Source organism: Aquila chrysaetos, chromosome 8 (genome assembly GCF_900496995.4).
Source record: "Aquila chrysaetos chrysaetos chromosome 8, bAquChr1.4, whole genome shotgun sequence".
In the NCBI taxonomy this organism is placed as follows: Eukaryota; Metazoa; Chordata; class Aves; order Accipitriformes; family Accipitridae; genus Aquila; species Aquila chrysaetos.
Genome location: NC_044011.1, coordinates 41,059,946 through 41,190,568, shown reverse-complemented (window position 1 = coordinate 41,190,568; position 130,623 = coordinate 41,059,946). Strand labels below are relative to the sequence as shown.

The 130,623-nt window shown below is 41.1% G+C and overlaps 4 protein-coding genes across 11 annotated transcripts; 3 read left to right on the top strand and 1 right to left on the bottom strand.

Moving 5' to 3' along the window:
• Positions 1 to 1,620: 1,620 nt before the first annotated feature.
• On the bottom strand, positions 1,621 to 3,231 carry BTG4 (BTG anti-proliferation factor 4). Its single transcript, XM_030023000.1, has 4 exons — positions 3,059 to 3,231; positions 2,322 to 2,459; positions 1,952 to 2,147; positions 1,621 to 1,797 (listed from the first exon to the last, which is right to left on the bottom strand). Exons 1-4 carry the CDS (start codon positions 3,229 to 3,231, stop codon positions 1,621 to 1,623), a joined length of 684 nt encoding a protein of 227 aa, XP_029878860.1.
• Positions 3,232 to 10,309: 7,078 nt separating this feature from the next.
• HOATZ (HOATZ cilia and flagella associated protein) lies at positions 10,310 to 24,799 on the top strand. 2 transcript variants are annotated; one of them, XM_030022705.1, is made up of 5 exons: positions 10,310 to 10,549; positions 14,302 to 14,387; positions 18,257 to 18,316; positions 21,020 to 21,072; positions 24,481 to 24,799. In XM_030022705.1, the coding sequence occupies exons 1-5, from the start codon at positions 10,522 to 10,524 to the stop codon at positions 24,536 to 24,538; spliced, it is 285 nt and encodes a 94-aa protein (XP_029878565.1). In that variant the 5' UTR covers positions 10,310 to 10,521; the 3' UTR covers positions 24,539 to 24,799. The 2 variants fall into 2 exon arrangements, with proteins under 2 accessions (XP_029878565.1, XP_029878563.1); XM_030022703.1 differs by having other exon boundaries at positions 24,478 to 24,799.
• A 2,410-nt stretch (positions 24,800 to 27,209) lies between these two features.
• LAYN (layilin) lies at positions 27,210 to 39,553 on the top strand. 4 transcript variants are annotated; one of them, XM_030023185.2, is made up of 8 exons: positions 27,212 to 27,705; positions 29,024 to 29,047; positions 30,202 to 30,499; positions 32,809 to 32,966; positions 33,336 to 33,374; positions 33,744 to 33,827; positions 34,570 to 34,672; positions 35,398 to 39,553. In XM_030023185.2, the coding sequence occupies exons 1-8, from the start codon at positions 27,639 to 27,641 to the stop codon at positions 35,753 to 35,755; spliced, it is 1,131 nt and encodes a 376-aa protein (XP_029879045.1). In that variant the 5' UTR covers positions 27,212 to 27,638; the 3' UTR covers positions 35,756 to 39,553. The 4 variants fall into 4 exon arrangements, with proteins under 4 accessions (XP_040981436.1, XP_029879045.1, XP_029879046.1 ...); XM_041125503.1 differs by having other exon boundaries at positions 27,606 to 27,705; positions 28,987 to 29,047; XM_041125502.1 differs by lacking the exon at positions 33,336 to 33,374 and having other exon boundaries at positions 27,210 to 27,705.
• A 4,493-nt stretch (positions 39,554 to 44,046) lies between these two features.
• Positions 44,047 to 113,441, top strand: SIK2 (salt inducible kinase 2). Of its 4 annotated transcripts, XM_030021806.2 has the most exons (15): positions 44,129 to 44,407; positions 54,954 to 55,070; positions 58,197 to 58,260; positions 79,228 to 79,389; positions 92,742 to 92,866; positions 95,031 to 95,154; positions 97,252 to 97,472; positions 98,946 to 99,098; positions 101,559 to 101,723; positions 104,991 to 105,219; positions 105,960 to 106,244; positions 106,424 to 106,587; positions 107,659 to 107,775; positions 108,414 to 108,505; positions 109,751 to 113,441. In XM_030021806.2, the coding sequence occupies exons 1-15, from the start codon at positions 44,258 to 44,260 to the stop codon at positions 110,334 to 110,336; spliced, it is 2,754 nt and encodes a 917-aa protein (XP_029877666.1). In that variant the 5' UTR covers positions 44,129 to 44,257; the 3' UTR covers positions 110,337 to 113,441. The 4 variants fall into 4 exon arrangements, with proteins under 4 accessions (XP_029877668.1, XP_029877666.1, XP_029877667.1 ...); XM_030021808.1 differs by lacking the exon at positions 101,559 to 101,723 and having other exon boundaries at positions 44,047 to 44,407; XM_030021807.2 differs by lacking the exon at positions 107,659 to 107,775.
• Positions 113,442 to 130,623: the final 17,182 nt, after the last annotated feature.

The window sequence follows — 130,623 nt, the reverse complement described above, 5'->3', positions numbered from 1 at the left end:
GAAATTGTCTCTAGTTATAGGAAGTGCAAGATTTTTACTTTGTGCACGAGTGATCTACCAAACCCTATTAATACCAAGTTTATTGCAAAATTCTTGTGCAAAAGTGCACGTGACTGATGTGGGTTTGTTCTGAAGAAATATGGACCAAATCATGGTGAAGCAAGACTGATACATAACTCTGAGAATAGTTGATTACAGCCTTTGGCTTCCTTTTGATTATTCCCATCCACATCATATTTGAAAAGTAAGCTAGGATACAGTTTATTGAGCACCTATGGCTTGACACAGCAAATGGTACCTTTTCACACCTACTATGAGATTTTAGCTAAAATCTATACTATAGTTTTAATTCTTTCTCTTTGGATTCACTTATACAGGTAGCCCTCCAGTCTTGAACAGGCTCCTAGTTGTCTGCTTTTACAGGACAAACAAAGCTTCCCCTTCAGGGCTATTTTTAGCAGGATTTTTCCGTCATTGCTTATTAGGTAGTAATAGTTGGACTGCAGCAAGTAGAAATGGCTGCAGTAAGTGACAACCATAGGTATTTACATGAGCTATTTTGACAAACTAGTTTGTTCAGCATTTTGACCAGATTAACCAGCAAGACAGGACCTACTGATATCACTTCTGTAACCCTTATGCCCCACAGTTTAATCAGCAGGCAACGATGGAGTAGGTGACAAGTCAGTAGGAAGATATACTACAAGTCAACAGAGCAAAGTTATGTTGATTGTGACTGTCTGAGACCACATTTTTTACTCAGTACTGGAAACAATATCCCAAAGCATGGTTTTGAAGCCCAGTAGTATTCCAGTGAGTCCTTTTCCACTGAAAGGGCAGTCTCCATCTGCCTGGAGTTCTGGACTAGCTAGAAGACAATTTGACTTAAGTTGTCCAGAGCTATAAGAAAAGCTTCCTATGGGCCACAGTATTGCAAACTGACAGGCTAGACATCATTAGAGATAACAGCTCCATCATCCTACAAGGTAATGTGTTATCTTACAGCTGTGGAAAGCTACACCACCATGTATTTGCTCCTCTCCTGCCCATGAGGCTGTATTCTTCTGACAGGTAAGCTATAGTCTAGAGGTAAAAGCCTAGGTGGAGCCACAGGGTAGTCTTTCACAGCTGCATATACCAAAGCTTCACTCAAGGGGGAGCATAGAGGTGATTCTGCTTGTGATAGGTAGATGTTTTGCTCACAACGCAACTGCCCTTGCTACCTTTGCCAGAAGGAAGCAGACTGTCATTCAAAGCAACTTGGAGGATGTTTTTATCTTCCTTGACTTGCTTGTGTTTTCACCAAAAAGCTTTTTAACTCCCTTCAGGGCACTGATAGCAGATCAGACGGCTTTTAAAAAAAAATGAGTAGATTTATTGATATATGCATTTCCTTTTTAACTTACAAGTAGAGTCTCACATTAGTTTTCAATCTTATGTTAACATTAATAAAACATTTAAAAGGTTATATAATAAAACCCCAAAGTTTCAGATGTACAAAGTAAGAGATAGGGATTAGACAGTAAGCGCTTTCTGTTTTTATGAAACTTTGTAGTGCCAGCCTTCATCCCATACCATAGCTCAGCGTTTCAACAGCCTATAACAGGTGCAGCCACAGATCTACCGCTTGGTATTGATCCAGTGGTATCTATCAACACGCGGTCCTGTGAAAGCAGCTGTTGGCCTGTAGATTTTGTAACCCCTGTGCTGGGCATAGTATGAGCCATCAGTCATATAGGTCTTCCTATGAAGATACTGAGACCAGGGCTGTATGGGTGCCTTGCAGTAGTCACTGAACTAAACAGCAAGAAATGAGATAATGTTAAAATGTGTTTGGGAAAGAGGGGAGATTAGTCTGGCCATCAGCTGAGTCTTGCATTCCTTCATGAGGGAACCTAGAGGGCAGATGCCAGCTCTTACTGAAAGCCACATACCATTACCACGTGCTTACCTGGTAGACACTGTTAGGATTGCTGACAGTTGGGATAGCTTTCGGCTCCTTGTAGAAGCTCTCTTCGTCTGAGGAAATGCCAGAATGATAGTCTAGTGCTGCTCTGTCAACAGCATAACTGATCTGCTGAGGAAGCTCTGGGTTCTCCTCTCCTTCAAAGTGCGCAATTGTGAAGGGCCGGTTCTTCTCACCATATCTGAAAGTGACTGTATTTGTGTAATGCATCTCTGCACTAGCAGTGTGGACATCTGTTAGTAGTCAGCTGACAGTAGTAAGTACACCCTCAGACACTAAGACTCTAGTAACAGGCTTAGAGTTAAAGAAGTTTGTCCAGGGCACTTGATGTGCTAGCCACAGCTTCCCAACTCACCTGCAACACACCTCAAACGGATCAACCCATAGTGTCATCTCTTTTGGCAAACCAAGTTTATTAAAGTCCACATTACTCTCCACACAAGCTTGCTCCAGCAGTGGATCTCTTGTCTGATGTTTGTTTATCCTTATACACCTAGGTAAGAACAAAGTACAGGTGAATTTAAGATTTCACTGCAACTTTGCAAGTTCTGCTCATACAAAAGTACACTTAAGTTCACTAATTTCTCTCAACACATTTAGCCTGTTGATGCAAGGTCTGACTTATAACCCCAACCAGCAAGTTAGCCTAGCAAGCTGATTTATAAACCCGAATGAGGTTTTGTTTGTTTTAACCACATAATGCAGCAACTCACTTCAGTAATGTAAGAGAATTGAAAGCAATTACAACAATTCCACAAGTCAGTTTAAGACGACTTGAATTCTGCATTCAAGAAAGTCAAGTCAGAGGGCTACTCAAGATACTTTGGGCATATTGTCTTAAGATTTCCACCTCAGCTCTCTAGTCAATCCTACACAGGCACACACTGTGAAACCACTTCCAAAATAGGTGCATTTTTACCAGTTAATAACACTTCTTCCCTCAAGCTTAATGGATAGCTAAGTGGTTCTCTTTCAATTTTGTGTCACTTATTTCCAATTTAAGGGCTCCAGGCGCTGAAATGGCACTCACTGCCTCTTGAATATCATGCAAAGGCTCCATTCCCCCTCCCCCTCTACTGAGGGTCCTCTTACCTGAAAGCTTGTCCTCTGGATGGATTGTCCAAGTACCAGTGATTCTTATACTTTTCAAACAGTATTGTTGTCAGCTTAGCTGCAAATTTCTCAACTTTATGCTTGCTCAGCTTGTCTTCCCTTTTCACTAGCCTTGTGATGAAGAAGACTGTGGCAGCAATTTCATCTTTCATTTTAAATTGAAGTACACAAGGTGCTTTAGCTGTTGGATAGTCATCAGTAGAGATGAGACACTACACTAGAGAGATTTAATAACATTAAGGTACTATCAAGTTCCAAGGATAGATATTGTAAAACCTGCATAAGCCATGACAGATAGAGCCTAGATAAGCCCAACTGCCAAACAACTGATAAATTTAGGTTTGGGTAGTGAAACCAATTTAATGCATTACTAGAAGGCACTGACACTAAGCAAGTTAACAGAGTATAAAAAAAAAAAAAAAAAAGAGTTTAGAAGATAGTACTTGTTATATATTACAGTCAACAACCAGCAGTTCTTACAATTACATAGTTCTTTTATATACAACAAAGACCACAAACAGTACCTTCTCAGACCAGAGCTGTTGAAAACCTAAGATAGGCTTTATAAACAGCCACCAAGGAAACAGATTTAATGCTACAACAACCTTTATCACTTATATAAGAGAAAAAACAACACCCAAACCCTACCTCACACTTCCTCTAGTGTAGCTTGCTTATGGCTTATATAGAAGAGGAAATCATGTGTCTCTGAGGAATGTAACAATATTCAGGTGTGCACCATTAGACTAGCTAACTACTAGTTTCAGAGCTATTTCCAGTTTGCTTGGCTTTATTCCAATACCAGCTCCTTCTTTTAGGGTATATTAAATTGATTCAGTACTGTATTCTGTTGTATCCATCAGTCTATCTCATAAACATCTGTGAAAGATTTAAGTGAGATATTTGCCATGAGAAAAATAGTACTAGGCTTGTTAATTAATTACTAAAATTGCACTTGACTGCTTCTAGTAGACTTTACACAACACAGTTAATTGCCTTATGAAGCCCTCACATTTGGTATTCTTTATTTTGAAAATTGCATGACTCTGTATTTATCATAACATTATTCTTCCTAGTAATCTATATAAATGTTCACATTATTAGTATAGCTTTATTTTATTTTTGAGGCATTTCATACAGAGCGTGAATGGCTCTGTTAAAGAGTTCATCCACAAGCAGTTTTCCAAATGTGAGTGCTTCATTGTTTAAAACTTCAGGCAATAATTAGCTGGGGCACATTCAGAGAAGAGCTGATGTGGTTTTTTTTCCCTTTGCTGTCTCAGGAAGTTGTGCCTCCAGTGTCAGATATCAGGAACTGTCAAGACAAAAGAACAAATTAAGGTAAAAAGAGCTGAGTTTTTAAACTGGCTCTTAATTTGACTGTAGATGTTGCAGCCAAGCAATTCAAGTGCTTACATTTCAGTCTTGTGAATAGATTGTGATACAAGACAGGGGATAAGAAAAATAAAGCATGAAGGCACAATTTTTTAGAAGTACACATATTTACAGAAGTGTACCCTAAACCATGAATTTCTGGCTATTTCTGGATTTCTTTTCTCCTCCACTCACCTAGTTAGTTCCTTGTTCTTTAGTTTCCTTCTGCATCATGAAAAAAAAAGACTTACCAAGGCATTTAGTACAAACTCTGGTCTTAAGGAATGAGTAAAAAATTACAAAAGAAAGGTGTCTCATCTTTCTTTTTCTCACATATCAAAATACTTCCTTAATGAATGGGGACCTTTCAATAACCACTCAAATGAAAGAAAAATCAAAGTCTGAGATAGATAACGAATCTTCAGAAAAAACATTCAGCAGTGCCAGGACTTGAGATTTAATATAGTACACCAGTATTTTGACCACAAGACTATCCTTATCATGTGCTCTGCACTGCACTTGGTTGCTTGTCATGACACATAAGGATTTTGTTCCATACGCAAGCCATGAGTCATTCCTTCCCTTTCACATATAGCATGAGGGCAATGGTAGCCTCTTCTATGCTTTTTGGAGAATGATGTAGGACAGCAGGAAATCACTGCTATGCATTGCTGGGAAGAATTTCCACACAGTTTTAAGGAGTTGATTAGCCTCTTTCTATGCAGCCTGTGAAGATTTTTACTCGCTGCTGACTGTCTGCATCCAGCACACCAACATTAACTCTGGGCAACAGATGAGCATTCTTGAACAGGCAAACTGGATTTTCATGCCTGAGGCCTGATTTTTAATCTAGAGATTAAACTTGCTTTGAAAATGTCAGGCAATTGATGGGTCATTTTCTGATCTGAATGGATTCCCTTGTAAACACTGAAGACCATGTTTACAGCCACATCAATTTTTCCTTGTTTTTAAACTTCTGTTGCATGGTGGCATGTCAAAAGAACAAAAAAAAGTTCTCAAGTGATTTGAAACTTTTGATAACACAGATTTTGCTATAGAGTGTAGCTGAACTGCATAAGAAGTGGGCGTTATAAAAAATGGGGCTTTGTTTCTCATTTTAAGAGTGAATCCATCCATGAGGGGGTTTAGACTAATAGATACAGCTAGATACAGATCTCCTGTAAGCAGGTCTTCACAGACTCATTCTTGACTCACTGTATGACTTCTGGTTGATTGTCAGCTCTCTGAACAGCACTGGAACAATCTTCAATCCTGAGAGGCAATGTCTTGTACCTTTCTAACCCTGCAGGATTTACCCATAGCTCTGCCAGAGCTATACATTCCTGAAAAGCATTCTGCCATTCTCACCTAGCCACCCCTGAGGTCCCCACATATTATTTCCCCAAGAGATCACACTTGCTTCATGAAGTATCTTAAATGTCTAAGGATTTTCTACTGGAGTTATGAACAATTATCCCAAGGCTTTGCAGAGGAAAAAGCTGGGATACATGAAAGTATGAGGCAAACGCAATGAACTGATCCCTTTCCTAGTGTCTTTATTTCTAAGAAAATGCAGCTGGGAGCAACTACCACAGATCTGGGGTTTTTTAACTCTGCTGACAAAATCAGTATCCAGGAAAATATCAAATGAGAGCAAGATTTGCCACCTAAAAATGACAGATAGTGCACATAATTACAGTTTTTGAAGTTCTTCTCAATAACAGTTAGTCCACTCAGGGTTTCATGCACAATCACAGACATACAGATTGTGACTCTTCTAGGGATGATGCTGTCTTTCTTGCCAAAGCTTAGGAAGTTGCTATTCAGTCTGGTTTCTTTGCCTTCATGTCATTTTTTCACAATATCATATTATAACCTAATAAAAGATATGGCTTCTTCCTATAAACCTTGTTTTCCTGTTATTCTTGAATTATCAAGGCTAAAATAACATTCCCACTGCAAAACAGCAGCAGGCATCATAGGGAGTCCATCACCTGCCCTGGAGTCCATAATTTGATCATAATTTCTGTGTGGGATCTGACCCTAACACAGTTCAGTCTCAGGAACTATCCAGTTACCGTCTTTTCCTCAATAAATGCCAAGCTGGTTTGGGTCAGCAGAACGCATGAGTTGATGGGACTTTGAACTGCCTCCTGCCTTCCTACTTTCTCCAACTTGTCCAGGCAGGCCCTGTGAGTTAGGAAATTCTGTGACAAAACAGTGAAGTGACTAGATTCCACAAAGAACAATCAAAGAGAAGTCTGAATCCCTACTACACTTCCTTTTGTTGAGCTACTTGTTCCCATGGTTAACATATAAACTGCAAGTCAGCAGTAAACAAACTCTTCACCTGAGAAACCAGACTACAGCAGTGCAGTCAGTCACATAATAAGGTGCTATTTCTTGGATGTTAGGAGGCAAACTCCAGGCCAAACAGCACACATTTATAACAAAAAACACAGGAAAATTTAAGCAAAGTTCCTGGCAATTCATCCAGTTGGTTGTAATTATTAAGATTGTCATTGATACAGAAGTAAGGTTCTGAGAACTTTTTAACTTTGTATTTTTAATATCATGCAGGAGTTCAAAAGTATTTCTGTTAATGGCACAGAAACCAGAAAAGCAGAGAGTATTTGTGGCTTCCCATTTCAGTGACAAGAAAAACTGGCTCTTTTAATTAGGTAGATTCATTGAACTCAAATCCTTCATAATGCTGTCAGTTGCCACTGACTTGAAGAAAACGTACCCCTGGTACTCTATTTGTATAATAAGTAGCTAAGAAACAAAATGTCAAAACCAAAATTTGAACAGCCCATCCCAATATGAGATCCATTAAGTAACAGTCAACAAATTGTGCTCCCACTCATTCCCAGTTGCATCCAAACAGAAACAGTTAACATCCCATCAGATTTTGCGAAGAACATGATGAATAGCCAAGGGTTCTGACTGACATGATGCATGAGATAAATGAGTAGACATTTGCGCCTTTTGTTAAATGGTGCTGTTGTTTTTTAATCCTTATTAGGAAGAGAAAAAAACCCACTGCATTACAGTGCTTGGACTTTCATGGGAATGATCCAGAGCTCACTGAAGTCAATGGAAATCTGTCCAAAGGCTTCACTGGGATTCAGATCAGGCCCCTAACTCAGCACAAGCATTCTTAGCCAGATTAAATTATGGGTCTCCTGGGTCACCAGGCAAGCCTAGGCATGAACTACAAAGGGAAAGAGTCAGACACAGTTTCTCTAGTAACTGCAGGCCAAACCAAGAGCAAACACTGGTTCCCTAAACACACCACTGGCAAGAGTCACCCCTGCAGAATTTTTTGCAGTTTCCTTGCTTTAAAGGATTGAGTACATGGAACTAACATAACAAAGTGCAGCTTGCTAGTAGCAATCTTGCTTCTACAAGCCATTTGATTTTTGTGGATGATGGATGACAGACAGTTTCTCCAGGTAAGCAGCTGAAGTTCATAACTATTGTTACAAAAATCAGTAAGCCTGAGTTATTTCCATATGGGAAAATACCCTAGGTGAAAATCTTCTTAGAGAAAAGCACTTTGCATTTGTTTTGTCAGGCTATATAATGTCCTGATCACATTCAGAAGTATCATGTAACAGCAATGTACAAACAATAGTAGTGCTGCATGAACACAGCACCAATTCAATTGACTATGCCATTATATGGGAGGGCAGAAGAAACCTCATATTTGGATGTTAAAAACTTACACTTTTATTTAAATCATACAGTCTCTGTGCAAAGAATTATTTTTTACTGAAACAAGACAGAAACGGACTCCAAGTAAAGCCACAAACTAAACTTTTAGTATGTTGATTGCTCACAAATTCTTCCCTTTCGGCTTATATAAGTAGACACATTCTGGGCCTGATGAAAGGGCTTAAGAATAGGTATTTCAGAAATGAACCATGTTCCAAATAAGGTTTTCATCTTTACTTGATTACTTTGTTACGCAGTGGGTGTTCTGTAAAAACTTAAGTGATAGGTACTTACAGATAATTTTTCTGGTTAAAGATTTTACCATGAGTACTGTATTTTATTATGCAAAGCACATATGACAGTATGACCGTGCTAATTACACTGATCAGGAGGACCCTCCTGCCCAAGGAAAGCACTCGCTGGTGTAAAAGGTCTTTAAAACAAGGTCTGTGAGAACACCCATATTGTGCAGGTAAGCAGGCAAACCACGATGGTATGAGAAAACAGTGTCATACAGGGCAGATGCAGGAAATAAGATGTAACTGCTAAGGAGGCATATTTCACAAGTATAGAAGATGTTCTGGCTCGCAACTCCATCTTTAACAGTTGATTTCAGGACCTGCTTTTACCCTCATTCTGTGAACTGTCACCTTCCTTTGCAGAAGAGAAAAACTCCGCAGTTCATGGGGCTATGTAGCAATGTCTAGCACCTTCTAATACTTCTAATTGTATTCATATTACAATATATGAAGCTTAAATTTGCTTGAAGAAAATCTTAAGTGTTTGAGCACCACATGTTGCTAGAATTTAATTTAGATCATCAGTCTTCAGCGACTTAAGCAATAAAATAAACTTATAAAAAAAAAAGAATGGTGCTGGTCTAGCATGTTCTAAAATTAAATAGCAAAGGAAAGACTGTAAAGCTACCTGGGCTTATTATATGTAGTCTAAGAGCTATTGCTGTAGCCTTGTAAATTTTTCTGCTAATGTAATAGAGTGTTGATTACTTTTACAGTTCTTTCTTCCTCCCTATTTGCATATCAGAAATTACAAGAGATTTGAGCCATCCAGCTGGACACAATTTACATGGGCCTTATAGAGGTATGCAGTTATCAAAGAGGGTGGAATGCCCAGAAATTTCTGAAGGACAAGCCCTTCAAAAGCATCTCAGGTCAATTAGATACCCCAAATCACTAGACACTCTTGAAAGTCTTATTCTTACAGTCTTTGTGGATCACATCACCAGCTAAGAATCACATCTTGCTACTGTTGCTAACATACCAGAGAGGAAGATGTTGTTTCTCTCTTGCAGTTCCTCCTCCAACACAAGAAGGGGCAATGCAGAGCACAGAACATCTTTTCTCCTGCTCTGCCTCGGTTGCCACTGTGGCTAGCATGGAGCAAAGGGCAGCATACAGTGGGGACAGTCAGCATTGTACCAATCCATACGGGCCTATCTATCTGACTTCTGTTCCCCAAACATAAGCGGCAGCAGGATGGGGTTGTGTTGGTGCCGACTGTGAGGAAGAAAAGAGCAAAGGGTTACTTAGAGAAACAAGACCTGAAATGCAAGGGAGTGAGAGGACTGCAGTGAGCTGGACAGGTCAAGAGCAAGCATACAGAAATGGCTGGCTAGGCCCCCAAGAAGTAGGGAGAGAGGTGGTGTGGGTGACCGTTAGGTGAAGATGTGCAGCATGTGCCTCCCAGTGCAGCCCAGTGCCAGGAGCACAAGCCATTCATTCTTTTGAGCTGTTAAGTCTGTCTTTTTTGGGGCCTCCTGCTATGGCAGCTAGACTCCTGGTATGAATAAACCCAGGCTGAAGCCCCAGTATCCAGATATAAGCCTAGAGGCGTGTGCCCGCACTGCCATATGTGACACTAAAGCCTGCATCACCTTCGGTGTCTGTGACACAACCTGTAGCCATTTGTCCACAGGAGCAGGGTGGAAGCTCCCATGTGTGTTCCGTATTGACTTTGCCCATAGAAACCTCTTTTGCAACAAGGCTTCCTATGGCGAGAGCCATCTGCATGTTTCAAAGCAACGGTCCAGTCTCCATGCACAAGCCCCAGCTGAGTGACCATGACGACAGAGTGTACACAAAGGTTACAGGCATGGGGCTGACCCACAGCCCAGACTGGGGACACTCCAACCCAGGAGTCCCAGTGGAAGAGATGAGGCACCCAAGGGCCACCAAAGGAACCATGCCCAGAGGCATGTCTGCCAGTGAAAGACTGCTCGGTGCCCAGTGAGTACGTTGCTGTGCTAGCTGTGGAAAAGGGAAGGAAATGAAGAGTGAAGAAGCTAGCCATTTTTTCCTTTCCATTGAATCTTTTTAAGCATTTTAATATAAATGCAGTCCTTATCAGGATTATTACAAGGTAAGCTTCTTGAGGGCAAGTCCTGAATTCTTTTTATGCATTTTAACAATAAGGCATTTATGGTTAAAAGCTAGCAAAATTGTTTAATTTGCAGACAAATTTATGCTTGTAACCTCACAGACTCTGTCTCATTCCTGATTTAGGAATAGCCTGATAAATCCATATAAAATAGTTTTATCACATTATTAATTGCATACACATGTATTAGACACAAAGCATAATTGATTATAACTATTTACACATATTCAGTTTTGTTCTGCAGAACAGATTTGCTAATTTCTTTAGCTACCACAAATTAGTGTGAAAGATTTGAGCAGCCTGACATCTGACTAGCAGCATGATCTCTGTTCCTATATTATTCTGGAAAAAAAAGCTTTCTGAAGTTCAGGGAACTAGTGAAATTCTACCATTCTTACCACTGCTGTAGTTACATGCAGTTTCTTCTGAAAACCTTTAAATGGAAATTGCACGAAACCTGTGCTGTAGGACATTAACTCGAATGCCCCAACTAGAGAACAAAGATAAGTCGGATCACTGTGACATAAGCACTACAGCTGACATCCTGTAAACCGGGTACAATGTTATTCATGTTGAACATTTTGTCTTGGCCCAAATTTGCAGCTGTATTTGCAGTTCCAGCTCTGCATACAGCTACCACTTAGTCCACATTCATGCAGCAAGGACTGCATGCCAAGGCTTTTGTCATTTCCCATTTCTATTGTGGTGCATTATATTAATTTCAATTTTAGTATTTCATTGCTTTGTCTTTGCACTCCTGAAATTATCTTTGTGATGCATTCACTGCAGTTTTTAATTATTAAGAACAATTAATTTGTGATATAAAGACTTTGGATTTAGTAGAATAATATTAAGGTTGATATGACCAATGTTTTCCATTATTGTCAATTGCTTGCTGGAGAGAGTATGTTAATATCATTATGGGAAGTGCTTTCTTTTTTTCTAGGTTTGAATGCCATGACCCCATCACAAGAGTAGTGCTTGGTTAGGAGGCAATGTAAGAGTATGTTAATATAATTATGGGAAGTGCTTTCTTTTTTTCTAGGTTTGAATGCCATGACCCCATCACAAGAGTAGTGCTTGGTTTGTAGGCAGTGTAGGTAGCTGATTGTATCCATTGCTTCGCAATCACTAACTTCACTGCCATCAAAACAAGGCACAGGATGCCCTGCTACAATCTCATTATAGAAAAATGCACCACAAAACTTCCTTATGACATCCTTATTCCTAGTGCAAAATTATTAATAATGTTTATTCATTTACAGCTTTATTTCCAGAGTTTTAGCTGTCCAGCAGAAGCATATGGTATATGTTGGCAATATCAAGCAAAGTCTTACATTTCTTGAAGTTGATGCTAAAATCCTTAGGAACTTTCCCAGACCAATAATGCTGTCTGTTGTGTTTAAATTGTTTAGCCACATGAAGACTTATTGTATAGTTAATTGTTTATGCACCAAGATTGGACTAAGAATTTTTTTGGTTGTACCCTTCAGTTTAACTCTCAGGTACTGGGAAAATAATTTTCATTTCTTTTTCCTGTCTTATTTAACAAGCTAGTAAGTGAAGGGAGGTTTGAGCAATGAATAGATATTAAACTCATGGTATGCTATAAATGTTTTTTACTCTGACCACTTTACTTAACATTCAAGAATTTTAACAATGGAGAAAATACTTAATAGTGCTAGAACCTGCTCTAAGATTCTTTTTTAACAAAACCCCAGTCTTAATCAAAGTAGGAGTTGAAAGGGAACCATCTCTTACATCAGCCTAGTTACTAGGCAGTGTAGTTAGCTGATTGCCAAAAGTAACAATCACTAGCCACACAGCCAGGTAAAAAGGTTTGGAAGATATCTCAATGGAAATCAGATGCATGGGAATTTTGACAACGGAAGGCAGATTGACTAACCTCTTTGCAGAAGCATCTAATAGACAGGCAAGACAGTGGAATAAAAGAAGTGAAATGTACTGGATTGCCTGTCACGCATGCAAGAGACATCAGTGCATTTGTCAAGCCAATTTAACTGCACCTTACTGTGTGATACACTTCATTCACAACTGTTTTGCATACAGGACACTGAAAAACATGATAACAAATTGAAAGGGTTTTTTTCTTCCCAAAATTTGCAGACATCAGCTCCCATTCTGGTTGTGCTTGTCTCAGCCTTACACTTGTCTAAGGCCACTGTTTTCACATTTACCTCCATTTACTCTTGTTGAATAAATAAAATTGAGGCCTGTGGTGGCAGGTACTTCAGGACATGGTTTAGTGGGCATGGTTAATGGTTGGACTCAATGATCTTGAAGGTCTTTTCCAACCTAAATGATTCTATGATTCTATGATTCTATTTCCTGTTCATAGAGAGGCCCGAGGCTAGACTTGAGTGAAAATGGCCTGAAGGCACTTGAAATGAGGTGTACAAAGTGGTCAGCCTTCTGGTCTTCCATGTTTACTGTGACAGGCAGTGTGTCCCTTAACCTTGCAGCTGGGTCCAGGCTCCCCAGGCATGTCTGTGCTGCTGTGTCCCCTCTGAGATGGTTTCACCCCTTCACTACAGTCCTCCCTCCTGGCACCCAGATGCCAGTGATGGCAGGGAAAAGGGAAGGGCCCCAGCAGAGAGGTCACCTACCACAGCAGGTGGCAGTGACAGGGATGTGTCAGTGGCACGGGCAGCACCAGGGTCCTGCTGTCCTCTTGCTTCCTCTTGGCACAGGGCAGGAGCAGACAGGCTGAGCTGTGCAGGCCCACTTCATGGAGAGGGGACACCGCGACGCAGCCCCATGCGGTGCCACAGGGACGGAGACAGAGCAACATCTGATGGCGCCCGATGGGCCCCTTGTCTTTGCTGGCTCAAGCCCAGCCAACGTGGGCTTTGCCCGCACCTTCTGGACCTCAGCTGTGCTCCCACCACCGCTCGAGTCCTGTCTAGGCCCTGCCACCCTGCAACGTGAGGGGACCCTGCTCTATGGCGAGACCCTGCCCTATGAGGGGACCCTGCCCCGTGAGAGGACCTTGCCCTCTGAGGAGACCCTGCCTGCAGCCCTACACTATCTCTGGGGCCACACATCTCTCTGCAGGGTCCTGCCCCTCACCTAGGGCCTCATGCTCCTCCTGGGGCCCCTCTCCAGAGCCTCACACCTCTCCTGGGGCCCCCACACCTTCCCTGGGGCCTCACACATCCTCCCAAGGCCCTGTGCTCTCCCGGGGACCCCACACCTTTTGCCTGAGCCCTCACACATCCTCCCAAGGCCCTGTGCTCTCCCGGGGACCCCACACCTTTTGCCTGAGCCCTGCACCCTCTCCAGAGCCCCACACCTCTCCGAGGCCTTGTGCCCTCCCTGCACCCCCCCCCCCCCCGCACCTTCCCAGGCATCCTTAATGTGACTTTACTTTCCAGAGAGAAGTACTGCTCTCCAGGGCCCACAACTTCCTAGAAGTAAGTATGAAGTACTTCATGCCCCCATCTTGCTAAGCCTTTGTTGCCTAGGTTTCTGGGAGGAATTAATTCTCAGGAATGAATAATGACTCGTGCCAATAAGCTCTGGATGACAGAAGAGCCACAGCCCCTAGTGTGCACAACTGAGATATTTCAGCTGATACCTACTATTTGGGATCCACACCCTGGGATCACTAACTTTCTGAACGGCCCCAAAGTACACTGTGGTTCAGTTGCCCTCTCTGAAGGACAGTGGTAGTAGGAGCACTTGCTTATTTGCCTCTCATTTGTCTTATTTAGAAAGTGAGAAAAACAGTGAGAAAGAGACACTCTCAAAAGCTCAAAGCATGGAAAAAACTAAAGTAAAAGAAAAATATCTTCAGCAGGTAAGAACCATTAATCCTGACTCTTTTTTCATAAATATTTCCATTCACCATGTGTCATTTGGTGGAACACTGGAACTTTGGAAATGGCATGATGAACAGTAATGAAAATCGCCTGGACCTGGCCCACTGCGTGGTTTGCGTGATGCAGCCCATTTCTTCATGGTTAGCTTAAACTTATTCCCAGCTGGGTCATGCTGGCTTGGGGCAGGGCTGAAGGCAGTAGGCTGTGTACTTAATTTCTTCATAGTAAGCACATAATGTCTGTTCTGATTTAGTATCTAAAAGTAGCCAACTGAGAGTGCCCAGATTCAAAAGTGGGGGGGGAAAAAGGGGGGGGGGGGGGGGGGGCAACAACCACCAGTGCTGAATGCACTTTCACACACAAAATCCTGGCACAGAGACATTAAAGCACAGCTCAAAGTGTGAGTTTATTTCTTAGTTGTCTTAGTTATTAATAGATCTTCTCCATTAGCCTGTGCCCAGCAGCAGCTAGTGCCAAGAGTTCATTGAGCGAGAGATGTGGAAAATTTGGTAGTGGGTGGCTGTTAAATCAGCTTCCACAGAAATGCTTCTGCCTTGGCCTGTCACTCAGGGACAGGTTTAGGTGATATTTTTAGAGAGGTATAATTCAAGAACCACTAGACCAAGCCATTTCAAATTTTGTAGAAACTACTTAGCTGCAGAAAAACTGTAGATTTTAGCAACCAACATCAAAACTGAGTTTATAGATGATGCTGTCTTTCCAAAGGCAGGCGTAAGTGGGATACTGTAGCGCCTTTCAGGTTGGATCCTTCTGGACCGCGCAGAGCCTTCTGACTTAGTGGAGTTTTACAAAAGCTAACATTGATCTGGCATGCAACCACCCACTCAGCACTTTAGTTAACGGTTCCTGTAGTCTGTAACTGGTGGATAGGATCAATAAAATTTAGCATGCTATGAGGTATATATACTCATGTTTATGCAGTGACTCAAGCATTAAATTGGCCATGAAAAGAAGCAAAATAAGTGACATGGTATCCAGATCACCTGAGGTTCATCTCCTGCAAAACAGTGGGATTGGACCAAGTATATAGAGCTTGGGGTTTCTCCTACTACTTTGCCAAGAAAAAGAAGATGCAGACAACAGTTGTGCTTGCTATTGAGACACTGATATAAACTTCTACTGAAGCCCCTATTAATCTAACTGGTGAATGAGTGTTCCACATGTATACCATGAATACAATTCACACAAGTAATGGAAACTAAGACAACTAGTATTAAATATTGTAATAACATTTTCAGCCTGACTCTGTAATTATACTAATTTTTTTCTCATTTTAGTAAAACACTCCACATTTTTACTGAAAAGCCTCTAGCCTATATTTGGGAAGCAGGCCAGATGAGAGCAATCTGCAAGAGGTGCAGAAAGATCTGCAAGTCTTCCCTGCAAGTCAGCAAACCTCCTTTTCCAATTAATAATTCCAAAATGCATCTCATCCATTATCATCAGTTAGCCTTCCTTCTGAATTCTGGTTGAAGCTAGCAACACTTCCCTGAATCTTCTGTTCATTTTTTAAAAACTCAGTAACAATAGATGATAGCAAGGTTTTGCAGCTTTGGGCATGTGGCAGCCATAAAGATGACTGATTAATTTCAATGAATAAATTACTTTATACAACTACAGGACATGCTATAAGTCTCACATAAGTCTAAGAAAATTAAAATTAATACACTGAATGAAATAAGAATAATGTTCACATTATTATCAGTCATAGGTGTCATTTATTGTTCAAATCCAGATTTCAGACTTGATTCAGACATTCCACTCCTGCAGCATGTCCCCTGGGAGAGCAAAACCTGGAAGATCTGTTGTGTAGATCTGGGAAGGGGAATGTTGTCTCCACAGTGATACAAGGACAGGTTTTTTTAGAAAGAAAGCTTAGCTGCATTAACACTGTTATTTCACAAACTGAAAGTGAATTCATTTATTAGAAATGCTTATTTTGATTAATTAGCTAATTTCATATGAAATAGTAGCGAGGCACATGGCAAAAAAGCTGTTGTCTTTTGGATGTTTATTTCACTGGACTATTCTGTAATTCATAAATTCCCACAGGCTCTACAGGATCGTTTAAGATTAACAAAGACATTTCAATATTATAAACGCTGCAAATCTGAGTAATCAGTTTGATGCATTTAAAATAGGAATGCTTAGCTTGTCTGAATAAATCTTTGTATTGGTAGACATTTTTCCAATCTGGCCACTTTTTCTTTTCATCTTGGTCTTCTTTGGCTACCTTTAGTTAGTAAGTTCTAAGGTACCATCACTGAGCCTGACTTGTGGACTGTCTTCCTGACTTGAACTTGTATTGCATCATCACCATGAACTTACCTGATGATCTGGTCTCTTGGTTTAACCTGGTTCCCACTCCTAGGCATGCACTGCTTGCCTTACTTGGGTATTGTGTTTACATTAACTCCCCATACTAGTGAATAAAACTACAGCTTCCTACTATGATCTAAGATGTGGCTCTGTTTTGCTTTTCTTTTTATCATCTCAGGTATTTTACTTTCCTTTTTTGAAAAGGGGAATAAGAGTAAAGGATAAGAATTCAAATTCTAGAATATTGGGTGGGTGTTACTTTTCAATATCAGGACTCTCAAACATCTAGAGCTTGGGCTTTGTCTTTTATGCTGTCATTTACATTAATCTGTTGAGGAAAAAAAATGGTAATTTTTTTTATTAGACTTAAAGCTGATTAAAACTTGGAAAGGGTTGTTGAAGAAACAACTTTAAATAATGAAGATTGCTTAATTTCTAAAATCAAATTGCATGGAAGAAATTGTCATCAGACAAAAGAATATGCTGCACTAAAAACCAGGGGTTTTCCCCATCAATTTTACATCATCTTTTCTTGACCACTTCTAGATGGAAAAGAACAAATAAGAAACTCTCTTTCTTTTCTTTTCTTTTTTATTAGTTGTATGCTGAGATGTGCTCCTTTTTGGCATTGGTTGAGGGTTTTCTCAAAATACTTCCTGGAATGTCTGTTTCGTAACATATTGCTAGGAAATTATGAAAACGATTTATTATGCTTTTACTCAGCTTAAACAGTGATGTCTCACTGTAGCTGAAAGCTATTCATTTCCATAAGGCAAAAATATACAGATGTGCTCAGATGTCTGGGAATCAGAATATTAAAAAATTCTCAGTAGGAATTTATTCTCCCTAGGAAATTATTTTTTCTTCCAATTGTATAAAGAGACAAGCTTTAACAAGTTCTAGAATGTGTACTTCTCTTCTTCTAGAGTGAAGAACCTGGACCATTGATTGAAAAGAGTCACTAAATGTTCTGTAGCTCAAAACTGGACTAAATTCTATCACCTTTGAAATTATCACAGTTTTAAATCACTTCTACAGAGTAGCAGAGACTGGTTTAATCCAAGGAAACATAATGAAGGAAAAAGTTATCTCTGTTTGCACGTCTCAGATGAAAAGGGTTTTGTAATGAGTTATTATGCATATGGGAGTCCTGAATTACCCCAATTTTATAATCGCAAGATGCTACAGGATAGTATTTGCTAACTTTAGTATGTATATTCATCTTGACATTTGGAGTGATTCCTTCTGATTTGAGGAAAGTGATTATTTCAAAACTCATGTAAATCTAGGAAGAGAAGGTTGCTTTCCCAAGTGGTGTGTTTTCAGGATCTCAGGAAGAAAGAGAAGTCGAAGTACTTTATCCAGTAACCTGTTATGCCTGTTTCTGCTGTATGTTCACTCTAGTTCTCAGCTTCAATGAGGAATTTAAAATTTACAATCAAGTTAAGTATTACATGTTTTTAATTTATTTTTCTGAGCTTATTGTGGTAAATATATTTCTTTTCAGGCCAGGAGAAGAGAAGAAGTACTAGCTCTCCAGAGGAAACAGAGAGAAGAAAGGATTGCAGTAAGTCTGATTCCTTTTTATTATGGATGCATCTCAAGGTTCATGCATGCTGACAATACGGACAGCTTTCAAAGGACCATAGTCCAGTGTATGAGGGTTCATGGGGTGTTGCAAACTATACCATAGTATCAGTCTTGCATAGCAAAAGCACCTCAGTTTGAACTGAGTAAGCATCCAGAAAAGTTGGCTTTATTCAACCAATTCCCTAAGCAAAGAGGATCCTGTAGGCTGTGTGATTCTGAAAGTCTCAGACCAGACAGTAGGAAGCAATAGGCATAGAAGCTAAATTAAGTTTAATCGAGCTAAATATGGCTGTTGGACTGTTTCCAATCTGAAAACCACAAGGAGTAAGACAGTGAAGTTATAAATACATTAAAGTGTTTGAAGGTATAACTGACTGTTTCTTGATGCTACATTTTATTTTTGTATGGGTATATCTATAATTAAGTCAGCTACAACACACTGGCCTTGATTACTTTCTCCAAGACAACAGAATAGATTAGTCATTGAGAATGGATTTCATGTCTTCTTGCAAACTATCTCAAAAAGATACTTAGTACATCAAAATTTTCACAGAAAACTTGGAGATGTTTGTGGGAGGAGCACACAGGAACTGAAGCTGACCTCACTGGTGGAGGCAGATAGGGAACAGGGCAAATATGAAAAAGTGTGGAATCCTGAAAAATAGAAGAACTTGGGACTGAGAAGGGAAATACAGCAGAAGCAGTGACTCTAGTGCTGTCAGAATGGCATTAAGGGCTGTGTCAGCACTTCACTGAAGGTCCTGTATTCTATATAGCGATACATAATGAAAGGACCTCAGTTATTTAAATTAAACCAATTTTAATACAACTATGTGTCAGTTTCTAAATTTCTCAGTTAATATGCCAAAGGAATCTTTACAGCCTGTTCATTGTTAGTTTGCTTTGATTTTTTTCATTGTTGTCTCCCGGGTTTTTTCCACTGAAACGCTAAAACCCAGTTTATAACAAAGATATTGTGTGGATTGTCCGGCTCATAGTTCACAAATGAGTTTCACCATGTCTAGTGCACACAGGCGACTCATGGGGGGTTACAAAAGTGACCCAGCCTTGGATTGCCTCGAGGCCCTGTCTCTCTGCAGAGATGATTCACAGGGAGCTGTGTAGACAGCTTAGCCCTGGGTTGTCTCATAAACCCTAAACTAAACAGGGCAGTGGCTATGCCATTCAAAGAACCAAAACCTGAACTGAGCCTTGAAGTTCCTTAACAAATAGTATGCCCTGAGTCTCAATCCAAACACTATTCAGTTGCCTGAGGAAGCAAGGTAAAAAAAAAAACCAAAACTGGAGGGTTTCAGCTTCAGTTTCAAATGACAACCTTGTGTATTCAAACAATCACAGACCAGGAAAGGAAACATAAGGGGAAACTCCACTCAGATATACATAATCCCTTTAGGCATATATCATAATCCACTCAGACATAGTCATACACACCATTCCACAAGTCAGGGGATAAAAACTCTTAAGATTCAGGTTGGAAATTGGAGAGTCACTTCTCCAACTATACAGTTGGCTTGTGAAGGAAACCCTTCCCCGCCTTGATCGGGATGCCAGTCGAGGTACCTTTCCTGGGATTAAGAGCCCTTACCTGGAGGGGTAAGTGAATATTGTTTATGTTTTAAGTTTGTAAACACGTGTGTGCTTGTGGTTGTCTTTGAATCGCTTGTGGTTGTAATAGTGAACTTGCAGTAGTGCATTCCTCCATTGTGTCTGTAAAACCCGCAATAGTGGCATGTTAGGTCTGTAAGTGAAATTCAAATAAATCATTTGCTTGAACCCTGCAGTTAAGTCTGTGAGCGAAGTTCAAGTTGTTTGCTTGAACCTTGCAGTTAAGTCTTTTTCCGCCACAGTTATTAAGCTGGCTGCAGATTTCACATGCTCTACTCCCTAAAAAGCTCTCATAAAGTAAATCTGAGCAGTAGAAGGAAGAACTCCATTTAGGGATTTTTATTATTATCAATAGTGAACTCTAGATTTACTGTTTATAATGGTTTTGCTTGGCCTGGATGGATGTTTATCAGGAGAAGAAAATTCAAGAATAAGAGGTCTGTATTATATTAAGGCACTTCTTCCCTTCAGTTGTAATTCACAAGATACAAAGCAGAGATAGATGAGTTTTTACCCCATATAAGTTTAAACAGCTGTCCTTCTGAAGAACTACATGTCCTAATTAATACAATTTCATTACTCAATAGTACGAGTAGAACTGAAATTTTAAAGCTGATAAGTGTAGTGATTTGAAAAGTAACTTGCGAAACAAGATTTCAAAGGATACTTTCAGAAATGACGTATTCATTTTAGACATAAAAGCCTCCTTTTTTCTTCCTCCTTATTTAAGCTTTTAAGTTGGTTCATATTAAGTACTTCCTCTTCTCAAAGCGTATTAAAATGCTGACCCAAGTATATCTGCTTTGTCCAAATTCTATGCATTAAAGCTAGGCCTGAAACAAAACATGAGTCTCGTTCCTTCTGACACAATAACTCATATGAGTTTTATACTCTGGACTACTCAGGTACCACATTAGCACATTAAAAAATCCCAAATTCTTTAGTATTGCTAGTCTAGTCTTTTGGTGCAGTGTTTGTATACAGCTGTCTACCAGGATAAACAGTAAGTTTAAAATGAACTAGTAATAATTAATAAGTCTTTCTCTCTTTTTAGAAAGAGCTGATGTCTCACTCACATAAACCAAAGATCAAAACTGATCAAGTAAGGTAAAGAAAATACTTAAAATAAGTTTGCTTTGGGTTTTTTTTTTCCCTCTGTCTAAATAGTCAGGCCCTATTTTGGGGGAAAATATGTTCTGGCTTTATTATTATTATTATTATTATTATTATTATTATTATTATTATTATTATTATTATTATTTTGAAAATAACTACTCAGTTTTATCCTATATTAATACCCATTATTATAAAATTCAGACATTAAAAGGCTGAAAGTCTGCTTCTATTGTTCCGTACTTTACTCCTTTACTTTCTATATATGTTCCATTTATTTCTAAATAGTGGTTAAGGGAAAGAAGTGGAAGCTTAGATGTTTTTTAAAAGTTATGAAGACTTTCATTTTGCTATTCTGATTGGAATTCAGAAAGTCAGGAAAAAGAGCACTTGTCAAAGTGTTTCCATATTTCTGAAAGGGCCAGGAAATACCAGAAAGCCTGTTCCTTTCCAATGCATGTCTTGGCTGAATGAGGGAAGAAGCACCAGTGTGACCTTGTCAGTAGTATCACACTGTATGGATGCTTTCTTTGGTTATATTTTTCCAAATTTTAAGAAGTTTCCATGTTTATTGCCCTGCTGTAGATCCAAAAATAGAACACCAAAGCAGAATATTACATCATCATGTCATGTTGCATGAGATGACTCACTCAAATTCTTTGGAAAGTCAGCCTTACTAATACTGACACACAAATCCAGTGAGGGTTTGATCCTGAAAATTATTCTGCCTGGATGCACTGCACCATTCTTGTGGAGCCCTGTTGAAATTGTCACTGTCATCAGACACATGTCTGTAAGATATAGCTGGTAAACTAAGCCTTCAAGAATACCCGAAGGCTTTGGAAATAGGTGGGATGAAATTACCTGAAGTAGACTTCCCTTAAATTTAGGCCAGTGACATAGGTGCAACAGTTGCTAAACCAGGCAGTGAAAGATTCCTTAATTTGTGACAAACTTCAGGCCTTAGAGTGCTGACCATCTGATTATGTTAGGTCAGACATTTTCCTTTCTGGCATTTGTCCATGACCTCCGGAATGATGCAAATGCTGTTAAAACTGCCCCACCAAAACTACAACAGCATGTTTTGGCTATATGCAGTGTTGCGCTTGCTTTCCTTTTATGCTGTCTTTGCCAAAGGGATCCTCTCTTTTTTTTAGATTAAAAGGCAGTTAATATTTAACTGGCCTTGTATATGTAAGTCATTTCTCAATTCAGGATAGACAGGATTATTATTTTTAACTAGTGGGTAGCTGATTCTTTTCACATTTACTGCTGATACTTTCCACTCTGTACTGTAAAGCTGAGGAAGTTCCTTTTACCCTTAAAGTACATCAGCACTGCCCTGTCTATCCCAAAATCTTAATCTCCTTCCTCAAACATAGTTGTGTCAGTCAGGTGGGAGCTATGAGGGCAGTCCTAAAGGTGTTTGGGCCATGGGCTAAGCTACAGTGTGACAAGTTAAAGAGAATAGCTACACTTACTATGAAGTTATTCTTTATTCCTAAAAACCATCTCATCTTTGGAAATGCTGACAAGGTACCTCACAGCCCTTGATTCAGCAATTTCTTCTTTTTAATGAATGCCATCTAAATTATTTAAGTGAGGCCATTTTTCTCACACTGGCACCAGTTTAAGCAAGATGGTGTCATTGAATATCCACAACTTAAAGACTAAGCAATGAATCTGCAGCTTACATCTTCCTTCCAACTTAACATATGGATATGAAAGCTGAGAAACGACTGACAATAATTCATTTTGAAAGCAAGTATCTCAGGAAAATACTGGGCATTAGGTGGAATTAATTTCTAGTATAATTATTACCTCCAAAGTTAGCTATAAAAGAAAAATACAAGTATCTGGAACAAGTGAAAAGACTGAAGGTGTAATGTCTGCTGAGGTAGCAGCTGCAGGAGTAGGTATAAGGGAACAACCTACAGCATCCTTCCTTCCATCATCAGATACTTACAGAAGGAAAGCTTAAGCTGTCTTGAAGCTGTGCCAAGGACAACTGGTGGAGCTGTTCACCTGAAATGATAGTTAATTGCATGGGGAGGGTTAAGATTCATGCTTTATGTAGCAGCTTATGGCCTCTGAAGAAAACTGTAGTCCAGTTTATTAAACTATTACATTTTTTCTTTTAAACATTTTAATCTGAAAAATATGCATCTCTGTATTTACTGAAGCAAACTCACCCAGAGAACAGGGTATTGATTACTGCTGTATTTAATTAGAATAATTGTTTTTTTGTAATGGTCTGTTAGCACTCATTACTAGGAAATATGATCATACCAATTTTACTAATGTCTCATAAAATATTTATAGTCTGTATTGACCAAGATGATCCCTGTTTCCAGTGGCAACTCAGATGAATGGCTGAGGAAATATTACGTAATTTGAGAAGAGCTACATTTGTCAAAATATTTTCCACGGACAGAATACACTCTCTTCCTGATTCTTTTTTCCCTCACTAGGTCCTCTTTTTTCTTGTTGCTCATATTTTTCCTGATTTCAGCAGACTCATGATTTGTGTATGTATTTTCATAGGCCTTCACTTTCCAAGTGTTTAAAAATAAAAATAATGATTTTTTTTCCTTACCAGTATTCAGGAGAAATAGCTTAAATAGTTCAGTGCTTTGGGTTTTTTAGCTTTGTTTAACTAGCAGCTTAGGGTTTTTGTAATGAATTTGTATTGCTTTAAATCTACAAACCGATCAATGTGAAGTTGTGTGCACTGATGAAAAGAAAAAAACATTTCCTTAGAGAAAGGCATTAAGCTAGTATAAAGCACTTCTATACTGATATATAATTACATCCCTATTGGGAATTATATTGGAATAGCTTTCAAAGAAATCTCCCAATAAGCTATGTACCTTTAGCAATATAATTACATGAATGCAATATGTGTGTGTTGAAAAGGTTTCATCCCACAGCTTTGTGCCTGAGTGTAGAACTTACTGAGGAATTTGGAATATGAATCCTGTGCAGTACTTCACCTGATGAAATGTGCTTTTTTCTATTAGCTTGTATGTTGCCTTTGAAGTTTTTCTCAGTGAACTTTCCTGTAAGTTTTGATACTTGTATGGGGATTCTTTTGTGTGGATTCTCTGAACTAGTGTACTGTGATTTTTGCTTTCTACACATAGCTAGGCATTTACAAGGCATCTCTGTGTTTAGATACACATATAAGTACCTGACACGATGACATAGACTGGGCTAAAGAACTCCACTCCCTAGCAGTTGTTTCACACTAACTCTTCTCTGTAGTACTGGCCAAAAAGTCAAAATCCACACCATTTTCATTACATTAGTGTGCCTGTAACCAATTGATGTTTCATGTAGATCAGCTGCATCTGCCCCATCCACAATTTACTTTATCTGATATAGTTCTGTTATTTCCAGCAGGCAGAAGGTGTCTGAAGCTGACCTTATGGATCAAGAAGCAGTAAAGGCCCTTAAATAGTTCAGCTAAATTGTCTGATGGAGAGAATAAAGTGTTTCTTTGCCCCAGAAAAAATATCCTGCTATCAGAAGCATGCTGCTTTGGACTTCAAGCCATGTACATTTCTCTTTTGACTACATATCTAGTTGCTCCTACTGAGACGTGGCATGAATGTGGCAAAGGCTGTGGATAGGCTTGCAGAAAATTGCCAGCCTACCCATAACTTTCTTTGTTTTGCTAAAGTTAAAATAAATGCTTAATTCAGAAACATTTTAAATTATGTAATTTATTTACTTAGTAAACTGTTAGTTCCTAATGTGCTGCTGTTGATCTTGGAAACACCAAGTTTTTTATTGTCCTCTTGCTTTCCTGTTGTCTTGGCACTACAGCAGTGAGCAATGTATGCCAATAGCTGCTTATCGAGGCTCAAAATCACTCTGAATTCTGTTATTTATTGGCATTTTACACCAATGTACTGTGAGACAAAGTGGGGCCTCAGTTTACTGCCTTCTCCGTGTGCAGGAAATTAAAACGCTTGTTTCGTTTATGGTTATTTTGAAGTTGTCAGCATGAAAGGAAAAGAGCAATAAAGTGCAAAAGTGTCAATGAACCATTTGGGATGCTAGGAATTGTAGAACTGGAAAGACATATGCTTACATCTTTGTACAAGAAGATAGACTACATATTTTCTTCAGGTTTGTGCCAGATATCATGTATTGATATAATTTGGTTCAGGAAAACACATTTTCTTTTCTGGTGCTCTCACATGTGCACCCCTCTACCTCAATTAAAGTACCAGTTTTGCCTGGCTAACACTGGCATAAATCTTTATCATCAAAGTTGGCTTTTGAAATATTAATGCTAAAATATTTGGGCGCCAAAATATGTACCTGGGCAGTTGTAGACTTGTATTCGGTGGACATCTGTGGCCCTGGGATTTTTGACTTGCAGGATTTGAAATCTTCTGAACTTACTAGACAGCTTTCAAATGGCACACTTCTATGATCTGAAGAGGCTGTTGAACTGAATATATGCATTTCATGTGTGCTAAATTTACCAAAATTATAAATGGAGAGCAACTGCTATGGCTATGTTAGGAAATTTCTTTACAAAAGTAGAAACCAGGTCAAACAGAAGAGTGTGTGGCTAGTAATGTTAAGGTTGCACAGTAAAGAGACTAAGTTTTGTTATCAAGGGTTATAGCTAGTGTTTGAATGCTTGCAGTTGACCTTTGTTAAAAATAGATCAACAAAGGCTTCTGTCAGCTACTGCCATTTTCCTGTTGAAGTTAGCAAAATCTTTGGTAATCACTTTGCTGCTGTTGTATGACAGTGTATTCCTCAGTTGTGCTTTTGATATGGGAGAGGCTGTAAAATGCAAGTGGCAGAATATTTATTCACCAGTAATTCAAGAAAGCATGTTGATAATGCTGCTACTACTTGCCATGGATATATTGAAGAATTTTTTTTTCCTTCAGAGCCATTACAGAAATGCTTTCCAAAGGATTTAGAATACAAACACGGTGAAAAAAGGAGAGACTTCTAAAATGATTAGCAGGGTTTTTAAACTGTGTTATGAAAATACCTACAGCTGTAAAGAAGGTGAGGTTTTGTTTAATTTCTAGAAACACTGTAATTATTTTGGTTACTTTGGTCTGCAAAACAAGAAAAAACTCCCCAAAACAGGATTTCCTTTGTCAAAAGTTCTCCAAAGAATGAGTGTATTAGTGGAGCATCAAGATAATGAAGATTGGCTTGATAAAGGCCTGGCTTCAGTCTTATAACTCAGGCTAGCCAGTTCAGATGCTCGGTTCTTCCCTGTATTTGAGGCATTTCCAATTGTATTACCTAACAATTTGGAAATAGTTAAATGCATATGTCACTTTCGTGGACATACCTCACTTTGAGTTGTTTTGTCTTCTGAAATACATGAAATTAAGGGCAAAACTGTCTCACCAAAATATTAGTCCTGAGTCAGGTTCATGAAACCAGTTGAATTGCTCATGTCTGTAAAGTTGCTCAAGTGCCTAGTTATTTACTAAATGCAAACCTTGATCACCAAGGACTTAGGAAATGTAAAAGTTCAGTTCTAGAATACCATTGATGTGTGCATTTCACAGACATGACGCATGCTGCAAAGCCATAGCCTTAGTTCAGCTCCAACACCTACCTCTGAGATTCCTGACTTCTGGAGACCTGGAGTGGAAGGTCTTAATGATATTTTAAAGGATCTGTCTCTATCTAAGATACGGATTTCAGAAACAGTTTCTCCAACCAGACTCCCAAGAGTTGGTCTAGGTTTTAAGTCTTTCATAAAATCATTAATTTATTTTAAAACATTGACCCCAGCTAGTATCTGTAGGAGCAGAAACTATAGCTCTTGGAGCTCCTGCATTTGTTCATTTTGGTGGTCTGCCCCTTTCTGCAACCTGCAAAAAAGCTCTTAGACGCTGAGCCTTTGAAATCTTAGCTGGAGAGCTAGTGTTCCCGGAAACAGGTGTGCACCAGCTTCCGGGGCACCAGGAAGCAGGCTCAGAATTTATTAACCTTTGAAACAAAGTTCCCGTGTTCTGTTTTCTGCCCTGACGCGGTTTCTGAAAGGCAGCTGCACATCAGTACGGGGAGGGTCAGCCTTTGGTTTCAGGGCCTGCAGGTGCGGCTTCTCTCACTCACACGTTGTGGTGGAGGGAGGTGTCTCCTCTGCTCGCGCCTTGTCGTTTACGTGTGGGACAGGGAAGGTCTAAAGCTGCAGCGGGGAGCAACATGCAGAAGCGATGAGGTGTCTAAAGTGCGGCACAGGGGAGAGCTGAGAACGGAGGCAGCGGGAAGAGGTGTGGGCTTAGCGTGTGCCCCGCAGCGGGAGAGGCAGACCCCTGCGGCGGAGAGATGCGCAGCGAGGGCAGCGGGTCCCGTCCCCGGGCTTTGCCCGGGGGTCTTCGCCGCCGCTCCCGCCTCCTACCCGCGTAGGGGCTGAGCCGGGCGCGGCCCGGCCCCTCCTCCCCGGAGGACGGCCCCTGCCGGCTCCCTCCCCTCCGGCCCGGCAGCTGGACCCGGGCCACTCGCTTGGGGCCGGGCGGTGGAGCCAGCCGGGCGCCCCGCGGACGCCGACGGAGCCGGGGAGGATGCTGGCGGCCGCGGCCCTGTGCGCTGCCGCGCTGGGCTGGGCTGCGGGGGCACGGCTGCTCAGCGGTAAGGGGGTACGGGCTGGCGGGCCCTCCGCTTGCCCGGCTCCGCGGAGCGGGGCGAGCGCTGAGAGTGGCGGGGAGCCGGACACGGGGCTCGCAGCCCCGTCGAGACTCGTCGCCTGCCCTCTTGCGCTGGGAGGGTTTGGCTGCCTGGAGCGGCCGTCGCGACATAGGCAAGGATGTGCAGGCGCTACCTGGAGCAGTGATTTTTCCCTCCTAAGTCCCCAGCCGGAGCTAGCCCTGCCCTAGGGAGACGTCCGCATCCTCCGTGTTGGGTGGGAGCACCTGGTCGTGAAGGGGGCACGCCGGTAGTCCAGTTTCATTTGCCTCTTCCCCTGAGAAACCGTTCTGCTCTTCCTGCTGCATTTTTGCCTCCGTTCTAGGAATCTTAAATGCTGCCCTGGCTAACAGAACTACTCTTGTCATCCCACCCTCAGTGGAAATTCAGCCTGGCTGAATTTCCAGCCCACACTAGTTTGTCTTCCTCTTCCTCTACGAAGTCTCTTTTGATTATCAGTCTGTCCTCCCGGTTTTGCGCAAAGGAACGTCACCTACTTAGACGGCTTTCATAGTAACAGATATATGGCAGCTCAAGGTTGGACCAGCAGTATTTTTGGATGTAGTACCCAAACTAGGTAGTTTAGTCTGCTTTTAGGGCACAGAATAGCCAGTCTGGGGCAAGTTTCTGCCTGACTTGATAGGCTGGTATGTTCAGTAGAAAGCCTGAACACTGTCACCTGTGAGATGTTCATGTTATTCCAACATAAGGCAAGGAGTTTTATTATATCTATAAATACATTTTTAATTCTGCCATGCTCTTGCCGGCAGTAGGGCTTTTGTGGGAGTGAGTTAGAGGGCTCAGCTGCCAGCTGTGGGGTTGGAGATTTATTTCTTTTCATGAATTTTTACTTCTCGGTATAATTGACTCATCCCTAGTCTCGCATTACCAAGGCTCACTGAAGTCAGCAGGCTTTGAGGCAGATCCCAGGTAGGCAATGAGGAGATAAGGGGAAAATACGAGGAACACTTTCAGCATTGGTTATAGCTACATATGCAATTGTCCTCTCTTACCAGAACTATATTTGGGAACCTAACTGGCAGTGAAGTCCGGACAGTAATCAACTACAATAAATTTTTCCTTAGCTGAAAGCAATGGCAAGTTTGGCTGATAAGACAGAGACTTTCTGCCAGTTAATGGGGAAAAAAACATGTTTGTGTATTAGAAAAGAACCCATGTGCAGTTTGTGACACTCTTTCTAGACAGTTGCTGCAGTTTTTTAATAAGTGTGCCGTCTGTGTTTTTCTTATGTCTTTCACAATAGCAATGGACATATCCCTGAGAAGAGGTAAGGGGTTTTGCCTTTTTCACCCAGCCTGCATGAGTGTTAAGTTACCAAGAGAAACACAGGTTATGCCTAGAGATGTATTATTAAATACTGCTTTTGCAGTACAGCCAGTTTAATTTGTGTGTACAATGTTAGCAGGCTCTGTGATTCTGAGTACTTAACTGTTCAAAAATGCCAATATGAAAGGTGTTTAAATTCTCACTCTAAGAGAGTGGCAATGCAGGAACATATAAGAATAAAGCAAAGCCAGCATATATCCCATGGAGGGGTTTATAATGACCTGTCCTCACATCCCATTTGTTCTGAGTACATTACAAATGTTGCTACATGTTCTTCTTCTGTAAAAACATGTAGGTTAGCAGATTGTGTCTGCAGTGTGTTTGAAAAGAAATATTTACCAAGTAAAACAAAACTGTTTGTTTCCACAGTCTAAATATTGGGACTCTTCTGCTGAGAAACAGAAGTGCATAATTTTAGATTATGTATCTTTTCACTTTGATCTTTGCTTTCCTTGTAATCAAAATAAGCCATGCTGCTTCACAGATGAGAAAGTCCTTGGCTTATGACAGTCTGAAAACAGACATTGTTTACTTCCTGGGCAGCCAGTAACCTCTACAGTGCAGAGCAGTGCTTGCAATTGGACTGTCTGAACACATCTTGATACACTGCAGTATATATTCCATGAAACTATTACATATACCCCAGAAGATAAATTATTATCTCTGCTTGTGTAAGAGGATCTCTAATTTTAGCCCTTTAAATTCCTTAAAAATAATTTTTAAAAGCCTCTTTGAACCCTTGTAAAGGAACTCACTTTTTAAAAGGTTGCACATGTCAGCTTGCTCTCTGGCGCAGCATTGCTTCTTTGTAAGGAACTCCTAGGGTCTTCAAATCGCAGAAAATTCGTGAGGGAGCTGAGAAGTGCAGGACATGAGAGAACAGTGCTGTGCAGACCAACCTAAACTGTTATGTGCAGTAAGAAAAGTTCAGAGGTGCAACTTGCCAGTCCAGTAATACAAGAGGCTTTTTACCTGTGTTGTATTTCCTACATAAACTATCGTACGGTGCAAAATTCAGCCAAATGGAAGTATTGGCATTCACTTTTGGTACTAACAGGCATAGTTTCTGTAACAGGTTTCTTTCCATTTCTGCAGGACAGACAGTTTGCCGGGGTGGAACACAGCAACCATGCTACAAAGTAGTTTATTTTCATGACGCTTCACGCAGGATCAGCTATGAAGAAGCACACCTTGCCTGCAGAGCTGATGGCGGACATCTAGTCAGTATTGAAACAGAAGCAGAGCAAAGACTGATTGAAAAATTTATTGAGAGTCTCTTAGCTTCTGATGGAGATTTTTGGATAGGGCTTAGGAGGAAAAAGGAGGAGGTAGACAATAGTACAGAGTGTCAGAACCTCTACTCCTGGTCAGATGGCAGCTCATCCAAGTTCCGGTAGGTACCTGTGAGACTGGGAAGCAACCTGGTCAGGGACTGTCACCTGCCTTTAGCAATCAGAAAGGATTCTTTCAAAAGAATCAAGCAGTGTTGCCCCAGCTGTCATCTGTGTTCCTTCTGCAGTCACTGAAGAGCAGTAGTATCTCCAGAGAGTGATTCATCCCATCCAGATGTAATGGGTAGACACATTACCCTTTAGAGACCCTGCTCTCTCTCTGTTGCTCTATGTAAGACATCTAGAGTGTCTAGCTTGGGCTAGATTGATAATTTTTGATTGCTAAAAGGAGGTGGAAAAACAAGCAATCTGGTCTTAAAAAAATCTCTGATTAGGCATGTACAAAATATGTGCTTTGACCTGAAGGTTCCTGCACTTTAGATCCCCTGAAGTTTTGTCCCTGATGTCCTGAGCGATGGGCCCTTCTCCTTTTACTTGCTGAGAGAATAGCATTTTTTTCCTGTGAGAGAGTAAAATTGGAAAGCTGCAGTATTTATTGTAGACATGAAAAATTAAAATTTTCACACCACTTGTTAGATTTCTGCCTCCTTGTCTTAAGGCAAGCAGAACCATAGCATTTGCTGTAATTAAAACATAAAGGCAACAACATTTATAACCAATTACAAGTTTGCTGGAGTTGTTTTCACTACTTTCACATTTCTGTTCAGCATAGAACCAAAATGTGTTTAGCCTCAAAAATTCTGCTAAATTATGATTTATTTCAATCATGAGTCACAGTTTTCTAGATGAAAGATATTCTTAGATCCAGGCCTACAAGGTCTGCCTTTCTGTGGTATAGAAGTAGAAAATCTGCTCTAAATATTGCCAGGTTGATGAAAGCCTTAGCAAAGAGGTGCCAGCTCTGCAGTAAACTTCAGGTTCAAGGGAGTTTTGCCTGGTAGATATTTACTATTGAACCTGTGATTAAAGTAATTTTAAAAAATCAAATTCTACAATGTTCACTCATTATCCTTAACTACTTGCTGCATTTACAATGATTGAACTACAAATTTCATGAAATAACCCAAACATTCTTAAATATTTCATGAAAACGTATCATATGTATGACAGGTCTGCCTTTGCATTCTTCTTTATATTGGACATGTGTAAAAATACCTTGTTATTGTGAGCTTTATGCTTTGGGAACCCATAAGAAATTTTAGTTGCTTTGTGCAGGAATGAATGAAACAGAGCTGCTTTTAGTACTGTTCAATATATTAAAGTTTCTCCTGTTGTTCAGATACTGGGGGTAGATAATAGGAAGCTAGAACCAGATCTGCTGCTGCTAAGAAACAGACATAGCTTTATTATTTATTATTATTTTCGTTGGTGAGACATAGCTTATTTATGCTAAATGATAAAGCCAAGGAAAAGATCAGGGGCATGGCGGAGGGGAGCTCCACTAGGAGGGGAAGGAAGTGAGGGAGGAATACAGCATTGTAGTGATTGAAAAAATACTTCTTTAACATGTGTGGGTTTTTTCCCGTGTTGAATACCTTGGTGTATCTGGAACTATTTATATTGTATGGATCAGCTTTCAGAAAGTGCTTGGCATGCAGAACATTGCTTGTTCCAAAATCGGTGGGTATTGAACATTTTTCAAAATCAGGACACAGTCTTAGAAGTGTTTCTCTGAGATGCATAACATGCCTCTTCAGTAATGGTTGTATTATAGAGCACTAAGTAGTGGAGCCTCTTTCCTGTGTTCTACTTGGAAAGGCCTACACAGTTTTCCAGTGGTGAAGTTTACTATTAAAAAAAAAAAAAAAAAAATTTTATCCACAAGACAGGGTTTTTTCATGTTAGTTTTTTTCTAAACAGAGAAAAACAGATCCTGCTTTAGCTTTTTCATTTTCTTATTAAATAAGTGTCAAAATTTTGCAGGCATTGGCCACTGAAGTCGGAGAGCAAAAATCATTTTGATAGATGATTTTTGCACAGGTGTGTAAAGGCAGTATGGAGAAAGTCAAAGTTCTCCTGAGCTTTTACTCAGCCTCGCAGAGGAGTTTCAGGCAGTGAGGTACTCAGTCCTTCACTCCCTAGTATTTGTTGAAAACCTTGCTTGCTGAGTTTTCTTTGAAAATTAGGAATTCCAAAGAGAGAAGATACACTGCAAATAATTGTATTGTTATTGTTCCTACTTTTACACAGTGGAAGCAGGGGCAAGGGTGGGGTGGGGTGTGCTGAGCTGTATTCCTCTTTGATTCTGCCCTCTGTCATGCCCTGTATGCTGTATTCCCACCTGAGCTCCTGCAGTACTACGGAAAGTGATGTCAAGTCTTACTTGACATGTTTGTTGTATTTTCTTTAGGAACTGGTATGTAGATGAGCCATCCTGTGGGAGTGAAATCTGTGTTGTGATGTACCACCAGCCATCTGCCCCACCAGGTGTCGGAGGTCCTTACATGTTTCAATGGAATGATGACAGATGCAACATGAAAAATAACTTCATTTGCAAATATTCTCTTGGTAATGAGTCATTCTGTAGCTTTAGAAACCAACCTGCTCCCAGTCCCCAAGAGGAGGTATGAGGAGATTGCAGTAACAGATAGGGAAACCCTTTCTTAGCTTCACTGGAAAGATGTGGTGGGAGACAGATATCTTTAAATTTAATGTGAGTCCTGGGGAAAACAGTCTCAGTATCTAATATCTGTAGCTACTTGCCTTGTGACTTATATGAATTCTCAGAGGATTTTTATGAAGTATTTGAGATCTCAAATGGGGCCTGCGGGAGACAGAACACTAAAGAAGGATGCTCATGTTATTAGACTATGTTCAGTACACTTGGTCTCCCTACTCAAGCTTATGAGGAAACTCTGCATATCTTTTTTCTTTTAGAGAAGCCAACGAATGCTCCAATAGAGAATTCTCAAAGAGGTAAGTTATAGATATTTGTTTGGGGCTTTTTTTAATTATATGCTAACTTTCAGTAGAAATACTCTCCGTTACATTCATTCTCAAGGACACTCACAGACTGAAAACTTACTAAGGAAGAAGCTTCCCTGCAGTTTGCACTTTCCTTGTGCTATTCTATAATCCATTCTTCAAGAACACAGTCTTGCTGTTGTTGATGCAGTATCTGGGACTGTTGGTCATGCTGCAGAAATCTAAGCAAAAAGAGTACCAGTACACCTTACACATCTTTGCAGCTGGCAGTCTCTTCAATCTCTTCTCACCTTCACTTTTTATGATTCTTAAACTCTTTCAAATAACATCTGCAGTATTAATTAAGCTGCTTCTTTCCAGATGTTGCAACAGAGCCCTTGAATCCAGTATTCCCAGAAGAACGCCGTAAGAAAGATGCTAATGTAACAGTTGTAGAAGCCAAAGGTATGTTGTGCATTCAACAGCTGGCCTGCTCTCTCTTTAACTATGCACACCCACATTTCTCACATGTGGCTGTAAACAGTCAACATTTCAGTTTGAAGTGTTTGACCCTAAATGTAGAAGACTGTATTTAGGCAACTGCATCTGAAAAAAAAACTTCCCTCAAATCCTTTCCAGGACAAATGTAAACTGATTGCTTTGGCTACCAAAATGTTCTAAATCTAAAGCTGTGTAAAGTATTTTGGGTCTGAAAAAGGTACTTTTAATTTATTGAATCACTTCAGAATGTCTAAATTGTTAATGTTTTGTTTGTAAGTCTATTATTAACTATGAAAAACTTTCAGTTTCTTCTTATCATGCTGACTTTCCCCCTACAAATTCACAGATAATAAAAGATATTTTGCTCTCTGAAATCTTTTGGCTGGGTGTTCCTAAGCTTTTAAAAGACAGCATATCTCATTACCTTGTAGCACCGTTGCCTTCTTACAGTGGGACAGTGAGGCTTGTTGGTTCCTCATCTTGAAGATTTGAGCTTATTTTACTTTAACCTGCTTAACTAGATGATCGGTCTCTGTCAGGCTTGCTGCCTTTGAGAAGTAGATACTGCTAGATTATGAACAAGACCAGAGGCCTATTGAGGTGTGATGATGCTGCCTTTTGCTACTGTTAGTTTTTCTATGAAGTTCTGTGCATGTCAAATGCAACTGGAAGTGAATAAAAGCCAGAATCTCATTTTTACCCCTAGAACCTGTTCAGAGTCTTGCCTACATCCTTATTCCCAGCATTCCTGTGCTGCTTCTCCTGATGGTCGTTACAGCCATCTTCTGGTTCTGGCTTTTTGCGAAGAGGTAAGTGACATTTTTCTGTAACAATTGAACCTATGATATCTTGTCCTGGCAGTCATTTTACAGCTAGCTTCAGGATCCTGTAAGATACTCTGGAGAGGACTGCTTTCAGCCAAATAAATGTTTAAAAAGTGGCATGGATGCTCCAGGCTGAGTTACTTGTGAAGTAAAATTTTAAGTAAATCACATTATGCCATTTTATTATGTTCACAGACGTATAGTAGTTAAGGGATAGCATGAAACAAGATGATGATTTTGAAGTGTTAGCACTTAAGTTTTCTTACTGAAGAAAAGATCTGATTTATCAGAAGATCCCCTTCAAAAGTGAAAAACAGAGTAATAGAAATAAAAGGATATACGTTTGGAGCAAATAACGTTTACCAATTTCCTCTCCTTGCTTTCCCTGTGTGCACAGTACCTCTGGTGGGCATGCTGGCTGTGGTTTTGGGAGTGTCAGTGTTAGGCTTTGCTGCCTTAGCATCTCAGCTGGCAGCAGAGTGCAAGGGTACCCCAGCAGGTCGTGCCATGGGACTACCCCGGGTATGCAGCCTGCTGCCGCACACCTGGAATGGCAAGTAATAACAAATGTCATCCTGAGTCCAGGCTCTGAGTGTCTGCTTTCCTCAAGGGTCATCATTAAATTACTGTAAGAGAGGTGTGGTATTGTTTTGTATTTGCCTCTGTAAAAAAAACATATTATGACTTGTCTTCTTTCCTCTGTCCCTAAGGAGACAGGAGCAAATAGATGCAAGCCCAAAGGAGGAAGATGCATGGCTGTCTAACCCCAGGAGGAACAGTCCAAATCTGGATATTTACAAAGTAATCAAGAAGCAATCAGAAGCAGATCTGGCTGGAACCAGGCCTGGTGCTAAGAATTCTTCCTTCCGTACACAGGAAGATAAAGTGCTTGACAGCCTCTCCAGGGATTATGACAATGCAGCAATGAATACATCAATGAGCGGCTTTGTGACATTGGCCAGTACTGAAAGTGGCTTTGTGACCAATGATATCTATGAGCTGTGTGGAGACCGTGTGGGGAGGAGCAAGGAATCAGGCTGGGTGGAGAATGAGATTTATGGGTATTAAGGAAATGGACAAAAAAAGCCTGGAATATGGATGACAGTGAATATCAGTACAAGTTAGCCTGCCCTCCCTATGCACTTGTTTAAATTATAGTGTATGTGATTATCCTGGTTTTGCATTGTCCCTATATTCTTCTCTTTTTTTGAAAGAATGTGGGTTTTTAAAGATCCAGACTGAAAAGAATGTATATATTTTGCTTTGCATCAAGCCCCCTTTTGCCCCAGAAATGGCTTGTTAATACTCTCGGTTCTTTTTTGTACTCCAAAGATATGCCTTTGAAACTAAAGGACAATCCAAAATTCCCATTTATTTAACTCACCTACTCATCTTCAAAGGTGTTAAAAGTCAAAAGTCAATCACTGGTCGCACTTGGATTCTCATAGGTGCCCCCAAGAAAGCTGCCATGGTTGCAGGTTGGTCATTGTTTCCATGTCAGCCCACATCCCAGCTGTGTTGGCCTCTCTCACCATTTACCTATGACGCTGACAGGCACTTCACAAAAAGGAGACTAGTGTGGTTTCTGCTTCTATCCCTCCCTTCTAGTTCCTACGGCCAAGGCAGTGTATGTGAGTCACAGCACATAACTGTGTGTTACTTACACCATTAGGTTGGTTTTTAAAGAATCCCAGTAAGTGCTTTGGTGTCATAAGGCTAACTGTGTTCCCTCACTTACCCTCTGGCAAAAGGAATTGCAAAACCAGGAACAAGGGACTTCTCTGCAATGCTAAAGGAAGAGAATGGGGTACTCCAAAGCATTCTGATTGGTCTCGGGAGTTACAGCAGCCTGTGACATGTACTGAATTCCATGAAGACTGACATCCTGATATTAATCCCCATAGAGATGGAATTTATTTATTCCATAGAGATGGAATTTATGAAATGGTATGTGAAGGTAAAGAATTGGATTAAAAACAGCATTTTGACAGGTAAACTAAAGTATCAAGCTAATCAGTTATAATAAATTATCTGTTGTCTATTTACAGGGACTTCACATATCCCAGTACATAGATTAAATAAGTATTAAGGTGAGGTACTGAGGATAGTTCATGGAATTTCCTCTCTGTCAGCGTGAGGGAATATCTTATTTTACCATAGTTTTGAAGCCAATATTAGATACCTCCCATTTTCCTGCACCTTTGGAGGAGAAGAAATGAATGGCAGCAGGGCATAGCAACTGCCACACAACAAAGTATAAATTCAGGTGACATGAGAATTTTCCTGTTAGATATGGGGAACAAGCAAGAATATGAAGGAACACCATTTAACTCGGAAAGAATTCACAGTCTGTAGTTCGCTGCTTGACTTCTAAGGGAAAGAGACAAGAGATGATGCTCGACACTGAGGTTTTTTTCAGATCATTATCTCTGTTTCTCTGTTATTTGCAGCACAGTTAATAAAGTTGTTAAGGAGCTAGGAGAAACCAAGAGTATGCATTTGCCATGGAAGTGGTATGAAGGATCTGTCCAATTGTCTGCAGAAGCAACTTCAGGCTGGAGTTTTATCCTCTCTAAGGTGTATAAGGAGCAAGAGTAGGCTAACAGGATATTCCAAGAGTTACACTGAATTTAATTTCTCTATTGAACTGAGAATGTATAGTTATTTTAACCGACTATACTTAAATACAAGATTTCTGGTGCAGAAAGTTAAGAACAGCAGTGATGAACTATTTATTCCAAGATAAACTGAATTTAACTTGGTCATTGGTATGTTTTAAGGCCTTTTGAAGCACACTGCAGGAGATCACTTGCATCACAAGAATAAGGAATATGTATTGGAAAAAAGAGAAGGGTGGTCCCATGCATCTTTTTTCACAGCACTGTCTTTTCTGCTTGGGAGGGTAATGTCATTTATCACTGAGAATGCAGAAAGGCAACTAAATGAAAAGTTGGGTGCCTAGCTTTAAACTGTGCTTGCCTAACTGTGGTTTGGTGAAGAGATACCTAGAGTTACCCACAGCAAGTTGAATACCAGACAACTTTACTTGGAATCAAGAAGGTACAGAATTTGCCCATCAGCATGTATTCTTAAGTAACTAGATGTCTTTGATTTTGAACTCATTACATGGACAAGTTTTCCATGCACTAGGCAGAGGTCATTCCAGCATCTGCCCTGTAAGCTTGTAATTTCCTATGCCATGTAGTACAGAGAGCATCACTGTATATGATGAGAAGAAACACAGCAAAGAGGACTTAGGAGCAGTGCTGACAACCTGGAATCGTGATTACCTTGGTTTTTACTAGGGCTTCCCTATACATATTTTGTTCATGAGACTTGATCAGATCAATGTTTGTCTCACAGTTGTAAGGACTCAACAACCTTCATAGGACCTTAGAGCTAACTCCCTGTGGCAAGGTCTCTGCACTGTTGCATTTGTCGGTGCAGCTAAGTGTAACAGGAGTTTGGATAAAAACTGAGATTCATATTGACTTGAATACGCTCAGGACAAAATCCCATGTGCTGCTGGATATGGGCTTGCTTTAGCTGAATTCCATTGTAAAAGTTAGTTTACATGAAGTTGGACGTACTTGCAATTGCCAAGGCTTTTGGAAAGGAATAGGAAGGGAATTTGAATTTATCAAATAGGCATGTGATCTGGTTCCATAAAGGACTACTTTCTGTAAAATGTTTAACGTTAATACTGAGATCTGCAAAACTGAAGATACATTTACAAATGTAAGATTCCCCTCACTGAAACGAACAGGCACAATCCATTCCGGTGCTCTGCAGCTGCTTCAGGCTATAGATGGGCAACACAGCATTGTTTTGTACTTTCTGCTTTTTCAAGATGTTTGTTCTTACCTGAACACATTGGTGCTAAATGGACATGTGGAGTCTGGAGCACAAGTTCTGCAGCAAGTGGCAGATTTTACGGCAAAGTCAGAAGCCATGAAGTATTGATAGCAGCAGTGTGGCCTCTGGATTTTTTTCACTACAGGACCAGTCTGCATTTCTTATGGGAATGGAGTCCTACTGTTAATACTGAAGTAATGAATATGCTTAGAGGTTTGCATTCAGAGCTGTATAGCTTCTTGCTAGGGGTCTTTGCATGTTCATAGCTGTGTATGTGTAGAAAGCACTGTGAAATTAGGCCATTAGCATTTATCTGTCCTGTCTGATCTGATATCTCAGCTGTTTCATATATTGGTTTATATATTCTCAAGACAAATATGTTCAGCTTTGAGTAAACCAGCACATTTTGCTTTGTCTGCACTTACTCTGTTTCCAATTATTCCAGCAATGGAGCTGTTCCTTAAAAATGGAGTTCTATTTGATTGTATCCCATTGAACTGAGAAAGAAGTGGGAGTGCCACATAAAGAACCGAGTAAACTGAACATTGGGCAGCTGGATATCTGCTCTGAAAAAAATAAAGCATTTGGGACATTATCATGTATCTGGGGCCATTTGGATTCAGCTCTGTAATCCATCTCAGTCTGATCTTAACTACTGAGTGTCTCGGTCCCATGTGAAAAACAGAAATAACAGCATTTCACAGGCTTCTAGGGATGCCTGGAATCTAAGAATGAGTGACTCTGAAGTGACTTTGAGACTTACAATTTTGAGACATACAATAATGAGGCCTTGTAATTGACAAAAATTTAATTTTATTGTCCCGCGGATATGTGCAGCAAGTTTGAAGCATGTCTAGATGAAGTCGTTATGTATAAAAATTTATTTGATTAAAGACATGGTTTGGTCAAGCAGTTCTGGTACCTGGCCCTGTGTATGGCAAGTAATCTTTTTTACTTACTCTGTCAGATCACATTTGACCTTTCACAAGCCAAATAAAAATAGTAAATGCCTGTTCGCCTATCTGTCTATGTATAAAATGTATAAATGTATATGTATAAATATATAAAAAAACCCCACAACACCCCAAGTTTTGCCATTCTGTATTTGTTGCAATTATATCAACTTTTCAACAAAGCTTTTGTCCATAGATCTCACTCAAGCACAGGACTTCTGAACACAGGAGTACTTACTGCGATAAGACAAATTAGTCTTCAGTGTTACGATTTAAACAGCCAAGGGAAATTTTTAAGCTTTGTAGCTCTGTCTAGACTTCTCAAATCCTTAGTTCAGATTTACTTAGTGGAGTCTTAAGCACTCTTGAAGATTGCCATGTAACTCTCAGTCATTTCTCAGCCAAACATCCCTATTTAATAACCTGCAGTATTGTGGCAAGGAAAGACTTCTGTTCATCTCCTTTCCCTTGTTGAATGTTTTCGTTAAGAGTATTTACTTTGTTCAGGATACCTTGTGTACACTGTGATGGACAGAAGTGTGTCCAGTCTTCTGCTGGATGAGTTTTGCCTGAAGGCATGCAAGATGTAATGCAGAGCTAAAAGAAAGTTGCCAGTTGAGGCAATCTTGACACTGTGAAATGCTTGCTAAGGCAGAACTCTTCAGAATACATTGTTAAAATCACAAAGGATTCTATCTATCTGCTTTGTCTGGCTTTACGCTAGGGATTTGCTAAACTCTGGGTTTTGGATCCATCTGGTTTTTGGTTTTCCTTTTTTCTTCTTTATCAGAGACCAGGTTATGGAGGGAAAATGACCAAGCAAATGAAGCATGCCAAACAGGAGCACAAATATTACTCACCTGTTGCTCTGCAGGTGAGTATTTCCAGCTCCAGAAGAGCAACAATTCGCTGCCAACCAAGTCTGTCTATGAAGCACCTGAAATGAATTTAGCTTTTGACAGGGTTCCCTAAAAGTTTGCTCTTCTCCATTGCATGGAAATAAATAAATAGGAAAATGAAGCAAACCCAATTTGCATAAGCCACCAGGAAACAAAGATGTTCCGAAGGCTTTGGCAGAAGGTGTTTTATGTGGGACTGAAACAACAACAGAAATGAGTGCACGACATGGCTATGAGTGCGTTCCACCAATATGCATGCATAAATATGCAGGAAGATGTTTCTAGATCTGTGTGCTATTGCTGTCTATTGCAAACATGGAAATGTATTGGTCAGTTGCCACAGCTGCTTCTCTCACTTCCTGAATGTTGCAGGTGAGGTTGATGTGCACAATGGCTCTGTTCTGCATATCTGCAGTATCACAGAGTGTCTGCCAATCTCACTCTGTTCCTCCATCAGACAGTGGTGCAAGATGAAGCCCTGAAAGAAGTAATCCCTTTTAAAAACAAACAAACAAACAAACAAAAACCAACCAACCAAAAAAAAAAACCCAACCAAAAAAACCCAAAAAAACTTGTACCTGTTTTGAAAATGACATGCAGCTAGTAACCATTTCTCCTGAAAAGCAAAATCCTGGTATGGGAGAGTAGTAATTGCTGGGCGCTTGCAATGTCCAGGGTTTCTAATGCAGTAATTAGTGTTCTTTTATCAAGCAATTGTGTGTCTATCCACTTTTACTCTTGTACGCCTGGTCTGTTCTCTTTTTTCTTTTTTTTTTTTTTTTTGGCAGGCGCTAAGCATCTTTTAGGCATTGAAAAACAGGAAATGAGAAGAAAATGCTCTTAGGTGTGTAAACATGTAAAGCCATATTTTGGCAACTAAGAGTGTGCCCTGGTCTTTTGAGCTGCTGGCTTACTGAACTCAGGCAAAGTCAGCTGCATGTGCTCAGCATCTCTGGAAGTTATCAGAAGGCGAGGTAATTTTATAATCTCTTTTCTTTGGCATCTCCGTTTAGTAGAACATCACAGCTGTAGTAGTCTGTACAGGAACATTGGCCACAAGAGGGCATGTGTGCTCCACAGTTTGTGTCATTCAGCCGATTGTTGACAGTGGCCTGGCAGAGCTCCCCTGTATCAGTGTTTGTGAGAAGCACTCGAATCACTTTCCTTGAAGCATACCAAAAGCCATCAATGGCCTTCAAAGGCTGCTGTACAAAGAATGTTTTTGTGACTGCGGTTCCTCTAGCAGCGTTATTAAGAAATGTTTTTGTAACCTGAACTTTCAAGCCAAAAATGGCATTGTGGTGTGCAGCACAAGAAAGTTTCTGCAAAAGTTTATTATTGCGAACACAAAATCTGACTTAATAATTGATTTTGCACCAGTCTGGTGAGGTTTTACATGGATGAAAGTGGGCAGGAAGCAAATAAATATTTTATGACTAAAAATTTTATTTTTAATAAGGTGACTAGGAAGGAACATTAAGCAATGTTTTGCACAATGTAGAAAAAGTTACTTTTAACACACCAAGCTTGCATCATGCTAGAATTATTCTTTGGTCAGTGTTTCAGATTTCTGAAAAAAATGAAGCATCCTATAGGGTGAAACAGGAATGAAATTTCACAAGTAGCAGCTTGGGATGACACCATTTTCTATTCAAGTAGGATTATGGTAAGCTTGCTCATGCACCTATCAATCATTTAAAAGGGTGGATGTCTGACTAACTGAAGTCATCAGTTAGTCATTGCCAGAACTTCTTATAGGGATAAATAGAACAGTAACAGCACGGTTATTATCCATAGCAATCTAAGTCAGCAGCATCACCTCAAAATGTCATTTCTTAGAGGAATCTCATGAACTGCAAGTGCAGTGAAGGACAAGCATTAACTTTTCATGGAGGTCTTCAGTTCCCTTTGCAGAACAGTCACTGCTGTTTGACATGTGACAAATTTTACCAACTTTCCACAAGTATGAGGCAGCTTTACACGTAAGACGTGTATACAAAGGGAAAGCAAGAGACAGAAGTTTGTTTCTTGTATTCTTTCACTTGCTTTTTGTGGCCCTGCTCTGTTTTGAGCTGTGTTTGTGTCCACTGCACTCTGTGTTCATAAAAGGTCTGTGACTGTTGCTGAACCTGCAGCTGATTCAACAGACACGTGTGCTCTTGTACCATCAGCTTTTGGACATGCCTCGTTCAGCCAGTGGAACTAAGCAAAGCCTCCAGGGGTGATTCCTGATATCCAAATGTCAGAAGGTACCAGTCCTCCAGCATGAAATGGGTCACGGGAGAGGGAGCGATCAGAGAGGGACAGGCGTGAACTGGGAAAGATTGCTGCAGAGTTGAAATGAGCATGGCATTTTTAAAATGAAAGCAAGCTAATGTGTAAGTGCAAACGTAAAGCAGACTAGGTGGACTTAGTGTCGGAAAGGAAATTTAGCATAAAAGGCCTTAACTTTTTTCACATGTACATTGCCAACTCTGCAGGGCCTCTAACCATTTTATGTCAAAGGGCCTAACAAAGCTTCCAAATCTGTCTTTCCAGGTGTGCAGGAAATGAGTAGAATAGAATAGAATAGAATAGTTCAGTTGGAAGGGACCTACAACAATCGTTTAGTCCAACTGCCTGACCACTTCAGGGCTAAAAGTTAAAGCACGTTGGTAAGGGCATTGTCCAAATGCCTCTCAAACACTGAGAAGCTCGGGGTATCAACCACCTCTCTAGGAAGCCTGTTGCAGTGTTTGACCACCCTCTCAGTAAAGAAACACTTCCTAATGTCCAGTCCGAACCTCCCCTGACACAGCTTTGAGCCATTCCCACGTGTCCTCTCACTGGATCCCAAGGGAGAAGAGCTCAGCACCTCCCTCTCCACATCCCCTCCTCAGGAAGCTGTAGAGAGCAATGAGGTCAACCCTCAGCCTCCTTTTCTCCAAACTAGACAAGCCCAAAGTGCTCAGCCGCTCCTCACAGGACATGCCTTCCAGCCCTTTCACGAGCTTTGTTGCTCTCCTCTGTACGCACTCAAGCACTTTCACGTTCTTCTTAAATTGTGGGGCCCAGAACTGCACACTGTACTCAAGGTGAGTTTTGCGTGATGTTGATCGGCGTTTGGGGAGGCTGATGTACTAAGAAAAGGCATCTTTCCGATCTGGAATAACTCGGTCCGCTGGAAGTGGTGCTCACTGCCAGGGAGAGGGCATCTCTGTCGGGAAACTACTGCTACGCAGACCACCCAGAGAGTCTCTGACCCAGGTGCGGCAGCCCAAGCTCTGCGCCCCGAGCACCCTCGGGGCCACGGAGACCCTGATTCGGGGCTGCAGGGACGCCTGGGGGCAGACTCCTCGTTTCTCCTCGTCCCGCTAACGAGGAGCTGCAGGTGGCCTCGCCTCGCCTCGCCTCCCCTCCCCTCCAGTAGCCGCGCAGTGCGCGCAGGTGCGAGGGGCGACGGAGCTGAGGGCACGAGGGGGAGCTTTCCCCCGGCCGCAGCGCAGAGGCAGAGCGCAGCCGGGGCGGGCAATCCCCACGACAACGCGGAGGGCCCCGCAGCAGCGCGGAGGGCGGGTGCGGGGAGGGGGCCCGCGGCGGCTGGAGAACTAGCGGGCGCCACGCCGACCCGCCGCGGGGGCCGCCGGGGAGGGAAGAGGAGAGGAGGGGAGGCCGGGCGGCCGCCCCGCCGCGGTGGCTGCGGTTGCCATGGCGAGGCTCCGCCCCCGCTGACGCGCGCTGTGACGCGCGGTTGGTGGAGGAGGGCGGAGGGGGCGGGGCGGCGCGGCTCTAGAGCGCCGCGGGCACAGTCGAGCCGCTGCCGCCGTTCACGCCGGAGCCGCCGCCGATCGACCGCCCGCCCGCCGCCGCCCCCCGCGCCCAGCATGGTAATGGCCGAGCCCCGGCGGCCCCCCCCGCTGCTGCCCCGCGGGCTCGGGCCCGTCCGCGTCGGCTTCTACGACATCGAGGGCACGCTGGGCAAAGGCAACTTCGCCGTGGTCAAGCTGGCGCGGCACCGCATCACGCGCAGCGAGGTGAGGCGAGGCGCGGCGAGACGAGACGAGACGCGACGGGGGCCGCCGTCGCCCCTTGCCCCGGCCTAGCCCGGCCGCGCCGCCGGGCCCCTCCCGCGGCCCCTGGGCCTCTCCCGGCCGGGCGTGGGGCGGCAGGGCTCGGGTGCCCGCAGGCGCGGCAGCTCTCGGGGTTTGGAGGAGGGCGGGGGCCGTCGTGGGGCGCTGCTGCGGGCTTTGGGGGGAGCTGGCCGTCGGGGCTCGGCTGGCTCAGCGGGGCGTGGAGGGGCGGCCGGCGTTGGGGCTACGGGGCTCCGCTCCAGGCTGTGGGGTGGGGGGCGGGCAGCTGGCCTCGGTGCTCTGGGGCTCCGCTGAGGGTTTATTTGGGGGGGGGCGGCCTGGGTGGCTCGGCGGGGGCTTGCAGCAGCGCCCTTGCAGGCTGCTTGAGCCTTTTGTCCCTGCCAGCACGGGAGGGAGGCGGGGGGATGTTTTATTGACTTGAGGTGTTGGGCTGCGGGCAGGCCTTGGAGCAGGAGCCCTGGCCGCCGTTCGTGTTTGTTTTCTTGCTTTCATCGTCCCGGCAAGGGCAGCGATAACGGCTCCTGGTGTGGCTGTAGCGGGGTGCCCCTGTGGCTCAGGCCCCAGACGGTGTGTTGCTATCGCAGTAAGGATGCTCGGGGCGGGAGGGGGCAGGGGGCGGGCAGCTGTCGGCTTAGTTCGTGAGGGTAGCCATCAGATAGGGATAACTCTCTGTTAATAGGGAAGGTTCAAACCTTGCCTTGTGCCTGCTTTCGCGTCCTGAACGTTTTACGGTTTCCTGACCTGGACAATACTTGCAGATGAGCAGTCCTTCTATGTCGGTAATCTGTTTTAGCAAAGGAACTTTTGTGTGTGTGTCCTGTATTCTTAAATACATCATCCTGCCAGTTAACCAAATTCAACCATTTTTAGCCTCTTTGTTTAACCACCCCACCACCACCGTGTATGTTACCAGGTGATTACTAGCCTGTAGATTGTTAATATCTTCTGCTTTACCTAAAACAAAAACGATTGTAAGCCTGTGTGGACAAAATGCAGTCATGTTCACTTTTTAAAAACAGGTATCTGATGAGACCAATGGCTTTGGAAGGTCAGCTTCCTCTTATATTTTCTTCTTGGGTAGTTTTGGTCGCTATACCTAGAGGTAAGCTTTTTGTAAGGTTCTATTATGGTTGCTTTCATTGTTTACTGAAGAAGGGCTTACAGTGCTGCTCTGTACCAGACAAAAGTAAATAAAATATTGTCCAAAGTACAAGGTGAAAAACTGAAAAGACCTGCAATTATTCAGGTGCTGTGGTCTGGTGTGGTAAAATCGTGCCTTACAGGAATGAAAGTGCCCTTAGCTTGGACTTAAAGAAAACAAACCTGCAATGCTAACATTGTTCTGGTCGTGCAGTGATAGATGAGCTTTGCATCCCAAGTATTAAAAGAAATTTCTCTGATTGTCTTATTTCTCAAGTTTCATAATAAACTGTTAATTATTTTAAAATCCTTCCTTGCTATTACTGAAGAGTCAAGCAAAGACCTTGCAGTGTTAGTGTTCTGTTCCCAAGTTTGATGCCATATGCCAACCTTCTAAACACTTCACTTGAAGATAGTAAGTTGTTTACTTCTTAGTTCTCATTTCTTTGGCAGACTTTGTGATGGGGATGAAAACTTTAATCTTTATTTTTATTTGTAATTTTAGAAAGTATATTTGTTTAGTATTGTTTAAAATAACAAGGTTACAGGAAACTTAGAGCTTAACAGCTCCCCAGATCTGGTATGATTTTTCCATCTGTGTTCTAAGAAATTGCTGAACTCTGGTGCATTCTAATACAGTCTTGAATTTTTTTTAACCAGCTTTCCTTTTCTGAGGAGCCTTGTGTCCAGTCTGAAGCCTTTTTCATCTTCTGCATGATTTTTTTACAGCACATTTGCCTGTGGTGGTGATTTGTGTCAAGGTCTTTTCATTTTTCAGTACACCTACATTGACTTTCTGCAGTAAGAGATGCAAGAATGTTTATCTGGAACTTAACTGCGGAGTTAGTTGCTGGAAGTATTTATGTGGCCTTTGAGGAAGGGGAACCCTATTAAGATTACTCCTAGTGATGTCAGGGGAAATTAATTCTAGCTAAATACTACTTTGAATAAGCACTTCAAGTTTGGACCATCTCACTTGATTTAGTGTTAGTTCACTATGCACATAAAGTGGAAGTCCTGCTTATTAATGTTTATAGATGGAAGGCTGTTCATATTTTAAGCTTGCTCTAAACTGTTGCTGAAATTTCTTGAGTTGCTAATTCCTCACATTCATCTGTGCCTTTATTAAACTTACCATGGAAGGATATTCAGCTTATTAGGTTCTGGAAAGGCTGTACCTGTGTACCATAAGGTCTGTACTGTGGGAAGATCTGCGCTGTGTTGCTGTTGAGACTTGCTCAGAAAGCCTTTTTAAAAAGGACTATTTCCTTGCCTGAGTTTCTCCCGAATCTCCCTATTTGAACCCTTTAAATTTAGAACCTGTTTGTTGTTGGGCTTTTTCAGCATTGGTACTTTGAAATTGTATTTTATCTGGTTTTGACCAATAAAAATATTTGCCTATTTTTTTAATATAACTCTGACCAGCCAATAACTGTCAAATTAAAAAAAATGGGATCTTATTACCTTGAAAGGTCAGGACTTGTGGATTATATACAAAATCAATCCTTTTTATGGAAAACCTACGTATCAGAATATAAAATTGTAACTTGAACTGAAGGTAGTAAATATAGTTGCCATAAATTGTTAGCAAAGTGTAAGTGAGAATAAAATAAAACGAGGCATGAAGTAGAAGATACACATAGGACAGGGTAGTATATGGTGTACGCAAATGAACTCAGAAATCATAACTTGAATCCTATATTAATGCAACACTAAAAATGCATTACTAAATAGTCAGACAGAAAGAAGTGTGAAAGTTAAGAAAAATGGGGGAATTGATATGTCTTTGTAGTAGTGGAGGTAGTGCATGACCCTCTTTAATGATAGTCCATACAGGGTGCCCCAGAGGGGGCTACATGGTTGAATGTGACCTTTGCTTTGCTTGTTGTGTATTTGTTGCCATTTAAGTTAATGACACATGCTTTCCTGCCATGCTAATTTATCCTGTTGCCAAGAAATTCTGTGATCTCAGGGTAACTTTTGTTAATGAGGCATGCACAAATAAGCAAAATTTCTCTTCAGAAGGAGAAGAGGAGACTAAGAAAAGAGAACAAAAGTAATTGGAAGCATAAAGTTCAAGAAGATTAATATTTGCTTCTAGTGAAATATGATGATGTGTGAAATAATGAACAGTAGTGAAAAGCTCTTGGAACAGATGAAGGTACTACTTGGAAAAAAGCAATGCACTTTAAGGATGAAGGAAAGTCTTTGTGAATAGGCTATGTGTGAAAGTCTTGTTCCTCACCCACCCTCAAAATTCTGTAACTAATACCCCCTAACGATTAGTCATCTACAGAAGAATACTAGCCATTGCTCCTCAGATGAAAAGGAAACCCTTACAACTAGTATGTCCTTATGGTTCCCAGTTATGCTTTTAGCTGTCTGATATGTTACAGGTGGTTTGCACTTTTCTCTGAAAATTACCACCTCCTGATACAAGATGTGATACTAGTTTAGTTGCGAGTGCCTGATCGAGTGTGCTTAGGTATGTGTAAAAGTGAACGATATGAGTGGAGACAGCAACTCCCTGTGCTATATAGCACACAGTTTGGGTTAGTGGAGTAATTCAGTGAGAAACTGACACTGTTACCAAAAAAAAAAAGGAAGACTCAGGTTGCTGATTTAACTGCTTGCAGCTGTGGGCTCTCTAGATCTGTTGCAAGGGGGTGAGAAGGAACATGTATCTGGAGGCAGAGAGTGGGAGCTCATAGGCAGATCAGGTTGAACATCATATGCTTCACCCTAAGGGAGGTTAATGCCTTTATAAATCTCTGATATCCAAATGCTTTGCTGTTGGAAATTGGAGTTGCTCCAGGTTGCTGGAAGTTGTGTTTGTTAATTTTAATGCAGTTTATCTACTTTTAGGATGTATGGGGTTAACAACTCAAATCTGAATTTCTGTAACCCGCATGAAACCTTAAAGCTTGCGCTGACATGGACAAACCTCTTTTTGTATGTTAACTTGTTAGGTCATGGGGGGGGGGGGGGGGGGGGGGGGGGGATTGTTTGGGTTTTTTTCTTGTTTGATTTTGTTGGGGTTTGCCTTTGGGGTTGTTTGGTGTTTTTTTTTTTTTGCAAGACTAGTTGGAGAATTAAATGAATAATATAAAAAGTGAAAATTGAAAGCTGGAGTAGCTGAAGGATAGAAGAACCTTCATCTTTTTTGACAAGCATTTCACCTTCACTGCTTGACAGTTTCAATTCCTGGATGTCAGAGGAGGATTGAGCAAACTCCAGTTCTCTAGGCCTTTAGTAAAAGAGGGGAAGAAACATGTGCTATTCCTAATATTTTTAAATGAAAAGAAATCATGAAAGTTGCAAAGATATTTTGGAATATAAGTCTTTAAGCAGAAAACTGGTGATGGGAAGACAAGGGAAGGAACAGGATTCCCTGGTTTTTGTCATTTGAAGTATTTGTTAATACTAATATTGATGTTTGGTTGGGATTTTTTGGTTTGTTGCCTTTTATTTTCCTTAGGATAAGTGATAACTATTAAAAAAAAAAAAAGCCAAAACTAGCGTCACAAAACCTGTGTAATTGTCCTTAGTTTGGCACGTGCCAAATTAGAGTTAGTTTGCTTGTGCTATGGCAATGATTGACCGTACGAGAGAAATGAGAATTCATTTCTGTGTGCAGTCAGTCCCTCTGCGCTATCTTCAAAAGATTAAAGTGATGTTCCAACATATCTGCAAGATGCTAGTAGTTGTTAGCAAGCTGTATATTCAGGAACAAAACACACTTTTCAGATAGGAAACTGTTCCCTATCTTGAAGCATCTTCTCCACCTTTAAGAATTACTTCCCTTTTTCCTGTCATCATGACACAGCTGAGATATGGACAAAAGTGAGCTGTTGCTATTGAATGCACTGTTCCTTCTCACATAGTTTTGAAGAAGTTCCTGGATTTTAAGTATTTCCAAGTGTTTTTCTCTAAATCTTCTATGGCCCTGGCAAGATGCATGAAAACTGAAGATTCAGAATAGACCAAGATATCTAATCTGCATTTGACTGTAGAAGCAGTGGTGCCAGCTGCTACTGTGCTGCTTCTCCTATAGAAGCCTGCCACTATGTGCACGTCTATAATATACATGTTGAGAGTCATACAGGGATTGCAAATAGCAAAAGTTTTTCCTTCAAGTAGGCATATACTCTTACTCTCCATGTTCAAAAGCAACTGCTTAATAGTACTAAATAACTCCACATTGTAAGACAAAATATGGTTTGATATAATGTGGTGGGTTTTTTAAACTAAAAACCTATTTAAACTGGAACTATAGCTTGTTCTTCATTGGTTTGCATCTTTCTTGCATCTCAAATAAGATACTCTTGATTAGTAGAGAGCTGTGCTTAGAATTATTTCAGATATCTGAGAAACCAAACTAATGTGGTTACACAACACACTTTTATGAATATATTAGTGATAGCTGTCAACTGAATGATCTAGCTAAGGAAGTCTTGTTTGTGTTTTTTTGAACAGATTATGGATGTAGCAGCACAAAATACATCTCTTAACATGATGACAGAGGTAGCAAGTAGGCTGCTGAGACAGTGGCTCATTCTGTAGTGCTCCATAGTGCACTCCAAAAGTGCAGTTTGTTCTCCAACATTTGCAGAGTCGCATATAACATAATTTTTCTAGCTCCATAGTTGCCTCCAGGAGGTCAGTATTAACTGACTTAATGAGCATTTTATGAATGCTGTCATTACTATCTGGCAATATCTTCATAAAAAACGTTTTCATGGAAGTATTATTGCAAGTCCTTGATGCATTGTTGTATCTGAATGCCCAGTGTGTAAACAAAACAGATCTTTTCATACTCAGAAGCTATAAATGCAGAATACATGTTAGTGTTATAATCTGGGGAGTAAGTGGGTGATTGTATAGACAATACAATGTTACTGTGTGCTTCTGTGGGGTGTTAACCTCTGTGACTTGTTCCAAATCTATGATCACTTTTTAGTTGTGGTATGGGGAGGTAAAGAAATCTTTCAAAACTATTGGAAGAGGATTTTTCTGGAGCCATTCTACTCCAAGAAATGTGTGGCTTGTTTTCTTGCTCCCATACTTTCAGGAGAAGGATTTGGTTTCAGTCTTTCAATGCTCTTTGGGAATTGTTGTATTTCTAAATGTGTGCAGCAAGGAAATGGGATAGGAAACTTCTGGAAAAGGAAGAAAGTAAGAAACATTGGAATATGAGGCACTGTTCTTGGCCAGAAAGTGTAGTGAAGGTTATATCAGGATTTGTAGCCATGCCTCCCAAACTTATGAGACCCATTCTTTTTTTATTGTTTTTTTGAAATGCTTCTTTCCTCTAATGAAATCTTATTAGTTGTCGCTCAGGAAATAAGATCTGTTCAAGGATTTTAACCATGTAAAGATGAAAAATGTCTTCTGCACATTTTTATTTTATATAAAATTACTTGCTTTTTAGTAACTGAAGTCATTGTATAGTTGCATAGTCTTATTAACCTTGGAAAACATAAAACTACAGTAGGCACTGATTATTAAGAAATTGAAGTGGAAATGGAAGATTTAATCTTTAAAACTGAAGAAGGACAAATGAGTTATCTAGGTTTTTCTAGGGGAATGGGTACTTCTGTTATCTGGGAAAACAAAGTTAAAACCTGATTTTTTTAATTTTTTTTTTTTGTTGGAACTCTTTGTGGGTGATAGAAGCTAGGAACTGCAGTGTTCAGAATAATGCCTGATATCTCTGGAGAAAGTTGACAGCATAGACACTTGTGGATAGGTTTGGAAGTGGCAACAGTCTGTATTAGAAAAATTTGTACTTTCAGTAAAAGGAACACTCAAAATTTAAGAGCAAACTGTGGAAGTGCCAAGCTATACTGCAGAAAACACCAAGAGTCAGTGTACTTGTAAAGCTAGATTTTTCACTAGGATAAGGTGATGGGAATAAAGCTCCATTGGACAAAGTAGCACTAGCAAGCCATACAGTTGCAGAATTCTCTCCCTCCCCACTAGGAGGGGGTGAGAAGTATAGAAGAAGGAAGTATAAATATTTGTGCTAACCAAACTGATGATAGAGTGATGGATAGACAAAGGTTCAGCATCAGCCCCAGAGCGCAGGCTGCTGTTGTGTTTTTTGGTTGGGTTGGTTTTTTTCAAATTGTCCAAACCCCCCTTTATTTATTGCTTTGCTGCAATTTCACTTGTTTGGTGTTGGGGTTTTTTTCCCTCTTCTATGCTATACCTTATCTCTTTTCTTTGAAGTCCTGTATAGCTTTGCTTTTATTAGCTTTTCTGTACTGCACACATTTCCTAAGTGCAAGAAGAATAAATAGGAGAAAGTTACTGTTGGGGTTTTTTTTGCTTGCATTTGAAGAGAGCTTCATAAAACACCTACCTGTGGAGAGAAAATGCACTGTAAAGTGAAATTAAATGAACCAGAGTCAGGGAAGTCTTAAAAGTTGCAAGTGATGGAACTTTTCAGTAAAGCTTCTACACTGTGTTGTCTATGTGAAGAAAGAAGCTACTGTAAATACCTCAAGTTACTGAGAGGCTGATGCTGTCTGTGTAAATTGCTATTCTAATTAGATTGCCATTAAATTTTGAATACAAAAAAAAAAATGCAGCAGGATTCTTTTGCATTGCTCTAGATTAATGAAGGAGGCATTTAGACTCTCCTGAACACCTTTTCTGTCCAAGATTGGAGATACTTTGTTGCTTGACTGAAAGATGTATTACCATTTTGTGATAGGAATGCAAGATTGCTACAGTTTAATATCTTCATTGGTTTGTAAATTAAAAAGTGGGCTCTGTTCCTTCTAAACCTGGAGGTCACCCAAATAATGGGTATAAACTGGGATAGATGTGGAGAATGTCTTGTGTCTCTGGCTGATTCCAGAGAGACACTACAAAATAAATTAGAAGGGGAGAAATGTGATGCATGGGTTGTTTTTAATAAGTATTTCCTGATGTATAAGAATTTGGTCTGGCTTTTGTGGCTTGGTTTGATTACTTTGACATTTTGTAACTTTCTAGTGAGGTGATTTCTTCTTAGGCTAATAAATTGTGCCTGCAAAAAATAAACAATAACCAGAAGTCATTTTATTAGGTGTGATCTTAAATTAGGCCAGGGAGACTTAAAGGTATGATTTTTGTGTGTTGCTTTTTCTTAAAGCTGCATGAATGATTGTTTGCATCCTCTGCTGCCACATGGCATATAATCAGACCAAATAAGGAAGCAGCTTGCTGTTCTGTCTTTGTAAGTGAAAGGGGACCTGCTGAGAGAATAAGCAATTGCTGTAGGGAATAGTCAAAGGGAGTGCAAATCTGGCAAGACCAAGTGGGAAGTATGCATTTGGATAGTCCAGCCCCATGCATGTTACTGTTCTCCTTTTGCCTGTCCTTTATTCCTTGCATGTGTGAAGCCAGGCCTCTGTTACCAAGTTTTGTACATATGCCAAGTGTAAGACAGCAAATTAATACTGTAGTTGGAAGGAATGGGAATAGGATGAGGGGGTAACAGATAGGAGCAGAAGCAGGTGATCCACATGTTTGCATAGCTTAGTGTCTTCATAGTCAAAAGACAAACTTTCAAAGGGAGATCTGTAATCTTTTAGGACCTGCCATCCTGAGCATCACTGTTCCTGTATGCTTCTCAGTGTGCAATGTAGTGTAATGTGAAAGAGGGCAGAGTAGATGAGTTATGGACAGTGCTGTAAGTACAAATAGCTATCAGAAGACAACAGGGGGAAGCATGTTCTGAAAAGATCAGGCATCAGGATCCCCTAAATTGCTGTATGTTATACTAGGATAGAAGAAAGTTGGTGACAGCTGGGGAGGAGGGCAGTGTGGAGTGGTTGAATACCATTTTAGGTAGCACTTCTTCCAAAGTGTCCACTGTAATGTTTTGAAGAATAAAGGCTATGGAGTAACTCATGATTAATGGTGAAAATGTTGTGGGATGTGAACCTTTTTTCTTGTTTTCTGTCTAATGGCCGTATATATCGTTATTCTTATAAATGTGTATTGGGTTTTGATAAATCTAGTTTCAGTGAGTTCTGTGTTAATTGGACATTGTTTAAAAAAAACAAAAACCCTCATACCTGTCTTTTGAAAAAAGTTTCTTAAAATTGGCTGTTTGCTTTGGAAAATAGTCTTGTTCTGCTTCAGCTAAAAGTGCATCCTGCATCTTAAAAACAAAACTAGCTTTTCACTGATTGCAAGGCTAGATCAGTTTATTCACTCACAGCAGAATCTTATTTTTCTGTTGATTGGGGAAGACAAGTGACTTTTGAAAAGGTTATCAAGCAAAAGCATACTGAAATGAAGTCAATAAATAGTTAATTCTGAATTCAGGTGGCTCCATAATCAGCTTACTGGAGATAATGAGGTTTACCTCCTGTGGATTTTTGTCTCCTGCATAGCAGCTGTCTCCTATAGTTCAATAATTTGTGAAATGCAGTTATAATTGGAAGCATTTGTGTGACTTAACATTGTTTGCTACTGTTTCAGCATTAATAATGTGATAGGGTGAATAAACACCATTTATATATTCAGTGCTCTTTAGTATTGTTATCCTTTGCATGGTTATAGCAGCTATATTTTGATTTCTTCTCAGTTTAAATTTTTTTTAAATGCCTTCTGTTCTGAAATTTTTAGTCTCCTAGGCATGTGTAGTTGTAGTTATCTGTAATTCACTTTGCAGGTACTGGCTAAAAACAAGGTAAATAGGACCAAGATCTGTTTCCTAAACTAATTGAGATCTGTTTGCGAGGTTTGACTGACAAACATATCTGTACAGAGTTTTTCCCCTGAATGGATGAACTGCAGATGTCCTTATGTAGTAGTGTATTAATTACAGTTAAAATAAGCATGTAACAGTTGGAACTACATGGATCCACCATGTTTTGATTATTTGTGTTGAGCCAATGGTTTTTCTTTTAAGATACCATTTTGCATTTGTGGGATTCAAATTGGCTACCTTGACTCCAGAAATGGACACCACTAGGCTTTTTAAGATTTTTGTCTTTACAACACTGGTCTGTAAAGGGTCCTCAGTTGTTTCTACCTGCTACTGATATAAGAGTATTCTGTACCTGGGCTCATTGGAGGATTGGCCTCCATCACCTGTTCTGTATCTTCCATTTCTTGTAAAACTTTCTTTTTCTGACATGCTGATGTAGGTGATAGTCCTGCAGCCACTTAGTGGGATTGCTGATATGTTTAATATTGTGCTGCTGTATTTTTAAGTGGGTGATGTGTATTTCTGAGCTAGAAGAAAGCCCCCAGTTACCTGGGGTTGCATTATTCCCTTTATAATGAGGAAAAACTAATGAGGAAAATGTTGGGGAGTTTTAATGTCACTTTTGCTATTTGTCTGCAGGTGGCAATAAAAATCATTGATAAATCTCAGCTGGATGCTGTGAATCTGGAGAAGATCTACCGAGAAGTGCAGATAATGAAAATGCTTGATCACCCACACATTATAAAGCTCTACCAGGTATGGTTAGTGGTGCCTTTTTCCCTTCTCCCCCTCTTTTGCTCCTGTATGAAGAGTTTGCGCTATACCAGTGACTTCTGGCAGATCACCAGTCTGTGACAAACTTAGCTTTTCTGGAATTGATTTGCATTGGATAAGTGTTTAACTTTTTTGTAAGTACATCAGTTGTGGTCTTTTTCATTCTATGGTACCAGTTAGGCTGGCCATGTTAGATACTCAAGTGTACCTGAAATCTGCTGAAAATACACAGAAGGTTGTAAATTTTATGTTGGTGAAAGAGCTGAGTTGGAAATACCTGTTGATGAGCCTTTGCTGTCTGTTACTAGACAAGGTACTATGTAAGCTAGAGCAGGGTAGGAATATTCAGCATAATATGTCTATAGTGAGTACTAGCTGGGAGGATCTGTGTGGATATAGTGGTTTTCTTTAGTCCAGTCTAGGCTCAGAGTTCAGATTGAGCAGTACTTGCAGCCTTTTTGTATCCAAAGATAAGACATGAGGATACGTAAATCCAGATTCTGCAGACGTGCTTGTGATGTAAATGCATGCATCCAGCAAGAGCTTCCAAAACACTTTATCTTGCAGTGCATTTTCTAGGAGATGGATAACTAGTTCTTTGGATTTTTTGTTGGAATCTTGCTTTTCACTTCTGTTGTGGATATGGACTATTTGATATTTATCTTAAAGTGAATTATGTGTATGGTGGAATTGAATGCATCCCTTTATAACATACAGAATGAATAATTATGGTACAACGATGTGTATTTACATAAGAGATAAACCTGTACTTGTCATAATGCAGACAATGAAAACTTCTGAAGGTTTTTAGCTGTGACTTTTTTTTAGCGTGCATAGTTTGTATAGTAAAATATAGATTTGTTTTATATTGTTTCTCTTCTGTTTCATTTTCTGTTCCTGCTAGCATATGGTAAAATGTTTGAGGCTGCTGGCATTTCTGCTTCAGTTAGCTCTTGCTTTTAAGGCTTTCCTGAGAATATTCCCTTTGGGGTCTGTTTGTTCTGTTTCACAAATCACATGGTGCTTCTGAGGTACTCTCTTGCTTGTTTCAAATAAACCTAGGTCAACAAACAAATGAAGATTTGTGCATGCTTAAAACCAAACTTTGAATTTAAGTTCATCTGATGATGTCTGTAAAGGCAATGTGAGCATAAGGACTTGGACCCATGGTGTTGGAGTTGTTCTACTGAATAAAGATGAAGATCCTGGTTTAGACTTCTTTAGCTTTAATTTCATCTCATGGGGAAGAGACTGGCACTTCCTCTTTAAAATATTGAGTAGAGGTGGACCTTAGGGAGTTAAATTTCTAACTAGCTTGAGTAATATCTACCACAGTTCCTTCTGAATGAATGACAAAACACAAAAATGGTAGAGGAGAGTCTGAGAGTAGTTAAGTTTGAAGATCAGCAAGATCACTTGAAGAGAAGGGTAATTATTATGTAGTGCTTACCCCTTTACTATTAAGGGATTGGCTTGTTAGAAATGCATTTGGTAAGTGAGTTTATTTTTAAAATAGCCTTCAATCAAATTGTCTCACTAGTTTGCTTGTATAACGTGCCCATCATTGTACTGTGTCCACACTACAAGTTTCTGAATTGTCTCATGTCAAGGAACTACTGAGGGTTGTCAAAGTTAGGTAATGAAGCTAACAATCTTGGCTTGATTAAGAATGGTTCCATATATGTGTAATCCACAGGCTGTTGCAGCTTCTTGTCTCCAAATGTTGGTTTAAAACAGTCTTTCCAAACTGTTTTGCCTTCCAGATACAGACATTTCAGTCATAATATGCTCAGCTGTTGTAGAATTCAGCAAGGGTACAGGAGAGACTGAAGAACTGCCATCTTGTTCTGTCTGCTGGCTTGTCAGTTTTTTAGTAATTCTGCTGTTTTTATAACTGTGTATCTTTCAGGATTTGTCTTTTTTTTTTTTTTAAGCATTCCTCTAAAAAGAGTTTATTTGTGAGCAATGTTCTAGTACTTTCAAGCTTGTGCATAAATAAAATGCAAAAATCAAATTCAAGAAGGTCTTGTCCACAGACAGCTCAGGCTGAACTATTTTACTCTGGTTGTTGAAATAGGCCCAAAATGTGTTGGGTGTTTGATATTGTTGGATTGTACTGATGGGAAGTCCTAAATGACTTTTTTATTTTGAAGTAGAGGACTTTTCACTTTCAGTGTATCTTTTGATTATGCTATTTGTACAATGCATTCCTGAGTAGCTATTTAAGCAATTGAGGAGTAGATCATTAGGAAGAAAGCTGTAAGATAAGCGACTGGGCTGCCTTTTCCCAAGTTATGTCATGGAAGTATGGAATTCTGAATTGTTGGGTGAAACCTTTCTGTTCAAGGCCATCAACAACTGTTCATGGAAAAGTTTTGAAGTATTCCCCTTACCTTTTTTTTTTCCTGTTTATCTCTCTCTGTTCCTTCCAGCCTCCCACATTTTTGAATTGTGAGTAGTCTGTTCTTATAATAGGAAGGCTGGAAGTTACCAGAAGGGAAAGTAGATGCTTAAAGTTTGGGTTTTTCTTCCTTCCCCCCCACCAGAGGATGTGATAGTTCTGTAGCTGTACTGTCTGATTGTACAATGGGATCCTGTGATGTGGTGCTTTTACCTGAATTTTGCCAGGTTTTAAGACTGCTCATCTGGGTTTTTTTCTTTTCTTTCTATAACTAGAGAACGGTTGGTAACAAAGGTCAGTATTATCCCCAGTCGTCTTTCCCAAGCACCAGCCATTAGCATGTTGGAAAAGTTGAGCAAGGGAATTACTTTAGGCTGATTCCTTAAAGGAAAGTCTTCAAACTAGCTGCTGAGGATACTATCACTTTGTGTTGGTCACTTGTGGCTGAGAATCCTGTCCACCTCCTCCTCTGTACACTGGCTTTATGGAGTATTTAAAGCTTATCCTTGTGCTTAGCATGCAAATGCTCCCCTTGAAATTGTTGAGGTAACTTGAAAAAACAAAGTGAAAGATTTTGATAAGTGTACCTGCAAGGCAAAGACTTTCACATCTTTACCAGAGAAGAACAATGAAAATAAGTATCCATTTGGGTGTTTGCTTTTTGCTCTTCCCACAAACAATCTCATGTACGATTTCTCCATCAACAGGTGATGGAGACCAAAAGCATGTTGTACCTTGTGACAGAATTTGCCAAAAATGGAGAAATTTTCGGTAAGCAAGAGAATATTTTCATGTTCAACATTTTAATGTTAACTTCCAAAGTTTGTCAATTGTATTTATCTTGCCCAAGGATCCCTTTTACGGTAGTATGTCACTTTCCTTTATTTTTCAAGAAGTGTGTGATGACTGTCAGTTTCTCATTTTAGAGCTAAGAACTTCAGGGAAAACTGTTACAGTGTACACCAGCATAAGAAAAAAGTTAAAAATTACTGATGTTCCTTTAGCAGAAGACAGCTTATTAAACAGAACAGTGCAGGATAAACACTCAGCTGACAGAATTACCAGGTTTTCAGTATTGAGTTGAGATGAAAAATATATTTAAATGTTCAACCTGATAATGACCAGTGGCCCAAACAGTATTTCAGGTAAACTTAAGTATCTCTTTCTTGTGGAGTTATGTACTGATTTATCAGACATGATTTTTAATAGGTTTTCAGGAAGAACATGGTGAGCAGGAGGGGCTGTCAGGGTACACTTATCATGGAGTAACACTCATAATAAAAAAATTTAGGTTGTCTGTGTTGACCTGCATGGTCAAATTCACATTAATTCTTGTTCTTTGGCTCAAACTCATCACTCAAGCAGGACTTCAGTGTTAAACCTATGTGAAATACAGAATTTTTTTAGTTGTAATACTTCACGATGCAACTTTTTTGTTTTGTAATGCTCAGCTTGGACTACAATAGAGATCTCATTCTAGTATTGAAGGCAATTCCTGCACACTCTCTCCCTTCTTGATTGTGGTAATGGGCACAGTAAAAAAATCTTCTACATGGATGTAACACAGACCTGGTTATGGCAGCCAGGTTGTAGCCTTTGACCTTTCCTTCAGTGGAGCTTGAATAACTGTCATAACTCTTTAAAAAAAAAAAAAAAAAAAAAAAAACCACAAACAGGCTTATGGCATCTGCTATGCCATTATCGGTTATCTCTAGGGCATTTTATCTTCTGTGATTGTACTGTGCATATATGTCCCAAGTTTTATTGTTTGAGATTTTTCTAAGCTTCAAGGAGGGATAAGCTGAATTTTTTTCCAGAACTAGCTATATATAGCAGTGCTCCTTTTTAGGCCACAAAGAAGAAACACATGAAATGTGACACCAAGTAGTTAAATGCATTTCATTTTGAGCTGTGTTAGTGCCTTTAACTTAACTAAGCTGTGTTAGTGCCTTTAACTTAACTAAGCTGTGTTAGTGCCTTTAACTTAACTAAGCTGTGTTAGTGATCAAAGTAAAAATGCTTTTTTCAGCTCCTGCACATGCAACAAAAAATTTGGGTGAGCCTGTGGTTTTCTGACCAAAGACAAGCTTGCTATTTGTAAACTTGTTTGAAATGGTTGACAACCTGCAGAATAGCAAGACAATGTTCTAATAAGGCTGGGATAATAAAATACCAAGAATGTTACTCCCATTGCTGGGTACAGCATGTTAGCATAGGTCTATTTTGGGGTCTGGTAACCTTTGAATATCTTGTGCATTTCTCAGGAATGTGGGTTTGGTTGTTTTGGTTTAGTTTTTTGTGTTGTGTTTTTCTCTGAAGGAACAGCATGATTTGCTTTACAGTGATTACCATCTGGAAACACTGAATAAGAAGAAAGAGGATTCTGTTTTTCTCACGTTCTAAGCTGCTGTTCTCAAACCAGTGCTAATCTTGAAGCCCAGCCATGAGTTGCAGACTGGCCTACAACTTTTTTTTCTTTTTTCTTCTGAAATCTTTCCATTCATCTTATTACTTGCATTGGGAGCTACAACGTTGGAGGTTGTTTATCTTTCAAGATTTGTATGCAGACTTACATAAGTGATTAGTATAAGCCAAAAATCTATCTAAAAATTACCTTTGTACCTGCATCAAGTTTTTTGTATTTAGCGTAGTTTTAAGGTTTCATATATGAAACATTCTCAGTACTCAGTCAAGATTCTATAACTATTAAGTTGCATTTACATGACCAGAATTTTTTTTTTTTGCTGTTGCTTTATGTGAGAAAGTGAGGTGGTCATAGGGAAAAACAAATTAACAGAAGGCAAAAAAATATAAAACTTTAGTCAGCGTGGCTAAAGTTTCTAGACGTAACTTGGATGGTAACTCCTTTTGCCTTCTTATTTGTCTTGGCTTTAATGTGTATCATTTGTTGTAAAACTTTGACTTAAACTCTTAGGTCATTCTGAAGAAGCAAAGCTTTCTGGGCTCTGAGACTTTCCATGTTTGCAGATCCTTTAATGTAGGTTTCTGACAGTTTAGCTAATTCTGTTGGACATTGTGTTCTCATGAAAATAATTAAGGAGTCTTTCTGGGTCCATTATTAGAGACTTAATATTTCTGTACAGGTTTTTTCTAAATTAATCATTTTTTTCTGATTTATTGGAATTTCTCAGCGTGGCTTTTGCAATTAAGGATGGGTTATTCTGCTGTTGTATGTGTTTACCACTATTAGATGTTTTTGGAGAAAGAAGAAGAAATGAGGTAATGGCAGAAACATGTTAGAATTTGAGGTGGGGGGGAAGTCTCAGAAGATGCACTATGATATCAAGTGCTAGGTGAAGAGCAAATGGTTGCTGTCTAGCAATATGTAGTAACAACTTTAAGTTTGAATGGTACCCAGGACAATGGGTTTATCTTCCATGAATGAGTCTAGCATGTCCTAGTAGAGTAACAGAAGAAAGGAATAGAAAAATAGCAGAAATATTCTCAAAGGTAAAGAAAATCTTTTTAGCTGAATGAAGTATTTCATGCATAGCAGGTACTGTTGCTTTGTTTACAAATTGGACTGGGGTGTTGAAGTAACAACCTTTCTTGTTTAATAAAAATTCATTTCATGAATTTTATGCTTGATACCCAGGCACTTAAGAGTTTTCACATGCATTTTAGTTATGATACCAAAATTGGAGTTGCTGCAAAGGTTTCTCTGAAACTGTCAGTCAACATCACCAGGCAGAAAGAACTCAGAGGGCAGTGGGATAGAGTTCAGCATGTAGGGCCCTGGTGGTTGGAGCATGGAAGAGGTGGAGCCTGGCTGATCTTTCTTTTTCTTACACTGGGGGGTGGGGGGATGGATTTTTTTATGGAAACAGAACTCGTTCAAAGTCCCTTCTTATTGTCTGGGGTTTTTTTTTTTTCTACCTTTAAGTTGTCATCATTGGACTGTTTATGTCTTAAGCAGGATATCAAGTGCAGGGCAATTTTGATGTACCTAGAAAGTAGAGAAAACAGGGTACTATTTAAAAACCCCCAAAAGTAGGAAGTTGACTCCAACTATATGAGCATTTCCTCCTTCCTGTCCTGATCCTTCTTTGTGTATATTGAATTTGCCATGTCAAGTCTAACAATGTGTGAAATAGTCTCCCTTCTATAACATTAGTTTTCAAACAGCAGAAGTAGTGGGATGCTCTTCTGGAGTCCCATACCCAAGCATCTTCAAAGTTTCTAACATTTTGCCATGCATGATCCTGCTTTTTGGGGTATTTTACTTTGTTTTTCTCTTGTGAAGCAAGATGGTTAGAAACTTGTGGAACCTGCTGTTTCTTTAGTTAACCAATCTCCTGACAGCATCTAAGTATTGTGCTCCGTTTTGTTCTTTGACTAACCTTTGATTGCCCTTGAAGGGGGGCTTAAACAACAAAACAACTAAAAACAAAACAAAAACTTGCTCTAAGTTTGTGGCAAGAGCAGCTTATTTAAATTTTTACTCAAAAGCTAGTGAGGTGGGAGAAGTATAATGAGAAAGACAAACTTAAGGCTGTTGGGGCTGATCTTCCTGTATGTTCCCTCTGTAATCAGTGAGGAGTGAGAGGCCTCTCAGGAGGATGGTTCAAAACTTTGACTCGCCTTCCAGAGCAGCCTCTCTTCTTTCTCTGAATACAGGAGGAGCTGAGAGAGAGATTAGACTCCCTAGGTTGAAGTTAGCCTTTGTGATAGCTCTTCTGAGTAACTTTGCTACTCAGTGATGTAAAAAATCTGTGATAGTTTATAGAAGTCCCTTGTCTATCTTCTTGAATAAGATACTTTAAAGAACAGCATGCTCTTCAAGATGGTTGTCAGTAGTGGGTAACTGGTAAATGTTCTCTTAGTACCATGTCAGGCTTTCAAGTTCACTGTGAGTAGCCTGGTATTAAACCTCATTGAGTCTTTTCAGCTCTGCTAAACCATCATTTCATAGTGCTGACTGGTAGTTCATGGACAGGGCTATTTTTAACCCCTGTACTAATATTCTTCACTGTCTTCATAGCTTCAGTGAAATTTTCTATACTCAACAGCAGTTTTGAATTTGCCTTTTACCAGTTAATGGTCATTGCAGTAAATAGTGTGTTTAGCCTAGACACTGCTGTTACATTTTAGACCTTTTTTTTTAAAAAGGTCTTTAGACTTAATAAAACCTTTTAATTAAAAAGGTTTCACTTGTGCTTAATACTGTACAGATCTATGAAGTTTTTAACTAGCTGTTTTCTCTGGTTTTTTGTGTTGGGTTTGTGTGGCAAGGTTTTGCTAGCAGGGGGGCTACAAGGGTGGCTTCTGTGAGAGGCTCGTAGAAGCTTCCCCTGTGTCTGACAGAGCCAATGCCAGCCATGTCTGAGACAGACCCAACGCTGGCCAAGGCTAAGCCCATCAGCGATGGTGGTAGTGCCTCTGAGAGAACGTATTTAAGAAGGGGGAAAAAAGCTGCTGCGGCACAGAAACTGCAGCTGGAGAGAGGAGTGAGAACATGTAAGAGAAACAGCTCTGCAGACACCAAGGTCTGTGAAGAAGGAGGGGAAGGAGGTGCTCCAGGTGCCAGAGCAGAGATTCCCCTGCAGCCTGTTGGGAAGACCATGGTGAGGCAGGCTGTCCCCCTGCAGCCCATGGAGGTCCACAGTCCAGCAGATCTCCACCTGCAGCCCATGGAGGACCCCATGCCAGAGCAAGGGGATGCCTAAAGGAGACTGTGACCCTGTGGGAAGCCTGTGCTGGAGCAGGCTCCTGGCAGGACCTGTGGCCCTGTGGAGAGAGGAGCCCACACTGGGGCAGGTTTTCTGGCAGGACTTGTGACCTGGCAGGGGACCCATGCTGGAGCAGTCTGTGCCTGAAGGACTGCAGCCTGTGGAAGGGACCCACGCTGGAGCAGTTCATGAAGAACTGCAGCTTGTGGGAAGGACCCATGTTGGAGAAGTTCCTGGAGAACTGCCTCCCATGGAAGGGACCCCATGCTGCAGCAGGGGAAGAATGTGAGGAGTCCTCCATTGAAGAGGAAGGAGCAGCAGAGACAATGTGTGATGAACTGACCGTAACCCCTGTTCCCTGTCCCCCTGTGCTGCTGGGCAGGGTAGGTAGAGAATTTGGGAGTGAAGCTGTGCCTGGGAAGAAGGGAGGGGTGGGGGGAAGATGTTTTAAGATTTGGTTTTATTTCTCATTACCCAACTCTGGTTTGGCAGTAAATTAAGTTAATTTTCCCCAAGTTGAGTCTGTTTTGCCTGTGATGGTGATTGGTTGAGTGATCTCTCCCTGTCCTTATCTTGACCCACAAGCCTTTTGTTTTATTTTCTCTCCCCTGTCTAGCTGAGGAGGGGAGTGATAGAGCAGCTGTGTGGTGCTTAGTTGCTGGCTGGTGTTATACCATGACAGTTTTTAAAAGTATCTTTACAGCCACTGTGTTGTAATCTTCTTCAGCATCTCTCACCTGGAGTCTCTAAAACAGCTGAGATGCAGATGATCTGTTAACTAAACTAACTACAGTGAACCTGTTCTGTAGGGCTAATTCTCTAGCTTCTCATCAATGACTGTTTACATTACAAGAATCCAGACTGCGGATGGGGAAGCTGACTACTAAGCCTAGAAATGTAATTGTTCAGCAAGGGGAAAGGGAATAGCCAAGCTTTCAGTTATGGTTGTTTCTACCCCTTCTTGCTTGCTGTCTGACATAGTACCTGTGCATTTTAAAAGCAGTAAACATGACAAAACTACCAACTTGTGTGATTTATGTCTAGCTTAACAATTGTAACTATTTAAAGGAATGTGCTGCTTTTGGCTGCAGTTTAGGAGCAGTTATTTTGATCTTGTCCTTCAATTTCCTCATGTGGCCTCTGCTGGGTTTTAGCATGAAACTATCAAACAAATGATAATAGCACATCTTCATCTAGAGCTCCAGCACAGCATTTGACATGTGACAGAGTGACTGCACCTATGTATGTACTTTTCTGGTACTTCCTTTTTCTACTTCACACAAGAAATGTGAAGGAGAGAAAGACTAAGGAATAGTTAAGAGGCAAGCATTTCAACTGCCAGGTGTGGTGCCTGGGAAGAGCAGCTTAACTGCATTTGCATACTCACTCTGTTATCCTACATCTCATTCTTTCCTGATTGTTTAGGCATTTCTTACAACCTTCAGTCTGTTTTGCAGTTGGACAGTAGGTTGCAAGGACCTTGCTGCCTTTCAGAGAACCTACAGGAAATAATAGGACACTGTTAGACTATATTATTGTGCTAATACTCCTACTGTTACACAGGCATCTCTGCCTTACTGTGAAGAACCATAAGATTATTCTGAGATTTTTCAAAAGGGTTCACAATGGAAACAAAATGTTTACTTCTTACTCTTGCCAGATGCCAGCCAGGGCATCCACCACCCCATTTAAAAAATTACTCTTGTGGAATGATAGTAATGCACAGAAATGTAAAATAAGCTCCTTCAGTCAGTCTTGTTTATGCTCTGCCTCTCTTGTCCCAAAGGGTACCTTGGGACTTAAGCCTGTTTTTGGAAGAGACTCTTGTGCATTCACAATGTGTGCCCAATGGTTTTATGGGAAAATAGATCAGCCCAGGCAGTTTCATGGGTCTCATCTTCTACACATGTGAAATCAAACATCCCTGAGAAGTAGATTTCAAAGTAAATCTGACTTTGGAATAGCAAAGCACTGAACTTGCAGAGGGGCTGGTAAATATTTGGAAAAACATTCCTTACATAAAACAGCAGCTAGATGTGAAAACACTCCTGCATTAAATATGTACAGTAACTAGTCATGCGAAGTGTGCTATGGTTGTGCAAATGAAAAAGTAACAGTGCCATTACAGTTTTATTAACAGTTTTCTGAATGTTTCTCTTGGAAACACACAGTAACTGATGCACAGTTTAACCAAAGTGACCTAAATTCTATACTGGATTTTGTTCTACTCATTAGGGAAGCAGTACTAGTGTTCTCTTGTCCTCAGGAATGAGATTCCCTTCATAACTAGTCCTTTGTGATATTGCAGTATCCCTGCTCAGTTGATATAGAAGACAGTCTTACAAGTTTTCTAGAGTATTTCAGCATAAATTCTAAGCCTTAAGGAGATGTTTCATTGTATAAACCTCTGTCCTTACAAGGTCAACTTCTCGGCATCTTGTGCCTGTTTGTGACAAATAATCTTGAAGCATCTCCAGTAATGCTTCCATGTGGAAGAGACATTCAGACCAGACATCTCTTTCATTTCTTAGAGTATTGGTATTTAATTATGTCTGTACCTGTAAGAGCATAGTTTCACCTAGCAGTTTGTCCTGGACAATTTCATACATGTTTTGAGCAGAGATGCAGAAAGCTGGACTGGAATGAGCTTGAGCAGCTATCTGCTATGTCCCAGCCTTGGCACAGGTTCAGCTGCACCATTCTTGGAAATCTCCCTAGAGAGAGAGATTCAGTAACCTTCCTAGACAAAGCTATTCAGGATCTGAGTTTTTTTTAATTTTAAAGGTTCTTTCTAATGTTTAACGTAGATTTCCTTTAGCTGAAATTCTAACCGATTATTACTGTTCCTGTTAATAGGCATTTGTAAGACTAGAAATACAATGTGTCCCCTAATAAGGCATTACTTGTTCCTCACTAAGCTTGAAGTGGACACACTGAACCCAAATAACAGAAGAGTTGAGGTTGGAAGGGATTTGTAGAGAATGTCTAGTCCAGCCCTGTGGCTCAGAGCAGGGTCAACCAGAGCAGGTTTTTCAGAACCATGGATGGAGACTACAATCTCTAGCCAACCTCTTCCAGCATTTGACCACCTGCATAGAAAACACCCTTTTTCTTAGGTTTAAATTTAATTTTCTGTGTCTCAGTTGGTTCCTGCTGCCTTTTGTCCTTTTGCCGGGTGATTTTGCGGAGAAGAGTCTGGCTTTGTCGTCTTCCTCCTGCCAAGTATTTATATACGTAAGGTTCTCCTCTGTACCTTGTCTTCCCCAGGCTGAATGCCCACAGCTCTCTTAGCCTCCCTTTGTATGACAACCACTCCAGTCCCTTAATCATCTTCATTATCCTTAACTGTACTGGCTTTGGTATGTATGTGCCTCTTTAACAGGCTTAACATACCAAATTTAAAATGTGTACAATTGTACACATAAATGTTCCACCTAAATGAACGACTGTATTTTAAATGAAAAGCATTGACCACTGGGTTTGCCAGACAATGTCTCTGAGTCATATGTTTTGAAGTAAATACCATCTTAATCTTTCAATTGTCAAGTAAAAAATGTACTTTGGACTACTGAAAAGGCTGGACAGGAAGCTGCCTTGTGACAAAAGTCCCGCTGCTTTCTGCTGTGGATCCAGCTGAATCTAAAATAGCTTCTGGTTTCTATTTTATTATAGGAAAAAAAAAAAACCAACCTACCATAGAAATATGTACCCAGCGGGTATGACATGAGGGTAAGATTTGTCAAAGGTTACATTTATGAAAGCATAGGTAGCTTTGCTATTTCAGTCTTTGCAAGGTACAACAGGGTGCTTTGCTCTAGGTATCTGCAGTAAAAACTAAGGAGTTGTGGTTCTTAGCTCCAGAGGTATATATGCACATATTCAAACAATGTCCAGATTCTAGCTATTGTGGCAGAATGTCTGTAGCAAGTTTCAGCTGTCTTAAAGTGGTTTCTGTAACTCAGGGGCTGGCACGCTGCCCGTATCCCAGCTTTTCCTATTTGCAAGCTAGTTAATGCACAAACGGTATCCTTGCATGTACCATCACCTATTTGGATAGACTGTGGTATGTTCTACTTCTCCAGGAGAGAAAGAGGTTTGTTATAGACGCTTGTGACAAATTGGAGGAGCCAATTTGTATTAAATAAAAGATCGAATTTATTAGCAAGCGATAAAAGAGCAAAACAGCGCTGGGCGGCCGGGGAGACAGTGCTCCGCCACAAGCTCGCACCCAAACAGGGGAAGAGCCTCTTTATTTATACAGTCTTTTTAGTCCCTGATACGTGAAGGCTGGCTGGTATCTTCGGTATCTTGTGCCATCAGGTGTTAAGTGGTCGTAATTTGCCTTCTGGTGGTTGTTGGGATGAAGGCCAAGTCTTCCTCAGCTGTTCTTTAGGTGACTCAAGTCCCATTCATGCTCTGTAAACGTTTCTCTACATATGCTAATCATCGGTACTCATGGTCTTAGATAAGTGAAGAATATCCCTACCTCCACATGCGATTTCATGAACAAAGTTAACCCGTTCATTACAATCCCCCCTTTTCTATTTTATCCTGATTTTGTTCATTAAATCGATCTAATACTTCTTTTGTCCGCCCGAGGATAGGATTAATTCCTTCATCCTCTATTTGTTCATATTGTTTTCGTAACAGCATTAAGTGTGCAGCTTCTAAGCGCCCTTTAACAATAGCGATCAACTTATTAAAAATGCATGGCCCAAAAGTCAAAAATAAGATCAACAAGATAAGGGGTCCTGTAATAGTTGACAATAGGGTGGTTAACCAGGGTGAATAATTAAACATAGACTCATACTAGCTCTGTTGTGCTTCCCTGTCTTTCTTCCGTTTTTCTAACCCCTCCCGTAGCTTGGCCATTGTATCTCTAACTACTCCAGTATGGTCAACATATACACAACACTCTTCCCGTAGGGCTGCACATAACCCCCCCTGCTGCATGAACATTAGGTCTAAGCCCCGTCTGTTTTGTAATACTACTTCTGATAAAGACCTAACAGACTGTTCTAGGGCTGTCATGGCTTTTTCTATCCTAGCCAAATCCTCGTCGACTGCTATTCTTAAGGATTGAAATTCTTGATTTTGTTGTATGAGGGAGGTTATTCCTGTACCAGCTCCAGCAGCTCCGACTGCTATGAGGGTTGCTACTGTGAGGGCTGTCAAGGGCTCACGTTTTTTTGTATGTGATGGGCCTGAGTAGTTTGATAGTTATAAATAAAATCTTCGGGATGGTAAATAAGCTTAGGTATTACAGTTACTTGTAAGATAGTAGTAGTCTGTACAATATTGTTATTATCATCTTCCTCTGTTACGACTGAATTTGGTCTTACACCAGAGGGTTTATTTGGCACCAGCTCTTTCCTTATCGTAATTATTCCCCCTTAATCTGCGCCTGGTTTTCAAAGTCTGACTCCCCATGTTCTCTCGGTTAACCAAGCAGGATCTTTCGGGTTGGTTGCATTAATATAAACATATGGGCAATTTCCACTCCATAGTCCTGTTTGGCTTCCATCCCAACCATGTGAAGCAGGTGTACATCCATGAGGCCCCCACCTTACAGATAGGAATTTATCTGGACCTCCCCTAGGAATCCAATCAGAAGCTATAGTTTTGCAACCCCAATAAGCATAATAGTAAGAGTCGGGATGGTTGCAATACCCCTTTCCAGGGTTAGAACTGGGACAAAACTAAAAGCCTAAGTTATGTAGACATGGGTTCCTGGGTATGATTTGACATAAGGATTGATTAAAGCTTGGGGCCCCGGCAGCAATTACTTGCTGTAGTATCTTTTGATCCTCCCACCTATAAAGCTTTGTAAGGTTGGTGGGGGTTCCCTTTGTCTTGGGTTGTCTCCATTAGCATTAGTAACAGTCCTATCATTCAAGTGCTTAATCTCAAGTTTGAGAAAAGTGGTGTCCCTTTACCCTTGCGACAGGTATTCCAAGGGTGCTGATAATCATTTTGATTTTTGTCTTCATCCCTGGTGAGAGATGGGAGACTTTGGGGAAGCTCTGAGGATGTTTTATTTGGGAGTAATAAGTCAAGAGGCTCCGTGAGCCTTCTCTGGAGGTAGTTCATCAACCTTAATCCCCACAGCAGTACGTCTCTGCCCTCTTCTCTGCCTACTGTTGCTTAGAGCAGCGAGGTATACTATCTTCTCAGCAGCAGTCGTATTCTTCAGGGGAACCTCCTTTTATTTACTTTGTTTTGACTTATATGCGTCCCAGTTTGTATCCTTCACTTCCCAAGCTCCCCACCCCACTCTGACCACTGTTCGTCTGCGGGATACTTGCACTATTTCAGTCTTCGTTGGGCATAACTCATTTACATAAAGACAACACCTCTCAGGGTTTATGCCTTTAGCAAAAATATCCCACCATTCTTTGGAGTCTTTTATAATTTTTCCAGTTGATATTCCCATACATAATGCTTGCTCAATTAATTCCTGTTCGTAATTATAACATTCGTGGCAAATGTCACTAGGGGAATACCCATAGGAGCAATGTGTCCACCACTTTTCTCTACAAAGTTTACACCTGTAACATATAAAGATAACATATACAGTGAGGATTTTTACAAAAGACAGTCTCACTCCTCCACTTTTCTTCGGAGCTTGATTTTCAAGCTGTCAGGGTCTTTGGTCACCTCTCAATGAGAACTCCGAATTGGTCCTTTGATCCTGCTTGCATGAGTCTATCCTCGTTCTGGACAGCAGTTTCTGTGGTAAGTAAAACAAGAAAGGGCCCCTCCCACCTAGGAGTGAGAGAGGATTTTTTCCAGGCTCTTATTAATACCATATCACCTGGCTTTACTGAATTTCAGGGGTTGTTTTTCTTTGGTGTCCCTTAACATGTACCACAGTTATTCGCTTGGGCCCTCTTATTGCTTGTCTTGACTTCCTTTTCCCTGTTATTCGCTGATGGGTCATCTCGAGTAATAACTTTTCTCCCTCTCTCAATTTTACCTCTTCCAGATCTAGCCTAATTTTTGTTTGTTCTTCAATGGTCTGAAGGCAATTATGTGTTAATTCTTCTTCAGGACCCCCATACAAAAATTGCACCAGATTTTTTAAGTTCGTTGTTCCGATCTCCAATTTAGGGGAATGGATTAGGATCCCCTTATATTTTAAAAGCCTAGCATCGGTGATCCATTTTTCAGCCTTTTGTTGGAGAACTCCTCGAATATTATGGGAGAACACCTTTAATTCACTTCTAAACGTTATCTTATTTGCTTCTTCCACTATCAGGGTTACAGCAACAACTGCTTGTAAACAGGTGGGCCACCCTCTACTGACGGGGTCTAATAATTTGGAAATATACCCTACAGGTTTCTTTTTCCCTGCCTGCTCCTGGGTTAAAACTCCGTATGCTGTCCCCTCCTCAGTGGCCACAAATAAATAAAAGGGTCTCCTCACATCAGGCAGACTCAAGACAGGGGCGTTAACTAGATCAGCCTTGAGACTCTCTAATCTCTCTTCATCCTCCGGGGTCCATTTAAGCAACCCATCCATAGTTAACTTTTGATACAAAAATCGTGCTTTTGCACTAAAGTTTTCAATCCACTGCCTACAATACCCAAATAGCCCCAACAATTGTCTAATCTGTTGTTTACTCCTCGGGGCTTTCAGTGATAAAATTTGTTCGGGGTCTAACTTCTTAGTCCCCTTGCTTATCCAGTGTCCTAAATATTTCACCTCCTTTTCCACAAACTGTAGTTTTGGCCGTGATACCTTGAGGCCTTGAAGGCCCAAGAAATTTAACAACCGTATGCTTTCTTTTCTGACTGTTTCTTGATTTTCTCCTGCTAACAATAAGTCATCCACATACTGTATTAGTACGACCCCATCCTGCAGTTGGTATTCCCGTAGAACCCGTTCTAGGGCTTGTCCAAATAAGTTTGGGGATTCTGTAAACTCCTGGGGGAGTACAGTCCACCTTAACTGCTGTCTCCTATGAGTGTCTGGGTCTTCCCACTCGAAGGCAAAATAATCTCTACATTCCTCCTTTAGAGGGCATGACTAGAATGCATCCTTAAGATCTATTACGCTATACCATTGGTTCTCGGGTCCCAATTGACTCAGCAGGGTGTGTGGGTTTGCCACTACCGGGAACCGGTTGACAGTCCGTTTATTGATTTCCCTTAGGTCATGCACCAACCGATAGCTACCATCGGATTTTTTTTACTGGTAAAATCGGGGTATTAAAAGGGGACATGCAGGGTTCGAGTACCCCCTTTCCCAATAGTCTTTTAATCTCAGGTTTTAGTCCCCTTCTCCCTTCATTAGATAAGGGATATTGTTTAACTCTCACTGGAATCTCTGGGTTCTTAATAACCACCTCAAATGGTTCAATCAAGCCATTCCATTGGGGTCTCATCTTTTTCCTGTGAGCCGGATCCTGATTATTCCAGTTTGGCCTATTTAAGGGCCATTTTTGATCCGTCGCTGGGCCAGCCTGATGTTGCTGGTCCCACAGTCTCATCCCAGCCCCCCTAATCTTGTCCCTTTCTTCTACGGTAAATAATATGCCCAGGATAGACTGTAATTCATCCCACGTGTACAAATTCAGTCCCAAGAATTGATCCAACCTTTTGGCTACCCCCAGGGGATCATCTAACAGATTCCCCATTTCCTTCTTAAATTCCCTTACATCCCCTGTATTAAGGGGAACTGCCACATACCCCGTTCCCGGTCCCCCCTGTCCATCCCCCCCAGGCACTAAAATTTCCCAAAGAGGAAACAATCTTTCCTCTCCTTGCCTTATTCTATTACGTGCAGACCTTCTGGGAGGGGGTGCCGGGGTCGGGGAATCAGGTTCCGAATCTGACCCTTCCTGGGCCTGGGCTATTTCCTGGCCTTGGAGTGGGTCCTGAGGAGGAGGGGCCTGAGGGACATAGGAAGGGGGCCAAAGGGGGTCCTCATCATCTTTTCGAGGTTTATCTGGTCTGTTTTCTCTTAAGGCAAAGAGGAATGACATTTCCCAGGATTGGGAAATCCATAAGGCAGCATATTCACTTTCCTCTGGGCTGGCTGGTGGTCTCTTATTGTTTACCCATATATTTAATTGTTGACACACCCAATCCTCAGAGGACCCGAACACAGGCGAGAGTATATGAGGATTGCTGAGAGGTTTTCCACCCCAAATCTCAATACAATAACTAATCATCTTTTTCCTTAGACCTATCCTTTCTCCTTGGTGAACTGTCTCAATATCTTAACATCAGGCTTAGGGGACTGTCCGGGGGTATGTCTGGTAACTTATTTCCCTTCCCCATCCCCATGGGTCCAGAGGGCTTGCTTTTCCTCTGTCCCATCTTCCGAGGTGCCTTTATCCACACTCACACTCACTTCCCCTCGGTCGTGACTCGCTCCCTCGCGGGCTACGAGAACTGCACTACTGGAGGGTCCGCACTCGTGTGATCTGAGAGAGACCTCTCACACAATCGCACCTCGGGATAACCACCCCAACCAAACGGCTCACGCTTTATATACTCACCCGCTCCCGGGGTCTTCGTTTGGTCTTCGTGCACAAAATTTAAGGGGTCCTGCAGGTTCTTTTGCTCAGTTATCATAATTTAGAGGGGTTCGTGGGTCCAGGGTATGGCGGCGGCACCTCTTCAAGACGGGGCTATCCGGGGATAGGGCGCCTCCCCGCTTGCAAGGGTCCGCACCAAAGAACCTGGATCCGAGTCACGGCACCAAGTTTGTTATAGAGGCTCGTGACAAATTGGAGGAGCCAATTTGTATTAAATAAAAGATCGAATTTATTAGCAAGCGATAAAAGAGCAAAACAGCGCTGGGCGGCCGGGGAGACAGTGCTCCGCCACAAGCTCGCACCCAAACAGGGGAAGAGCCTCTTTATTTATACAGTCTTTTTAGTCCCTGATACGTGAAGGCTGGCTGGTATCTTCGGTATCTTGTGCCATCAGGTGTTAAGTGGTCGTAATTTGCCTTCTGGTGGTTGTTGGGATGAAGGCCAAGTCTTCCTCAGCTGTTCTTTAGGTGACTCAAGTCCCATTCATGCTCTGTAAACGTTTCTCTACATATGCTAATCATCGGTACTCATGGTCTTAGATAAGTGAAGAATATCCCTACCTCCACATGCGATTTCATGAACAAAGTTAACCCGTTCATTACAAGGTGTATTTCAAAATAAATGACCTGTTCCATGCAAACTACTAGACTTCGTGGAATTCTTAAGGCCAAGGTGGTTTGGAATCTTTAAATAAGTCCTGACAGGCTAGAGCCATAAAAGCAAATGACAGCTTGGATTCATCAACTTGTTTGCTGCATTGCTAACAAATGATGGATTAACAGCTTAAAGAGCTGGCTTGCATTCAGTGTAATTTAGTTTGTGCCTTTGATATCTGACTTCACCTTGATATCATATGATTTGTCAGTCATTTTGTGACTGAATGATATTTAGCTTGCAAATATTATGATCTCCCCTTACTGCTAGGCTTTTGTTTGTTCTTGGGCTTTGCCAAGTTAAACCAGCTGACAGTGTATTAAGACTTAGGTAGGCTAGAAGCTCTGAGGAGAGTTTTCAGTTGTGCAGGTTCCAGAGATCAGATCTAATGTGCTTTGCTTAAAAATGTTTTTTGAGGGATGCTGAAATAAGTATACTGCAACTGAGATCTCTTGTCTGCTGCTTCAGATGGCACAGGAGCAGCCATCTCTGTGCTTGCAAAATGTGTTTGGGAGGTGGTAGCAGCAGTACATGAAATCCTTTCAATCCCACCACAAGTAAAACAAAGTTAAGTTACCTCAGTAATGGGGTATAGAACTTTTGCCTAAATAATGCCCCTATAAAACATCTTTGAAATAAGCCTGTTTTACTGAGCATATTAAGAAGATGGTGTTATTAATGATTGCATTTGTTTATTTAAACTGTATGAGTGAAAATATAATTCATAGGTCACTTTGATAATCAATATGACACTGTCTGGAGCACTTAATGGCAGTGTAGTCTAGTGACCCAAGTGGCAGTGGAGAACTCAGGATGTATAAGAATGCAAGGTCAGTGAAATGGTCAGTTTTATGCAATCTAACAACAAATAATTTTTTTAAATGTGTTTCTGAATATTTGAAAAAATTCTCATGGCTTGTGGGTGGGTCTGTGCCCCCTCCTCCTGAACAACGTATTTCTTTGTCCTTATCTGTAGTAATAATGAAGCAGAAGTGCACCATCGGTGAAATTTTACTGGAAATGTATTTTCAGGTTTTAGAGTGTGCTTAATGTGAGCTGCTCAGGCTGCCTCTGGTGTCATGGTTTAACCACAGCCAGCAACTAAGCACCACGCAGCTGCTCACTCGTGCCCCCTGCCCCATCCCCCCAAGTGGGATGGGGGAGAAAATGGGGGGGGGTGGGGAAGTAAAACTTGTGGGTTGATATAAGAACAGTTTAATAGAACAAAAAGGAAGAAACTAATAATGATAGTAATAACAATAATAAAATTACAATAATAATAATAAAGGAATTGGCATATACAAAAGAAGTGATGCATAATGCAATTGCTCACCACCTGCTGATTGACACCCAGTTAGTTCCAGAGCTGTGATCCCTCCCAGCCTTACTCCTCCCAGTTTATATACTAGACATGATGTCACATGGTATGTAATATCCCTTTGGCCAGTTTGAGTCAGCTGCCCTGGCTGTGTCCTCTTCCAACTTCTTGTGCCCTTCTAGCCTTCTTGCTGGCTGGGCATGAGAAGCTGAAAAATCCTTGACTTAAACATTACTTGGCAACAACTGAAACCATCAGTGTGTTATCACCATTCTTCCTGTACTGAACCCAAAACATAGCACTACATCAGCTACTAGGAAGAAAATTAACTCTATCTCAGCCAAAACCAGGACAGTATCCACCCCTTATTCTATACCATCTATGTCATGCTCAGGTCCCATACTTTCCATTACAACCTAGTAAATCATCATCACCTTTTCCATCCTTTGAGATAGATATACATGTATCACATATATATGTACACACACACAGAGATATCATTCCCTTAGTTTATGGGCCATGTTTATAAAAAGTTCATTGAGTTCATTTAGTCCCTGACTTCGGGCTCCAACTGTCATACCAGTCTTTATGGGCAGGAGGGATGGTGCAAAGTCCTCTCAGTCAGCAGAGCAGGATCAGGCTTCAGTGCAGTATGGTGAGCGGGTGACATTGGGCGCAGCAGGAGGATGGTGCACAACATTGGATTGTTGCATGCTGAAGTCAGTTCTGGTTTCATCACTACTGCGCTTCGCTCAGTTTTATCAAAGTCCATCTTTGCTTGATCTAAGTGATTCTTACTGTAGTACCATGGATATAGCATATAACAATTATAGTGCTGATAACATACAGTGGCAGGGTTATATAGCAACTAACATAATACAATTTAATTCTGGCTATTCTCACCTAAAATCAAATCCCCTTGAGGCACACATTGGACTTCCCCATCTTTTAGCATCACCCACCAAGTGCACCCAGGTCCTTGAGCAAAAGCAATCCCATGAATGAGTTTGCGTTTGCCTGAGGCAGGAGTAACCCAGACTGTCTTCCCTAACATATTTTTAATGTGCATGATAGGGGCTTTATCCCCTTCTATAGGATGCAAAAGTTCTGATTGGGCAGGGCCACCCTGATTGGCAGATCCTCCGGTGTTGACTAACCAAGTGGCTTTTGCTAAATGTGTATCCCAATGTTTGAAGGTTCCACCCCCCCATTGCTCTCAATCTAGTCTTTAACAGCCCATTGTATCGTTTGACTTTCCTGGATGCTGTTGCATGATAGGGGATGTGATATACCCACTCAATGCCATGCTCTTTGGCTCAGGTGTCTATGAGGTTGTTTCGGAAATGAGTCCCGTTGCCTGACTCAGTTCCTTCTGGGGTGCTGTGTCACCACAAGACCTGCTTTTCAAGGCCCAGGATAGTGTTCCAGGCAGTGGCATGGGGCACAGGATATGTTCCCAGCCATCCAGTGGTTGCTTCCACCATTGTGAGCACGTGGCGCTTGCCTTGGTGGGTTTGTGGGAGTGTGATATAGTCAATCTGCTAGGCCTCCCCATGTTTGTATTTCAGCCACCTCCCTCCATACCACAGGGGCTTTAACCACTTGGCTTGCTTAATTGCAGCATGTTTCACATTCATGGATAACTTGCACGATAGTATCCATGGTCAAGTCCACCCCTTGATCGCGAGCCCATCTGTATGTTGCATCTCTTCCCTGATGGCCTGAGGTGTCATGGGCCCACCGAGCCATAAATAGCTCACCCTTATGTTGCCAGTCCAGATCCATCTGAGCCACTTCAATCTTGGTGGCCCGATCCACCTGCTGGTTGGTTTGATGTTCTTCAGTGGCCCGACTCTTGGGTATGTGAACATCTACGTGACATACTTTTACAACCAGATTCTCTAACTGGGACGCGGTATCTTGCCACAGTGCGGCAGCCCAAATGGGTTTACCTCTGTGCTGCTAGTTGCTCTGCTTCTGTTGCTGTAACCACCCCCACAGGGCATTTGCCACCATCCATGAGTCAGTATAGAGATAGAGCACTGGCCAGTTTTCTCTTTTAGCAATGTTTAAAGCCAGCTGGATGGCTTTCACCTCTGCAAACTGACTCGATTCACCTTCGCCTTCAGCAGTTTCTGCGACTTGTTGTATAGGACTCTATACAGCAGCCTTCCACCTCTGATGTTTTCCCACAATGCAACAGGACCTGTCAGTGAACAGGGCATATTGCTTCTCATTTTCTGACAGTTTATTGTACAGTAGGGCCTCTTCAGCATGCATCACCTCCTCCTCTGGTGACATTCTAAAATCTTTGCCTTCTGGCCAGTCTGTGATCACTTCTAAAATTCCTGGGCTACCAGGGTTTCCTATGAGAGCCTATTGTGTGATCAGTGCAACCCGCTTGCTCCACGTGGCATCAGTTGCATGATGTGTAGAGGAGACCCTCCCTTTGAATGTCCAGCCCAGCACTGGCAGTCGGGCTGCTAAGAGGAGCTGTGTTTCAGTACCAACCACTTCCGAGGCACCTCAAACTCCTTCATATGTGGCCAACATCTCTTTCTTAGTTGGAGTATAGCAAGCTTCGGATCCTCGATATCCCTGATTCTAAACCCCCAGGGGCTGGCCTCGGGTCTCCCCTGGTGCTTTTTGCCAGAGACCCCAGGTAGGGCCATTCTCCCTGGCTGTGATGTAGAGCACATTTTTAACATCTTGTCCTGTCAGGACTGGCCCAAGGGCTACTGCGTGAACAATCTCACGTTTAATTTGTTCAAAGGCTTGTTGTTGCTCAGGGCCCCATCTAAAATCATTCTTCTTCCAGGCCACTTGATAGAGAGGGCTTACAATCAGACTGTAATTTGGAATATGCATTCTCCAAAAACCCACAACACCTAAGAAGGCCTGTGTTTCCTTTTTATTGGTCGGTGGAGACAAAGCTGCTATTTTGTTGATCACATCCATTGGGATCTGATGATGTCCATCTTGCTTTTTTTTTTTTTTCCTAAAAACTGGATCTCCTGTGTGGGTCCCTTGACCTTACTTTCATTTATGGCAAAACTGGCTTTCAGAAGGATTTGGATTATTTTCTTCCCTTTCTCAAAAACTTCTTCTGCTGTGTCGCCCCATACGATGATGTCATCAACGTACTGCAGGTGTTCCAGAGCTTCACCTTTTTCCAGTGCAGTCTGGATTAGTCCATGGCAAATGGTGGGGCTGTGTGTGACCCCTGGGGCAGTCAATTCCAGGTGTACTGGACACCCCTCCAAGTAGAAGCAAATTGGTATAAAGCAAGCAGAAAAGCTTAAATTAAAATCTTGCAAGCACCTATAAAGCCCATAAACAATGTTTTATTAAAAAAAAACAAACCACAACCTAATAAAGCCAGGTATTCTGCTTTGGCATTGTGATGGGCAAGACGATTCTTTTTGGATCACTAAGATTACATAACTAGCTTAGAAGATACGATTAATCATTTTACTTATGGATTTTGTCAGAGATTCTTATAAATAAACAGAAGTAGGCTCAAAACCTCCATTACATCATGTGCACTTTTCAACTTGCGGAAGCAGCTGGTTTAACCTGCTAACTGAATTCAGACAGAAATGTTTATGTCAGCTGGTCTGTAAATGATGATTCCTGTTCATGGGACTGTCTCTATAAATGATAATTAGGAGGGGCTGGCGGCAGCTCCAGCAGTTTAGTTCCTGCTCACTGTTTTTTGTTTATCTTCAGTACTAGTTGTGATGCAGCAAGTGGTTGGAGATTGCTACGTGTGTATATGCTCAGCCCTGGCTTGTGATCACTGGGTACAATATCTATATGCATTTGCTCCGCCTTGGCCGTTAACTGCATTCTTTGTAGGACGTTGAAGGCAATTCTGAAACCATCCTAACAGTTGATTCTTTGATTTTATGCCTCGTAAGAGAAAGAATAGAATTGGCTATAGAAGCTGTTTCTGTCAAGACTCACACAGCTGCTGCTTCACTTGTTTTTGTTCCTGAGGATAAATGAAGTCTTCGGTTTCAGAGTTATCATTTGTTTTAGGGCTAATGTTAGTTTTTACAACGTAATCAAATATGAAAACAAAATGTTCTTTCTGCTTGTGATGCAATGAAGACAGAGGTCAGGATGGGTACTTGATGGGTACTTTTAGCCACCACACAGCCTCTGTTGAGGCTTCAGAGGGGGAAGTGTGGAGTGAAGCTTGCATGAACTGATAAAAGGCTAAAGCTTTAATTACCTCATGATGGTGAAGCCAGTTATTCCAAGTATTACCCATTCCACAGGAGTTGTGTTATATGAAAATATTTATCAGAATAGTCAGGTAACTATAAAAGAAGGAACAGAGAGTAGTGTTTCACTATACAGCAGCTTTTTCTTACTCTTTTTTCCATTCTTTTGGAGGGGAGGGTGAAAACTGAGATTGGCTGAAATACTTTTTGAGTTTCCTAGTGCTAATTATTTGAGATAAATTATTTAGTTTCAGAGTTGTTTCTTGCTGTCTAATCCATTTAAACCTGCTTTATTTTAACAGATTACCTTGCCAGCCATGGCCGTCTAAGTGAGTCTGAGGCCAGGCGCAAATTCTGGCAGATCCTCTCGGCAGTGGAGTATTGCCATGGTCGAAAGATTGTTCACCGTGACCTGAAGGCTGAAAATCTTTTGCTTGACAACAACATGAATATCAAAATAGCAGGTACTCAGAATACAGATGGTATTCAGTAACACCTTATTTTTATGAAGGCCGTTCCAGTAATTCAATTGTTGCTGCCTAGGATATCCTGCTGTGCTTAAGGTACAGAAAATCAGAGTAGTAATACATGTAATATTTTTGCATTAGGGATATCACAGTACATGTAGTTAAAATAATTCCTAGATTAGCTCTATTATACTTTCAGGGAAAGGGAAATGATTTTTAGAGTTATAGTCACTTTTTGTGGGTGTCATAACGTATCTATAATGCTGCCAGATGTTCAGGTTAAAACAGAGTTGATCAAATAACTTCTTTCAACATTAGAAAAACTCAAAATGGAAGCTTATTGATTTTATTCTTTTTGCATGCATGATTTCATTTTAATTATAAATTTAGACACAGCAGATGTTGCTAGAAAGGAAATCATTTTGGGAGCTGTCAACTCATTACAATTCCATTAATCCCTCCATACTGACTTTAGCCCAGTGACACTTGAAATGGTAAAGCTAGATAACATCTTGATTTGGGGGACTACTGAACTTCAGTCATCAATAATACGGGAGCCAGAAAGGAAGGCCAACTGCTGTAAGAAGCTGGTTTGTATAGGAGTAAGCTTCCTACTTCTGGGAATGAAGTGTGAATAGATAGCCAATCAGGCTGAGAAAGGTAAAGGGATAAAACATTTCTGAGTTGTAGATCACTGCTGGATTATTTTACCCTTGAATTTCCTCTGGTATTTCTGAAATGGATGAACTGAAAACGTATCTTGATCTTTAATGCTTTCTGTAAGGATAAAATTGCAGAAAAGTATTAAATGTGCCAGCAGCTCTCTAAAAGATGCACTCCTTTTTGTCTATGGAGTACAAAGACAATGTCCTTAAAGGTTTAAAAGGAAAAGTTAACACCTGTTTAACTGGTTAGCATCTGTGTCATAAAGATTCGACTCTTTCTCTGCAATACTACAGCAAACATTGGGAAGACTGGGCAATTAATTCTGGGGATTAACTTCACCCTCAGGAAAAATCTTTTAAATCCTTTCAATTCATCTTTATCAGAACGGGAAATCTACACAATCATTTAAAATGAGCATTCACCTTTGAGATGAAAATTATTTCTTCAGCAAGAATTTTATCCTCCTTAAACTCAGGGAAAAGGAGCCTGTAGTCATTGCTATAAAAAACAAAACAAAACCAAAAAAACCCAACAACATAGGTTATCTTTGCCTATGAAATGGAATTTTGCTGATGGAATAAGAAGGATTTCTTATCAATGTATATATTAATGGAGTAGCTGTCTCAGGTACTGGATATGTTTGTTGCTTTTGTATTGACCTTTGGTTTTGTCTGTACATTTAAAACATTCACTTCTTCATTCCTTTACCACCACCTTTCCACCTCTAGCATCTTTTTCACATGGTTTAAGAGTTTACAGAAAGGTTAGGTGACAGATCAATCAAATTTGAGGAAAAGGAAAGTACAGCTATGTGCGTTCCAGAACCATGATTTTCATAAGAGTATTAGGCTACTGTTTGTTATCAAATCTGAATGTAAGGTGGGTTTTTTTGGCAGAAGGAACAATGTGGAAAACAAATTCTCTGAAGCTAGAGAGGGAAGCCTATTAATCTGCTCTTTGGCATGTTCTCTGTATTTCATGGCCCTTTAGCATCTCAGTGTGGGAATTTTGCAGCAGGTTGAGAAAAGCTGTAAAAAGTGTTACTTAACACTTTATATAAATGAATAGCAGAGTTTTTGCAGTAGCCTCTTTCATTTAATTTGATATTAAACTGTTCATGGTTATCTTTTAATTTTCTCTATATTCTGTTGTGGGCTTTTGTACTAAAGTTAAACTGTAAAAATACTAAAAGCTATCATCAGATGAAGTAAAAGGGTTTTGCAACTGTTGTAGCAGGAAGATGCAGTTCTTATTTAGGGCATTTGATACCTGAAGAAGGCTAAAGAAACAGTTTGGGATGGAGATGATGTCTGGACTTTATAATGAAGTGGCCCAAGTATAATAACTAGTAATATTGAGATTGAATTTGTGGTGATGTCTCAAAATTCTGAAAACTAACAGGGACACCCGCACTGTTTGCTCACAGCTGTTGGTAATAAGGCTGTGAATTTGACAGTGAAAGTGTTTTGGTACTTTGAGCTTTAATTTAGTGGGTTCATCAGCACTACTGTTTGTAGAGTATTTTCACTTTTCTCATTTCTGATTTCAAACTTGCATTTATTTCTAGCAGCTACTGACAATCATAGCACCTGGAGATTTATGACAGGCATAAAACTGTATCTACCAGGGCAACGCATGGCTTCAGTAATTACTGTGTCTAAGGGCTGCAAGTCACATGGACCCCATTTACTATGAGTAACTGAACTAAATATAAGGGAATTTTTGTGCTGTTGTTCATGTGTGCTTTCTTTCCTCATCTTCTGATCAGCTGCTCTTCTCCCCATTTCCACCACCACATTCCATCCCTTCTAATTTCTCTTCCTCCACGTCAGTGTTTTGCACTGTAGCTTGTCACGTTCAGCCTGGCATAGTTTTTCAGAACTCGTCAGGGGCCTCAACTGTGCTGGAATGGGGCCGTATTCAGAGGTATTCCTTTCATGGATGTCCTTAGCACTGCAGGGATGCAAGTTCCCTGCCTCCCTGAACACTGCAGTGCAAGTGTGACACAGACTCACAAAAACACTACTTCAAAGGCATCTCAGGAGACCCGATAACCGAAGAAAGGTTAGAGACATGAACTGTTCTGTCACGGGGAATTTCAGTGCATAGGTTCTCCAGGGACTCAAATAAAAATATTGGTAGTTAAAAAAAAAAAGGTAGTTACTAGATTCCATCAGCTGCTGCTGTCTCTTTCCTCCTCTTAGCTGCTCTTGTGTTCTACCTCTGTATTACAAAAAGTTAATTACAGGTGAACTGTATGTAAATGATCACAATAATTGGTGGTGATTCATACAGTCTGATTCTTTCATGTGTCTTTGTCAAGATTGATAGCAATTCCCTTATGCAGCTTTGGTGATAAAGTAGCTGGAGGAAAGTTATGACTGCTAGAAACTTTGTACTGATTTGTGCTGAGTCAGTTGTTTTATTTTTCTCTGTAAAGCAGGTAGATGATGAATTCCACAGAATGGTTTATCAGTGATTTTGGAGTTATCTGGTGCTGTGCAGATCCCTGAGAACAGTGTCTTTCCAGTGGATCATTTATCAAACTGTGGAAGAACACAGGGCAGCCAGGATCCCACCTCTGATAGCTAGAATTACTCTCTAATTCGAATTAATCTAGGAATTGAAAAACAACACAGTAACTGATGAATTATTTTGACAGAAAGCTCTGCAGTGTCAGTGTTTGCATTGGGCCCCAGCACTATGTGCAGGGCTGTCCCTTGCTGATCACTCCAAGCGGCTATGGAATCCACATAGGTACTCGTGGCCATTCCAGGCTCTTCCTAACTTCCAGTGGACCTCTTGATTCATTCTGATGTTTCTAAAACTTTTATTGAAGCTTTTACTGTTTAAGAATACAACATTTTTAGTCAAATTCAGAAATGTGCGTAAAGTTACCTCTGTATTTCAGCTACCAGAATAAACTTAAGATTCAAAAATTAGTGTTCTTAAAGCTGTGAGCTGATGAGACTGCCATCTTTTATGCTTAAACAAGGAGGCTGGACTGAAATTTAATAGTTTTGTGTTAATATTGCTCTAAAAGGAAGAGGATAGATATAATTCAAAGGATCTTTGTTTTCAGTCTTAGTAACTGGACAAGAAAGGGAGGATGCATAAAGATCTTGAGGTGAGAGCTTTGATAGACTATTTTCTAGAAGATGCTAGGTAGTTGGGAGCAAAAGCCTCAAACTTATATTTTAGCACAAGTAACATAAAAGAAGGTATTAATCAGATAAAATGTCATCCACTGAGAAGGTTGTGGCTGAAGAATGCCATACCAGGCAGACTCCATCAGGTTTGATGTTGAATTTGTTTTTAGCACTAGCAAGGTAAACCTTTGTTCTTCTCAAAGTTATTCCCTGTCAATAGCTGGATTGTTCATGTACCCTTTACATTTTGCTGGTTTTTGAAGGGATCATAAAGGCTGGATTTCAGTTACTGGTCACTGATACGCTATGCTGTCATCAAACAAAACTTGTTCATTGTCTGTACAGTGAAATATCTGTGCATTTGTGAAAATTAAATACAGCTTTGAATTGAGGATGGAATAGTGAGCTTTTCTCTGTATACTTCCAGCCCCACAAAACTGCCAGATTAAGATGCCTTATAGATGTCTGCAGAAATCATGCCATCTTGATGGTAAAGCTACTGTGTTTGAACCAGATCAGGTAGGAGAGACTGTTATTTTGAAGTAGGTTGTAGTGCTAGTTTGTCTTGCTGGTGGACAGTAAAATATGCATTGACGTCAGAACTGGCTGATCAGCATTCAGTTCATGAAGTGGGTCAGGTTTGTTTCTAACACACTCATACCTTTCCTTTATCAGTACCTTTCTCCTGAGTAGCTCAGTATCTCTCCTTTGCTCATATTACTATTATAACAAAAGATCCATGTGGCTCCATGAAGCCAGGCAGATTGAATTCTGTTGGTAATTTTAGAAGAATGGATTAATTATAGCTCTGAAGCTAGTATCCCTTCTAAAGGATTTTTAGTTGTACAAATTAGAGACTACCTCATATTGCTAGATGCACTGCAGAAGTTGCAGTGGCTCTGGCAGGGAGCTTCCATTTCTCAAATTGCAAACTGGTCTGAAATCTTAGTCTGTTTCCATTTTTAATGGGAAAACATTCCATTTAAATGATGTATGTTCAAAAAATTATACCTTCTAAATTCAAGATTATTCTAAAGGGGGTAATGAGATTGAGAAACAAAATACTGCAAACGTTGAGAGCCAATATTTGCAGATTGCACAAAGACAGAGTTTATTCAACTGAACACAATGCTGCAAATGATTGGGTTTTTTTAACGTGCAGATTCAGGCAAATCTTAAGAATATCACTCCATTATATAATCTCAGTCCTCTAGTAATGAGTCCAATTTCAGTCCTTTTAGAATTCTGTAGCTGGCATATGTTTTTTTGAGGACTGGCACATTTTGCCCTTAAACATCAGTCATGTTCTTAAAATCTGTTTCTCTGGAATAAGAAATCTTAACAGTGTTCTTAGGTTAAAAACGATTACCTTTGATCCAGAATGATTATGGTAGATCAGCAATTGCAAAGTAGAAACAAGGTGGCAGGGGGAAGAGAGAATGAGAGACTAGCGATTGTTTTGTCTTAATTGAATCCTGGCCATTCTAACACTCCAAAAAGTGGGACAACTAAACTGACAGTGCAATAATTAAAAATTGAGGAAGCCCAATGGACCAAGCATCCAATAACCTATCTAAATCCTGAACTTTTTCTTTGAAATGGTTTTCATGGATGCTATCAATTCTTGAGTTCTTAAGAAATGGTTTAATGTCATTTGAAGATATAAGCGTAGAAAGCATAATGGAAACAAAAAGAGGTAACCATAATAATTTATGTACCCTAACAAATAACGTTGATCTCCCTGCACAGGTAATTATTTTGTCCAACAACAGAATATAATTCGATTTCTAAAGATAAGAGCAGATTGCTGAAATATGCAGCACTGTTTTTAAGTTCTATGTTACATGACAAAGTCCAGTATGAATTAGTAGGTATCTGGCTCTTACTGTCCTTTGTATTATCAATGCATGCTATTTTTTCAGCAGAAATTCATAACTTGAAGGATACTGGTGTTCCCTGCCCATGAAAAAGGGAAGAAATTAACGTTTTAGAACTGCAGATCAAAGACAGAAGAAGGAACCATTTTCCAGGTTTATAAGACATACTCCTAGATAAGGCACACAGACTCATCAGGAATTCCGTACTCTGTCAGATCCATCTAGCGGTGACAGGGAGAGTAAACCAGGCTGGCCATTTTCTGCAGCCTATTCCCCTTGTGCTTGTCCCTACCCCCAAACCCCAGCAGCTAGTATTGTTGTCTTGGTGCTTATACAGAGTGCATCCTTGGCTGTCCCTTCTAGTATCAATTTATAGACCTTTCATTCATGGATTTGCCTGATAAAACTTAATCATCTACGCTGTCACAAGACCATCAGAAGCAAGCAAATTGCTGCTGTTCTACCCAGTGAAGCACTGCCTCAACAGTGTAAGTTCTGTAATTCTATTGCTGAGATAGGGGGCAAAGGTAACAGCCTTGCAAGGATCATGCTATATTCAGTTCTAAGATGTCCTTGCTCTTGAGCTACTTTTGGTAACCATAAATAAAACTATTATGTGTTATGAAATGAAGCATGTAAAGATAATAGTAAAAAAACCACAAATCCTAATTGTAACACAAATCTGAAGCTTCTTTTACGTTGATCAGTCATACTTAAGACTCTGTTCTGTCTTTTGCTGTTCAGATTTGTTCATGTTTCTTTTTGAAGTGGCTTTCACATGTTCACATTTACTAAAGAGCTAACTTTAAATCCAGTCTGGATAGGCAAAGAGTTTCACTTTCTTAGGAACTGCAATCTTGTGTATTTCCAAGCAGGTCATGCTTTCTATAGCTATGCTTACAAATATATGTACATGTATTTGTGAATCTGGTACAAAGATTTGAGGGTGGCACCCGAGTAGGAGCTGTAGTTCCGAGATGAAGATTGATATTTATCTGCAGTACTAAGAGGATGTTGAAAATCGTGACAAATTCAAGATAAGTGAAGGGAGAGATCAGACTTAATGACACCTACACAGATGGCAGAATGCTTCTGAGAGAAGAAATTGCTTCATGTCTCCTGAAGTATCGTCAAGGTTGCCAAGCCAATTATGTGTGAAGAAAAGTCTCCTCAAAGAGAATGAAAAAAATTCACAACAAAAGTCTAGCTGTGATAGGAAAAAGGCAGATGACATACAGCGATTGTGGGATTTTTTTGGTAGAATATTTTGTTGTTTCGCCCTCTTATTACAGCTGAAGTTGCAGTTGTTTCGGAACTGGAGGATGATGTAAAAGGAAGGATAGCATGAATGTTATATTCAGTGTTTCCTATGTAGATTTGAAATCTGAGCTGACCTTGGCCGTATGCACCTCCAGAGTATGGTGACATGCCAGGAAGCCATTGTGTAACCGTTCATGCAACTGCTGGGCATTCTGTGTGCTTGCAGAACATGACACTTGTGGATCTTGTGTGTAGTTTGACCTCCAAATAGTCTTTCTGGCATCGTAGCCTTCTTACTCATAGGCAGTGGGGCTCTTCTTTGATTAGGGACAAGTCCCAGAAGTTCATTGCTGTGAGATTGGGTATCTGATTTTCTGACTTTGAGCTAATACAGTGACCTTGGACTGATGTTGGGGATTTAACCTCTTGAGAGTTCCACCTGTACCAGCTATTTAGAGTAGTGTAAGGTATTGTCATGTAACAAAGTATGTTAATTATCTGGAATACAACATTAATTTAGGGACATTGGGTTAAAAGGGTAGAATGAAGCTTAAATATTTGTCTGTCTTAAGTTTCCAGTCTGATTGTTGACAATGCAAAAATAGATGAGGGATAAGAGTATCGTGTGTCATCACAAAAATGACAGCTCATCATTAGCAGTCAGGACACAGATACATAAATCTCTAAGGAGCTATAGTGATTGTAGATCTGATTTAATCAGTCACTGTTTCCAGCAAACTCAATCATTCGTATGTGAACTAGGGTTTATCTTTTAAAAAGCCCTCAAATTTCTAGTCAGATTTTTAAGTAATTGATCTACCAAATACTACTGTGCTGCCCTAGAAGGTGATTCTAAATCAAATCTGTTAAGATAAATCATGAAGTATAATGTTTTTGAAGTTATTTATGCCCTAGAGTCCCTTTACCAAGCAGTTTGCTTAAGTCTGAAGGCTCTGATCATCCTCTTTATTCAGTAGATTCTCATGAATTTTTTCTTCCAGACTGAAGCCATGGGCTGCAGCTCCTTATTTATCACTAGGATCATTTTAGCAGATTTGATGTCAGATAAGTCCTGTAGTTCTAGTCTTGAAGGGAGGATGACAAGGCTATCTAATGACCAAATCAGCTTTCCTAGAACAGATTTACTCATTCAGAACAAAAGCATTTTGGGGAGGAAGGGAAAAAGGTAAAACTGCAAGGATCTAAGAGATACACCTATTCCTGCTTTGTGTGAATGCAAAAAAAGGTTATGGTTAGTTTGAGATTACAAGTAAAAAGGATTAATTCTACAACTGTGGGTGACACTGAAGAGCTCCATGGATTGAATTACTGTAAGCAGATCTTATTCATGGAGTGTTAAGGACCTGAATCTTTGCAGAATTTTTGTTGTAGAGGAATTGACATGCCAAGTTTCTACGGACTTTAACATGTTGCTATTATTGTTAGCCCTTTATAATGACTTTGCAAATCCCATCTCAACAGGTGTGTTGAACTTTCCAGAAAAGAGCAGTAATATTCTATTCCATACTCTCTCTGCTGCATACTGGAAGTGGGTGTCCCGAAATTACTCCTATGCTTAGGCTTTATCTGCACACAAGGGTTCCTGCAGCAAATGGTGCAGTTACTGTTTGTGCAATTGTCAGCTGTCTCTGGGACTATGTCCTGTGTAGCTGCACTGAGGCACTTTGGGATCACTTCCAGGACAGATAAAGAATGGATACTTTTTTTCCCTGCAAGAATTACGAGAATGGCTTGGGAGTTACTGGCACCAGAGAGATTTAGCTCTTGTCATTGCAGTAGAGTTACTGTACTTTACCTGGAGTGTACAAGGAGCCAGAGCAGTTACCTGCTCATTTGTCTGTGAAGCAAGACTGAGTTTTCAGGGTACCTGCAGATCCAAAGTAGAGGTTTTTCTGGGTGGATAATTGCAGGGTTAGTGCAACCTGGGAAAAGTTTTTGACAGCCCAGTATGGAATTATCTGTAATGGGCTCAACCCCTGGCCTAGTTTTTTTAAGGGGTCTAGACAAATAAAGAGCAGTCTTTTGGTGGCTCTAGGTTAGACCTAGAAGCTTCAGGTGTGTGGTCAGGTAGTTGAAAGTAGATGCAGCCCATTTTCCTATGTTTTCAACACGACCTTGTTGCTGTTGCTAATTAAGCCAGTATCTTTATCATCCAGTCATGGACTAGCCTGATAGGAGTATCCTGCTTATTTTTAGACTTGGTCTTTTATGATAGCAAATTCAGAAATCTCTGTAATACGATTTCACAGAATGACTAGTTTATTTAAAAGAAAAGGCAATTTCTGATCAGTTGTTGAGACAGTGATTGAAGTATGTACAGAGTAGTGACTGTATAGTTACAACTGAGGGAAAAACAGGTAAGACCAATGCTTACAAAAGGAAATGAGACTTGGCACTTCTCCTTATACCCTGATGTATTTGGGTCACTGGACTGAGATGTGCCCAGAGCATGTGATGCACATTAAAGGTGGCAGAAAGTTTACAGCAGAATTACAGCATCGAATTTCAGGCTGCGGAAATGTTGAAGCAAAAGTTTTCAGCAGAGAGTGACTGGTTTCTATTTGTTGTTTCAAGAATGACCAGGCACTTATGCTTGGCCCTGGCCTGGATCAGTCACTGATTTGTTACTTGAACTTGGGCTAGTCTATTAAATTCTCTGTTCCAGTGTCCTCACCTGTAAAAGTGGTATGCTGTTTCACACCCTAAAACCCCTCATAAGAGACACAAATTCCATAATCAATACCTTGAAATACCTAAATACAAAGAGCTGCTTTATGTATGTTGCAAAATATTTCTAAAGATGCATTTTTTGTGGAAGAACACCGCTGAGAACTGGTGTAATTGAGGTTAGACATTTAGATTGCTCTGTCTAGCTGTTCCTTCAAGATTACCACAAGTGATCTTTAGAAAACAGAATAAAATGAGGACAGAATGACATTGATTTGTGTGTGTGTAACTGTGGCTGACCTACAGTCACCAGTTACATACCTGAATCAAATGGACCAGCAACACAAGGTATGTAAAAAGGGCCAGTTTATATTATGAATGTCGTCCAGTAATTGCTGCTAAATGGAATAGTGACTGGTTTTATTACCTTACAGTGCATGTTACCCACTGTAGAGATTTCCATACTGAGAGCTGGATAGTTGCATAGTCTTGATTCTATATTATTACTAATTAGCTCATTTCATTAAAGACAAGTGAAAATATCTGCTTTTATTAGTGGTACTGTTTAACACAATGGAGAGTCAGCAGCACGGTGCAGTAAGGAAGGAGAGATAAGGAAGGTATTAAAGAGGCAGTCTTTGTAATAAGAATTAACCAGTGGTACACAAAGACTTGAAATCTCTTTCTTAAGTCTTGTAGATTTCTTGCTGAAATCTTTAGTGACCTTGTAGTTAAAAGAATTAATGAAATCAGCCAAAAGGCCTATGAGATCATGCTGTTTGTGTATGTTTCCCAGATCACTTTTGAACCTGTAGCTTGCCCATAACCAAATTTGACAGAGCAGGAACCTCAAAAGGCAAAAACGTTCCTGCAGGTTCATGTATAGATGTTAAAGGAGTGGGTGGTATGTCTTAACCTGTGGAAACAGTTGCAGAAGGAGCCACAAAAATGATCAGAGGGATAGAACATGTCTCCTATGCGGACAGGCTGAGAGACTTTGGGTTGTTCAGCCTGGAGAAGAGAAAGCTGCAGGGAGACCTTATTGTGGCCTTTCAGTACTTAAAGGGGGCTTCTAAGAAAGATGGGGACAAACTTTTTAGTAGGGCCTGTTACAACAGGATGAGGGGGAGTGGTTTTAAACTAAAAGAGGGTAGATTTAGACTAGATATAAGGAAGAAGTTTTTTTACAGTGAAAGTGTTGAAATGCTGGAACAGGTTGCCCAGAGAGGTGGTAGATGCCCCATCCCTGGAAATATGCAAGGCCAGGTTGGATAGGGCTCTGAGCAACCTGATCTAGTTGAAGATCTCCCTGTTTATTGCATGGGGTGTTGGACTAGATGACCTTTAAAGGTCCCTTCCAACCCAAACTATTCTATACTTATTACATGCTAAGTAAAATCTTGGAAGACAGAAGGAAAAAAAAATGCTCTAAAAGCCTCTTCAGTTCTGGTGTTCCCAAAACTGCTTCTTCCACCTATGTTTATTTTTGATGTATGTTGCAGGAAGAGTTCTGTTAAAAGAACTGCTGGAGCTCTCCTGTCCTGTTAGGAAAGCAACCAAATACCTTTACTGTTAAGCTCGGTGTAAGTAGTCTGATTCAATTTCCATACCGCTTCTCTAAAACAACTCCAGGTTAACTTTATCTAAGCCTGGTAAGTTTTTGTTTAATATCTCTGTATTGCTTTGATTCTGAGGGTTCTCTTGTGGTTTTATAGCTCATGATGTATGATGAGAGAGCCAGGCTCTTTCCTCTGAGTAACACAACCTGTACAAATAGAAGTAAATGGAGTGGGACCAGCAGTGCCTGTACTGTGTCTGCTAACCACAGTGTTTATCAGTTTTGCTATCTACTGATCAGTGCCACGTTGTATTAACATACCTCTGAGGCATTCGGTGCTTGATAGTACTAAATCAACAGCCTGATTACTGTTTATCAACACTGTTGACTTTCACAGGATTCCTTGAGTCACACCAGCATGCAGTATTACTCTGCAGGAGCCTGCTTAGCTACAAGGGTAAAAGCATTATCACCTGAAGAAAAGAAACACCTTCTGTAACCTTCTACTGCATAGTTTACTCCAGTGTGGAAAAAGTGGCAGGGAGCAGTTAAATCATTGTTCACACAGGAGTAGACCAGTGATGAACGTAAACAATGTTGCAGTGCTTGACAGTCTTTGCATGTCACTTGCCAATCCTCCATTCTGTATTTCCTTCGGAGATACAGCTGACCAGTTAGTGAATTGAAGCCAGTTTGCCTGAAAGCCTTAAATCCAAAGAATATTTGGATCTCTCTCCTTGAGAACTTCTCCTCCTTTGCTTTAGTATTAACAGCATTTGTTGTCACAGAGAACATACAGGGTGGCCTGTAAGACAAGTGGAATAGAGAACTAAGCAGTACAGAGCAGTAATGCTGGGAGCAACAGGAAAAAATGTTAGCTTCATTGAATTCCTTGAGAAAAGTCCACTAGACTTCAGTGGAGCAAGTATTTTGATTCATGGTATGAACAGGTGTATCCAAACACTGTGCTCCAATGGCTTTTATTAAAAGCCTGATGAATAAAGAGCCTTGTATATTAATACTGAGGAGTGTCATGGAAGGAGTGTATTCCGAATAGGTATCTGAGTGGATGTAGGAAGGACTACTAGGATCCTGGCAGGAGCAGTAAAGAATGCTAAAGCAAATGGTGTATGAACTAAGCAAAGGGAGTGAGAGTGATGGCAGGATATAAGAGGAACTGGAGGATCTGGGCTGTGAAGAGCTACAAAGACACTGGGAAGAGTGGAGTGGAAGGCAAGAGAGCTACAGATTGGAGCACCCGGGAGTGGTAGCAGCCACCTGAAATTCTGCATTTTTAAAATAATCAGTTTCAGTTCAGTCATTAAGCCAGCTTCCTCAATATTAATGTTGGTTGCTGTATTGTTCTAGTAAAAAAAAAAAAAAGGCAACCTAGGAGAGCAGCAACAGGGGAAGCTAAAAACAAAAATTGTATCAGACTCTGACTTTATGTCTCTATGCAAAAGTGGCTGTCATTTTGCTTTTCACTACTAGATTATTACAAATGGTGACTAATACTGAAGTCCCCTGGGACCCACATCTGGTCCCATATTAAGCCATAAAAAGAAACATTTAAAAGAATTGCTTACTTGTGGAATGGTAGATTTCAGTTGTAGATTGTAAAGGGCTGTAGACAATCCCAGTAGCAGAGTTTCCTTCCTAGCAAAAGGTTTTGTGTTTTCCCATGCTTGTTGCTTTTGGCAGAGTTCCTTCCTCCCATCTCCAAAGTTGATGCTTTTGTTGTCAAAATTTGTTGTGTATCCAAGGCTAGAGAGCACCTAAAGAAAACTCACAAAATCTCAGATATCTCTTGGCAAGTAAATAAGCTCATATATATGCATGATTTTCTGTTTGTTGAATTTTAGTGATAGCTGTTTATAAATTTGGATTTAGCAAACTGGCAGAAGTTTACTCAAAACTCCTACAGGTTGTGAAGTTTTGCAGAGTGTTTTAATAACTATGTAGTTGTCATGAAAATAGCAGTATAGGACAGTCAGCATCCCAATAAATATTTTCAGTGGGAGTACTGATAAAAGGATTTGTGATAGAGCCCTTCATAAATGAAAGTGAGCTTTTGAGCTTAGTCCATGCATGGAGTTATTCTTTGTCATGCAACTGGAGTTTGGAGTGACTTTCCCCTTAATTTCTCAACAGATTTTGGATTTGGAAATTTCTATAAGAGTGGTGAGCCTCTGACGACATGGTGTGGAAGCCCACCATATGCAGCCCCAGAAGTCTTTGAAGGACAGCAATACGAGGGACCCCAGCTGGATATCTGGGTATCATTATTCTTTTTTTAACTGGAATCAAGTCAACTTTTAGGAAGCTGTAACAAAGGAATTGTCTTTTGATTTTTCTTAAGCTGCAGACAAGCTGTTCCTCTTCAGCTTTATTTCTTGAGTGTCATAAAATAGCTCTTAACATTGAATGGAATTGAAGTTACCTATCTGGCTATTAAATATACACTGTAGGTGTATGTTTAGCCCACTAGAGGAAAAACTGTAGCTCCTCAAAAGCTCTCCTGACTTGAATGCATGAACTTTGTGTTTTTCAGTGCATTTAGTCTCTTGTGTGTTAAGTGGGAACTGAACTTCTAAGGCTGTAAGCTCTTGATGAGGTTAAAAGGGATTCTGAGCCACTGAAACATAGAGATGATGACTGCTTTGCTCTTTGAGCTGGAAACAAGCACATTTGTGCCACAAATGTGGCATGTTTTTCAATCGGTGTGTCTCCATGTGTACTAATTACTCCAATGGAAGAGGATAGAGAGCGCAACCCACACTCATGCAATGGAAAAGGGACTAAAACAAACTGAAGAAGTTCTGTGCACCCTTCACGCATGGTCAGAGACTGCTTTTCATTCCTAATTTGGTTTTGTTTGGGGTTTTTTTGTTTGTTTGTTTTTTAATTTTAGTATTCTGGTACTTACAATGATGGATTCAAACCGTAAAGCAACCAGAGACAGTACAATTTGGCACTCTGTGCTCTGGAATCAGGTTTGCAGTGATAATGTTGCACATAGCGTAACAACACAGGCACTGACAATTTGGTCAGAGCCTGTCATGCGAACAGGGCAGTTCATTTCATGCAAAGTTACCTTTCAGCTGCTAATCTAATTTAAATTAAGCTAATTGCATTAACAAGTAAAAACTGTGGTTTAGATACATATATTTGTGTGTATGCATGTGTATCTCTATATACATACACGTATATATGTAGCTAGATAGATTTTCTTTATTTTTTTTTTACATTTTTTTTTAAAAAGGCTACTGCTTTTCTGAACCTTTAGTAACTGCTAAATAGACATACAGTAGGCCTCAGCTATGCTTACTGTTTCAAGTAGCACAGGCACTGTTTGAATGTCAGAAGTGAATCTCTGAACTTTGGTAAATATTCTTTAAATATTTAAGATCCTAAATCGTTAACAGAATCTGCCTGCCCACAGAGAAGTGCACATGTGTTTATATTTAAGATAAAATCATCATCTTATCTTCGAGATGAGTTAAGGATTCTGTGTCTTATTGCAACATCCAATCACAGAATAGGTCTGCTGAAAGTGCTAAGCTTGCAGGAGGAATGCAACAATGCACAGTTCAGTTTTTGACAGGTTAAGGAATGAACAAAGTGACTTCTAAAATATATATTTAATTTTAAAATCTCTGTGTATTTACAAAGTTATAAGGTGACTGTTGAATGCCTGCTTTTTCCCCTTGAGAAATCCAGTGCTGTGGCTATCTATCTATGCCAGCTGATTAGCATGAGGGTCTGGTGTGGTTATTTCATCTAGTGTGGTGCTGTATTTTTTTGGCATATACTGCAAGACTATTTCCACTTGCAGTGCCAATTAACTTGCATACTTTTGAAAATGAGTCTGGCAGTTGGAGGACAGCTCTTGCCCAGATTGTCTCCTCTTGCTAATATTAAATAATCCCTCATGCTCAGCACTTCACACAGCCGTGCAGAATTATCAGTTGAAGCTGACTGTTCATGAAGTTACCAGTGTGCCTCTTACCCAGGCTTTTGCAAATTGGTAAATGTAAAAGGTTACAATTTCTTATTTTGAGCGGCTGCTGTCTGAGGTTTGTTTTTGTTTGAACAACATTGAGATTAATAAAAGTATCTCTAATTCTCACCTGAAGTTGGGACTCACTTTTCAGGTATCATTCAGTCATCTGCGTGGAGCTTCCTGCTAGCAGCCAGAGTCTCTAACCCATTACACTTCAGCTTACCTGCTTATCAGCACAAGGTACTGCAAGCCTAGCCATTTTGGGTTAGCGGAGTGTTCTTAATGTTTAGGGATCTTCAGAAATCTAACTCCTTTTTGTATAAATTTCCTGTTTCTGTTTTCTAATTTTAATTTTTTCTGTGACAGGATTTGGCTAGCCAACCTCAGAGACTTTGCTTGTAGCTTGAAAAATGAAATGAATATTATCTTTCTTACAGAGCATGGGTGTAGTTCTTTATGTTTTGGTCTGCGGAGCATTACCTTTTGATGGACCAACACTCCCCATACTGAGGCAACGAGTTCTTGAAGGAAGGTTCAGGATCCCTTATTTTATGTCAGAAGGTAATAATGTGTCCTCTTATGCTGTTGGTGTGGTAAACCTTGAGTAAATTCTAGAATAATCTCTGTTGCAATACAGCAAAGGGTGGTGCACCTGCACACTAGATTATGGTATGGCAGACTATTCATTTTGCACCGAAACATAAATAAGCCTAGGTGAGCTGTATGTCTTTGCAGTTAGGCTGCTGCTAGTAAAACCAACCCATTTTTCTCTGTGCAATGCATGAAGATTGCAGTGTGGCTGTGCCCATGGGCAGGTAGAGAGTTGAAATGGAAGCTGAAGGATCTCTCATCCTACTGTGAACAGAAATATGGGGATCCCGGGGGAGAGGCACATTTGTGTAGCAATTAGCTTTCTTCCTGCAAGGCCATATACATTTTAATGTGGAAAGAAAATAAGCTGAGAGCAATATCACTGTCAAACCTAAGTTGTGGATTGGGTGTTTCCTGGTTTTTGACAGTGTCTGCTAACAAAAGCAAAACAGTGCACTACCAGTTCATATGCGATGTTCTCATGATCATGTATCTGGCACTCCCACATGTGACTATGAGATCTTTCCCTCACTTAATTGCCCCATCTGTTGGGCTTCACTATCCCTCATGCCTGTTCAGAGAAGAACAAGTGGGGCCATTTTTACACAGGGTTTGATGGTGTCCTTCAGCTTAACCTATATTAAAGGGTCTCTAAACCAGATTACTTCAGAACCTTTCTGAATCAAATCCTCCTTCGATACACTAGTTTCTGTGCTTTTTTTTTTTAATGGGAATTAAAAATACGTTTTTCAGCCCTGTTGTTAAGGGTTCTGTGGTGTAAAACATTCTGGTCTTCCCCTTTTTCTTTCTAGTGGCAGGTACTCCTGCGCACCACCTCTGAAAATAGCCACTACAGTGTAGCTATAGTGCACTCGATTGCTTTTAGCAATGCCATTATGGCACCAAGGCAACCCCTCAGCTTCCTGGGCACATTTTGCAGCCGGCACTGAACTGTATTGTGTTTCTGTCACTTAGCTGACATGGGTATGCAAGCTAGATCCAGGTACCTTTGTGTGAGTTGCCATCACTGCTGTGCATGATCATTGCTGTGACTGCAGTATAGATCGGCTGTTTCACAGGCTGTTTGCTGTTTCCCTTGCTGATCACATGGTGATGCAGGGAGTGAGGAAGGGTGTGCCTCTTATCTTTCTTGTTTTCACAGTTTTGCTAAATAGGAATAAATAGCCAGAAATCTCTCTCTAAACTATTTGTCATAACTACCTGAATGGACTGACTCATAACAACTGTACTGTAGCCAGATAATGGTCAGCTAGAAATGCATGGCAGACTGATAAGCTCCCTTGAAGGAACTTACATTGACTTCCTGTCATATACAAACTGCATGTTTGTCTCTCGTGCCCTCATCTTCCAAAAAACAACTGAGATCTGAAATGTGATGGTTTTAGTGCTGTGCAGCATGTAGTAGTCGGAAAGCAGCAATGGTTTTGTGTGTTCAGAATTATTCTGGCACCTAAGACTACTGATTGTGCTTTGATCCTGGAATTAAAACGGATGAACCTGCAGACCCACTGGCTACTATTCACAGCCACAGAGATGTTATTTTACCTTTGTTTTTGAGACCACTAGGGTGGAAATAGGAAAAAAAAAAAAAAAATCCAGACACTATCTCTAGTTTTGCCAGTCCTTTGTTTTATGAGTCTGGACAAGCTATTTCAAACTGTGCTGGAGAAGGATGCTAATTACTCCCCACCACACTTAGCAGAGGTTGTTTGAAGCTTTATCAGTTAATGTTAGCACTGTACTTAGAACAGCACAAGCAGCTTCAAAGAGGTACTAAATATTACTATTACCCTCATGTGGGAGCTGTGTAGAAAGAATGGCACTGTTAGCCATACCATGCATTCAGAGAAGTTGGGGTTTTGTCCATCTTAATGTGACTTTTAATCTTGTTTTGAGAGATTGTTTTAGCCTTCAGGAAATGTATTTAGCACAGAAGTTAGGTAGAAGTAAGGCAGTTTCCTGTTGTCATGCTCTGTATTGGTAGGTCTCGGGTGAAGATATGCAAGTACCACTTAACAGGTTGGTAACTTTTTTTTTTCCCAACAGAGTGTGAACACCTGATTAGAAGAATGTTGGTCCTAGACCCATCCAAACGGTTAACTATTGCTCAGATTAAGGAGCACAAGTGGATGCTTATAGAAGTTCCTGCACAGAGACCTATTCTTTATCCACCAGGAGAGGAGAATGAGCCTTCCATTGGAGAGTATAATGAGCAGGTCTTACGGCTAATGCACAGCCTTGGAATAGACCAACAGAAAACTATTGAGGTAAAATAGGCTCAAACAGGTATTTGTCCCTGGGGGGGAAGGTCTCCTGTTTTGTATTTATGACTAGAATTTACTACCTGAGTTGCTTGCAACATTCTTTATTTCAGCAGTTGTGGGGAGGGGGAAGAAAAAAAACCACTGGTGGTATATTTTACCTGGTCAGACACTAGCAAGGGCAAACATTTTAAACATGCTGTGCTGCTGCCTCCCTGTCCTACTGATGTCTCAGTCCATGCCAGCAGAGTGATCAGGAAAAGGAGAGACATCCCTCCAGAAAGTTTCCTAAAGATCTTCCCTAGCAGAGAGAAGGTGTCTGTGTTATGCAAACTGCAGGCGAAACATCGTGCAGCAGGCAGGCCCACAGACAACTTCACCTGTGTGCCAGCCACACCACATTCCAGTCCAAGGCATCCTTTGCCCATAGAGGAAAACATGTCAATGAAAAGGCAGCACCATGAGAGAAAGGATACTCCTCTGTGTCAGGAATCCAAATTAGAACCCGTGGAAAAGAATAATGTGTTCTGGTCATGTATTCCAGGAGTAGGTAGTGTTCTTCCAGTGTATTAACTATTTACTTTAATTTAAACAAGCACACATTTAAAGCAATTGCAACGTGAATTTTTTTTAAGCTAGGGGATGCAGAGAAATATAGTATGCACTATGTAAAAAATGGTGGCCCAATAGGGCTGCCTGTTAGAATGGTGATACTTGCTGCTGTTTACAGTTGGTAATTTCTAGAGATTTGTTTGTTAGCTAAGTCGATTCTTAAGCAAAGTAGTAAAATAAAGAAGCCATATTAGGTTTCACACTGTTAGATTTCCTGGGTTGGGTTGGATAAATCATTACTTGTCAAATGGAGAAGAGGAGAAATCCAAACTGAAAGTAAATTCATTTTGAACTTCTAAGAGGGTAAAAAATGAAATTCAAAAAGGAACATAAAAGCAGTAAGCAGTTGAATGTCTCTGTCCAATCCCAAATCATGCTTCTTACCAAACATAAATGCCAAGACTCTCTGTGGAGTTAACACAATCATTTCCTTTAGAATGATTGATACTTTAAACCATTGTGGAGTTTGGCAGTTTGACTACTTTCTGCTAGAAGAGGCTAGTTTCTCTACTTTGCAGAGGCTCAGTTCCCCATTGCTTCTAGTCACTTGGAATGGCCAATATATTCAAGAGGTCAGTCCTTTCTCCAGGTTCAAATTTTTGAGGGTTCAGAGTAGCACCTGAATGTTAGCTACAAGTACTGTTGCAGCCCAGAACATAGCATCCTCACCAGTGAACTAAGACTGATGCTTTTCTTTGCCTGGCATTCTGGTTTGAAACTTTCTCAATTCAGAACAACATTTGCCTACCCCACAGCCTCTTAAATATCCTCCCCGCCCCCCCCGCAATTCTTCCTTCCTGGTGTTGTAGAATATAAAAGATAATGTATATTTGGCTGCAACCACACTTCTGTGCTTCTCTTTTTCAGTCTCTGCAGAACAAGAGTTATAACCACTTTGCTGCTATCTATTACTTGTTAGTGGAAAGACTCAAATCACATCGGAGTAGCTTCCCTGTGGAACAGAGACTTGATGCTCGTCAGCGTCGGCCAAGCACCATCGCTGAGCAGACAGTAGCCAAGGTAAGGTCTCATTCCTAGCAGAGGTGGGCTTAAGACAGTGCAAGACATTCTTCTCTTTCAAAATGGGGTTTCTACATAGATTCACTTAGAATCCATTGCTGTTTTCCAATTTCTATAGTATATAGACTTGCAGTATCATTTTGGAAAGATATTTTTGGATTTGCCTCCTGTCAGAACTGTATGATGACAATCAGTTGTCTGGCATGCCTCCTCCCTGCCCCCCCCCCCCCCCACCCAAAAAAAAAAAAAAAAAAAAAAGAGTTTGGAGGGGACTGGATAAGACTTAAATGACAAAGGGAAGTTGACTGCATTCTGAAGCCCAAAATGCAAACAATGGTTTTGGCATTAATGGGTATCTGCATGGTTTAACCTTAACTCCCAGTTTATTTCCCAGTTAAAGGGAAAGTACTGTGCTTGTGTGCTTCTAGTTGGAACAGTTTCATTTTTGAGCATTTAAAATCTTTTGCTGGGAAGTCATGGGTTAAAATGTTAGAGAAATACCATTTCTGGAGACTCTGCAACACTTGGAGTATCTTTAGTGTGACTGACAAATGAGCTGTTGAATTTATGAAGAGCTGTGCTAGCATGGGGGCTAAAAGCATGCAGGCTTTACATTGTGTTATAAACATAGTCACTCTAAAGGGACCTGTTGAAAATAAAATTACTTTCTCCCCTGCTGTTCTCTAGATACGCTTTCTGTCTCCCATGAAATGAAGCATAGCAAAGAATAGTAAAGAGGTACCCAAAAGAAAATACTAGGATCAACCTATCAGGTTAAGATGCCAATTCATTGTGATATCTTAAGTACCCGATAAAAATATCATTGTCGTGAGATTCTTAATGGCTCAAGACTCAGAGATTTGTTCCTAAATAATGTCATTTCTTTTAAGATTTGCACCACTTTTTCCTCCTGTGACCCAGCAAGAGTCCAATTTCATGGGAGACTTTGCAGCACAGACACAAAACCTCTATGTGCATAGAGCCAATGTGATGACTAACTGATGAGTGATATCATGTGTATTTTATCAAGAGCGATTCTGGGTGCTCCTTACATCTGGTGCCAGCCCTTCCATTGCAGAAGGATGTCCACTTAGTATTCTCTCTAATTATACTGACTGATTCAGCACAGGCTCTAAGGCTATTCAGTCCGCTTCTTTCTTAGTAATTTTCTTCAGAAAGAAAGGTCATGTACAGTTTGTTGTGTCTTATTCCAGTAATTCTCAGATTTTTTTTTTTTTACATGTTCTTTTGTTTCATTAAGATACACAGACATTGTACAGCTTTTGATTTCTATTAATGCATAACTGGAAACATGAAAGACTTGGCCTAAGATGACTCAGATTTATCATAGTCTCAAGTAAACATTCTCTCAAGTTCACAGCCTCCTAGATACTGTATTGCTGCTGTATAGAACAAGTGCCCAGACTCCACTTCTAGGAGGAATCACAACTATGCTGCTCCTTTTTTGCTGGATCAAATTTGATTTTGGATTATGTTGAAATGAAAGTCAAATAGCTTCAGCTATGAAAACATAGGTCCAGGAACAATATGGCTGACAGATTAAAATCAGCTCTTTTCTTAGATAGTAGTTCTAATGATAGAAAGACACAGGATTCAAAAGCAGATTATTAATTATAAGATGTATTAAAAGTGGGTGGAGACAGATGAACAAGGAAGAAGAAAAAAAAAAAACTCGTAGAAGGTAGTTCTTTATTGTACTAAATTCTTGTACTTCATAGCCGCATTACCACTTTTTCCTCAGGACTGCAAGCAATCTTGCAGTTATCCTGAGTAACAAGATAATTTGTTTTCACACACGGTGGCACCACAGGCATCTGTATAAGGCTGCTTGTTTCCTTTTGGACAGGCAAGTTGTGTGGATATTGCACTTCAGGAAATTAAGGTTAAGAAATAGTGAAAACCACTGTTTTCCTAATTGTGCCATGCTTGCCTTCCCTGAGGCACACCTCTCCCTTCAACAGTGCTCCCTCTGTTGAAATACCTTCTTTTAGATCCAGCCTGCTCTATTCTTTCTCATGCTTTTTCCTATAGGAATCAGTGCATATTAGAAAAGGCGCTGAAACTAGCCCTATGCCTCACGGTAATATTATTAAGGGGTTTTGTACTGAATATAAAAAGGAATTCTAGCATGTCAGAAGTTGGAGGGCACCAAAGGGTCCCAAACACTGTCTTTACTGCTAGTAAGTGCTCAGCTTCACTAAGCAGCTGGCTTAATGATGTTTGGGGTTTGGTATGTGTTTGTGTGGTTTGGGGGGGGGGGGGGGGTATTTTTTTTAAAGTCTAAAGACTAAGAATGTAATTCATCAAGAATGAGGAAATAAATCTTATACTTCTGCTGCTTCAGAAATGGACTAGGTATTGTTTATTTTTAATTTGTGACTGTGTGTTGTTTTCTACCTAAAATTGTTCTGGTTTTGGAGTTCTTAAAATCTTTTTTAGGCACAAGCTGTGGTACCCTCAGTTAACTTGCATTCACAAAATGCAAGGTTGTTGCAGTCTCCAGGTCTTCCCTCAGCTTCAGGAGCAGAAGCCTTTTCATTCCCTCCATCCAACTGCCAGGGAGAGACAGCATTTATGGAGGAAGAAAGAGTTGAGACACCAAAGGTACAGGTTAAAATCACCCTAGTGTTTTGTCAGAAATCATTAAGACTAAAAAATATTGTTGCCTTTTAAATGACTGCCTAGTAAAAGCACAGCTAGTGATAGTAGCTGTAGATCTTCAATAATTAATTGAAGACCAGTTCCTTCTGACAGGGTAGAGTTCATCATCCTAGCACAAAGCACTGTGGAGTCAGGGCCAGAGCATTTGCTAATCCAAACTAATGTCACTTCATTGACCTTAATATGCCTCCTGTGCTTTGACACTTGCAGGTAGCTGAGCTGGAGAACCCTGCTGCTTCTCTCTGCTTTCAGTAGCCTTTTTGTCAAAGAACCAATGTTCTCAACATGCTTCTAGGCACTTACTCTTAAGCATAGGCTGTCCCTGAAACTCTGGTCTCCAGCAAGTTCTCATTCCTGGGTAACCTCTCAGGATTGACAGCATGTCAAATACAAAGACCTTTAGTATCTGAACACTTGATTTGTGCATTTCTTGTACTAGCTGGACAAAACACATTGTGCCTGTCTCCCTAAATGTAAGTATTCTCTGAGTGTCAGAGTTCTAGGTATTCCAGATTCTTTCTACTTTTCCCTTGCATATAACTTTAAACAGCTGTGTCTTTTTGATCACTAATCTGCCTCTTGTGTTACTTGCTTACATTCCAATCTTACCACGCTGTCATTTGTAAAAGAAAAATCAACCTAAAACAGTAGCTGGTTTTTTTTCTTCTCAAATGTATTTTTAAAAGCCCTGATGAAGACTCCTCAGATATAGCTTCAAATATAAAGGGTTCACTGCTGAGTATCTACAGTAACCTACTCAGCTACTCATCCAAAAATTCAGACAAATGAGAACAGGAAGGTATAATGGAACCTTAACCATAAGCTTCCATTGCCAGCTAAAGCGATTAAAATACCATGCACCCAAAATTCTGTATCTCTGCCAGTTTCATAATAAGCTAGCCAAAAGAGTTACATTTTTGTTAATTTTTTGTTGAATAGTAAATACCCAGCAGGACCTTCTGACTGTCAAAAACTATTAGAACTGCAGCATCTCAAATAGGTTGTAGCAGTTCTCAGCTAGGCCATTTCTGTAACTAGAAACGCCTGTAAAATCTTCACTGGAGACCATATAAAATTGCAGCTCCAGCCAATAGGTTTTGTTTCCTGTAATCAGACTGGAAGACTTTGTGTAGGCTTTCCCCACCTCCCCAGTTAACAGACTTAACTGAACTCAACTAACAGGATGTGATGGCTCCACAGCCTTACAAATGTATGGTTACAGCTTAAGTGTCTGAAGGGAGCTACAGTCTGATCCATTTTGCCATTCAACTTTGAGGTCTGTGACAATACTCTGCAGGGTAGCAAAGAATAAGTGAAACGCATGTGGGTTAGCCGTTAGAGCTTTTGTGAGGAAGGGGAAATAGCTTAAAAGAAGTATATTATTATTGTCATGAAACTTCTGTTGTTCTCTCATATCACATCACATTATAATTTTAATTCCAGCATATTGTATTTTGCCTGGTGCCAGCTAGGGGTTTGACTTCATGCTTGCCATTTTGAAGCTTTTATTGCTGACTTACTGGTTAGTTACCAATGCTAAGAGTGTGGCCCTGGATCCTCATCACTGTTTTAAGTAACTCCTTGTGTGGTCTCTTACAGCTGGAAAGCAAAAGGCAGTTCAAAGACATTTGGAAATTAAAATAAACTTTATTTTGCATCCCCCTTTGCTTTTATAGATGCTGTTTGGACAGAGTAGACCAACAAATGGTGACAACAGTGAGGTGTCAAATCACAATCGACTTGGGAATATTCAGTGTCTTAAGTATTATAGAACATGTCTGCTAAAGACTTCCAAGCTCCGATCCATGTGCCATGGTAAACTGTAGAGAGCCAACTGCCCACATGGCATTGGTTCTCTTTTTCCTTTCCAGCAGTTCACTAAATAGTATTTCCACTGCTTTTGCTGCCAGATCAGTAGAAGGCATTTGAATAGGAGTCACAAATGGAAAATAAGGTGTGCAAGAAATTAAGCCTAAAGATATAATCCATTTAATTAAAATAGAGGCAGCAGATACAGGATTTTCCTGTGCAAGCATCATCATTTTACTGATGCTCAAAATATTTATAGCTATTTCTTGATACTGCTTTAAATATTTTCCTAGAATACTACCATATAGTCTGCTTGCAAGACCATTTGTTAACAGCTACTCTTAATGCAGTGAAACTTCTTTCCAGACACACTTGTTTTTGAAATACTGAAGAACTTGGAAGAAAGTTCAGGAATGGTTCAGTCAACAGTTTACATAAAATCACCTGTAACAGTGCCAGGTTTTATGCTAAATGAACATGTTGTTTCATCCATATTTTACCCAACCTGATCCTACCAAAATGGTAGGAGTGACTTGTGCAACAGGACACTAATTAGAGCTTCAAAGGTATTCCAGAACAGAATACCCACCCCAAAACTGCATGACATGCAGGCCATGGTCTTCAAAACACAAGCCATTGCATATGGCAAAGAATTAGTTAAGGCACAGAAGGATTCAGGACAAACTGATTCAGAGAATAAAAACAGAATTAAAATCCTAGGAGTATTTTAGGTTGGAAAGGTACCTCTAAAGGCCCTCTAGTCCAACCTCCTGCTAAAAGCAGGTCTAACATGAAAGCTAGATGAGGTTGCTCAGAGCTTTTTCAAGTTGAGTGAACCCAAGGAGGGGGATTCCACAGCCTTTCTAGGCAAGCTTTGTTTGCAGAGGAGCACCATCAATCAAGTGGACTTTTGCTGGAAAGGGTGTATTTAATGTATTATTCTTGGAACACGTCTCTGCAAGAATGCTGCAGAATTAAATACAAGACTATTTTTTCTTAGAGCTTATCTGAGCATGATAAATGAGCACAATAGGTATAGTAAGGGGAAACAACATTCCAGAAGTATTTTATCTTTGTGACTAAGCTGGCAAAGGTTTTTAATAACTCTTTTAAAAAAAAAAAAGCAGCCCTGGAGAACATACTACTGTGGAAATAAGAATATTTATATTTAGGGAGTTGAGTACTAAGAGAACGTTAGTGGTGATCTTACCTGGAGGGATTTGTTTGTCACATACAATTCTTAACAAGTCTTACTTAACTCAGTAGATTATAGGGAGGTTCATGCATTTTAAATATCCAGGCTGCCTTCACTCTACATGATAGGCAGAGATTTCCTGCACTTTGGGGTGATGCTCTGTGTACATAATTGAAAGATGTCCATCTTCTCCTTGTGCCATTTAGGTAAATGGGTGCCTGCTAGATCCTGTACCTCCTGTGGTGATTAGGAAAGGATGCCAATCACTGCCTACCACCATGATGGAAACTTCTATTGATGAAGGAATAGAGACAGAAGGCGAGTCAGAAGATGACCCTGCACAGGCATTTGCAGCCCTCCAAGCAGCTCGCTGTGGGAAGCGACGTCACACTCTGGCAGAAGTTACCAACCAGCTGGTGATGATGCCAGGCACAGGTACAGAAGTTAGTACAGACATCTCAAAGTTCATTTCCTGCTCTCAGCACTCAATCTAATAAGCCCAGGATGAAAACACTAGGTTTTAAGAGTGACAAGTACAAGACAGAGTTTCTTAGTTTTATTACTTAGCATTTGCTGTAATGGCCAAAGGGAAAAAAAACCACAACAAAATACCCCCAAACTGGATGCACAGACAGTATAAAACTAATGCAGCAAATACACAGCTGGCCACAGACATGTACAACCCCAATAGCATCTGGTAAATTCTGGCAGGTTGGCTTGTTCTTTTTCACATAACTAAATGTCCCCAAATTATTCACCCCCTAAAGATGTGCTGGCAGAAGAGGACAGTGGGGAAACAAAAACCTCTGAATTCTCGGGTATTCCAAAACCAGCAAGATGACCAAGCCTTTCAGGTCACACTACAGTCTTGTCAGGAATATCTATGGGGAGGAAAAAAACAACCAACCAAACCACTGAATGATCTTCAAACAAGCAAGTGAACACCATCTGCATAGCACCTTATTGCTGCAATAATGCGAAAGCCAGTAGCAAGTCCCCATTCTGGTACTGCAATTGTTAAATTACAATTACTTTATGAAACTTGATTTTTTTTGTTTCATTTCCTCTAAGACAGTCACTGTTGGCAGGAATAGCTTGAGCCTGTGGCAATTCCTTTGCTTTGCTAAATTTTTGCTGCACTTTCCTTTTATTCTGGCTTTTGGTTTTTGTCACAGGGAAAGTCTACTCATTGGATGAAAACTCATCTCTGGGCAGTATTGATTCAGAGTATGACATGGGATCCATTCAGAGAGATATTAAATTCCTGGAAGACACCCCTTCCTTGAAAGAAATAGTACTAACTAACCAACAAGCACCCAGAATGACAACACCTTTCATAGGTTTGAGACCTGCCAATCCAGCCATGCAGGCACTCACTTCCCAAAAGCGAGAGACCCACAACCGCTCTCCTGTCAGTTTCCGAGAGGGGCGTAGAGCTTCTGACACATCCCTCACACAAGGTAATTATACTATTGTCATGACACATTATACCTAGACATGGTAGTAAAAATACTCCATACACAGAAGCACCAAGCCACCTTGTGACTTGGTTCTTACTCAGCTTATCTCATGTTTGCTGTGCTAACCAGATATAAATTAACTGATTTTCTGACAAGGGTTTTGCTCAACTCTTCTCCAGGAATTGTAGCATTTAGACAGCACCTCCAGAATCTGGCACGAACCAAAGGAATCCTGGAACTGAACAAAGTCCAGTTGCTGTATGAACAGATGGGATCAGAAGAACCACCTTCTCTGACATCAACTGCCACCCAGTTGCAGGACCTCATTAATAGTCCTCCACAGGTACTTAAACCAGAAATCAAGCTCCATCTTTTAGGTGTTAATGCTTTGGGACTGATAAGGAGAAGATAAGGTTTTCCAGAGATCTGAGAAGAGCTAACTTACAGATAAAGTTACCTCTTCTCCTTTCCATCTTCTGCAGAATAGAAAATGGGCATTTGCAGGCTAGCCTTTACCATCCTCATGGGGTCAGTGATATGGCCCTGTTAGCTTTCCAAATCCAAAATTTTATTACTACTTTTAATCTGAAGGATTTTTTAGATTTAACAAAGCCCAATAACATCTCTCCCTGTTGGAGTTGGTCTGGTATAGTTGTAAGAAGTGCAAAAGCAGAGCGATAAGTTAGCCTGATTGGCATAGTAAAATGCTGAATACCTTCTACCAGCTCCCTAGTTACTTGTTTCAAATGGAACAGGTCACAGCAAACAGGAATAAGTTTCTGTTAAACCCCAGGAATAAAACTGGTAAGAAGTACACAGGCACTGTAAGCACCTAATGTTCCAGGTGAAGCCTGCCATTCCTAGAGCTCCAGCTGTTACTTTCTGACTGCTGGAAAACTTCAGTTCTGACAACCACAAAGTTGTAATGTTTTCACAAGAATTTCTCACTTGATGTAAACATGCTACAGTGCTCATAGTATTCTTATAACAATAACTCACTCCCCTCCCATGTCAGCATTCTCCAGCTTGCCAGAGGTGCCTACTCCATGCATATCCTCTTCACCACTATTGAAAGCTTTTCACCTTCTGTTTTGAAGCTGTGAAATGAGAGCTGCACAAAAGCACATTCAGAGTTTGGATGGTTTTCTAACCCTGTACATTTACTATTTCAGAGGGCAAGTCAGAAAATACATTATATATTAATATCATTCTAGTTACAGATCTAAGCCCTTGCCATTTTGCAGCACAGATAGCTTTGTAATTTAGGCTCCTCACCATGCAGGGAAAGTGGTGAGTGACACCAGAGCACAGTCCATATGGCAACTATGAAACCTGTCAGGGGAAATCCTTAAAGAACGGGTTGAGGCAGAAAAGCCTTTTATGGGGATGAAACTTGTTCCTCTTCTCTCTGCAGGAGGAAGCATCTCAGCAGCAGCAGGAAGCTGCCTCTGCTTTCCCTAATGGTGCACATCCCCCATTATTATCCAGGCGGCAGAGCTTAGAAACACAGTACTTACAACAGAGGCTCCAGGTATCATACCTCCCTTCCACTGAATTAAACAAGCTGCTGTTACTACACAGCAGACTAGCCTTTTAGATCTTATTACTCAGGAAAATCAGTCAAAGGCTAAATTAGCGGAGAACAACTGAATTTGAAGTTATGCTGTTTTTTTCTTTTGTCAGACACTGACCCTAATTATGCAAAAAGTATACTATATTACTGCTGTTTTCCTACTCAGTCTGTTACTGTATAGTAATACTTATTATCTGTGTTGCACCCCATAAAGGTTATGCATCACCATCTGAGGAGCCACTTCTGGCCCCCTGGGGCTTACTGTTCCCTCCCTCCCTTTTTTAAACCAATTTTCATATAGCTTTAGTTTATAAAAAACTTTTTTCCAGCTTTCAGCTTCTCTTTCACTTGGGAAGAAATTTTTCTATGGATTTTTATCATACAATCTATCATGCAAAGATATTCTTTGTCTAAGGGTTAGAAGGCAATAAGCAGTAGTGGCTGTGGTTTTAGATAGTAAGTAGCTCTATTGACAGCTGCTGAAAATGGAGCTGGGCAGCTACACTGTCATAAAGGTGGACAATCTTCTTTCACTTGCTTTCTAGACTAATGCATTAAATCAAATGCAATTTAAAACAGCATTGCTTTTCTTGCAGAAAACCACTCTGCTATCAAAAGCTCAGAATACTTGCCAGCTATACTGCAAAGAATTGCCCCGGAGTCTGGAACAGCAGTTACAGGAACACAGGTAAGAAGCTTTCAAGCTATGCAGATATATTATTTATTCTTACTCTCAAGAGTAATAAAAGAACTGGAACAATATTTGTCCATTTAGAAATTCTTTGGAAAAGGAAACTTTCACTTTAAAATTTGTAAGGACAACAGTCCTGCCATGTGTTCACAAATTTCTGTGCTATGAGCTCTTTATCAGCTAACACTACTAGGGTGCAGGTAAACTGCAAATACCTGCATGCTTCATTTAGTGCTAATGGGTGTATAGAAGCATAGGAGGAAGCTACCCTACTACTTACCTTGTTGTACTTAATTTCACCCTCATCCTCTCAACCACCCACTGTTTATAACCTACATATTGCAGTATTTATCGTAAGTCAGAACATGGATCATCTATTTCTGCCAGCTGCATGTGGTCTGGAACAAAAGGACTGAGGAGCAGAGGTATAAAATTACTAGATTTCCAGAAAGCATGCAAACTGTAATTACTTTTTAGCTTATGGCCACTCCTGACAACTGTAGAGTTGATTAATCCTAATCAAGAATTTAACTAACAGTACTGAGAGCAGCTTGGTGCACTTTAAGAATAGAAGGTCTGCATAGAGAAATAAGCTGGGAAGCAATAGATTCATTTTCTGAACTCTATTGGCTTGCATCAGTAGTAGGCTTCCTATTTCTGCATGCTTTGGGAATTGGCTGGCAGGAGACCTCCAATTTGTCATATCACAGGAATTTGTCAAACGTAGCTACAACCTTGTGTTGTGTTGTAAATTGTACTGTTTGTAGCGAGTCAAAAACATGGAGTTTCATAAAAGTTCATAGGGAGCAGTGCAGTTCAGAGAAAAAGAATATGGGGGGAAGGAGACTTTCTTCATTTGCATTAGTAGCCAGTGATACTCAAGTCAGCTCCCAAGTTCCACAGCGCAGTGAAGAGCAGGCTTGAAATACAAATACAATACATCTTATTCTTAGCAAACAAAGTTAAATGGTGCATGGGGTTAACTTAATTGCACAGGAGAAATTCACTAGGGGATTAAAAATGTTAGCAAAAGGTGGTCTACAAACTGAGCCTCTGTACATTTGCTGAAAGGTGAAGATTCTGGTCTGCTGTAAAATTTAATAAACAAGATTGCCCAGGAATCTTCCAGTTCTGTACTTCACTCCCTGCTGGAACTGTTTGAGTGAGTAGCATGCAGGACTCATGCTAGCACCTTAACACTTCAGAAGGTGAAAATAATTGCTGTTTATGTCCTTGATTCAGGCTGCATCAGAAGAGGCTCTTTCTCCAGAAGCAGTCCCAGCTGCAGGCCTATTTTAACCAGATGCAAATAGCTGAGAGTTCATACCCAAGGTCAAGTCAACTGCCACTTTCATGCCAGGAGGAGCAGCAACAGCAGCAGCAGCAATCAACCCAGTTCAGCCTGCAGCAGCCTCTGAGCCCTGTGATGGAGCCTTCCTCAGAACAAATGCAATATGACCCCTTCCTCAGTCAATACCAGAAGGTACAGCTGGATCCACTGCCACCCTCCCAGATCACCAGCTCATCACGCTTGTCACCACCTGTTCAGGTGCAGCAGCCACCACAGTCTTTACAATATTCATATCAGACTTGTGAATTGCCTGTTGTCACCTCTTCTGAGCCAGACTACCCAGATCAGTGCCAGTATTCCATGGACCCAGTACAACAGAGCAGTGTAGCATTGCCTGACAGCCAGAGCAGCTCAGCATCTCATGAGTCCCAGTCAAACTATGATGCATTATCCCTGTCGGAATTGCCTGGACTCTTTGATTGTGAAATGATGGAGACTGTAGATCCCCAGCACAGTGGCTATGTCCTGGTGAATTAATACCATGGGGTGACTAACATGAGAGTAGAAGAAAGGACAAATGGAGAAGCATGTGAATTTTTGGTTTTTTGTTCCTACCCCAAAGTTCATGGTAATTTCTTAACCCTTGAATTAACAGGGGAACTAAAAATCCACCTGACTGGAAAAAAAGGAGGTGGTGAGAAGTGTTTGGCCATTAGCTCCTCTTGCTGGTGGCAGGGGCTAGAGAACAGATTGTGCCGTTTCATCCCACAAAGAACTAGTTTGCATAGGAGGCAAAAAAAGTGACTTTTAGAGGAAGGAAACAGCCCCTTCTAAAAAAAATTTCGGGAGTTTGTCAAGCATTCATCTAACATTCACTTGGAGAAACAAGAATGAGTGCACAATGTGTTGTACTTCTTGGCAATAAAAGCAATAGGTTTTCATTTAAATTCAGGGTAGATTTGGGTCTGCACTGATGGCAACTGTAATACTCTTGAAACAGTAGTATGACGTGGAATTAAAGGAAAGTTGCACTTTGGCATCCAATTGCTGGTTAAGCTACTGATCTGGAACTACTCCAAGGTAAGTCTTTGAGACCACCAGGCATCTCAGGCAGCCTCCACTTCCTCCTGCTAGCAAGTAAACAGTATTTCCCAAGCCTGCCAAGGAACTCTTAATTGTCCACCAAGGGAAGCTTCTGGATCTCTGCTAAGTGACATCTTGACTTTGTCAAAAGATACCTGGAACTGACACAGGGCACCACAGTGGTTTGTAGAGACCTCTGGGTGGGGATCAGAATACTAAAGGATAAAGGATTAGCTAACAGAGAGATAGAAGGTAAGAAGTACCATGAGAAAAATCAAGAGCTGTAGCCAATGGCATTCAAAAAAAAAAAAAAATCCACCTGGGTGGCTTTTGAAATCAACCCTTTCTTGCAGGCAGGCCTTTGTGGAGGGCTCTGTCTTGGAGAAGTTCCGATCACTGGAAAGGATCCATCTGTCCTTCTGTTGCATTTTAAAAACAAGCAAACAAACTGTGTTTTGAATTTGCAGTATGTGTTGCTGGTGGTTTATTGAGCTTTGTATATTTGGACAATTATTTAGGGTTTTAGAACTTAAGGATAAAAACAATGAGCTTAAAAAAAAAACACACCCCTGTGAAGTGATAGTGCTGTGCCTTTTTCAGTTCTTTATCAGCCTATATGCTTTTTTCTGAAGCAAGTAGACAATACCCCATTTATATCCTTGCTATAGCCAAAGTCCCTTCAGAGCACATGTTCCACCATGTGGAACATTATGTTTAACTTTCTTAGTGTTTTGATTGCTCATGTATATATAACATTGAAAGTATTACAGCAATATTTAGCATCACGAACTGTTGATGTATCAACCATTTCAAGAAATACTAAACTCAACAAGCAGTTTGTGTCTCCAGAAATTTCAGCCATGAAATGCAAGTCATAGGAGGATTGTTTAGGAATCTGCAGAAAGCTTAGATCTCTAGTTTGGGTTTTGGCTCTAGCCTTTAAGTATTGTGGGACATTACAGGATGATAGACAACCAAGGCTCACAGCTAGACAGTTCAGCCCTCTTCTGAGCAAACATTAAGCACAATTGCAGATTCATTAAAGCACAAAGAATGGCAGAGAAACTGTGCTGGTCACTTATGTAGAAACCACCACTCTTTGCTGGGAAGTTTGGTGAGCCAAGGTCTTTGATTCTACAAATAATGAGGGGGTGCAGAAAGGTGGATAATCAGCCAGGCTTTACAGCAATAAGACCACATTTAAATGTGGAATAGTAGGACTTCAGTCACTGCATTGTAGGCTGTGTGAAGGAGGGAAGGGTTTAAACAACTGACAGAAGGCACCTTGCTTCCTGTGTACTACAAATAGAGAGATAACTCCTGTTGCTTTGTAGCCTACTCTGATATTTGTCCAGTTGTGCAGCTGGACTCAATCTGTAAGTGCTCAGCTTCTACCTCTGATATCACAGTGATTCTCAAGGCATCAGAAAAGCACAGTTTAAAGAACAGAGATCACATCCATACACTACTTATGTGATGCAAGATAAAGAGGGCTAGAAAGCTCTACTGTAAATAGCTGAGATGATAGAAAAGGTTTTTATTGTGTAGTTTCCCTTTAATAGGAAACTCATCTGACAGAGTAAATAGCTATGGAACACAGAAACCCCTATGACACCTTCAGTGACTAACAAAGGGAAGGGAAACAGCTTGACAAATACTGCAGCATAACAGACCAGGCATTTCACTACTCCAAAAAAAGAAAAAGAGGTTCCTGTCCTTTCATTCCTTCTTCCCTACCCCACAGCATAATAAACACTTTCTGGTATTTTAATATCTGACCAAGCACTCAAGGAACTATGCAGTGAGAACTGCTAATAGGACACACAATACCTATGGAGACAGGCCCAGTTCTGCTCCAGGAGCTGGGTTACTGCCATAACTATAACCACTTCCTTCCCCATCCAGCTTTAGGATACTGTACATTTCAGGACTTGAAGATAAAAATAATTCTGTTCTTGAGTTCTGCCATTCATTTATCAGGATGTGCCAACTAGTCTAAGCTCATTTGAGCTTTGCAGTGCTGGTAAAAGGGGGAAGCTACAATGTTTTTTAATGTAGTTTAGACTGACTCTTCCCCTCAAGCATATTTAACATTTCATGTAATTTCCTTTAAGCCAATTAGAATAAAAGGCTTCTAATGCCTTCTAATACAGCAGACTATCCATTGGGCACCCCCTTCATACTACTTTGAAGTGGCTTTTTTCTTCAAATCCATTATGTCTAACATTAGAGAACTGTGTACACTACTGTTAGAATTATAATTATTAGCTTTATTATCTTGTATTACTCCTTTGAAGAGACTTTGGTGTGATGTATATGGGGTAAAAATTTCATATGGAGAAAAGTGCAATATGTGTGTGTGTGTGGTACGTTCTTTAATGTATTTTTTTAAGGAGTTAGAGGGTTTAGTCTCTGCTTTGGGATAAATGCACTAGTTTTGTGAGCTCCAGTTTGGTAAGTTCATCTGTAGTATTTACATGCAACTGATATGCTGGACTCTGTAAAGCAATTACAGTGTATTAATACAAAATAAAGAGTATGTTGCATTTCATTTTTAAATATCTAGTGAGCTGAAGCAGCCCCTGCTGCTGTTGTGTTCTTAGTGGCCTCATGTATTATATTGAGGTTATTTTCTCTCTGAGGCACCAAGTTACAAATGACAAGAAAATGAACATCTACTGCAAAGGCTGGATTTGCTAGACTGAAGTTTGCTTCCTCTCGTTTTGATATACTTGGGGTAGTTGATACCACTGACTTTTGAAGGCAAATATGAATGGGGACAGAATATTCTAATAGCTTCAACAAAAAAAGCTGCATTTCTTTACTGCCTGCTATGCCTTGGAACGTCAAACACTGCAGGAACATGCCTTCAACACAGGCAAGGTCATCTGTCAGTGGTATAGTGCCTTGACTTTGAAAGAGGAAACCTATTCTCAAAACTACTATCAGTTTTGATGTTTTCCACATTAATCAGTATACCCTATCCAAGACATGCTACAAAAGCAGTTTAATGCTGATCATATAGTGCTAAACCCTAGGAACACGGGGTGAAGGGGATGGGGGTTTGGGTACTGCCAGAGGGAATCCATCATAATTTCCCTACTAACGTAATCACAGCATGCCACTATGTCATTCCATGCTCCACTGAGAAGAGAGAGTAGCAGCCTGGATTTGACCAGAACCACCACTTACAGGGGGAGCTGCTTGGGATCAGAATTACTACCTCACAGAAAAAAAAATTAGACTTTTCTTTTTAGAGAACAGTTTCCCCAAGACTCCAAAGTTGCTGTGAAATTTCTTGCAGTTAGATTTTTCATCTCTCTCCTGTTACATCAAGTGCAATCAAAAAAAAAAAAGATTGTGCATACAAGATAGATCTGCTTACTTGCTTTTCTAATTTTCCACATTATCTTTACTGTAAAAACATTCCTCCTCTGTACATCCTCTACAATACTTGTTTTAGCAACTCTGCAATGCAAAGCAGTTTGGGACAGGATGGGGGAACCTCAAAAAATTAAATCAACTCTTTCCTGGGATAAACAAAGCTCCTCAATTTCTCACTAAAAGAAACAGACTCAAATAAAAACAGTGTCCTAAACTCTTATCTTTCTCTGTAGAGAAAAAGGTTGCAAAAAAAAAAAAAAAGATAGGTTCCTGTTACAGCCGTTCTGGATAGGATAGGAACAGCTGTTAGGGAACTGAAGAGCAGGGGGTTTTTTAAAGTTAATTACATGGTCTGGACCACACATACTTTCCACTAATTTAATTCTTCATTTAAAAAAATGGATTAGTACAATCTAATGCTATAGATATGGTTATACCATCCAGCATCTCTTGCAATGGTTATATTTCCATAGGTGTACAGGACTGTATTGATTGGAAATAGGTGTCAGTACCACATGGCGATTTTACTGACTTCCTAAATTAAGAGGGTTTTGGAAAGCTACTCATGCAACAGTAAATTACAACTAGGTCCTACTGAGCTAGTTATGCTACCAACTGCCAAGGGTTTGTATTTCTGCAGTCCACATACATACAAGGTTTAAGGCAGACCAAAGAATCATGGGACGCTGCAGTCTTTTGTAGAGACTGGAAAACTTCATGCCACAACACTGTTACAGTACTTTCCACTTTCATTAATAGAAGACTCATTCAAAATTACTTGAGATCAAAAAACAGTAGGCAAAGTTGGGGAAAACTTTTCTTCTATGGAATCAGAAACAATAAGATTACTCATGTTTACTGCTCTCCCCCTTCTCTGCTCAGACAGCAAGTTTGAGTTGGCCTGTAAAGAGACCTGAGAAGAAAAGCCCCACTCCCAAGAATGAAAGACATAGATATTCATTAATTGCATCTCCTGTTAACTACTTTCCTTAAAGCCTTTTACCCTGATCTGGGGTGTTAATAGGCTTACTTTGACTTAGCCTAAGACAATCTAGGACCTTCCTCCAAGAATAGAGGTTTCTTTCCTCTAGAACTATAAGCAACAGTGAAAAATTCATCTTACTCTATTTCTTGAAGCACTACACCACTGTCCTGTTGAGGGTGAAAACAAAGTGAACCTTATCTGTTCTCTGGTAATTTAGGCAGAAAGTCTACATTCACAAAGAGAACAGGCAACTCCAGAAGAGGCTCTGTGGAAAAGCAAAATGCCATGCTCTTCACAGAGGGAACAGAGACCAGAAGGTAACTAACATCAGGAAAATGTTACAGTTCTTCCATAGGACTGAAACAACAGTTATAGGACACAAAAGGTCATAACATGTGTTTGTATATATGTGGAAAAAAAAAAAAAAAATCTTTATAGCTCTTTTCTTAACATCACTAGCAACACTCCTGTGACCCTCAGGGTTTATTGAAGAAACCCTTCCAAGAGGAAGAAAAGTGTGATGCTCGGGGATGTCAAGCAAAAGTTAGTGTAGCACCCAGCAGATTCACCTGTCTTTCCACACTGAAACTGCCATCCCTATTGCATTTGTTGTAGCAACCTCAGCTACAACTGGCCATGAACAGCTGCAGCTGAGCAGTTAGTATGACCCACTGGGACACAAAACACTTTGCAATAGAATTTGTAACTTGGTTTGTAACAGTACTGACCAATTCACTGATCATCTTCCACATTGCCATGAATCAGACACACCCAGACAGGATACTGGTAATGCTGTGCCTTAACTTCACACCAAGCTCGACACATGCAACATCTCTCATGATTGCTTTCCCACACACCCTAGTCCTCTGCTGACTCCCAAAACTCCTGATACAGTCTTAGGCAATGATCCAAGTGAGAAGGGCGAAGCGCCATATCTGCCTGCATGCCCCGCTTAACCAGAGACGTCAAGTCAGAGATCACAGGATGACTCAAGCTGCACAGAGACAGGGACTGTTAGTCACTCCTTCCCCAACAGCACCACAAACAGGCTACATACAGAACAGGAAAAAGAACACACACACACTTTCCCATACAGACACAGTCTTTCACTGCTAGCAGCCAAAGCAAAACCAGAGAAGGTCACACCTTAAGGTGTTACCTCAACTAACCTTACAAGCTGTCTGGAAGACACTCCACTCCCCCCCACCCCACCCCAGAATCCAAAGGCTAAGAAAGCCCTCTCCCTCACTGGGATAAGTTCTGACTTACAGACTAGGTCAGAGCCTTTAAATCCCTTGCAGAGTTGCAAAGCACAGCATTTCTCTGCTGGGCCTCAGGCCAGCAGAGCTTTCCTTTTCAGCATTATCTGGCTGACAGTGCTCATTTAAGTCCCTGGCAGATGGATCAGCAGCAAGGCTGTCACAGGAACACAATACACACAAGGCAGCAGCCGACTATCAGCACAGTTTATGCATGGGGTGAAAGCAGAACACATACACATCTCTTCTGCTGATGAGGCTTTTACAATCTGAGTGTAGCTTTAAAACTGCATCTGAATTTGGTGCATAACATCTCTATGGGTGTGAGCTTCAGCCTCTGCTCACCTTGCACTGGAGTCCTAAACACATTCAGGATAAACCTTGAAAAGCTTCATCCCCAAGTCCTTTTTGTATAGAGCAAAGCAAAGCAGTGTGGGGGTGGAGTGGTGGAATTAGTTGAAGGAAGAGCAGAGAGAAAGCCCATGAAAGAACTGGTACATTAGAAAGAAGGAAAGGGTGACCATCTTGGAGAGGGTTGCAGGAGCAGATAGCAAATACTCTCAATGACAGCTCAAAAAGACACAAACCCCTACCACACATGCACTGCAAAAACCTGTTCCTCTGCATGTACAAAGCAGGAAGGACTTCTGCAGACCAGAATGCAGGCATATGGCCAGAAAAGCTCCAACAGTGATACAGCCAACAGCTGGAAGCTTTAGTCTTGCAGGGCTTCAGCCAAATCTAGACACTGTTCCTCCCAGTACAGGCAGATTTGTATACTTGGATATGTAAACAGCACCAAACAGCAACAAGGCTGCATGCATTTACCTGGAGCTATACTGACTTGGGCACTGGAAGGATGCACCTACCCAGCTGCAAAACAGAGTTGGCCGATTTCCTGATAAGAGCAGGTTTGTTGGCTAACGATTAAGTCTCCCCTCCCTCACCAGCTCTGCTTGCTGAGATACTAACTCAGGATTATCTGAAACATCATAGACAAGCTGCAGAGCTCAGCATAGTCCTTCAGATCAACAGCATTGCCCAGTCCTGTGCTGCCCAGAGGAATACTCCACATCACAGCCATGCTTCTTCCCAGCTTGTGCAAAGCCTGCACACAACACCCATGCTGATGCGCACTTTGCTCACGTGTCAAGGAATTGTGACACTTGGAGCCAAACATTATAGCACTGACAGAAGTCATCTGCTTTACAGCAACAGCCAGTGCAGGACTGTGCATGCAAGTACAAGCTGGTTTCCTTCCTACAGCTCCTCCCAAGAGGCAGACGTTCTCCCACAGCAAAACATCAGGCCCATAAAAGCAAGCACCAAAATAATAAATGCTTCACCAGCACCTCTTCTTGACAGGCCCAACACCCTGCAGCACTAAGAAGGACAAGTTTATTTCATGTCTACTGCTGAGCATACCTTCATCTAGCCCTTGTGAGGTGGCAAATGCAATCAACAAAGCAGAGCTTGAAGTTGAAGAGCAGCATGCAAGCCACGCAAAGGACTGTCTCATGCCACGAGAGAGACTTTGGAGGTTTTGTCTCCTGACAAACGATCCCTTTTTCATTGGGACCACGTGCTTTTTAGATTCAGTTCTTCTCCTTTGCCCCTTCTCAACTCAGCCTCCAGGAGGTGAGGGGACTATTCCCTTCCTGCTGCCCACTGCCTAGAGAAACATGACATAAACATGAAGGTTGATGTGAATGGAGAATGAATGGGAACATCCAGGTGTGAAAGCACTGAAAGGAACAAAGTATGGGAGAAGGGCTTTAAGAACAGAAGGTGTAGATGGCATCTAGATTAACAGCACATTCGGATCTCAGCACATGGTGAGTTATTCCTGACAGCTCACAGAATAAGTGGGGGGTAGAAGAGTGAAGCAGATTGAGAGACTGATCACTGTTAGCTCCTAAAAGAGTACATCCAAAACCAGCATCTCACTGCCAATCTAAGAACCCAGGAGACCCAAGGAAGATGCCATAGGCATCACCCCATCTTCCATCATTGCAAGGAATCCTGACCAAATCACGTGGATACACACATCTTGGTGCTTGCGAGCATGTGGGCATGAGAGTGCAAGTGAGATCAAGTTTATTTTAAATTGAAATCACATTTTCCCCTCTTCTAAGGCCTCACATTGTTGCAACACTATTTTCCACATTAATTGAAGAACACAAGGTGTAGGTGGAATGTGTATAGACTTAATTGTTGGACAACGCAAAGAGGAAACACATATGCCAGGCTTTATGCTATGGCTGGTTTAGGGGATTTGAGAAAAAACAAAACCAACCAACCAGCCTTATCCTAATGGCTGTTATTTCCAAATAAGAATGGAGCTGATGGGCAGAGGGCTGCATTACTTATAAACAAAAAAAAAAAAAAAAATATTGTGGATGAATTTTACAATTAATCACCACATCAAATAGCAGCTGCATCTACTTAGACTAGAACTGCTTAAATAGAAAGTTGGCAGCCACATCAGATGTGCACATCCTGAAAGACAGAGGGCTGTATTTTGCAAATTCTCTAGTAGATCTGAAAAGGCTCAACTAAGTTTACGTTCACACCAAAAAAAAGCAAGGACTCAGATAATTTATTGCTAAGATGGACAGAGTGGGTAACCTCTTTAAAGGTTCTTAGAGGATGTTTCTGAAGGAGCTGATCCAAGAGAAGGACTTGCTCATTGGACTGCTAAAGCAGTTTCAGACATGCAGACCTGTCTGACAATAAGGCATATTTAGTAAATACTGTTCTATGCAGACACATAAGTATTTGTAAAATCTTTATATAAAGTAAATGGAGAGAAGGGGCACCCTCTTTGTGTCTTTAACAGCATGCCCCCCTGAAAGGGTCAGAACACAGAGAAGAATATTCTCAGAAGCAGAGAGCTGAAACAAAAAGGCACAACAGCAACAGACCAATGATAATCAGACTTCACAAATACTGAAGCAGGGAATACAATGCAAGATGAGACTTGCAAGTATATTTAGCTGCCACTACAGAGGACATGACTGAATGCAATACTATATGACAAGCAGAGGGTAGAACTTAATCTCTTAATTTGTGTATTTTCTAATGAGGGAGTAGAGCATCACTACTTAATCATTTATGAGAACACCCTACACATGAAATTGAAGAACATGTAAGACAATATAAAATTATAGCAGAAATTAATTCCCCCCTCCTCCCTTCCCCCCCCCCCACTACTGGACATTTTAAGTGCAAAACTGGAAATGGTGCATAAATTCTGTAGCCCTGACCCTCATGGAGACAAAATACAAGGAACATTGCCAAGCAGGTCAACTGAGTGTAGAGAATTGCAAGTTAAGACAACAAAAGCATTGTGATTTTTGCTGATTCAGATTATTTTCTGATGGGAATATTATATTGCATGTTTGGAGTGGAGGTCAGATGGCAGAAAGCTCATTTTAAATATGATGAAAAGAAACTTCTAATTGGGTGACTCTCACAGGGAATCAACTGTGAATTAGGTACACAAAAACTCAAAGGAATAAGAACCAGGAAAATGAACAGAGAAATAAGGCGGATTTAGCAGCTAAAGCAGCAGCCAGCCTGGGGCACATGGAGCAACTAGTAATGGCTGTTATTTTGGCACAACAGAAACAACAGGACCAAGGCAGACAGGAAAAGGAGGAATTGATAAACTAATGTCATAACATTTTACATGGTAACTAGAAAAAGATAAGTTAAGTAGCAGTGTGGAACAGCAAAAATAGAAACAGGTGCCAAGAGATTGGATCCAAAATTGAAATGTGCAGAAGAGGCAAGACAAAGACACAAGTCACCTCCCTGTGCCACCCCAGCAAGCTGTCAGACTGCATGCAGGCTTACAAGTACATGTTATACCAAGTGGACAATAACAGCCCACAGTAATGAATATTGTCTGGTAGCGATTCCTTTTTCAGAGGGGTTACAGAGCCTTCCAGTATTCATAAGCAAGTAGGAGACTTTGTTGTGTGTTTGAAATTGACACCCAAAAACCCCACAATCTACAGTCTAAATGGGGAGGCCCTTTTGTAAATAAAAACAGATGAACCTCCAGCATTTAATAGAAATAACCCTCTTTATAAACAAATGCCACAGGTGAAGGAAGACACAAGAAAAACTGGAGCAGGACGATCAGCAGGGAGGTAAAACCATGTAGGAAGGGCAGAGGAAAAAAAAAAAATCCAATTTGAAAGCTTCACCAATCAAGGGAAGCTCACTCTTTCGGTGGAGATTCATGTGCCTCTTACTGTTAATGGCAAAATAATGCATGTTTCTGCCTCCACTACTTTAAGGATTGCAGGAGGTGATTGCAAGGCATCTGCACTATTGCTTACACCTCAAGATACAGAGAATAACACTGTGCCACTGACTAAGGTTTCCAAGCCTAAAGGAATATATACTCTGTGTGGACTAAACATGATATTAACCCAATTTGGACAGGCTATTCTGATTCTCAGTGGTTGAAAATTAGTAGAACAAAATCCCAAGACAGACTGGAAACTGAAACCAGGGAAGAGACATGTCTAGCTCACAGTATCCTCTAATTTTAAAGAAAAGACCCCAAATGAAAAGTCAAATCTACAGTTTCGACAGAGAATACCATTCAGTGCCAGTAATTCACTGTCCACAAGCTAACATCAAACAGCAAAACCGTGTATTATGTTAGAAAACCCACAAATATTACAAAGGATGAGAAGTTAATCCTGGGGGCTCAGAGAGCCATGTGGTGCCCAGGAGGGGGATAAAGATTGAGAAACTGAACCTTGCAGCTCCTAAAGGGGTCAAAAGGCTTATCCAAAACCCACACATCACCACCAATCTAAGAATAACCATGGAGATGCAAGCAGGATGCCCTGAGGCACCATCCCTGTCCTCAGCATCATTGCACAGAATCCCAAACAGACCACATGGCTATATATATATATATACACACATATATACATACACACATCATGGCAACATGCTCATGAGCATGTGGGTACAGGGGTGTAAGCAATTCAAGTCAGGCTCGTTTTAAAATAAAATCACCTTCCCCTCCTGTTAAGAACTCACACTGTGGTTTGCTATATTGCCACAACATTATTATCTGCAACTGTTTCTAAACAACACAGCCTATGTGTGGGATCGTCCCTCTCCCACCAGCCAAAGACAGCAGGAGTAAGCAACAGGAACCTTTGTCACCTCCCACCCGGCCTCACAAAGCTACCGAGATGAGAGAGGCAGTTCACCAAGTGGCTCACAGTGGCTTGTTTCAAAAACTGTCTGCAAACCCAGGCAGACAGCTCTCCTCTGCTCCAGTTACACTCAGCTCACATCAAAGCCGCTTTTTCTAACCCGAACTACTGCAGCCAGACTTTATAATCAAAGCTGAGACTGAAGCACACAACAGCAGCACCACATGACAATACCAGGATGCCCAAAACACTCTGTCCAAGCCCAACCTGCTGCTAAAAAGAAAATGGAGTTATGCTGCGAGACACACTGATTTCTCTTTGTTCCCCTACAAGCATCGATATCAATAAAAGGCTATTCAGCAAAAGAAGACTCATACACCAGATATTATCTTTCCAGTTTATTTCAAAAGTTCTGTCCATTTTTCCAGGGATTTCCAGCAAGGAATCAATACAACATCCCTAATGGGAAGGCTCCATTTCCCATAAAGCTACGACTCTGTGTTATGAAAGAGTTTAAATACGGCTGTTTGAGAAGAGATCTCTTTGCTCAAAAAGGTACTTAAATGTGGCAATTTTCTGCAAGGAAAATGCCGTAAATGGTTTTATGTAACAGTCCCTGCTGAACTGACTTATCAGCAAATAAAGGCTACAGTGTTTTTTTAAGAATTTATGTGGCGTTGGTTTGCAGAATGGGAGCAAAACGAGTTGCACACAGAAAGCTCATAGGAGGTTTGTTCCCAAAATACTCACAAATGGACATTTACTTAGCTGAGAATTATATGCTGAGTTCTGGAAAGGTTAGACACATTTAGGGAGTTCATAAGCTCTCTGCAGCTTGTCTCCTGCAGGCTGCTATAGCAGAGAGAAGCCGAGAGCACGCAGCTGCTGACGTCAATAGGGTAAATAATACCATGTACTGAAATCACCTGGGTATGCATTACCCTTTCCACAGAGCCTGCTGAGCACACTGTGCTGCAAAGCAGTCTGGGAAGCCCAGGTGTCTGCTTGCATGGAAAATGCTACATCAGATCAAGTAAATATTCTCCAGGACCAGCACCCCCCAAGAAAAAATAAATACATTAAGCTTCTTGGGCCTCAGGGTTGTCTCTTTCTTTGAAAGCACTGTATACAGCACCATTGCTCAGGTCACGTACCAAGAGCTGGGTACAATGATACACAGATGCCAAATAGCAAAACCTCTCAGAAGAGAGCAAAGGCAACCTTCCCTATTCCTGGACAGGCTGTTCTGTTTGCAGTTAACAGCTTACATCTTAGTCGCTTGGAGAGGCCACTTCTCTACTGGTCTGGGGAATCAGGAGCTTACATGTCCACAAAGGCAGCAGAGTTCCCTTTTAGGCTCTGCAAGATCTGGGGTCCTCTCCTTCAACCAGACAGCCCACCAAGGCTGGTCTGCATGAGGGACTTGCAGCAACCAAAGGGAACTGCACAGCAGTGCTGGCTAGCAAATACTGTCAGGGTCTCAGACTACAGCACCCAGAAAATGGTAGGTACATTAATAGCAGATACTGCAGGCAAGTAACTCTTTAAAATACCTATAAAGGCAGAATCCCCCCCCACCTCCGCTCAGAAAAACAGCGCCAAACCTGGCAAGTGAGTGCACAGCATCTCCCAAACCCCAGACCAGCACCCTAGCCACTAGGCCACACTGTTTCTCCAGCAAGCTGGGTCTGCTGCCTTCAGAGAAGGCAGAAGAGGAGCTAAAGCCAGGGGTCCTGCCAGTCAGAGTTCAGGCATGTACTCCCACCCCACATTCCCAGCCTTGCAGACTGTAAGCTCCAAGTGTATCAGTCTGTCTGGGGTGAAAAGGGGAACAACAACGGGAACCACCATACAGAAAACCTGGCTTTAACCTCCTTCCCTGGATACACTTGCTATGAGCAAAAGTAGAAGGACATTATTAATGCAGCAAATTAGTGGTGGAGTCTTATTAGCACTGCTCACCTCACTGCAGCTACATTAAAGGCTGTTAGAGACATGTATGAATTAGTCACACTAATCAGGGCACTGACAGCAAGATCTGGGGGCACATCAATGGCAATGGCTGCAGCTTCCTGCTTGCAGTACCTTGTCATGACTGGAGGCCAGCTGCTCTCCTTTCTTGACAAGCGTTTCCTTGGAGCGGTTGCCATGTCAACACATCTGTCTGGGCCATCCTACTTGTCAAAACTTTAAGGTAATTTAGCACAGAAAGCCAAGGAAGGTTCTGAAGTGCTTTAACCCTTTTCATGCACCAAGCAAGCTCTTCCCCAGGAAGATGGCTGGAGCAGTAGCAAGCCAGACAGAATTTGCAGAGCTGCTGATGGAAATAGAAATAGACGCCAAATTTCCCCTGCCACAGGATCCACCAACTCCTCTGGATGCAGCGAGGTCAAAAAAAACCCCAAACAACCAAACAAAAAAACACCACACCCTAACACCAAACACCCCAAAAAAACCCAACAACAAAAGCATGTACACACAAAACCCCCAAAAACCAACAGCTCTATACTCAGAGTCCAGGTCTGTCAGCAATTGCCTAGAGCCTGAGTCACTGAGGCACAAAACAGATAGTATTATGCCCAGCAGCAAATGATTCCCACTCAGCATAAGCAGCAGGCTCACAGAGAGGTGCACTCTGCACATCCTACTCTAAACCTTAGAAAAACATGCCCGCAGCCAGCACACCTGCACACAGACCTCACCACAGTAAGGCTTATTGCTACTAGGCATATCAACTCAGGATTCCCTATTTCTAGCCACAAGGTAAATGACCCTTTTCCAGCAGAAACAGCAAATCACTGAGGGTCTCCGTGAGCACCCCCCAGCTGCAAGATGATGCTGTGGTATCTAGACCCTCACCCTCTGCTCTGACAGAGCCAAGCCCAGCAACTTCCAAGACCTGCATGGCTCCAGACAAGCCTGGCTCAAGGACTGGATTAGGCCAAGTCAAACAAAACACTAGCTGTGTGCTCCTGAACAAAGCACACACGCACATGGGACCCTGCTCCTCCCTGGACCTGTTTGATTGTGCTGCCCTGAAGGAGCAGCTGTGCCTGGCACTGAACTGTTTGAGGCTCCTACCAAGCTGTACAGGACAGGAGAAGTTAACGCTACATGTTTACAGCATTGTCTGTGAAAATAAAAGTCAAAAGACACTTACTGTTTCCCCAGAAAGCCTCTAACAAGAGCGAGAGCAAGCAAAACCCAGCCAAGGTATCATGAAGCCAGAAGGCTCTTTTTCCCCTTAATACCTCAGGTTGCCACATAGCACTCTAATGCCAAGCTCCAGTTAAATAAGCAAGACTCTGACCTCCTCCTAGAACCTTTAGCCTTTCTAATTTAACCCAGGCCCTTAACCTCTAGCTCCAAAGACACTCTTGTGGCCCCAAGCACTTCACCTCATTTTACTAACGTTTCTTTAAAGTAATCACATATTTGAAGAGATGCCAGAGCTCTGATTCAGTACTGCCAGTCTAAAAAGATTAGATGTTTCTCAGTTCTCCAGAACAATTTAGCCTAAATATTGGTGAATGACAATTAACTGGTGCATTTAATACTCCATAGAGTAAAATGGACTTGGAAAGCAAACACTCCGAGTGCCATTCACTTCATTTCAGCAGAAGCAGTTACAATGACAACCAGAATTTTGGGGAAAGCTTTCCAAAATCACTGTCAGGAAGGCTCACAGAACCTACTTCAAAGAGCCTACAAAGACAGTCTGCTCCCCGAACAAGCATTTCTGAACTCCAAGAAGCCCCGATAACTCCCTTCTGACCTGCTCAGATGACATGATTTGATCAAGATAAAACACAAACACAGCAACACCAAAAAAAACAAGCGTTCATAAGCAGCTCATACATGTATTACCCTTGACTCAGAACTGGAGACTGAGTAAAAAGTACAAAGTGCAAGAAATACCCATGCATTTTTGCTTTATTTTGAACATGTTGCCTAGAGCCCTGGCATGACATATCCAGATTTTTGTCTTTCCCTGGGGTATTTGTCCCAGAATACCAGTCTTTAAAAGGGCTGATTTTTATATCAACAGTTCTTAGAAGCCACAATGGCAATTTTTTTTTTTTTTTTCCTCCAAAAGAATTAAGTGTAAACTGCCTAAAAATAAGCCTGGAAAAACTCAGAGGGGAAAGCAACATCAGCTTCTGGCAGCTTTATTACAGCACTCTTTGTACTTTGTGGCCTCCATTGTTCCTAGCTAGGTCACTGGGGGATGGGGGAAACCTACTTTACAGGCCAAGAGACCTCCTGTAGTCACTGAGCAGCTCAGAGACATTCAGTTATAAAGCAACAAAGGGAAACAGCCACACCACTTCACCTGGTAACCAGAAGGACCTATACTTAGTAACTACTTCTCCACAGCAATCCTCAACTCTCAAATCAAGTCATCTACATAAACAAGGGCATTCTATTTTCCCTGAACAGAGAGCAGTGACCTATTGGTATCTGACTGTAGGCTTCCAGGAACCACCTCCTAGGCAAGACTAGGAGCCACTCAGGGCTCAGTCTGTACAGTGCCCAACAAAGACACGTTACAAACAGGATACAGAAACACAGCATCACAGGTTGTGGTTACAGGGAGTCACTGGTGCTGTGGAGCCACTACTGCTTTTGCCAAGCACAGCCACATCTCACACAGCACATGTTCTACACAGACTCAGAATAAACAAGGCTCCCTGCAGCCAGAGATGCAGCCCACTGTCCTGCCAACACACCAGCCCTCAATCCTGTCTGGCAGTGACCTGCTTCAATCAGCAGAGCACCTTAATGTACCTTTGGAGCCCTCAGCCACACTTCAGCTGCCCTCCCCAGCCAGCCAGAGAGCTTCATCCCAACACACCTCCACCCCACAGTCAAACCCCCCTCATTCCTCCCATCTTACCTCCATGCCTCTAGCTATCGACAAACCCACACAGTCACCACATCCTCCACCTGCATCCAACTCAACCACAGAGAAACTTCTTGAGTGCTCAGTGCCACCCAGGTGGTGGCAATCAGGGCTTGTTAGCAGCAGCCAGGCAGGCACAGGTGCTCTAGAAGCACAGAATGAAGGCTGAGGGCTGTGCTGCCCACCAGCCCAGAGGGGCTCTGCATGGTCTGGCTGCTGCACACCTGCAACAATTCACATGTCCTAGTGGTGTTCTTGGTGCAAAAGCCACTGGGGTGAGGCTGACATGATCCAATCAGTTTTTGCAAGCACAAAGGAGAGCTCCAGGAAGAGACAACGTAAGGCACGTAAAAAGCTCTTTCTTATACCAAGTGCCCTAGTCTGTGGAGAGCATCCCTCAGAGTGTGATGCTGGTATCTAGAGTTTGGTTCATAAAATGAAAAAAGTCAGGACGTTGCCCTCACAGGCACTGTTTCTATGCAAAGGCCTTCCCATAACCAGCAAGGACCCCAGGATCTGGGTTATGCTGGGTTTCACACAATAGCTCAGAACACGCTCCCCTAGCTCTCTAGAAACATAGCATTTTTTGTGGAGTGAAGACAGCATGTGAGGGGTTATTGGGCTACTACACCAATTCAGGCTGTATCTAAACAGAAAGAAAAATGGCCAAAACATTTCTTAAGAGGAGAGGCAGCTGATGGCCAGTAGCATCTGATCTCCTGCTGCCAACAGGCAGATCAAGCACCCAGGGTGTTTGGAGCTAGGATCAGTTGCTGCATTTTGTTTTCAGTAGTGCCCTTCTCCCTGTTTTTGAAGTAGGTCTCAGTCACAAGGCAGGTGAGGCTAAAGGGTTTGCTGGGAGGGATTTGTTCTGTCAGAGGGGATTTTGGAGACAGTACTACCAAGTCTGCAGTCTCAAAGGACAGAAATTCTCTGTAAAGTAAAAAAAAAATTTTTTTTTTAAACAGAAAGTAACACTCCGTATTTTATAATGAAAGAAAATATCCAAACCCTCAGCTGAGTGGTTTTAAAAATATAACTGGGAACAATCTGACTTTTCTAACCAGATTGTGAGGATAAGGCCTTAGTGACAAGCTTAGCTCCAGGCACCAAGGGTATTTCCAAGGTCACACAAAAATACCCAACAAGTGAGATGGTGTGTAAATTTAGCAGAGTCACATATTCCCCACTGCTGCATGGCACTTTAATCTGGCTTAGCTACACATTTCTGAGGGTTTCCCTGGAGAAGGTCCACCAATCCCCCCATTTATTCACTAAGCAAGGTGAATGTTAGACAAAGGCAGGGAGAACCACATGCTTTGCCATACTGGCTCTGAAACAATGATAGAGTTCGGTGGGCCTACAGTTGAGGACTTGAAGGATGAACTTGTCAGTTCCCAACAGAGAGAAACTGCTGCTAGCTGAAGGGCAAATCGCTTTCTTGGGATTTCTGGAAAGCTACGGTACCCAATGCTGAATGGCTCACTTGGGAATTATCCTGTAACTCCAACTTTTCATGGGTGTACAGGTGATACCTTTACCTTGCTGTACAACTGTTCCCTCTCTGCAGTGGTCTGAAACATTGACCTGCCTACAGGGGAGTTGCTGGAGTTAATATAGTCATGCCTGAAAGACTGTTCCTTAGAGAATACAGACAGGAACAAAGCACCAGCTGGAACAGGGAAGAGCAACCCAAAAGGATAAGCCCCATAAAACACATTTTCCAACTCTGGAAAGCAAGTTCCCTGCCTGCTCTGCCCGTAGGCAGAGAGAAGCTTAAAATTTCTCAGCCTTGGGTAATTTCATTTTAAAAAGCTGTTTGTAAGAGATGTCCACTCCCATCACACCGTCTGCTTTAACACCAGATCCTTCACCAAGCACTTGCGCTGTGAATGACATCACTGCCCAATAGCAGAGTCAACTACGTGTAGACAAGGTAGCCTCTAAAATAAACAAGGCTGGTTTCCCTTTTCATGTTGAAGGTCTTGTATTTGTTGTACCTTCCAGGAAACAAATCAGTTAGTGGCTATTAAGATTATTCATCTAACTCAAGTGATCACAGCAGCTTAAATACACTCCTTTAGAGGCAGAACAAAAGCTCAGGTACTCAGCAGTGGAGCTCTGGTTCCACTGAAGTCAGGCAAAGTTCTAATTTCACTTCAGTGTTCAAGGATTTTACCCTTTGTCTTTAGGGAAGTGCACACTTTGGAAGTGGGGCTGTTTCGAGAGCACTTGCCATTTTGTCCCATTCCTGGAAAGGAAGGAGCATAAAAACATCTTGTCTTTACTGTTGCTCAGTAAACCAAAGGCAAGAACAAGAGAACTGAAGCAAATTAGCACAGGGGTATTCGCGGCTTTCACTAAGGTAGCTGTCTCAGAGACAGGTGAAGAGTCCCATAGCAGGGATTCAGCTAAACATTTCCCCTCTTACACACAGTAGGTTGTGGGATGCAAGGGCAGTTTTCTGAGGAGCCTTTCATATAAAACCAAAGAGCTTCCATGAAAAATCTGGAATTCCACCAAAATCAAAGCACTTGAACTAAGCAGATATCTGGCCCAGCACAGCTGAAGCACAGTGCTGTCATGACCATGGTTATGAACAGAAGGCAGCTTTCCAAGCCCTGCCACCACTACTCCTTTGGAGGGACCTCAGACATGGCTCCTCCCTGCCCTCACAATTAATCTGCTTCCTGCTCTTTTGCTGCCTTTTCTGTTTAGGCAATGCTGCTTGCATGGGGGGCTGTCTTTCATTGATGTTACTCTCTCGTTCAAATAAGTGTCTTTCAAAGCAGGTAGAAATCGTAGTGGAGATAGAGCTGCTGTCCCTTCTACATGTGTAAGCAGATCAAGATAAACACATGGGTGAGACATTTACATTAGCCTGCTGGTGTGTGCAAAACCTGCAGAGACTTTTTCCAGGCTAGGACTTTCCCAAATAGTTTTCCCTGAAAGAATGCAAGACTTGAGCATCTGCCCAACAAGACTTCCTCATGTTTCCATAATAATAATAATAAAATAATCAACTTTTACATTTCTCTCACCAATATGAAATTAAGCATCTCCTGGTACCCCCTTAGAGACACATCTAAGGGAGGATGCACTGGAGCAAACAGAAAACCTTCAGGGAGCTCTGGGTCAGGCCCGTTGTTATCAGGGCACCGTGGAAATCACATTTTGGCTGGTTCAGTCTGGTCCTTCGTGCCATTAGATTCCCCAGGAATGAGCTCATGGTTTCTTATAAACTCACACATCAATGTTTAAATCAAACTTTGGCAGCTGCTTTGCAAGGGAAGGGGGAAACCACACAAGTCATACACTCTCCCTTGCTTGCTTGCTTGCCTAACCCTTCAGAATGTAATTTTTTACTATAAAAAGCTGAACTTTTACAAGCCAGGAGAACATCGGAGGGGGCCCAGCAACACATTTTCTGTGCTACTTTGTGGATTGTGAGTACTGAACATACCAGCATTTACTTAAAACAGGGAGTCCGTTTGCTCAGCCTTTCCCCTTGGTTACTTTCCTGACCAAAAGGCTGCTGTTTGGTAATAGTTATTGCTACGGTAAAACAACAACAAAACTCCAACAACAATAACACAGCCAGAATCTCTGCTGAACTCAGGAGCTGGTCCCAAGCCAAATGCATTATTTTAAAGGGCTCTAAAGACGCTTTTCAGGTGGTCTTTGGGAGCCCAGCAGTTCAAGAAATACCTTGCCTGTACAGAGAAGCTGTTCTGACCCTGGAGACCCTGTGCTGAAACCCAGGGCATGTTTGCAATTGCAGGGAGGTAAAAGCCAGTTTCCTCCAACCTCTTTAGTAGTACAGGCTTTCCTGTTTCCCCAGCATAGGAGTGTTGGAGTTGAAGTCTTCACCTGATGAACTTAGCATCTGGGGATCTCTCGGTCTTAGGACCTGATGACTGACAATACAGGATTGTACCAGCAAATTACAGCTGGCAAGGGAACATAGCTGCAGCAGCCTGGGGCCCAGCAGCTCTGCTGCGATGTTACAGCAGCATGTTTA

Coding starts and splice junctions, on each gene's coding strand:
- HOATZ (XM_030022703.1), top strand. CDS start 10,522: ATGCAGTCCTTATCAGGATTATTACAAG. Junction 10,550..14,301: donor CTTATCAGGATTATTACAAG/GTAAGCTTCTTG, acceptor TGTCTTATTTAG/AAAGTGAGAAAAACAGTGAG. Junction 18,317..21,019: donor AGAGAGAAGAAAGGATTGCA/GTAAGTCTGATT, acceptor CTCTCTTTTTAG/AAAGAGCTGATGTCTCACTC.
- SIK2 (XM_030021806.2), top strand. CDS start 44,258: ATGGTAATGGCCGAGCCCCGGCGGCCCCCCCCGCTGCTGCCCCGCGGG. Junction 92,867..95,030: donor GACCCCAGCTGGATATCTGG/GTATCATTATTC, acceptor TCTTTCTTACAG/AGCATGGGTGTAGTTCTTTA. Junction 107,776..108,413: donor ACTTACAACAGAGGCTCCAG/GTATCATACCTC, acceptor CTTTTCTTGCAG/AAAACCACTCTGCTATCAAA.
- BTG4 (XM_030023000.1), bottom strand. CDS start 3,231: ATGAAAGATGAAATTGCTGCCACAGTCTTCTTCATCACAAGGCTAGTG. Junction 2,148..2,321: donor CCGTTTGAGGTGTGTTGCAG/GTGAGTTGGGAA, acceptor AGTCACTTTCAG/ATATGGTGAGAAGAACCGGC. Junction 1,798..1,951: donor ATCCTAACAGTGTCTACCAG/GTAAGCACGTGG, acceptor CTTGCTGTTTAG/TTCAGTGACTACTGCAAGGC.
- LAYN (XM_030023185.2), top strand. CDS start 27,639: ATGCTGGCGGCCGCGGCCCTGTGCGCTGCCGCGCTGGGCTGGGCTGCG. Junction 33,375..33,743: donor AATAGAGAATTCTCAAAGAG/GTAAGTTATAGA, acceptor GCTTCTTTCCAG/ATGTTGCAACAGAGCCCTTG. Junction 33,828..34,569: donor AACAGTTGTAGAAGCCAAAG/GTATGTTGTGCA, acceptor TTTTACCCCTAG/AACCTGTTCAGAGTCTTGCC.